Source organism: Nyctereutes procyonoides, unplaced genomic scaffold, assembly GCF_905146905.1.
Source record: "Nyctereutes procyonoides isolate TBG_1078 unplaced genomic scaffold, NYPRO_anot_genome, whole genome shotgun sequence".
Taxonomy (NCBI): Eukaryota; Metazoa; Chordata; class Mammalia; order Carnivora; family Canidae; genus Nyctereutes; species Nyctereutes procyonoides.
This window is the reverse complement of record NW_026575046.1, coordinates 21,740,347-21,856,848: the sequence shown is the minus strand read 5'-3', so window position 1 is coordinate 21,856,848 and position 116,502 is coordinate 21,740,347. Positions and strand designations below refer to the sequence as shown.

General features: G+C 39.4%; 2 protein-coding genes, 1 non-coding gene and 1 pseudogene across 5 annotated transcripts; 2 read left to right on the top strand and 2 right to left on the bottom strand.

Moving 5' to 3' along the window:
• Nucleotides 1-9,720: 9,720 nt before the first annotated feature.
• NNT (nicotinamide nucleotide transhydrogenase) lies at nt 9,721-105,244 on the bottom strand. Of its 3 annotated transcripts, none has more exons than XM_055325449.1 (22): nt 105,109-105,244; nt 100,197-100,400; nt 94,897-95,126; nt 91,632-91,849; nt 87,975-88,062; nt 82,176-82,264; nt 76,298-76,485; nt 58,328-58,461; nt 57,810-58,001; nt 56,718-56,871; nt 53,539-53,700; nt 52,408-52,518; nt 51,274-51,419; nt 49,881-50,076; nt 47,054-47,287; nt 45,501-45,661; nt 42,994-43,173; nt 35,342-35,501; nt 32,880-32,961; nt 14,022-14,140; nt 12,669-12,784; nt 9,721-10,977 (listed from the first exon to the last, which is right to left on the bottom strand). In XM_055325449.1, exons 2-22 carry the CDS (start codon nt 100,351-100,353, stop codon nt 10,828-10,830), a joined length of 3,267 nt encoding a protein of 1,088 aa, XP_055181424.1. In that variant the 5' UTR covers nt 100,354-100,400; nt 105,109-105,244; the 3' UTR covers nt 9,721-10,827. The 3 variants fall into 3 exon arrangements, with proteins under 3 accessions (XP_055181424.1, XP_055181425.1, XP_055181427.1); XM_055325450.1 differs by having other exon boundaries at nt 105,002-105,218; XM_055325452.1 differs by lacking the exon at nt 105,109-105,244 and adding an exon at nt 104,592-104,662.
• LOC129510026 (small nucleolar RNA SNORA33) lies at nt 92,689-92,818 on the bottom strand. The gene has a single exon (XR_008664483.1). It is a non-coding gene; the product is annotated as a small nucleolar RNA SNORA33 (small nucleolar RNA).
• Nucleotides 105,245-105,267: 23 nt separating the features above from the next.
• On the top strand, nt 105,268-106,726 carry LOC129509649 (glyceraldehyde-3-phosphate dehydrogenase-like; annotated as a pseudogene).
• A 28-nt stretch (nt 106,727-106,754) lies between these two features.
• Nucleotides 106,755-107,347, top strand: LOC129509369 (glyceraldehyde-3-phosphate dehydrogenase-like). Its single transcript, XM_055324837.1, has 2 exons — nt 106,755-106,770; nt 107,010-107,347. Exons 1-2 carry the CDS (start codon nt 106,755-106,757, stop codon nt 107,297-107,299), a joined length of 306 nt encoding a protein of 101 aa, XP_055180812.1. The 3' UTR covers nt 107,300-107,347.
• The last annotated feature ends 9,155 nt before the right edge of the window (nt 107,348-116,502 follow it).

Genomic DNA, 116,502 nt, shown 5'->3' with positions numbered 1-116,502 from the left:
GAATAGACTTACTCAGGGGGTTCCAGGACACTTCCCTAAGAAAGTATTAAGGGAGTTGAGAACTGAAGGAAGAGAAGTAGTTAACTGGATGACAAAAGAAGAGGAGAGACTTGCAGACAGATGTGAATGTGTGGGCAAGGCCCTCTGGCAAGCCAGGGCCAGTTCCTCTCAGCCGCTTCCTAGGAGAGCAACTAACAAACTAACCCTGGCTTCATGGTGAATGACGGAGAGTAGTGTCATGTGTCCAGGGACAGTTGCACATTCGCCCTTGGAGACGGAAATTCCTAGCTTAGAAGAAAAAAAAATCGTTATTTAAATAATGTTGAAGTTTCAAGTACCAGGACAGACTGAGAAGAAAGACATCCTGGGGTAAACAGGGTTTCTGTCTGCCAACTCACGTCACCTAGAAGAATGACCACCCGTACTCGCACAAGGGGAATAGAAACAATGAAAAGTAAGAAGAAGGAATTTAAGGAAAAGCGGAAAGGAGACATGGTCAGAACTAAGTCAATGCATATTTTTTCCTTAAAAAAATAATAATAAAAGAAGAAGGAACGAAGTCTGTTATTAATGCTTTGTCATAGTTGTTTCAATCTTCCATTGCTGTATAACAAACCACCCCCTAACTACAAGCTGTTATTCCACAGAATTCTGTTTATTAGGAATCCTGGCAGGGTTCAGCTGGTGATTCTCCTGTTACATGGATATGGCTCATGCAGCTGCCTTCAGCTGCTAAATCCAAGACAACCCCTAATCCTCCAAGACTCTCTCCAGATTGCCTCTCATGATTCAGCCCAAGGTTCCTTAACACATGACCACAAGTTCCCAAAAAGGAACTTCCCACAAGGCCCAGCCACAATGCACAAGCACTTGTCAAGCCTCTGTCTACATGCCACTTGTTAATGCCCATTGGTCAAAGCAAAGCACATGCAGGCGAGAGTCAAAGAAGGATTGATTCACAAGCGCAAAAACAAGAGCTCTTGGGATTTCTAAAAATGGTGTCAATCTTTCTCTGTACGTGTGCATATTCTATAACCAAAAAAATCATTAAAGTTTGTAGCCTGCTCCTTTTATCACACCTGCACACATTCTCTCCACACACCTCCACCTTATGCCAAAAAAGAAGATAGGTTTTCCAAGTGCTTTAATCCCCCATGGCACTAAACTGTGCTCTTTGGGAAAAGCATTAATCTATATGAAAGAATCGTTTACCAATTCATCATTCAAATCATTTGCAAAGTTGGTGAAAAGTGAGTCAACTAATTTTGATATTTGTTGGGAGGAATGGTTGAAATAATTAAATGAGATTTTTAAAAGATTTTATTTATTTATTTATTCGCGAGAGACACAGAGAGAGGCAGAGACTTATAGGCAGAGGGAGAAGCAGGCAGTTACATTAGCATCATGACCTGTCATGAGGGAACTGTATCAGTTAGGTTTCAGTCAGGGAAGCAGAAACACTATGAGTGATAGGAAAGAAGTTTACTACGAATGCACCTTGACACAATTGTGGATGCTGGAGAAAAAGTGAAAGCCTATGAAAGGCCATTGGCTCTGCTTCTGTTCGTGGGCTGAAGCGATCATCAGTGAGCAGGGTTGACAGCCCAACGTGAAGTGGGAGAGAGTGAGGACAAACTGGAACCCTATCTGTCTCACACTTAATAACACAGGTGTCTTGCAGAAGCTGGTACTCTTGCCTGAGTCCAAGCACATGGGCTTTGCCCAGAAAGCTAAGAAACTGAAGAAGGGGATACAACAAGAGTGACAGGAGCTGAGGTCCCAGCTGGTATGCCAAGTCAACAAACAGGCCTAGAATCAGTCACACAGGGTTGCAGCAATACCTGGGAGCCCTGAACAAGCCTCCAGAGTGATATGGCTACTGCTTTGCCTCATCTCCCAAATTTCATGCAATTAATCTTGGGGCCAACCTAGAATCAGACAAGGAAAGAAATTCTAGGAACCGTACTTCCACATTAGCTAAGCTGACACAAAACCACACTGACTGTGGTCACCACCCATCAGAAACAGGCTTGCTTCTTGCCTGATAGACTGACCTTCTGAGATCAACCCAGAATGCAAAGAAAGCCCCAGACCTTGGAAAAAGATCAAGAAACTAGTACTACTGTGTTACCACTGCCCAGTTTCAAATGATTTCACTATTTTTTGGTAAACGGAGCCTTCCATAATGCAAAGAACAGAGTCCCTCCTTCACTCATGCTCTGACAAAGATGGGTTAAGGAACAGATTGTGAAAAATACTGGCAATGTTATTTTCTTAGTTTACTTTTGAGAGCAGCGTGAGGAAAGCAAGACTCGTCAGTACAAAAATTGACAAATGACTATTGAAAGGCTGTAGAAAAATTTAAAAAATAATGATGATTGTTCTAAGAATCATGACCCCAAGCCTCCTCCCCACAATAACCTGGAAAATGACAGTCCTTTAGCACCAGAGTTTTCTCTAAAACATTAATAACTATGAATTAAAAATCTGTGTTGTGTTACATATTTGCGGAGAATTACTTCCTTTGAAATGTCTTATTCAGTTAATTTTCACATGCTATCTCCTCCATTCAAAATGCTGGTTCCTATGTGTAATCATATCTTATTTCTCTTCCAAAACACTTCTCTGCAAAAGCTCCCCAGAACTCCCTTCTCGTACCAGGCAACAATAATCATTCTGTTCTATGAGCTACCTCCAGAACTTGCAAATCATTTAATTTTTGCACTTCCACCAAAATATAATTTTGCATTCCATACTTCACTGCAAGGGAACATGCCACATGTATCTATCTGCTCGCTAGCACAGCACATGGCACAAAATAAATAATAGTTAGGCTTGTCATTGCCACTTGATCATATATTTTATAGATAGGAAACTCAATCGAGTCAGTGGTGGGGGAACAGAATTCAAAACATTTCAAACATAAGCAATTTCTTATATCACCTTGTAATCTAGAAAATGACATCAGTGCTACCACTAACTTTTTATGGCATCTTCCAGTTTATTTTTTTTAATATTTTATTTATTTATTCATGAGAGACACAGAGAGAGAGGCAGAGACAAAGGCAGAGGGAGAAGCAGGTTCCCTTCAGGGAACCCCATGTGGGACTCGATACCAGGACCCTGGAATCAGGCCCCAAGCAGAAGGCAGATGTTAGTGTACCCCTGAGCCACCCAGGCATCCCAGCATCTTCCAATTTAAATCACAACTCCTTACTCCACACTTCCCTTTCAAAAATCTCATGCCAATGATCTCTGGTTCTTCTTTCCTTTTACATCCCCTTCCTCCATACTTGGAATCTAAAAGAACTAGCATAGTTTGGGTTTCACTCATCTCATGAATGTTCCCTTGGTCTCTCCTCTTGGGATTTTCTTCCCCATCTTCCCCAGGCTGAGCAGTGGCCATTTCACCCCTCTCACCCTCTGCTCCATCTGGACAAGCCCTCTAATCACCCAGACTCTGGTACATTGGGAACACCTAGTATGCTGAGCTCTACCTGAATGCCCCATGTTGTCCCTTGCAGTCTATTCTGATTTCATTCTCAAGTGGTGGCATGAAAATATTAAATCATGGCACTTCTGAACATAGTTATTACCTTCTTTGTTCAGTGTTGCTCAAATTCCTTCATTTCTGGCAGGATGAGAAAAAATTATTCCAGAGGAGCAAAAGGCTTATGCATAAAATGGGATTGATTCATGGTATTTATTGAAATGACCAAGCACTTGTAATTTAAGAAGAAAAATAGTTAATTGGCAGAAGATACACTTCTTGTTGTTCCATCTGCCACAGGGTATTAGAGGAACATTGTGATGTTTTGTGCTCCAATTTCCCCAGTGAAAATACAATTAATAACATACACAGAAATCACTATTTTTCAAAAATATTTCATCAGTACAAAAAAATTAGACGGGCTATAAATGCTAACTTGTGTTCTCAACAAGACAATAATTATCAAAAGAGCTGTTTGTTGACCTTTCTCTCTTTGTTTTAGATGTGCTCCAACTCTGAATGAATGGTTTAACTTTTGGATATAGGTTTAATACCAAAGTACCACTGATAAACTGATAGATTAGATGACAGAGCATTTTACATTCCTCACAGGGCAGAGGCCCAAATGAACCTTCCCAGGGGTGCCTAGGTGGTTGAGCATCTGCCTTTGGCTCAGGTCATGATCCCCGGGTCCTGGGATCTAGTCCTGCATTGTACTCCGCACAGGGAGCCTCCTCCTCCTTCTGCCTATGCCTCTGCCTCTGTTTCTCTCATTAATAAAAAAAATAAAATCTTTTTTAAAAAGCTTCCCCAAAACAACTCAATATCTAAATTTTTAAAAATAAAGGTCTCTGAAGCTCATATTCACTTGGCCTCAGGAGAAATAATTAAGTGGCTCTTCAGAACTTCTTTGCTTGAAGCATTTTAATCAATTCATTGTAAATTATTTAAATACATCATTTACTACTTTCTTTGTAGAAATAACATTAATATTCTGTTCTCGGGATCCCTGGGTGGCTCAGGGGTATAGCGCCTGCCTTCGGCCCAAGGCGTGATCCTGGAGTCCCGGGATGAAGTCCCACATCAGGCTCCCTGCGTGGGGCCTGCTTCTCCCTCTGCCTGTGTCTCTGCCTCTCTCTCTCTCTCTTTCATGCATAAATAAATAAAATCTTTTTTAAAAATATTCTGTTCTCATACAAAGGGCTTTAAAAGTTTCACCTCACATATAAATCATGAGAAATTTGCTAAAAATACGTTGAGATTATCATATCCTCCATCTTGTGTATTTCTTCCTTCCCATTTCTATATTGCTTTAAACAATCTTGTAACTTCTTTTATTTCATTTAGGCCAAAGAGATAATCAGAGAATGTCAGTGTACAAAGATATTAGTAACCAAGACTAAGTAAGAGGAATAATACTTCAGAGGATACCAGACTGGACAGATGAAGACCAGGGACCCGACCCACTCCACCCAAACTTTGCTCACTGCTCTCCACCCCACTTTGCCCCTGAATAAAGATGTGCTCCCATGAGTAGGAGACAGAAATATCCTAAATTAAGGTCCAGTTTCCATCAACAGGAAAAATGGGAGCTCAGGAAAGGAATTCAGTTCAGTTATAAAGATTTTATTTATTTGAGAGAGTGAATGCATGAGTGTTGGGGGTGGGGAGGCAGAGGGAGAGGAAGAAACAGGACGTCCCCCTGAGCAGGGAACCCAATGTGGGGCTTGATCTCACGACCCTGAAATCCTGACCTGAGCAGAAGGCAGATGCTTAACCGACTGAGCCACCGAGGTGCCCCTTTAGTTGTTATAAAAAATAAAGTCATATTTTGGTACATCTGAGTTTGTGGCTTGGGAGGTGAAAATTCACAGCAAAAAGCTTTGGCCTGACTAGCTATCAGGTAGAAGCTGTGAGAGGTCAAAACAGGCATGGAGATGCAGTAAGTAGAATTCTGGAAAGCAAAACCCACAAAGCGTTTTGGAAATTTTGCTCCAAAGGATCCTTGATGCTGCTCCTAAGTAAGAAGCAACCCCAGGATTTAAGCTTTCATGTATGAGGCAAATGGCAGCAGCTGCTTGGAGACAGAATGGGTAGAGGGACAAATCATGACCAGATAAGCAGCAACTTTTGTCTCACTGTGTAAAAACAGTTGTCACTTTGTTCTTCTATGAAATTCACATTTCTTCATGTCATTTTGTAAGTGGTTGGCATCTTCTCGCTGAAATTTCAACTGGGTTTTTTTTAAATATATTTAAATGGTTTAGTATGACATGCTTCCTCCCTTCCATAAGTACCATCCTTCCTTTAGCTATTTGTGCTTGACAAACATCCACAGAGCAGTTAAGTGGACCCCCACTGCCAGCCAGGCCTAGGGTGCCATTTGCTATTGTAGGAGGCATTTAAAACTCACAGGATGTGGACAGGGTGGTGCCTAACACAAAATGAGTACTCATTAACTAGGAGCTACTATTACTATTACTCATTGAGCTACTAAAATGAGTAAGAGCAGAGTCTTTCTATCTGGAATTAAAAAAAAAAAGATTAAGATAAACTTCCAGGCAATGAGTCCTAAAGATGTCCACGTGGAACACACACAAAAATGCACTTTCCTCTCTTCCTCCCTTCACACTGCATGGTAATATACTTATTAAAATGCCTTTAGGTTTAATTTAGCAAAAGGTGAAATGCTCCAGAAATGTAAGCATCACCAAAAGTGATTCATTATGTAGAAAACAGTAACGCTTTTCATAGTGATGCCATTATCCACCTACTTGTCCTATATTCATCATTAAAATCCACCCATTCAGGATGCTTATGCAGACGGCATTCTGCATAAGATGCATTACAGCAAGGACCAAAGCAGTCCAAGTACCCTAAAATTCTTACGTGTAGAGTAAGATTTTCATAAGATTTTCTGTTATAGCCTTTGAATGTTCTATTGGTTTCATTTGCAGTGATGATTCTAATCTTTATATGCCCATGTTTCCAAGTTACTATAATTATACCCAACACTAATGAAGCAGTTATCCCCAATCAGACACAAGGGTGTGGATCTAAAGTATGTCTAAGCTTTCATGCGTATATATACCCCAATGGGACAAAACCACAGAGTCTGCTATAATTTGCAAGAACAAAATTTTCCATGAATCAGTAAAGCCCTGAAAGCTTTGAAAGGCCTTTTCTAGGGATGCCTGGGTGGCTCAGTGGTTGAGCATCTGCCTTTGGCTCAGGGCATGATCCCAGGGTACTGGGATCAAGTCCTGCATCAGGCTCCCACAGGGAGCCTGCTTCACCTTCTGCCTATGTTTCTGCCTCTCTCTGTGTGTCTCTCAAGAATAAACAAATGTTTTAAATCTTTAAAAAAAAAAAAACTTTAAAAAAAGCTTTCTAGAAGGAGTGATTTCTGAAGCACAGTGTTCCAGGAAACTCAGAGAGGAGTGACAAAACATTCTAAGATAAAGCCATGACACTCTGTTTCATCCCTCTGCAGAAGTTATCTCCCTCCTGCCATAATATAAGACAGTCAGACTTTCTCTGATTTCTCTAGAGGTTTAGAGGTGCCCTTTCAGTTCAAACCCAGTTGTGTGTGTATAGTAGAAGACTGGAATCACAAGGCCTGGATAGAATTAACCAGGCACAGACCCTGCTACATCACTTTACCTCATGGAAGGTGCACGCCCTAACTGGGAGAAAGAAAGGGAAAAAAGCCAGGCTGGCTGTTGATGGCAGTTCACTGGCTTTTGGAAAATCAAGGTCCATGGGGCACCTGGGTGGCTCATGGCTCAGTGGCTGAGTGTCTGCCTTCAGCTAGTGCGTGATCCCAGAGCCAGGATCCAGTCCCACATCAGGTTCCCCACAGGGAACCTGCTTCTCCCTCTGCCTGTGTCTCTGCCTCTCTCTATCTGCTATCTTTTCATCCATATTATTCTTCAGAAATAGGCTTTTGGAAAGAATTGGAAAGCAGAGTTCAAAGTTGTGATCTTTGGCCAGAACATGAAGTACAAATATTGTATATAGAATGAGGCAGTCATATGCTTTCACAATCCACATGACAGAGATGTAGTATCACCCCACTACTTACAGTTCAAGCTTTTAAAGTTCCCCATAATCATAAGCTGCCCTTTCTCTACCTAGCCAATATGGTTTTTCACTCTTCCCCAAATAAATTATCTATTAAGACCCAAATATCTTTTTCTACCACTATCTTAATCATTATACATCAGTTTCCAATATTCAACATTCTAATTACTGTCTCATCATCTATATTGCTATTTTATCCAAAAGATTTCCAACCAGAATTACAGTATAACAGGTAAATGTCCATATAACCATGTAAATGGTAAACAGTTTAATTCCTTAGCCCATAACTACTAAAAGTTTAAGAACAGCAATCTTAAGTGCTTCAAAAACTCAACTGTTAACCATTTCTGCTCCTTTACTAAACTAACCCTTTAAAATTTTCACTTAAAGTTTTTTTTTCCTCCTTGTTAATTAAACTAATTCTTCTTTCCTTTGAGAATCTAAAGAGCAGCAGGAATATACAAGTTGCTGACACTGGAGTATAGAGTTTTCGTTGTTTTTTTCTCTTACCATTCTGACCCAATATTATTTGTTAGCAAACACTCTCAAAAACTGGCAAGAGCTATAAATTAGACATTTGAACTATTCTCCCCTAGCTATCCAAAAGACCTGTCCAACTTTCCAGTACTAAAATGCTTTAATTCACAAGACTTAGGCCTTCAGGGACTTGAAAATTTGCCTCTCAGTCAGATGAACACATGAGTTAAGAGTTATTAATTATACATAATAAGGCTCTGGGATAGGATAAATTGAACTAAACCCTAAAGCTGACTGATACATAAGATATCCCATATTTACGTTGGATGACAAAAGAGCAAAATCTAAAAAGTTAGGGCCATGACTTGGATGGAATCAAAAAAGCCAAGACCCATTATCCAGATTCATTACCAGATACCTAACGGTTACTCTCTGAGTCCATAAACGCCTGAAACGCTCACTGCAGAAAAAGATCAGTCCTCCCTACTCCAATCCCTAGAAAAAATGTAGAGAGTGAATGATAAAAAGATTTATATGCCAGAAACCTGTCCACAGTTAGAAACATATAATGTACTAAAATCTATACATTTACTTATATACATTCTTTACTTAGATACAGAACTTAAACACAAATTCCCAACTTAAGACAAACAAGAGAAAATAAAGGATTATTGAAAAGGACTAAAAGAGACATCAACATTAGTATTTCACTACCCCCCTGTAATTTTTTTTTGTAACAGCCTGTGAGGTACAATGGATTTTTTTTAATTACTTCTATTTTAATATCAATATATATACTGTGAGCAATACAAGAATACAAAGAAGTCATATCTTCCAGTTTAGCAGAGAAAAAGGCATCTATAAAATGGATAGATGCTTATTTTTGTTGCTATTAGACTCCACTGTAAATAATCCAAGGCCACCAACCTTTAAGAGTATTAAGAAATTATGTATCAAAAAATCAGTTAATATTCTAACCAATAAAGTAAAGTAAAACCAACTGGACCATAAATTTTCAATTCAGTTCTTACAACTGGATGCCAAAGGATTAGTGAGCAGCAAAGAATGAGGTTCTAACTTCTGAAAATACAGAAAAATACTATAAATAACAAAAAATAAATAAATTCAAGTGTAATTATTTTTAGTTTAAGCTGAATGCAGGAATTATCTCAAAAAAAATCAAATCGCTGCTTTCCAGATATATCTACAACTACTTTGAGAAACGGAAAAGGACATAAATGAATATACTATTTACTTTTTTCTAATAGAGCTTTCATAATATAATTCAGATGAAGTTACTAATACCGGAGATCCATTAGCAAACTGCATTTATCACTTAAAAATTAAAAAGAAGTGTTTTCTGCTTTAAAACACCTGTACACACACACACACACACACACACACACACACACACACCTTAATCTCAGGCACAGCAAAACTGAAGCTGGTCACCAAACCAATAGGTACTCTGAGTTGTAAACTGAGTAAACATAAGCACTACAGTAAAAAAAATTTCACACCAGTTATTTCTTTTTCTGATTCAGAGATAGTTTTTATGTGTTTATAATGGTTTCAAGAAACTTAGTACCAAATTAGTTATATAGAGAGACAGATATCCCAAGTATCCATCATACATTCACCTGTGTAGAACTTTTGGCACAGTAGCAAAGTCACAAAGAAAATCTACACTTTTATTGCAAAAAGACATGATCTTTACTGGTGCATAAACAAAGAGGTAGCTAAAAAAAAAAAAATGCCACCATTTTTCTCAAATGTTATCAATTACAGAAGACCTCAAAACACATTCTGATTTGGAAAAAAAAAATTCTTGCCAACAGTTAAGAGATGGACTAATTTCATCGCTTTCATAGTAGCAAGTCTTCCCCAGATATTAGTTAACAAGCAGAACTATTCCCTTTATCCTTTTGTCACCAGAGATAATTGCTACATCTCTATGCAAACATGATGAGCTCATTTTATTAGTCAAATAGTTGAATTACATTCAAGTGCACTTAATACAGTAATACACATTATAAATTGATTAAAATTCAAAAAAGATCTCTGATTGGAAATGGGATTTTCAAAAATACAATACTAATTTCAAATTACACGTTTCATTGGTGTCCTGATGAAACATACAAAGCAAATGATTTGTTTCCAGCATCTCTGAAAGATTATCTAGTCTTTTAATGTATTAAAATAGAAGGCAGAAAATATATCCCTGAAACCTAGAATTGAAAGTACAGTTTGAAAAGCTGAAGCCAATTTGATATGGTTAATTCAGACTCTGGTTAAATGGTAAGAGGATAGCTCAGGAGTTGACAAAAGTTTCAAATCAGTAACATCTGTTGAAAAAACATAAATGAAGGTAGCTGTAATGTTTACAGGGTCAGATTTTTCAGATCCATATATAGAATTTAAGTCCTAAGATCCTAAAGACTTGATTTCTTAAAACCCAACTGACTACTGAGGAAGAATTTTTAAAAATCCAAATGGATTATAACTAAAATGAGGCTGTTCTTTCTCCTTTTATAAAATACTTTTAGAATTCATTACACAACAACTATGCACAGAGGGACATGTTGAATTTTCCATCTTTTTTCAAAATTGAGGCATCACTTCTCCTGAAAAATCCCTGTTTGCTTTTTCTTCAGCCTTCCTTTTCTTCCAAGAGCTTTGCTACAGATGTCTATCAGCTGTATCTAATGATCCTTTATTTGCCTGTTCCCACAATGGAAAGAGGTGGCTTTGTCAGACCACAGCTTGGTCTTTAAATTTTACTTCTGGTAGGATTCTCTCACTTTCGCCTGCAGTGCGTCACATGTCTTCTTGGCATCACCTAGAAGCATGGCCGTGTTAGGTTTGTAGAAGATTGGATTGTCCACTGCAGCATAGCCAACACCCAAGGACCTCTTCATAACGATGACCTAAGGAGCAAAGATGAAGGGAGAGAGTGAGGGTATTTCACTAGGACATGATAGACATGCCAACACTGCCTTGCCCTAACTTTGAATAAAGCATGTACTACTACTAAGTCCTGAACACAGAGACTTCTAAAATACACGAGGAGTAGTTTTTAAATGTATGTTTACACTGTATTAGCTGTAATTTTTTAAATGTGCCCATACTTATATCCACGACAGAAAAATCATGTTAAAAATACTTTATTGGGATCCCTGGGTGGCTCAGCGGTTGAGCGCCAGCCTTTGGCCCAGGGCGTGATCCTGGAGCCCCAGGATCGAGTCCCACGTTGGGCTTCCTGCATGGAGCCTGCTTCTCCCTCTGCCTGTGTGTCTCTGCTTCTATCTTTCATGAATAAATAAATAAAATCTTAAAAAAATACTTTATTTATGAATGATTAAGATTCTGAGTGATTTTCTTCTCCATGCTTTTCTCTATAAAGATTGTGTAACATTTTCTAGTCAGAAAAATAAGCATCTCTCTGAGAATGGGCTTAAGAGAACAAACTGCGTGCATAAGCTTCTGCTACAAATCCTAAGATAAATGTAGCTGAGTGGGGAAAATGGTATGATTCTTATTCCATCACTTTAAAGTGTATCAGAAGGTTCCAAGACCAAAGCGCAAAGAGCAACCGAGCCCATCACAAGATAGTACTAATAACTGATATTATGCTCCTACAAAGTAAAATGGAAGAATTAAGCCCATCTCACACACCGGTGTATTATACTCACTTGCAATTACATGAATTATGGATGGTGCTAATCAGTTAAATATCAAGTCAGTTCTCAAGGCAATGAAAAACCTTTCTGTGGTAGTCTAGGACATGCAATCTATCCAAAAATGGAAGCAGTTTAAATCTACTCAAACTTCACATAGCCTTAGTACAGTAATACATTCTATAAACTCTCAAATATTGATGACCAATGCAATAGTTTTTCATCTACACATAAACAAGTGTACATCACCCACCACAAATGTCAAGCTCACATATTTATAATAAAAAGAAACAAAATTAAAGGGAAATGTACATAATCATGACTATTAAAATGCAGATCTAACCTGAGAGCAGTAAAGAGACCTGCCCTCTGCTGAGGCAGTGGATGTGTACAAGCCTGAGTTCTCTATAACCCAGCAGTTAACTTCCACAGAGGTGATGTGCATGAGCAGGCCTTGCTTCCTTATGCCATGTTATAGTCTGGATTTCCAAATCACCTTTCTTCTAGACACTCCATAACAACAACAAATTCCCTTTCAAAAAAATTAAATGAAAAAAATGTGCTCGTCTCCATATATGAAGGCGATGATACTGACTCACTGTCCCAGAGGGAAGCCATCTGCTTCACTGGACTCTATCTGGAAGCCAGCCAGACTCATTCCAAAAACTCACAGTTCTTTTTTCAGCTGTGGTTACAGATTTTGTTAATCCACCCAGATAATATCATCTAGCTCTAATGGTGAGCAGGGCATTCTCTTGGGTTCTCTGGTGATCACCAAATAGACAGAAGCTGGATAGAGAGAGCTAGGCACTACCCCTGCTCTAGCTCCTAGTACTCCTAAGAGGCATCAGCATTTCTCACCAAGTGAACCAGGACAATTCTGTGTGCATGTTTTAAGAGATACTTGATTGCTAGAATGAAACACAAGTCTCAAACTTTACCTGCTTTGATTTCCAGACCTCGAGGACTGGCATGCCTGCAATAATAGAGTTGGGGTCTTCTTGAGCTGCTGAATTCACTGTGTCATTAGCTCCAATCACAAGGACCAAATCAGTGTCTACACCATAAAGGAAAAAAAAAAGAGAAAATATAAAACTCAAATGGGTCATTTTCATTTTTTCCAGGCAAATCATAGTGATCTGGACTTCTGGACTCTGAAGTAACAGTAACAGAAGCCAATATTTATAGGACACACACTTGTGCCAGGCACTGTACAAAAGAGCTTGATTATCAGAGAGGCTCAGTAACTTAGCAATGCCACACAGCTAAAAAGCAGTAGGTCCTGCATCTGAACCTGAGCACCCTGACTACAGCTTGCATTATTATACTTCCCCTCCCCTCAATGGATCTGCCTAATCTAACTTTACAGTTTTTTATTATCTCAAAATGATCTTGCCAGTTATAAGATTTGCATCCCATTTTCATCTTTTAAAATAACCACATAGGATGCTATTTGATGTCTAAAAGAAAATGGTCTAAGAGTCTGTACTGTATTAAAGCTGTGTCCATAATTCCTGGAACTGGCAGGTTTCATACATAATTTAGCAACAGTGAAATCTGAAAGGGGGCATAAAATTAAAATGGCCCAAATTCCCTCTTTAAGGACTACAATATAAATTACCTTAGAACTTTGCCAAAAATGCCATGTGAATGTAGATATACATAAAACTTCATTATTTTCCTCTAATAAACAGTATTTTTTTAAGTTTACAGTGGATACTTGCCAGAGGGAACTGGTTTAATTTTAACAAATTGATCTTGAGCCAAATGTCATTAACATTCAACATCTACCCAATGACAGCCATAACGCACAGCACCTTAACCAGTGAAATCCTAGTACTTTAAGAGAAAACTACTTTATTGATAAGGAATTGGTACAACTGGAAACCACTAAAATCTCAGATGTCAACAAGAATTAGGCATTAAATTGTCAACAGAAACAATTTTACAAATGTGGAAACTGAGGCTGAGTATCTAGCTCCAAAAGTGAGAGTCAGAACTCAGGTCCCAGGCCAGGTCTCTTCAGAGTCATCCACAATGAGCTCCACTGCCTCCCAAGATTTTTACCACCCTCCCGATCTCCTCATAGGCACAAGACTACCCATGCCACTCACAAACCAGCTGCACCTTATTCCATTGTCTGTCATTTATTTAACCTCAACTGCACACCTACTAGGAGCAGGTTACTCTTCATCTGACTAGGAGGTCTTTAGTAATCCCACAATCTATGTCCTAAGACTGGCCTCACTTTATTCAGACTAAGAATAAACTTCGCCATCACCCCCACAACTTACCTGGGAAATCATGGTTGATCTCGTCCATCTCCAACACAATATCATATGGCACCCCAGCCTCCGCCAGCAGCACATTAAGCTGACCAGGCATCCGGCCTGCAACTGGGTGAATTCCAAACCTAGACATGAAACAAATGAACAGCTGTCCTTACATGATGGGCCAAAATGTACAGAGACCCCAACATCACCTCCAAATCTGCACACTTTGTTCTTGGCGCCTCTGCTTTTCCTGGTACTATCTGATCTCTACATGCAGGGCTCAAACTAGTCCGGATATATGATCAATCTACAAATATTGAAGTTGGAGGTTTAATCTCTCAGTATACACAAATGATAACTCCTCTCAAAAAGTAAGTGTAACCTTAGAACCTGACTCTTCATAAGTTTTAGGTACAGTGATTTTCCAACAACATTAATAAATAATATCACATTACATTTAATAAGCATTATGTTCTCTCATGATACTTTCTGATAAATCTTGCATCTTTAAAAACTTATGTAAGACAGCCTGGAATTAAACACTTGCCATGAAAAATCAACATTATTCCATCAAAAGCTGACTCCACATTCAACTTTAACCTCTACATTCAAAACTGGAATAAAATATTATCGTGTACAGGAGTTAAAGGCCTGCAATCTTGCAGAGGATGATATGAAGCATTACTCCACTCCCAGGAGAAATGTGATAGCAACATGCTAAAGAAAGAGTAATACACAAATCAGAGTTCCACATTTTTATTAAGGCAAAATAAATCAAAGCATTAAGCAATTTCTTTCAACCACCACCATGAGATCTTTGGAGTCATTTCATCCAGGCTCTTGCCCCCCGTATTGATCTGTTTCCTCAGACTAGGCACAGTGCTTGATACATAAGAAAGGCTCAATAGAGAGAGAGAGAGAGAGAGAGAGAGAGAGAGAAAGGGAGCAAGAGAGAGAGAGAGAATCCAGCAAAGAAACGCATGTTATAGTGGTTCTTGGCAGGGATCCATCCAATCTCAGCTTAAATACTTTCCATAACCAGAAACTTATTCCTTCCTGAGGTCTATTCCATTACTAGACAATCCCAATAATTACATAAAACACACACACATTCATATTCAGCCAAAGGGGACCCCATCTCATTGCTTTCCAAGGTCTATAGATTTGCCATCTGGAGCCTTAATGAGTCTATTCCCTCTGTTATATGTGGACTCCTTTGAGCTAGCCTAGGATGCCTACTAAGCAAACATCCTCAATTCTTTCAACTTTTCAATGCTGACAGGACCTACTGCTGTTCTAGTTGCCTGTTTCTACATTGTCAACATCCAACTCAAACCTCAGTCCTCCAAAGTGAACACAATACACTGGATGCGATCTAGATCCATAAGGCACAGCAAGAAAATCATATCCAGAGATCTCTCGTTGACAATCCCTAAGGCTGCATTAGCATTTACAGCCACCACAACAGATTGCTGGCTCATATAAAAGTTATGGTCCTTTAAGATGCCCTGTTATTTTTCACAGTAACTGCTGCCAAACCAGGCCTCCTCGATTTTAACACAGGTCCTGCTAGAAAGAGATTAAAACAAAACAGGGATTGACCCCTCCCAAAAAGCAGACCTGAAAAGAGCTTTAAAGGGGCCACTTAGGGGCACCTGGGTGGCTCAGTGGTTGAGCATCTGCTTTTGGCTCAGGTTGTGATCCCGGGGTCCTGGGATCAAGTCCTGCATCAGGCTCCCTGCAGGAAACCTGCTTCTCCCTCTGCCTATGTCTCTGCCTCTCTCTCTCTCTCTCTCGCTCTATCATGAATAAATAAATAAAATCTTTTTTTAAAAATGGCCATTTATATTGCCCAAATAGCTAATAAGTGATTTTCTACATCTTTAAAAGTGATAATGAAGAGCCTAAATTAGTGGGGGTCTTACAATTAGGGGAAAAAGACATCAAGTGACAAATATTGTCTTTTACCAAATTCACTTTTATATCATCTTCCTTCTGGGATCACTGAATGTTCCTAAACAACAATTTATGTTTAAAAAAATAAAAAACAGATATCTCATGTTAAAAGGAAACAAAAACAGTTACTTCTAAGCAGTTATACAACAGATAATCATTTTATTTCTCCCCTTTTTAAAATATATTTTCCCAATTTTCTAAGAGAATGTATACTTTTGTAGGGGGAATCAAACCATATCATCAAACTTCCAAGGGATAGGAGGACAATCAGATCAATGTCCTTGACCCAGCAGGATCCTCCCAGCTTCATAGGCACCAAAGGGAATAGAATGTACATTTTTTATGGTGGAAAAAAATTAACTTCATTTAAAATGAGTTAACACTTCATGCTGTTATATGGTTATACATTCTACAAATGGGTTTTCATATATTATTTCATTCTACCTTTAATCATCTTTAAAAATCTCCATCAAGGAGGGGACGCCTGGGTGGCTCAGCGGTTAAGCACCTGCCTTCAGCCCAGGGCGTGATCCTGAAGTCCCAGGATCGAGTCCCATATCAGGTTCCCTGCATGGAGCCTGCTTCTCTCCCTGCCTATGTCTCTGTCTCTCTCTTTGTCTCTCATGATTAAAAAAAATAAAATCTTTTTTAAAAAATCTCCATCAAGAATAGAATGTAGACCAAATGACACAAGCCTAATCCCTCAGTTAAATAAACAAGGCTATAGAGCTGTATTCCTGTATCTAACAAAAAGAAGCAAGAATGTAGATAAGAGGGGACTGGCATATATTTCGGCACAATGGCTAATGCTGGCTCTTCATGATATGCTAATGTAGTTTGTCCAACGTTTTTAGCACATAGTTAAGCTGGGATTCAAACTCAGAGGTCTTTCTGCCTCAAGAGTCTGAATTTTTAGCTATTACATAATATAGTAGTAGAGTCAAGCAATTGAGAGGTATTTTTGATTAGTTAACAGCTCTGGTTTACTAGTTATATCGATGTTGGGCCGACTCTCTGTCTCAGTTTTCCCACAGAATAGTAACCCATTATTCCTATAAGCCCACATCCTGCCAAAGGCTAGAGAAAATTCTGCATAGAAGAGGCTTGAGAAATATTTGTTTATCTCTGCTTGAATGAGTGAAATAGTTTCGAAAATCCAATTCACAGTGTTCTTTGAGAATAATTAAGAGCCCAGAAAGTTTCAACAATGCTACGAGCTATAAAACAAAAAATAAACATTTGCGTGAACAAATAGACATAAAGAGAAAAATAAGTCTCAGTATGCAAAGTATCGACCACAGTGTAACACCCAGCACCTGCTGAATGCTTGGGAAGTTGATTCTGAAAAATTACTAAGGGTGGGAATTAGAGATTACCTGGACAGAATGAACTATTTCATCTCTTTCAACTACTTCATCATCTTTCCCCTCAGTAGGCTAGCTGTAGTTTTATTCTAGTGAAAATAAAATTAAGGGCAGTCATTAGTTCATTCCAGACCATTGTCACCCAAACTCACCACCTTATAAGGTTTTCAGACTTGTTTTGTTTTTTTAAGATTTTATTTATTTATCTACTTATGACACACAAAGGGGGAGGTAGGAGCAGAGGGAGAAGCAGACTCCCTGCTGAGCCGGGAGCCCCGTACAGGTCTCCATCCCAGGGCCCTGGGACCATGCTGTGAGCCAAAGGCAGACACTGACCAACTGAACCACCTGAGCATCCCAGGGTTTTCAGCCCTTCAACCAAAAACTCTTTCATCATTTTGGAGACTATAACAATTTGACACTTGAGTAAAATTTCAAAATGTTCTCTGAAAACAAGCTTTCTTTTTAAACGAGATATTGTTATCTTAATATCATACTCTATACCAAACCAGAGTTTTCAATCAATCTGAAAAACAAAAGTAATGCAAAATACTGACAATTTATGTTCCTCCTCTCCCTGTGGTAATGCAAGCTGTATTCAGTACTGTGGCTCTTTTCAAATGGCCTTGGAACAAGCATTTCTGCAATGTCAAATGGACTCTTTGGTTGAGGTACCTATTTTAAAATTTTAGTGTTTTTTAATATGATTTATATATAAAAAATTCAAAAAAATTCTCCAGGAACCAAAGTATATGCTCAATAAATGGGCCTTGTTATTACTGAACCTCAAATATGAATATAAATATCATTTTACTACTTCAATAATAATATAGCATTTTAGGGTGCCTGGCTGGCTCAGTCAGAAGAGTATGCAACTCTTGATCTTGGGAAATGAGCTCAAGCCCCATGATGAATGTGAAAAGACAGAGAGAGAAGGAAAGAATAATAATATAGTACTTTCAGCATGACTATAAAAAACAGACCTAGAAAGCACATTATATTGAAATAACTAAAATATACTCCTAAGTCTGCTGCTTGCATGACTTCAGAAAAAGACAAGACATGATAAGTGGAAGTTTCAAAGGTACTTGATTTTGTGAGCAAGCACCAGAGTTTTCAAATCAGGACTTTCAACTTTTTCTTCTATGGTGAGGATGGCTGAATCATCCCTTAGGTTCATGTATAATAGAAGCAGTAAAGAAAAGATAAAGCAGACTTAGAGAAGGTAAATCTCACTTAAGTGTAATAAACCATTCAGATTTAAAAAAAAAAAAAAGGAAAGACTGAATTTGTGTAATTGCAAAAAGTAAAAAAAAAGGACAGAGCACAAAGCAAAATAAACACACAAAAGAGAGTGACAAGGATATGTGGCTTTTAAGGGACACATGACAGTAAAGTATGTAAGAATAATTCAAACATCAAAATAAATAAGGACGGTAATAAAAATTTTAAAAACAATTTTAAAAATATGGATGGTATTAGATTATAACTCACTGGAGAAAATGGGAATTCATGAGTCAAGACTGATGACAGATTCATAAATTGAAAGGGAGGCGGGGAGGGTAGACAGTCCACTGATAAATGTGGTGGGATTAAAACCACCATTTTGTAACCACCATACTAAAGACTGGCTCAGATAAAAATCATCAGCACATGTTCAAACTAAGGAGTAAAGCCTGATGAGGAACAGGATATTTGCAAGATCTCAGAGAGCTCAAACTAGTTTGCCCCTGTTCCCATACCACAACAGGGATACTAAAAAAAAAAAAAAAAAAAAAAATTGGGGGTACCCAGGTGGCTCAGTCAGTTAAGCATCTGCCTTTGGCTTAGGTCATGCTCTCAGGGTCCTGGGATGGAGTCCCACATTGGGCTCTCTGCTCAGCAGGGAGTCTGCTTCTCCCCCTGTCTCTGCCCCCTCCCCTCTGTTCATGTTTTCTCTCTCTCAAATAAATAAAATCTTTAAAAAAATAAAGACTTCCAAAGAGAAAAAAAAAAAAGACTTTCAGAGAGCTCCTTTACTGAAACCAGCCAATAAGAAGAATGAGTAGTTAGAAATAATTACCATCTGTACATTTTCATCAAGGAGCATTTGATTAAATGGACAGAGTCCATGTTTCTCTTTTCCCAGCTAATAGTTCCTTATAAATACCTAATAAAATGGATTACCAAGATTAACCAAATCTCAGCCAGGAAGAATTTAAATGGAAACCATTATTATGTATTTAGTGCACTGTTTGGTATACACAGGTACTGACGGAGTATTTTAACTCCATGTTCTAAATATTGTATGGAAGACCTAAAGGAGTATGTACCCCAATAAGGACAGAGATTCCTTAATTATTGAGCTGGGATGTGTCATTGTTCAGTAATGACAGAAGAAAATAATTTCAAAAAAAAAAAACAAAAAACCTTGTCTTGAAATAAAAAATTTTAGTCTGAAAAAGCCATTTTCCTTTACAAAGACTCTTAGTAATATATCTAACATATCAAATCATATTATCACTTGATTTTCAATCAAAGTGAATGCCAATTTATATTCCAATAATGTCAATTTCAAGCCAATGGCAAGATGGTTCTCTCACATTCATGAAAAGGTACTCTTACTTCTATCACTGACTAGACTCTAAGCAACTAGATTTAGTTCTGGCTTAAAAGGATCAGAAGGTAGTCAGCTAAGCTTCAAGGGAAACACAAAATACCTAATGACTTAGTAAATAACATACTCTAAGTGCAAAAAGATCAACTGGCTTGAAAAAAGGCAAAAGGTAAAATAAAACGGAAGTTGACCAAATGGTTCTCATTTTCATAAAGCAAAAGAAAATGGTCTTCAAACGCACAGAAAAGGATTGGAATTTAAAAAAGGGGGGGGGGATTTTCTGTTAGCTATTTAAAAACAAATGCCCCAGCTGGAGAAAGTTTCTGTCTTCTTTTCTGTGGTCAGAGAAGCTCATTAATGTGAGCTGATGGACCAACCACCAGTTCAGTACAAAAAGGATTCAAGAGTATCTCCCATACAAACACAAAGAATGGCTGGCTGGCTGGCAGTGGACATCATCAAGATAGCTACGGCAGCTGAGATAGCCCTTCATTTAAGGCAGGATCAGGGTGGATTGATTAAAAGCAATGGTCTTAACCACTAGTAAGAGAAAGCAATGAAACTCAGGATTTCCAAAACAACTACAAGAACTGCTCTACCTCAATCCAATGGTACTAACTGCCACAAGTTACTCATTTGTGCTCCCCCTCATTTGTTATGTTAATAACAAATCTTAAATACCAAAAATGTCACCTTTCTCCCAATCTTATTGATCACCAATATTTCCTCCTTCCCCCAGGTCCCAACCTCTTCCCAAAACCGGATTCATAAGACTTGAGAAAGACTTAGAGTCACTGCACTACGTGATTTTTAAGATCTGGATTAACTTCCTATTGCTGCTATAACAAATTACCACATATTTAGTAACTTAAAACAACACAAATTGATTGTTATTGTTCTGGAGGTCAGAGCAGAACATCAGTTTTGCTGCACTAAAATCAAGGTGTTGGCGAAGCTGCACGTTTTCTGGAGGCTCTAGGGGAAAGTCCATTCCTTGCCTTTTCCAGCTTTTGGAGGTGGCCCCCATTCCTCAGCTCGCGGCTGCACCCTCTGACTTTCGCTCCATTGTCATTATCTCTTCCTCCGATTCTTTCTTATGACCTCTTCCATGACTCCGACTCCTTCCTCTCTCTTCTGAGGACCCTAGTGATTACACGGACCAACCCAAATAATCCAAGATAGTCTCCCCACCTCAAAATCCTCACCTTAGATCTACAAAGCCTTTTGCCATGTGAAGTAACATGTTCACAGGTTTGTAGGATAATAGGTAGAGTCTTCAGTGCCATTATTCAGCCTACCACAAACTTCCTTTCTAGTCCTAAAATTTCATGAACCAGGGTTTCTATTTTAGCTGAATAAACAATATATACTGTGTAAATTACTTTTGGATTTCAATTCTGTATGCCTCCCTATTCCAATAATTTTTTTTAAATTTTTAAATTCATTTGTTTGTTCTTAACACTGCCCTCACTTATCTTTAATTGATCCATCTGGCTATCATCTTTATGCTTTAACTGACGTGTCTTGAGCCAAACTTGAAATCAAAGACTTCTAAATGTATTTGTTGTTATTGTAATATTTGATTAGCTACAGACTGCATAAAGACATTATTTCTGTTGAGCTAGTTGTGAAGGCTAAATAATCACAAAGCTAACCAATATGGTATGCCAAATATCCCAAAGGACAGATCATTTTATATCTGTTAGCATAATAATTTATTACACTAAACGTTAAGACTCTAAGATTGGAGAAAAACACATGCAAGGCTCTTACAAGAAAATGCCAGTGTTTTGAGAGAAATAACAGAACACATTGAATTTGTAGAAATATGTATGTGCACATTGATAAGTCATTGTGAGTTTATAACTATTCTGGCCCATCTAACTGGCTAATCTCCAAAGTATGTATTAAAGTTAATTACAGCAGACATTGGTTTGGCCATGACCAACAATTTCCAGGAACTAATGGCCAAAGCTCATCAATGATCCAACATATGAAGAATATCCAGAATTTCAAAATGCGAAGCCTACTAGCCTTTTAGTTCTTCCCTTTGAGCCAGGAAAATTATCTTTATTGTACACATGCTTAACAAAGCAGAATCTGCTGTCCCCTGTCCATAAGAAGATTCTACAGAAGGAAAATAAATACTAAAATGAGATTACACAAAGACTTTCCATGCTCCCAGAACCCTTTCTTGCTGTACCTCCTCCTTATGATGCATGGAACTTGTTTACATGACTGTGCTCGCCAAACTGGGAGCAACACTGAGTATAGACACCATGTCTCCTTTATCAGTTCCTACAGCAACTGGCACTCCTTATGAGGACTCAAAGGGAAGGACGGAAGAAACGTGTTTTAAGGAACACAGTGCGCCCAGTAAGGTATACTCATAAACCTTCTACATCTCTTTTTAGAGGAAGAATTTAAGGAAGTAGTAAAGAATAGCAGTGAAAGCTCTCGAGTGCTACTGCCCATATTCACAGCATTTGGACAGTTGGCTTCTTATGCCTCCCTTTACTCTGTGCCCAATGGGATAGAAAATAAACTTCTTCAAAGGACTATTGTGAGATTTTAGTGAGATACTTCATAGAAAGAGTTTTTTATACAAAGTACTTTAGACCAATGCCAAGCACAATAAAACTTTAAAAAGTTGGGATCCCTGGGTGGCGCAGCAGTTTAGCGCCTGCCTTTGGCCCAGGGCGCGATCCTGGAGACCCGGGATCGAGTCCCACGTCGGGCTCCCGGTGCATGGGGCCTGCTTCTCCCTCTGCCTGTGTCTCTGCCTCTCTCTCTCTCACTGTGTGCCTATCATAAATAAATAAAAATTAAAAAAAAAAAACTTTAAAAAGTTAACCTGCAACAGTAATATTCTATTCAAGGACATTTGTGTAATATAAATGCTCGTGTATATTTTTGCAAATAAAGATACATTTTAATGATCATTTACATAAAAATAAATATACATTTTTACATTTAAACAAATGGTTTGATGTCAATGTTTTCTGAGTTGGTCTTCTAATTTTTAACCCTGAAATTCCAGTAAATATCAATGTAGTCCAATAAAAGCCAAAAGTTCTTTGCATTCACAACTACATCAAAAGACTAAAGAAATTATATAGTCAGGGACACCCAGGTGGCTCAGTGATTGAGCATCTCCCTTCAGCTCAGGTTGTGATCCTGAAGTCTTGGGATCGAGTCCCACATCAGGCTTCCTGCATGGAGTCTGCTTCTCTCTCTGCCCATGCCTCTGCCCCTCTCTCTCTCTCTGTGTGTGTGTGTGTGTGTGTGTGTGTCTCATGAATAAATAAATAAAATCTTAAAAAAAAAAAGAAATTATATAGTCAATATAGACTGAGGCCAGCAGTTGTGAATACTGGACTCACTGGGAACTTGGTCAGAACTAATATTCAGATATACACTTACTTGATAAAGACAAATTTCCAAAACCATATTTAATCCTTCCACAGATACTGTTAGGCAAAAAAAGTATTGTTTTCTCACCTAACAGATACAACAAAGGTCATCATTAAGATAATCTCTTTGCTTTAGAGCAAGAAAAATTTCAACACTTTTTTTTGCTATTTTCCTCTCTCAAATAAGAAAAAGACAGTCTTTTGTGAAACCCTAAAAAACTTTTAGTAATAAAAACTAAGGCCTCAGTGTCTGATTAGAAAATAGACCCAGGCACAGTTCAAAAAAAAAGCGGAATAATCTACTCAAATAAAAACAACCCAACCTTCAGAACCTCTTAAATTAACCAAGAAAGAATAAAAACAAATAAGAGTGTATACACAAGCTGTGTGTAAATATTGTGTGAATTGGATAAAACTCGGTAAAGAAGCAATTCAAAAAAACACCATACTTTTTAAGCTTCTTTTATAACACAAGGATATAAACCCCACTCTTACACTTTTTCACAACTTCACATTTCAGACACCACATGTGCTAAAGGGAACACAACAATGTGAATTCCCATGACCGTGGGCCATGGAGACAACATGTCCTAACCAGGGTGCGTTAGAGCAGTTGTTCTAGGACATGTGGGACTAGTAAAGAGTATAAAACATTTGCCACATGGATCCTACCACAACTGTTCACATAAACTACATTTTCCTTCTTGCATTATTGAAATATCCAGATTTGGTTCAGCAATAAAACATGAAGAAGAGCCAAGTAACCCAATTCAGCAATAAGCAAAGAAACTGCAGAGTCAACTGGGCCTTTTTCTAGTATTTAGAGTGTTTTCTCCATTTTCCAGCCTCTCACTATTAATAAATACTGCAGAGGATCTTCAGATAAAAAAAAAACCACACAAAATCTTTTTATAACCTTCAACTATTTGGTCCTATGTTTTGCTAGTCACTAAGCAAAATGTGTTTTTATACTCAAGATGTTCAAAGGGTTAATTTCCTTTCTTGTATTGTGTTTTATATTTTCAAATATACATTGACTGCATTTGGGAACTCTGCCTTCCCAATACCATCTTCTCAAAGTTTCCCTAAATATGTTGTTCTAAGCTCCTAGGAAGCTGACAAATTAATAAGGAAAAAGACCTAACAAAGGGAAATTTTTTAAAGTTTCACTTGTTGAAAGCCTATTTATTCTTCCCATTTTTAAGCATAAACATTTATAAATCAATAAAATCTTAAGAGTCAAAACAGAGGGCTGGGGCATGGGCATGGATGACTGGCAGCTGCTAGTCAGCCCAAGAACCAGGCGGAGGGATGGCTCTGGGCCTCACTCTGCTGTCCTGGAGCTGCTGCTCCCTCTTGCAGTTACAGACAAGGCAGGGCCAAGCTTCTAGACTCAGAACAGGTTTCTGGGAGTCACTTCATTTTTCTCCTTATTCCTCTACTTTAGGATTTCTCAGATTTCTGTCACTTACCAGCCAAAGATCTCCAGTAAAAGAATTTTTTCAAGAGTGATAATGATGATGACATTTCTCAGGGAGAAAGCCATTCAAGTCCTTGAACAAGAATGTCTTAGTCTGTTTGGGCTATAATAGAATATAACAGAATATCATAAACTGGGTGGCTGATCAACAAACATGTCCAGCTCACAGTTAGTTCTGGAGGCTGGGAAATCCAAGATCAAGGCCCTAAGAGATTTCTGCCGTGGTCTGGAACTCAATCTGTAATATCTCCAAGCAAGGGAAGCCAGAAGGCAGTGGAATAAAATCTTCAAAGACTGTTAAGAGAATAATTGTCACCATGGAATTGTAAGGTATATAAAAGAGAACCTTTCACTATAGAACTTTTTAAAGATATGGTATTTTTCTCAGACTTATTTCACTTAGCGTAGTATCCTTTAGGTCCACCCATGTCATTACAAATGGCAAGATCTAATTCTTTTTGATGGCTGAGTAATATTCCATTGTGCATATACACATATATACACCACATCTTTTTTTTTTTAACACCACATCTTTATCCATTCATCAGTCGGTGAATGAGGGCTGTTTTCATAATTTGGCTATTGTTGATGATGCTGCTATGAACATCAGGCTGCACGTATTCCTTTGACTTCGTATTTTTGTGTTCTTTGGGTAACTGCTTAGTGGGGCAATTGTTGGATCACAGGGTAGTTCTATTTTTAACTCTTTGAGGAGCCTCCATTCTGTTCTCCAGAGTAGCTGCACAAGTTTGCAATCCCACCAAAAGTGCAAGAGGGTTCCCCTTCCTTTACCTCCTAGCCAACACCTGTTATTCCTTGCATTGTTGATTTTAGGCATTCTGACAGGTATGGGGTGATAACTCATTGTAGTTTTGATTTGCATTTCCCTGAAGAACAGTGCTGTTGAGAAGCTTTTCATGTGTCTGTTGGCCATCTGTATGTTTTCTTTGGAAAAGTGTATATTCATATATTCTGCCCATTTCTTAACTGGATTGTTTTTTGGGTGTTGAGTTTTAGAAGTTCTTCATGTATTTTAGATACTAATTGAAACAGATTCTTACTTATAGAGAATTAGCAGTTACCAGAGGGGAAGTGGGTGGGAGATGGGTAAAACAGATGATGGGGATTAAGGAGTGCACTTGCTGTGACGAGCACTAGGTGCTGTATGGAAGTGTTGACTTGGGACACCTGAAACTAATATTACACTGTATGTTATCTAACTAGAATTAAAATAAAAACCTAAAAAATTAAAAATTAAAATAATAAAAATTAAAATTAAAAAAGACTTGAAATAGATCCTAAAGATTCTCCAATCCAACTACTTCCTAAGGCAGGACTCCTCTATTTAGAATTACACCAACTATGTGTGCACTGTATCCTGTCACAAAACAGGCAGCGAGCTCCACAGCAGACATGATGAAGAGTCACTCATTTGGGCTACATACACCATAAGGACTCTTGGATTCTATGTTTGCACATGGCAATGCTCCATTCTGAGGAGGGTCCATGAAGGTAATAAAAAGATGTTACTATATTCAATTATTTTTGTAATCTTACCGTCATATCACCTGTGAAAAATATGGTGGGCTCTAAAAAGGCAGGTTTCTGTGGTTGTCACATTCTCATCAGAACTTCTGATTAACAGCTACAAGTCACTAATTAAAAGCACAAGTTTTGTTTTGTTTTTAAGAAATAACTGTAGTAGATGCAGTTTAGAATAAAACCTTATAAAACATGAAACAGCGCAAACGTTACACAAATTATCCTTACTGGCAAAAAGGCTGGGACCAGCTGGGTAAGGTTAGCTTATTCATCTGAAGAGAAATAGTGGGGGAAAAAATCCTCCTGACCAGACAATTGCTGTCCACCAAAACTAATTAATGAGAAAGACTGCAGAATTAACTTTCTGGTGAGGCTTCTTAGGCAAAAGGATAGACACCCACCTCTTTGAAATTGTGAAAGTTCTTAGAAGCGGTGGTTCAGAAGAACTCACTTATACAATTCTGAATGAAAAAAAAAGTTCATTTAATTTCCTAGAACTTTCCAACAGCCAGAATTAGAGAAACTTTATGTACCTTTCTTTCTTTTTTTGAAGGCAAATAAGGACTGAACTGCTACTCTGATCTGAAATCTGGTGCTCACATCTATGGCCTTCCCTTCTTCAGGAAAAAAATTATGAATGTTAAAGAGCTTACAAAAATGTCTCAGGGGCACAATTTTTCTAATATAGAATAATGGAAATCTGTTCTATGACTGTGAATGAGAAAATGTTTGACAGAGGGCTAGCATCACATTTCCCATTATATGCATGTAGCTGTGACACTGAGGTCACCCAAAGAATGAGAAGTCATCTAAGGAGGATCAGGTCAGACGGAAGTGCAAACATCAATGCAGCCCTCTGCAGAACCACGTCACAACACTACCCATTCCCCTCCGAGGATGTTTTTATAGATTGTGCCCAACTTTGTCTTTTTTCCATCACTGAACCAAATCCAGCAAACAAGCCCAGAATAGAAGGTGCATGATGACTGACGTGCTTTTTATTTCAAAATAACCAACAAGACTATGAAGAATGATATCACAGGAACAACTTAAATTCTATTTGCCACTCATGTTCTAAAATATTATATTGTGGCATATTACAGAGAAGTGGTAAAAAATCATACATAATTTCATCTTCCCGTCTGAATAAGCTTAATGACGTTGCTGAAAGGCAATGGCTGGTGAACACCATAAGATAGAAATTGCATGCAAGATACTGAAGAACTGGCCACACAAAATGAGCAAAGGACTTTTATTTATTTATACTCTGCCACATGTACGTGAACCTCATTGAAGAATCTCAGCTCAAAAAAAAAATAAAAATAAAAATAAAAAAAATAAAAAAATAAAAAGAATCTCAGCTCAGAGTTTATTATACCAGAACAAGAAGTCGAAAAATACGCTGATGGTCAGAGGTGCCAGTTTCATCAGAAGCAAGCCTTGCTCCCTCAGACCACCAGAATGCCTGTGACAAGACAGTCACAGGCATTGTGACTGGTAATGAATGGTACAGCAGAGGCTGTACAAAGCACCTACATCACTCGCTTTCTTTCCACCACACCGATACGCTGTGAGCAGTATACACAGAAAGCCAAAGGTAGTCTGGCCAACAGTCTGAATCTGGGAGGAAGAGGGTTGCTTTCAAAGAGCACAACAGACACCTCTGATCTGAGAAATTACTGGCAATTCTATACAATAGGCTGAATACAGATGTGAGTGGATGTGCATACTTTCTTTTGTTTTCCTCTCTTCCACCAAAAGTTCCATTCATACAACTAATTCCACAAATAACTCCCATTGTAATCACCTTCCTCACACTATGTTTTTCAAAAAGATAGGCTCAGAACAAAGTGCAAAGAAATACATCATATTGTTTCAGAAAACCTGAAGCATTGGCTAATTCATCACCTAATAGTACCAGTGGTAACTCTGAAACTCTGATGCAATAATCTATTCTACAGTTGTCTATCATCATTTCAACTAGCATCCGAGCTGGAAACACAATGGGGCTCTAAGTATCTCTGAATCAGAATATCTTAAAGCCTATTAAATAACCTCCCAGGGAAAGTACACTTCACAGGGTCAGGAATTTTCATCTGTGTATTCACAGATGTATTCTCAGGACCTAGTACACTGTCTGGCACAAAACACTGCATAATTATTTGTCCAGTGAATGGTCGTTAACATGAAGAGTCATGTTTAAAAAGAAGGTATTGCAAAGCTGTCATGAAAATGCTTAATAATGTCTTATTTCTTTACTCAAATACAAAATATTTCATCGGACCAGTATCTATTCTCTTCAGAAGCACATGTGCCTTTATTACTTTAAAAATTTGAATATTCTATCTCTTCCTGAACCCCAATATATAACAAATCTATGAAGGCTAAATTCTGTTTACTTGAATTAAATTTAGTCCATGAACAAAGAAAATCCAGTTAGACTGACAAAATCTATCTTGAAATATCTTCAAGGAATGGATTCCTTAGCAAAACTAACGTATAATTAAACCTGTAGCCATGTCACATGAGACTGAAAAACACTATTAGACCACAAATACCATTGGCAGCTAGATGTATTTAGACAGAAAATGAAAAAAAAAGATTAAATGTTTTTAAAAACCTGCCAAAGGAAAAAAAAATGAGTAGCATAAAAGGGTTAAAATGTCCCCTGGACAATTAACTGCTCCTCTCCTTTGCATTCTGACCCTCCTTCTACTCTACTTTTCCTAGCACACTATCACATTAAATAGAATGCATTCACTGATTCATTTGTTGATAGGTTTGTTTTCTTGGAAACCACAAACTTTTGAGAGTGGGACTGGGCTTACGCATCCTTTTATCTCAATACCTAGCAATAAATTTCTATCAACAAATTATTAATAGAAAGATATAGTTGAACATTAACAGGAAAGCAATGTGTAACATCAATTAGTCAAATCAAAGAAATTGAAAGGTGGTTTCATAAATTCAAAAGACTTGCAATTAATCACTGCTTGATGCTTCAGAAAGGATTCTGAAAAGAAAATCAAGCAGTGATTAATTGCAAAAAGAAAAAAATTTACACATCTTTCCAAGAATTACTCACTGGGAACACCATCTCTGCTTTATAATAAAAAGCACATCCTATCAATCCAACTATTGGAAAATAAAGAGAAAAAAATGCCTGCAATTTTTCAGCATAAGATTTTTGTAATAAAATGCTTTTAGAGATCAAGCATAAGTTAGGTAAGTTATAGAGGTGTTCTGGGCCACTGGGAAGCAACAATATACTGGCCACTAAAGAAAGTCTAAGTCCGTGAGCACTCATGAGCCCTTGTCATGAAATGTCATGTGCTTCATTATGTAATCTCAGCTCCCGGTGAGCATGTTATGACTATAGCCAAAGTAAAGGAAAACAAGAGTGTCTCTAAATCAATCATGGGCCATGAAGCCAGACAGACTGTATGACAGATGCAATTTTTCTTGGCACCACTTGGGCATAACTAATTGATGACAATCGTATGTCCACACTGGCACATTTCCACGGGGGATGTGTGCGAATATGTCACCACATCTGGATGCTAGGCATGCTGGGTCCTGAGGCACAAAGATCTACTAGAACCAGAGGCCCAGCAGCTGTGCTCAATGAACACCGTGGGAGCTCCACAGGGTGATGAAAGGACTAAATTACTGCAAACTGTAAATACAGATTTATTTCATTAAAACACGAGGTAATGCTGCAGCCATCTCTTGTGCAAACAGACATTCATCTCAAAAAAAAAAAAAAGCTAGCATCTATGGATAAACATATTCCTAACTTCATCAAGGAAATCTGCATTTCTCCTAGGAAAAGATAACAATGCACATCAGACAAAAATCAAGAGTTTCTATCACTCCCTTTAAATAAAAAAGTCTCCACTCAGAAACTAGAAAGGAAAAATAAAATAATCTACTGTCACTGTGTTAGCAAGAACACTTCTGGAATCTTCCACTTAATACAAACATGAAATCTGCACAACTTGTTACGAAGCCCATGTTGAAAATGCAACAGATCACAGTAAAAAAACAGTGATATGTTAATATACAATTTCATCTTTATTATGAAATTGATCAATGTCAGCTAACTTTTCCTAACTCACAAATAGAGAAATTAGACTGAACAATTTTACTCTGATCCTACATAATAAATTATTAAGGTTATTACTAAAAAATTATTTGAACTATGACAATTATGTGAAATGACGAACACATATAATGTCTCATGTTCTGTTTGCAAAATTACTTCAATAAAACACAAATTATAATTGAGATACTATTCATATATGTTTCATTAAATACCTCCCATATAGCTTAAGTAATTATTTTTTCCCACGCAAGGTGACAGAAATCATCCTAAAATAGCAATTTATGTTATTATGTCCTCATGATCAAAATCAAATCTTAATCAGGTCAGAAACTGCAATTTCATTTGTCTCATCCCTTTTCCTTTCAGGTCATTTTTGCCATCCCTTTTATTCCTTTCCCCTCACATCCTGCTTCCATCAAGCTACCCTACAGTATTGGTGCTCCCCAACATTGCATCCACCTCACCCTGAACTGATTTTCAAAAATGTTGGGTTAACATGGGCTCATCAGTGGGTAATGAGAAGTATGTCAGATTAATCATCCCCTTCTCAAAGGATAACTAGGACAGGAAAGGCATCCTTCTCTACTTTATTAAGATTGCCACTCATGTCCTATATATTTGTGATAATAGAAGGCATTACTAATACATTAGACTTCTCATATGTAGACTGAATAAAGAAAAACAATTTCTTTTTAGGAAAATCATAAAAGATTATTTAACACATTCTTGTGTAGGTCTGCAAATGCTTCAAGTGGCAAGTGTGTGGTTAAAAGGGCAGGCCCATTTAACACTGGATAAGAGAACAGGAACTAGGGACCGAAATGAGACCTTGTATGTGAAAATCAAAAACCGAAGTTGGTGATTTTTCTCATCTTCTATCTTCAATTTTCTAAGATTACACTAAACACAGAAACACAGAAAAGCTGGTCCTACCACAAAATAGTATTTTGACTCTGTCTTTGAAACGCACTAACTAAGGATAGCAGGAAGGCAGAGTGGGGAAGGAGGGAGAGAAGAAAGGATGGAAGAGAAAAAATGCAGCTGCCACTAAAATAAAATGTTAGACCCACTTGAGGCGCGCAGGGTGGGGGTAGGGGGGCATAGTCAGCTAAGCACCAGACTCTTGGTTTTAGTTCAGGTCGTGATCTCAGGGCCCTGACCTCAGCTTCATGAGATCAAGGCTCATCAAGGCTCTGCACTCAGCATGAAGTCAGCTTGAGATTCTCTCTCCCTCTCTCCCTCTGTCCCTTCCATTCGTGTGCTCACTCTCTCTCAAATAAATAAATAAATCTTTAAAATAAAAAAGTAAGATGTTAGAAGCACTTATTTCATCATCAAAGTCTCTTCACCACTCTTAATAGCTGGGACACGCAGGATTCTGCACCCAGTCTTGCACAGACACTCTAATTCTGGGCACATGGTTGAGCTTATTTTCTTATTATCTGCCCCAGAAAAAATGCAAGATAGGTGTCAAAAAGGAATTTTCATTAACAGACACTAACACTTCTGTCAGCATACATTAACATTCTGGTGAACAAACGAATTTTATTTAATAATAGAGTTAGCACGTCTCTCTGACTTGTGGTACCATGTCAACGAAAGTGCTAGAGAACCAGCTTCTCTAACAAAGAAGCAGCAGGTATCCTCCCAGGGAATAACTCCAGACAGTCCCTTCACTGACTGTGCACAGGACAGATGCAAAGTACTACAACGGTCTGTCACCACTGACCCCATCTTTACATCCCTCAAATCCTTCATCCAAAGTCATGGGGAATAATCCGGAAATGCAGAGTCCTCAACTTCTCCCCTGAGCTCAAGATCTTTCCAAGAGCACAGTCCAGGCAGCAGGCACGGCGACTGCCCTAATTCTTATTTCAAAAAGTGTATGGTGTTAGGAAAAGAACATCTGCAACAGTTTTCTTCATGGAAGAATAGGAAAGTGAACCCAGTCAGACACTCACCAGCGCACAGGATCACCACTGGGTCTCACTCACCCTTCAAAAGACCTCTCATTTGAGATATTTTTCTTCAATCCGAATGAACACAAGAAACCAAAAAGATAGATCTTGATGTGGTTTCTAATGCTTTATTTGACCTCCTCCCCCAAATCCAACCAGAAACAGGACTTCTGTTTGTTCCCATTAGTAAAAATCCTGAGACCCAGTATAATAAAGTTTCCCTTTCTGAGATGAGCCTGTATTTAGGTTCTGTGGTCTGAGAGACAGCAAAACTAGGTCACAGGATTGAAGGTAGAATAGGGTTTTTATGACTCGGTTTACTTGTGATTCCGTATGTAAAACTCCATTGTAAGAACGTCATCTAAACGCAAGTCCTCGATTTTCCTTTTCTTAAACACACACACACACACACACACACACACACACACACACACACACTGCAAGCCTCACACCCCCAGCACTGACCTGACTTTCTTGCCCTGTTCGGAGAGCATCTTCACCAAGTCGGCGATGGGGTACTGCGCTTTGGCTGCACAGAGACCATAGCCTGCAAAGAATATTAAGGACACAGAACAATGTGATTCTTTTATTTTGAAATCTTAGGAACAATAATTTCTGCCTTGATCAAAACACCTTTTTATGCCCAAAAAAAGGCAATCTGTTAACAGGACCAGAAATGAAAGCAAACTTCTGAACTTCTTAAAATATTGGCCTAAATTTCATATTCAAATTCATCTTCCAATGGTCCCTTCTCAATCTTCTGCATGGTCTGTTACTGCTCGGCAGCCCCTCCCCACACACACCACACCATACCACACCACACACACAATTGTGTCTGCACACACACTCGGGGTGGGGGGGGTTGTGGCTCACGTAAATGTTTTCAAACTATCTTCATACTTGGTTTTGGTAACACTACAGCTCCCTGGTTCCCCTCCTACCTTTGTTACTATTCTTCTTTCACATCCTTGAATCCATCTCCTTCTGTTTGCTTTAAACAACAAAACTCCCCAGGGCCTTGGTTTTGCCCCTCACACTCTCCTTGGAAAATCTCAGCCAGTCCCACGGCTTCAACAAGCATCTGATGACTCCCAATCTGTGTCCAATATCAGTCTGTTGTCTGAGCTCCAGGATGTCATGTCCACTCTCCCATTTCCACCTCAAACTTCATGTCTCCAAAAAAAAGAACTTAAAAATCTCCCCCTCTGCCAAAAGAACCAGAAGCACTCCCTATTTCTGCTGTTATTACAGGTATGACCACAAACTTCAGTCCCCTTCCTTCTCCCTTAAACCCTACTTTCCGTCCATCCCCCTGTACAATCAGTCACACCTTCCCCTGCTGTTCTGCCCCCTGCTTTCTAAATGCCAAGTCTCTGCCCAAGCTGTCCCCCCTGCCTTCCTTCACCCCCAACAGCATCTATCCTCCAGGCCCCAAACAAACCCTCACTTCCTAACAATCCTTCACTTCCTCATGATTAAAAACAAAGTGTGTCTACACAGTCCAATTTAGCCCTGATCATAACCCACCTTGCATTGTTTATTGATCTGACTTCTTCCCTAGATAGAAAATGCCTAAAGGGAAAAGAGTATATCCTTTACATCTGTCTACCCCTATACTCCAGCCGTGTTTCTCTAAGCCACCTCATGGGGACAGGTTCATGATGGAGGACTGTCCCAGGCAATATAACATATTTGGTTTGTCTGCTCCCACACACTAGTGGACACCAGCATCTCTGCCTGTGAGACAAAAACCCAAAACCACATGCTTCAAATGTCTCTAGAAAAAGATACTGCCCCAGTTGAGGAAGCTTGCACTTGAACATTCAATTCCATGGGTGTCAGCTATTCACATCTCAGCATACAGCCAACCAGCAAACTACTCACATGTCAAATCAATAGATTTCCTTTATAGAAAACTCCTATGTAGCATGAGAGAGTTAGGATCTTAAACTGAATGCAACGTATTACCTGTAATATCATAGCATTCTGTGGTATGATTAAAGGAAAACTGATGACGGGATGAGCACTAGGTGATATGTTATATGTTGGCAAATTGAACTCAAATTAAAAATTTTTTTTTAATTTGAAAGATAAAGGAAAAAATTAAAAAATAAAGGAAAACTGAGCTAACCCTCAGAGAATCAGGGAATCGAGGCTGGGAGAGGCAGTGACTTGGTCACTGTCATGTCAATTGTTAGAGGCAAAATTCAGAACAAAACTGAGGTGTTGTCACTCCCAGGCCAAATTCTTTCTACTAGGCAGGTTACCTCATCGTATTGGAAACCACATGGCTCTCAATGATTTTTTAAATATTTACTTTTTAAAAGAAACAGATTAAATTTACTATTTACTGAGTGAGTCTGAGTGAACTAGATACTTTCATATACTATATCTAATTTAATATTGACAATAATTCCAAAAACTATCAAGGAGAAAAAAAAAAGCAAGACTCAAACATGACAAAAACATACATACAGAATCACAGGAAGACATGGCTTGAGCTGGACTACCTTGATTTGTAAGATCTCTATGTAAGTCCCGAAAATATTAACCTAAGCCAAAGATGCTCAACATTTTTTAGTTGGTAATCACAGGGTTGCTTCGATGTTTCCATTATATTTCCAAAACTGAGTAAGCTCCAATTCAACTTTTTCCCTATGATAAGAAACTGTATTAACATAACCAATTCCAGGCAGCCCCAGTGGCTTAGTGGTTTAGCGCCACCTTCAGCCCAGGGTGTGACCCTGGAGACCTGGGATCAAGTCCCACGTCAGGCTCCCTGCATGGAGCCTGCTTCTCCCTCTGCCTGTGTCTCTGCCTCTCTCTCTCTCTCTGTGTCTCTAATAAATTAATTAAAAAAAAAAAATAACCAATTCCAACAGCTATTACAGGTTGTTTGCTTTTCTTGTTTTTTTTTTTTTTTTTACCTGGAGTAATAATAATGCTATTAGCTTCTCGAATCATGTCAATTGCATTGTCAAGGTTGATTTCTGTGTGCGTGCCAGAAATTTCCATGGGTTTTCCACCAGCTGTTGAAGTGGTGCCATAGCCTCCAAGAATCACATTAGCTAGGGAGCGATTCATTGCCTAGAAAGCAAAATTATTAGCTGTGAGAGTATCCATTTAACTTTTTGAAAGTGGTATGAATCCTATGTATATAAAATTCATAATCATTTTATGAGGTTTACCTGATTATCTAAAAAAACAAATCACATGGATCACATCTATAAAGTCAACTGTACATGGATATATTTTCAGTAAAAGTTAATTTAAAAAAAACTTTAAAAAATAATTTAATGGAAAATGACCAATAACATTAAGAAATGAATGAAAAATCCAATCCATTACTACTGTCTGTGTACTGATTAAGCAAGTTCTACCTCCATAATTACATGTATTTCACCAGAGTAAAAGAGAATGGTATCTATGAGAAATTTTATAAGGTGACTACAGATCCCTCAGGTGAATCTTGCTACGGGCTACAAGCTGTCAAGAGGCAAAGAGAAGGAATTAGAGAGCGATCCACAGCATTTAGAAGTCTGCTGCCCTCTGTCGTCAAGAAAAAGAGAAACGTGAAGTTGGTAAGGTCTTATTTTCCAAATCAACTACATACAGCACCCAGAAGCTGTAACAGAAGCAACTGAGTTCATTATCAGGCTCCTAAAATATTTACTTCCAAAAGGGCAGATGAGTAAGTTGAGACACTGTTTCATTAAAATTCATACCCGTCCTTTTAACTGGAAAAACAATTGGGGGAAAAAAAATAAGAATAAGGCATGCTCATTTACAATCATCCAACAATGTGCCACGCCGATGCAACAATTGAAAAATGTGACAATAGCCGCACTGGTGTCTAGAACAGTTCATCTGTAGACCTCTGGAGCTGTGGTGGTAAAAGACAAGACAAGAAGCTACATGGGGGCAGCCCCGGTGGCGCAGCGGTTTAGTGCTGCCTGCAGCCTGGGGCGTGAACCTGGAGACCCTGGATCGAGACCCACATCGGGCTCTCTGCATGGAGCCTGCTTCTCCCTCTGCCTGTGTCTCTGCCTCTCATTCTCTCTCTGTGTCTCTATGAATAAATAAATAAAATCTTTAAAAAAAAAAAAAGAAGCTAGATGGTTTGAGCAATCAAGTGCTTTTAAGAATTCAAATCACTGTACCTAACAAAGCAGACATTTTTACATGATAACTGGATTTCTCACTTCAGAAAAAAATTTCAAAAAATTATTAAATCCTCTTTTAAGAGCTATAATAAACATATCATCGATCCATTGTTTATACCATGTAAAAGATATGTGTCAATCTATTACTTAAAAAAAAAGACACTGCTTTATTATTAAAGAACAAAAGCACCTGGAGATTTTCAATGATAAGTAACATGTTGGGAGGAAAAAACTCATGACCATTCATCCAAAGACGGCGAGCCTGCTACCATTATGGAGACATGGACACACACTTGCTGAAGTGGACAGAGGTAGAGGCAGGGAGGAAAAAGAAGCAGAGAAGATGAACAAAGAGCCATACTTGATTAAAGGTAATGTATCAATAACATAAAGATGATGGTTCAAAATGCTATCAGAATTTTTTAAATTGTTCTTTTGACTTAAACTTATTTCTCAGACCTAGCATTCATATTTTACAGAACCTAAAACTAGTAAACTTGTCTAAGATTATTACATACAAAATAAGTATCTTTTTTTTAAGATTTTATTTATTTTTATTCATGAGAGACACAGAGAGAGAAAGAGAGAGAGAGAGGCAGAGACACAGGCAGAGGGAGAAGCAGGCTCCATGCAGGGAGCCCGACGTGGGACTAGATCCTGGGTCTCCAGGATCAGGCCCTGGGCTGAAGACGATGCTAAACCACTGAGCCACCCGGGCTGCCCCAAAATAAGTATCTTTAGAATACCTTTACACATTTATGAACAGATAAGAGGATCAGAGAAAAACAAATAATGCTTTTAATTAGGTACACAGTCCCAATCTGACATGAAGATCTAAATTCTTTTTTTAAAAATGATTTTATTTATTTATTCATGAGAGACAGAGAGAGAGAGAGAGAGAGAGAGAGAGAGAGAAAGAGAGAGAGAGAGAGAGAAAGAGAGGCAGAGACACAGGCAGAGGGAGAAGCAGGCTCCATGCAGGGAGCCCGACATGGGACTGGATCCCACCCAGGTCTCCAGGATCAGGCCCTGGGCTGAAGGCGGCACTAAACCACTGAGCCACCCGGGCTGCCCAAGATTTAAATTCGTAACCCAATATCCTATACTTAAAACCCAAGTTTTACAGAAAATCCAAATAGCCATATCTGAGACTTCCAAACACTCAATATTTGTTGATTTTGACAAATCCTTTTAGTTTTGAATTAGAAGATTCTGAAATTAAATTACTAGAAATATGTTCTACCAAATGTTTGCCTTAAAAACTGATTAAAAGGACTATTTCAGACAGTGACATATTTCTGTCATAGATAACTTCTTTTTAAAAAATTCAAACACACAAAGCGGCTTCATCACACAGTCCTGCAAAAGGATAGATGACAGAGTGATATGATGTAGAGGGGCAGATATACAAAGATATGACCACTTTATTCCAACTTGGCTTAAAAGGAACCATGCTACACAAAAACTACAGACTCAAAGGGGCACTGGCCCTCTCCAATGCTTATAGCAGCATTACTCATAATAGCCAAACTATGGAAAGTGCCCAAATGTTCATCAACAGATGAATGGATAAAGTTATGGTACAAATACATAATGGAATACTACTCAACCATCAAAAAGAATGAAATCTTGCCATTTGCAACAACGTAGATGGAGCTGGAAAGTATAGTGCTAAAGGAAGTAAGTCAGAGAAACACAAATACCGTATTATTTCACCCATATATGGAATTTAAGAAACAAAACATGAACATAGGGGAAGAGAAGAAAAAAAGGAGAATGAGGTGCAAACCATAACAGACTCATAACTGTAAAGAACAAACAGATTTCATGGAGGGAGGTGGGCAGGGAATGGACTAGATGGGCGACGGGTATTAAGGAGGGCACTTACAATGAGCACTGGGTTTTGTATATAAGTGATGAATCACTAAACTCTACTCCTGAAACCAGTATTATACTGTATGTTAACTAACTATAATTTAAATAAAAACTTTTAAATAAATAAATAAAAATAAAAGGAACCATTCTTCTCTCCCTGTAAAACTGAATGGAGAAGAAAAGAATTTTTGAGAACATTTAATTAATGTTTACCCACTATCTAATGGCATTTTTGGGAGAAAAAAAGGGAACCACACAGTAGTTTAACAATCAAAGTCAACTTGTTGAACACATATCCACAATTATATCACCATTAAGCTGATTCCATGTGGTCTCTTAAAAATGAAATTATTTTTCATCTCTGAATTTACCATTGCAACATCATATTTTCAACAAATGTTTAGGGTTTATTTAGATCTTTGTTCTGTTCTTCTTCTTCTTCTTTTTTTTTTTTTTTTTTTTTTGCTTGCTTAAGTGATTAATGAGACTATCCTGTGACCACTGATCCACAGATTGAGGAGTTCCCAGCTTCCAAGACAAAGTATTCACAACACTGTCCAAGACTGTTCCTTTTAAGTTATTAAGCCCAATAATGAAAATTGTATGCTACATTAAAGAGAGCTTTAATTCACATAATTCCTAGCAAACTCTAAGAAAAAAAATCTGAAAACAAAGGAAAGCTCATAAAATAGACAAAACCAAAGCAATAATAATATATACTCCACTTACTATCATCTCTCATTTCAATGCTTTGTGGGTGCTGAAAAATTGACTGCAAAGCAAAAAAAAAAATTATTTTTGGTTTGGCTTTGATCCACTTCATTCTGTTCTATTTTCATTTGGAAACAAGTAACAAACTGCAAAAATTTGGTCTGAAAATGCTGTTCCATTTTTGCAAGGCCTCTATTTCCCAGGCAATTTGGACACTATCGCAAGTAAATGGACTGTAAAATCACGAAGAGGTTAATGCCTGTAAGACATCTGGACATAAAGTGAATTATTCATTTGAGTTGGTTGCCTGGACACTATCGACATTTTTTGGTTTAATATTGAATATTGTATAACCAAACATGTGGCTCAGAAGACACCCAAAAGAATTCTTTGTCAGAACAAAAATTCAATTTTAGGGATTACGAATTAGCCACTCAGGGAGCATTCCACTGCCTCTCACATAATAAAACCACTCTGTTCTGGTTTGGATTTGCATGTTTCCCCAATAAGTAATAAAATAACAAAGTTAAACACACTAGTAATAATAAGATATTGATATATGGTAGTACATTTGTTACCATAACCCATCCAGAGAGGATTCCAAAATATGAAATGAGCAAACAAATAAAATATTCATCTAATGTTCACTTAGCAATTATTATATTCATATGAGTGGGCCAGGTGCTCGGTCAGCCTCCATAAACACAAAGGCAAGTAGTCAACGGGATCTTAAAGTACCTTCCTTGACAAATTGAATTTAAGTGAAAAAATAAAAATAAATAAAAACATAACATAAAAAATACATACCTTCCTGTAAAATGAGAGTATTTCCTACTCCCAGAATTAGTGTGGGATTAAATGAACTAATATTTGTAAAGCGCCGAGCGTTAATGCCTACAGTATGTTCATGCCTACTACTATGCCCAATTATAAGCAGCTGTTTTATTTCTACTATTATTATGAACCACTCTGAGCTGCTAAAACACCAGCCCTGAAGAAACAATTTCTTGTAATAAGCACAAGCCAAGAATCAATGAAGATTAATGTGAAAAGTCACAAATCAGGACAATTTAGAAGGAAAGAAACTTTCTATCTTCAAAATTGAAAAATACAGTAAGCTTGTTTTTGTTGTTCCTTTTTTGTTCCGTAATAAGACGTAGGAACAGAAAATATACAGTAAAACAAGCATCCCACACACCGCTGGTGAGAGCCTAGCCTGGAGAGTCCTTTGCAGAATTCAGTTCATCGATATGGACAGCCAACAAAAAGCTCTTAGTCCCTTTGGCCAAGTAATTGTACTTATAAAAATGTTACCTAAGGAAATAATCAAAATGCAAAAGGAGGTACGCTGAAGAAAAAAAAAAGTACCAGTGAGATAATTAAGCAACGCAGAATGTATCTGAACATATTCTTATGAAAAAGACCAGAATTAGAATATTAAATTTTAAAAGTTAAGTGGTAATGGCATTACAAATGATTTATCCTTTTCTACTTTCTTCCAAATTTCCCCACATTAAACATCTTTTCTTTTGGTAATTGAATTTTTTTTTTTTTGAAAATTAAAGTTTCAACTGTCTTTGAATCTAAATTAATACAGGTTGCTATTATAAACAGAGTGTCTGAACCAGAGTGACCCTTATGGTCACAGGCAGCTATAAAAAGATATTATAGACTACAGGAACACAAAGTATCTGTGGTATGCTGCCAGGAAATGGCATGCCTGAGGTGGTAGAAACAGAAAGAAAAAAAAATACAGAAAACATATATAAGAAATATGAAAGAAAAAATATGAGAAAGATGATATAGTTACAGAGGTGCACAGAGGAAAAAGTATCAACAAGTGCCTCTTACTACCTTATTCTTTTTTTTTTTATTTATTCATGATAGAGAGAGAGAGAGAGAGAGAGAGAGAGAGAGAGAGAGAGAGAGAGAGGCAGAGACACAGGCAGAGGGAGAAGCAGGCTCCATGCACCGGGAGCCCGACGTGGGATTCGATCCCGGGTCTCCAGGATCGCACCCTGGGTCAAAGGCAGGCGCCAAACCACTGCGCCACCCAGGGATCCCTTACTACCTTATTCTAATTACTGTCATAGAACTGCTACTGTAAGTTTCTGTAGTTGCTATAACCAATAATAACAAAAGAAATAAGATGAAGAAAGGGAGGGGAAGGAAATAAAAAACCCACAAATCTGGAATATACTACTGACACATTTAAGAACCTAAGTAAAACCATTTAGGAAAAAAACAAAGAAGGCACCATGATGACACTCTGAGAACTAGACACAGGTCCTCCTCACCTCTCCCCCATATCAGAATGCCACTGGCTTTGGTAAAATTCAAATCCTCCCATTTAATTTTAAAATCCAAGTTCTGACCAACCACAAGTTTAAGTAATAATGAAAATCTGCTGCCCCCTGCTGGTCATTCAAATTCACCAAACGAAGTAAAGCCAAACTAAGGGTTAAAGGTTCATTTTTAGATGCTAAGTGAAGCCAGTCAGTCAGAAAAAGAGAAATACCATATGATCCCATTCACATGTGGAATTTAAGTACCAAAACAAACAAAGGAAAAAAAGATGACACAAACCAAGAAAAAGACCCTTAATTACAGAGAACCAACTGATTGTTACCTGAGGGGAGGTGGACAGGGGGGTGGGGGGAAATAGGTGATGGGCACTTATGATGAGCACTAAGTAATGTACAGAATTTTATAGAGATTTTATAGAGATATAGGTCTATAATATAGAATCACTATATTATACACCCCAAACAAGTAGAACACTGTATGTCAACTATACTGTAATGAAAACAAAAAAAAAATGGGACGCCTGGGTGGCTCAGCGATTGAGTGCCTGCTTTTGGCTCAGGGCATGATCCCAGGGTCCGGGATCAAGTCCCACATCGGCCTTCCTGCGAGGAGCCTGCTTCTCCTTCTGCCTATGTTTCTGCCTCTCTCTGTGTCTCTCATGAATAAATAAATAAAATCTTAAAAAAAAAAAAAAAAGAAAAAAAATGGTATCTATCATTTGAAAAAGTTTCCTAGTCAAACCTTTAATTATTTGCAAGATATCTTCTTCTTGCCATCCAGAAGAGAATTAGAAACAAAAAGAAAGCTAGGAAATATTTGTTTTCTTAATTTTCTTTTCTTTTTTAAAAAAGAGCATGCTGACCACAAAACTTCAAGAGAGGGACCCTCACAGATGACCAGTGGGAGTGTAAATTGGAGCAAGTTCTCCGGAAACAACACGGTAATAAGTAGAAAGAGCTGATAAAAATGAGCATACTTCTTTCACTTCAAGGAATCGATCCAAAGACAAAAATCAGAAGTGCCAAAGATGTACTTATATACAAAGAAAAATTAAAAATTCAAACATCATAAAAAGTATCACATTAGAGAAATATTAAGTAAATTTTATATATCCATATGATGGATTCATATGAAGTCCCTTAAAATAGTATTTAAAAAGCATTTTAAACAAGAAAATGACTAGAATATAGTAAGATTAAAAGAATAAAATGTAAAACAATATACAGTATAATCAGACAAGTAAATACACAGATGTGTAATACAGAAAGAAACAGAAAGAAACCAAAATCTGTAGTGCCTATCTCCAGACAGAGGGAGGCAGGTTTTTTATCCTTGTATTTAACTTTCCTGATTATCTACACTTGGGTACTTAAAAAGCCATCCTGAAAATGTATTCAAATGAAACACTGAGATTTCTACTGAAGAAAAAGTAAGAACTGACATAGTCGTTTTTACTGAAAATAAAATGAACATCCTTCTTTTCAGAACACCATTTCCATTTTGTTCCAACACCTGTTTCTTACCACACACATGATGTAGGACAGGATGGCACCCGAGGAGCCTATGAGCGCCCCAACGATGGTCAGCAGGTTGTTGTTAAGCAGGAAGCCCTCGGCACACAGAGCCCAGCCTGAGTAACTGTTCAGCACAGTGATGACCACGGGCATGTCGGCACCCCCAATGGCAGCTGTTAAAGTCACACCCTAGGATGAAATCCAAAGCAGAAATCAAAATTAATAAATTAAAAATAAAACTTCTGAAACTAGACATCTTGGATCTTAACCATTCCGGTTTTCCAACTAATATATTTACCTTGAAGCTCTACTGCTGGTAATGACGAAGTGCCTCCTAGCTGATCAAGTCTCCCACAGATATAACAGGTGTAAACACTGAACCACTCCCCCTGCCACCTCCAGAAATGGCCCTAAATCCCTAAGAGGCAGTGATGAAAAGCAGACAGAAACTAGAGAGGGGTCTGTGCTCAAAAAAAAAGTAACAGCACTGAGCAAATCTCCCAGTTTTTACGGCGTTAACCTAAGGCAGGCCCCTGGTGCTGCCAAAAGAAAGAGCTAAAATAGAAATATAAGCCCATAGCTTTGCTATTTGAAGATCCAAGAGTAGGATTTAGGGTTACTACCGCAGTTGGAAAGTGAGAAGAGAAACTGCCGAGGAGCAGGCTATGGAGAAGGAGCCCCAAAATCTATGTATGAACTCTGCCCAAATTTGTGGCTCTTTATGCATATGTGGGCAGACTCTGAGCAATCTTCTTAAGGATAAATAATAGATTTCAGCTGCCCCCACCATAAGGGCACCAGATTTAAAATCTGAATGCAGCCAAGTTAGCTGCCTACAAAAAAAAAAATAAAAAATAATGATCAAAATTCTTTGGAGGAATACAACAGAATCGAAAGTCTCTCTAGTGCAACCCCAAATCAATAAACATGGTGCAACCCTAAACACAAACATAGACTGATGGGGAGAAAGACTTTTGCTTTTTATTCCACATACATATTTTGAGTTTAAGATGTGAATGTATTCATGTGCCTCTTAAGTCAAAAGCAGTTAAAATAATCCACAACATATTTTATCTTACTCATTCTCACATAAGCATAAAGTACCTTTAAATATCAAATTCACCTCTTCTCAAAAATAGTAATTCTTAAAGTTTTACGTTCCTATGCTGTTGGTTTTAAGACTTTTTTTTTTTATCTCTTCTGCTTTATTGGATAAAAAAATGCCAAAATCATTTTTTTCATTTAAAATAAAAATCAGTGCAATACAAGTCAGAAAAACATTGTACTGTCAGTATTCATAAAAAGAATTTTAAGTTACTTTTCAGACTTCTTTTTTAAGTAGGCTCCATGCTCAGGATGGAGCCCAACACGAGGCTTGAACTTACAACCCTGAGATCAAGACCTAAGCTGAGATCAAGAATCAGATACTTACCTGACTGAGCCACCCAGGAACCCCTACTTTTCAGTTTTTTAAAGTTTCTCTGTCAAAATCAGGCCTCTCAGGATTACATAAAAATAAGTATTATGTTTAACACTGTAAATCTTGAATCAAGCAGCCATCGTGTTTGATAAGCAATTACTGTATGTCTAATTTTGTGCTAAGCACTATAAATTATTTTAAAAACCTAAAACATAAACCTTGTCTACAATGTAGACTCCAGACTAGACAAACATGAAGGCATCAGTGAATAACAGAGTTGTTCTGCAAAGGAATAATACACTGATATGATAAAATGCTACATTGTAGCATATAGACAACTGAGAATACTGTATGTATCAAATTACTAAATGCAAAAATTAGAGAAGGAGAAGAGGACCAAACCTATTATGAAGGGCTTTGCTGAACTCCCCCACTGAACTCTCAGGGTTTATTAACTGCATCTCATTTTATGTAATTCTTTAACTTGGTAACATAGCTTCCAATAAATGTGAGCACAGCTAATGGGCAGGGAGTATCTTACGCTTATTGCATAAAACCCAAAGTACTATTTTGTGGGCCTTGTCACAATAAGTAGGCACCTAGGGACGCCTGGGTATCTCAGCGGTTGAGCGTCTGCCTTCAGCTCAGGTTGTGATCCCAGTCCTGGGATCAAGTCCCACATCGGGCTCCCCTTGAGGAGCCTGCTTCTCCCTCTGCCTATGTTTCTGCCTCTCTCTCTCTCTCTCTGTCTCTCACTAATAAATAAAATCTTTAAAATAAATAAATAAATAAATAGGCACCTAATGAACAGAACTGAAACACTTGGCTTTTTAAAATTCCTATTCACCAACACCAGTGAAAAGACCCAGAGCAAAAAAGATGTCACACAACAACTTTGAAAGGAACCAATAAGTGGAGAGAAACTGATTTTCCTCTTACCCTTTTCTGTATTTTCCAGATCCTAAAAAGAACATGTAACATCATTTCAAAACATGTTTATTCCATCAAGGGTCTTGAAGAGAGAGAAATAAGATTAGACCATAATCTAACAACATACTGCCAGTGCCTGAGTGCTTTCCACTCCTAACCTTCTTACCATGACAGCAGAGAGAGCTGACACAGAGCCCAGACAGGTAATGCCGGTGGTAAAGCTAGGGTCCATCATGAATGGGATTATTCCACCCACACTAGCAGCCAGCAGGCCTGCATTAAGTGCGTGCCTTCCAGGAAGCAGGAGCGGGGCGGATTTCAGGATACCTAGGACCGTGCACAAGTCAGTCAGAACCGAGCACATGTCATTAAACCATCCTCCCTCCCCCGTTCACATACACACACACACACACACACACACACACACACACTTAAGTGCATGTCATTTAATCCTAAAATACCAAACTTTAGTATAAGAATTTTTTATAAAGGTCCTGAAACATAAAAGCAAAGTAGGGCTCTTACATATAACAAATACTAACAGAAGTAGGAAAAGAATGGCTCAGCTTAACTGTTCTTTACTTTGATCACACAACAATTTCTTTACTCTTTGTCACAGAATCTTTAAAAATTGTTTTTTTCCTGTATGACCAACACAGAAGTTAAGTGTGGTTTCATTTAAAACTTCAAAAGACAGTCCTAGTCCATTAGCATTTCTGATTCTATCAACTGAGCCCAAGGGAGAAGAGCCCTGGTTTGCTAGTTGTTCTTAAAAACAAAGCATGAGACAAGAGCATTGTAAGCTTTCAAGCATTTTTAAGCTTGAAGTTCTTTGGTGATCCTTAAGTTTCATGGAAGTTCTCTATTTAATCTTAAAGGCTTGATTACTGAGAGGCAGGACCAGATTTTTTAATATCACAAGCCAGTTTCTCTACAGACTCACTTACTCATGAAAACACAAGAAATGGCCTCTGTGAGGTCAGGGGGTTTTTTCCCTACTTTTATTTTCATGGCTGAGCTTGGCAGTGGCAAGTTTGCCATGCTAGAGCCATAAAATGATTATGTTTTCAAACTAAGTACCACAGAGCGATCTCACAAACTGACCCAACATGCGTCTCCGTATTCTGGAAAACATATAAAGTTCATTTCTGCGAACTCCACACAGGCATCTCTGACTAAGGATTATGAAGACGTAGTTTTGCTCATATGTTACCAAATGTCACCTAGTCCCTCTACATAAATTTCTGTGCACTTATTTCCTCCACTAGCTGCCTGCAGAAGAAATGGCTTCACAGCTCTGTGAGATTCTTAAGCACCAATAAAGGGAAGCAATCTTGACGTGGAGGAGTTACGTATTTCTGAGTGCTACACAAATTCTTCACGTAACAGGTTCTGGAGTGAAGAATTTTTTTTCATTAATGCAAATCTCTGTGAATGTTTCACTCATCTTGAATCTGTTTTACAATAATGAAGCCATAAAGTTTTGATGCAAAACATTATGAACTATAATATCTCTATTAAAAGGAAAGCTGGGAGAATGAGAAGCAGGCAATCAGTTGAGGCTCAAAAGATCTTATTTGCTTTGTGGTTTTTGCTTTTGCTTTCAAAGAGCACTCAGCACATGTAAGACAGCACAGAAGCCATCTTCTGACATTGAAATGGGCCCAGAAGCCCCCTACACAACAGCTATTTACCTCTCTGTCATGCTGAATCACTTACCCTGCAGCTTTCCATAGGCAACAAGAGAGCCACTGAATGTGACACCACCGATGTAAGTACCGAGGTAGGCCACGATCTTGGTGAGATTTGCTGCTGAGTCCACAGCAAAATGTGGATATTCTACAATGTACTCAGCAATGCAAGTAAGCACAGCTGCCAAGCCCACTAAACTGTGGAAAGCAGCAACTAATTGAGGTAAATCAGAAATCTGGATCCGTTTGGCAATTGTCAATCCTGTTGGGAAATGAAGGTCAAAGAGAAATTAAAACTCAACAGATCTTTGAGAAGCAACTACAATAAAGACTACACCTGAATAGTATATTCATTAATAAAAAAGACGGAAATCTTGCCATTTGTAATACTAATGAACCTTAAGTTAACACTAGGTGAAAAAGAGAGAAATACCATATGATCTCACTTATAGGTGAAATCTAAAAATTAAAAAAAAAGAAAAGAAAACGGGGCATGTGGATGGCTCAGTCAGGTTTCAGCTCAGACCATGATCTTGGGATTGCGGGAGGGGGAAAAAAAAAAAATCGATGCTCAGCAGGGAGTCTGCTTCTCCCTTTCCTTCTGGTCCTCCCCCTGCTCACTGGCTTGCTTGCTCTCTCTCACATAAATAAAATCTTTAAAAAAAAAAAAAAAAAAAAGCTCATAGATACAAAAGGCCAGAGACAGGGGATGGGAGGTGGGCAAAATAGGTGAAGCTCTCAGTTACAAAAGAAGCCATAGGGATATAATGTACAGTAGAGTGACTATAATTAGTAATACTGTATTGCCTATTTAAAGTTGCTAAGAAATGGCTGACGGGCACTGAGGGGGACACTTGACGGGATGAGCACTGGGTGTTATTCTGTATGTTGGTAAATTGAACACCAATAAAAATTAATTTATTTAAAAAAATAAATAAATAAATAAACAAAGTTGCTAAGAGTCGATCCTAAAAGTTCTCATCAAAGAAAAAAAATTCTACAACTATGTATGGTGAGAGATGTTTACTAGGCTTACCGTGATCCTTTTGCAATATATACAAATACAGAATCATTATTTTGTACATCTGAAACTAATATGATATTATGCCAATTATACCTCAATTTTAGTTGTTTATTTTTAGAGAGAGAGAACCCAAGTTTGCGGGAAGGGGAAAGGTGGGGGAGAGAGAATCCCAAGCCAGCTTCACGCTCAGCTCCAACTCAAGGCCTGATCATGACCTGTGCTGAAATCAAGAGCCAGACGCTTAACCAACTGAGCCACCCAGGGACCTCAATTATATCTCAATTAAAAAAAAAAAAAAAGACCACGTTTAAAGGTTTCCATCCTTGTCACTAGTAATTATCTGCTTCCTACTATGGGCTAAGTATTCTCTTACAGGGACTACACAGAAGTTTAAGGACACTGGCTATGCATACCCTTTCAAAACAGCAGGTTTTTTCAACACACCTAAACACAGTCCAAATGTCAAACACTAGCAGATGTTTCTTCTATCACAACCTGCAAATATTCCCCTGACATTTCTTCAGATTACTTGAGGCTCCAATCAAACCCTTATATTCGCCCCACTTGGGTATGAATAACCCAAGCTCTCTTCTCCACAAGCCACCACCTGTTCCCTGAGCACATAAGAAACAGCTGGAATATGAAGAAGGCCTGGGTTTTCAGGTGGGTGGGTGGAAGCCAAGTCCCAAGGCAAAAAAATGCAAATGCCTGGGTAGTAAATGTCCAAATGAGGAGACTGTGAAAGAGCTGCATGGCTCTAAGTAGGTGATATAGGAGGAGTGCGCCTCAGAATATTTCCTAAGATCCTGTCTAAAGGTTTTCCTGCCATGAACCTACAGTACAAACATTCCCCTTCCAGTTTCTGTCCAGGGACTATCAAGAAAGGGCACAAAGCTTCCCTGGGGAAGTATAAAATGAGGCCTAAAGATACTGTCATACTGGTGAATATACAACCACCAGCTCCTCGGGATAAAAACATAGGCATGTATAAATATGTATATGAGTTTTTAATGATACAAAGTAGCACATAATTTTCAAATAATAAAATATATGATACTCTTTATTATAAACTCCATGTTGCCAATTGACTTTCACAGAACCGTACTTGTTGACTTTTGCCAAACTCTTGTATCTGTCACCAACCCAGTGTTTGCAACTGATGAAATGAGTGTAGTTCCTACGGGAATGTTGGCTGACATTTTTGTTTGCATTAACAAGACAAAAGTGAAACAAGATAGATGTGAGAACTTCACTCATTGTCAACAATGTGAGCAACAGCTTGAATCTGATAATAGTTTTCAAATATTGGAAGAATATCTGCTCAATATTTTGTAATAGTCACAATGTAATGGCTCCAGACTCAGCACACTTTTAAGTTTAAGCTGCATTATTAATATTTTCTCTATCACTTTCTTAGGTCTGGACAATCAACAAAACAAGAAATGAAACCCAGATTTGTAGGATTTGTTGATTTCCATGGTAAAAATGCAACTACCATGGTCAACTTCAAGCTACCAATGTTATGTCATTAAATACAGAGTTGGGAAGACATAGACATAAGCCCACCTTTACACAGTATTTCTAAAAACATAATGTAGGTAATCTCAAAAGCATAGAAAATAGAATCTAACAAATTAAAAAGTTATGAATAATATCATTAACTGTGTCTAGCATAATTATTTTGGTGAAGAATCAGAGTTGGTAGAGTCCTCATTAAAATACACCCATTTTGAAACATTTAACACTGAGTAACCATACCAACCATATCAAAAGAGTGAGCTAAAAAATGGGTATGCGTTCACATGAGAGCAGAATCCCACCAAGTGCTTACCAATGGTCCCGCCCAAAGCCATTGCTCCAGACATCTGAGCTAATAATTCTGGGGATGGTTTTAGGCCTCCAAGGGTGGCTGCCAGGCCTCCAGCCACCCCAATCATGCCCAACGCATTGCCAAGACGAGCTGTTCCCTGGGTGGAAAGGCCGGCCAGGGCACCAACACAGCACAGGCCTGAGCCCAGATACATGATCTTTTTAAATGAAAGGGAAGAGAAAAGAGAGAGAAAGACTATCAAAACTTTTAGTCTATTAGTGAACGGAGGACTTCTCTTGAGAAAACATGATTTCTTAAGAACAATTTTAAATTCAGACTATAATAGAGGGACCAGTATGACTTCTTTGAAAACTTCAATATATTTTCCTAACCATTAGGACTAGTAACAAATCAAATATCTTAAATTTGCACTTGCAATTTATGTATATTGGTTTCTTCCAGCTTTGATAGTATGCATAAATGCATATAAAAGCACCTACATTTAAACAGTTATCATGGGATCTAGAGCTGACCAAACACTGTAAAGGAGCCACCCCTGATGCTGTAAATGTCAGGGACTGTGCCATATACTTCACTGATGTTATAAGTCAGTCCCAGGAGACTCACAGAGGTTGAAAGAATCATCATGCTCATTTTACAAAAGAGAAAACCAAAGTTTAAAAAGGTTACATAATTCTTCCAAGGCCAAAGATCAGAGAATAGCCAACATGGGATTCAGACATGGGTCTCTATCATCTACCTCTCCAACTCTTCTCAAAAAAGATCTTTAAAAGATTTAAAAAAAAAAAAAAGATTTTTTTCACGCAACAAGAAATGCTGGAAACAGCAGAAACCAAGGGAGACATGATTCTTCTGCTGTCAGAGCAGTTGCATTCTCGTGATAGTCACTGAAAAGTTCAACTTGATTATTTCCACTTTTCTATATATTCATTTTTGCACTGTCTTTTTTAAACGAACTGACACTATATCTGATTACAAGAGATGATGTACTGAATGTGTGGGGGAAGAAAGTAATAAGTAAGTAGGAAAAGGACTAATAGTATTTAGCAGAAAAATTTCAAATTTTGTTACTGATTATTTCACTGCATGCCTACAACAATCCAGCCAGGTACATAAAGAGGATACTAATAACCTTCTTGCCCTTTTTACATGTTGAAAAATTGAGAAACCAACAGGTAAACCCATGCTAGCACATTCAGTTAGCAAACAAATCTGTTTCTAGAATCCAGGGTCCTGATTCTTAGAGGACAGGCATGCTCTATTTGACCAAGATGTTTCTAGAATTATTATTGTATTTGCTTGATAGAGCCTGAATTTTGGTAATGATCATGTTAAATCTAGTTGGAAAGAAAACACAGTGACAAAAATTTAAATTCTCAAAACAGCCTCTTACTTGTTCAATGTTATAACCACTGTAGAGGGCAGCTAAATATCCTCCAACAAAGGTACTAGCAGGGAGCAGATACAGGTAATTGTATTCTGGGGGATCCGTGGGACGCTTGAACATATCCAGCATTCTCTGGGTCACCAGAAAGCCACCTTATCAAAGTAAATATAAAACAGAAAAGAGGTATTTTGATCAGCATGATTTTTAAACAGGTATATTCTATTTTAAGCATATCTTTATCACCTAGGGATAAATATATTAAGTAACAGTTTAGGACCTCAAAATTAAAACTTATTCTATTACTCAAGCCAGTTTCATCGAATGTGAGAACCCTATATTCAGGAAGAAAACTTGCAATCAGAGTCCAAAACCAACGATTTCTGCATGACTACAAGTAAATCGGCATTCAAACAGCTTGGGAATGCAACCAAAGGCTAGTATTTTTTTCTAATAGGTTATTCCATTTGTTAAACCTGCAGTAAGTGATAAAAGGGAAAAAATGCCATATCAACAGACACCAGATTTCTTGGACACATTAAGTAATTTTTAGCTACAAAATAGCATTGAAGAGTTTACATAAGTGATGTGCTAGGCTTTCAGTTTTCAGAAACATGGACTAGGATAAGGCAAAAAGCTAAAATTTTATCTAAAAGCATACTCATTTACAGACGTTATGGTGATGACTACAAGTTAACTTAATTCAAAACTATGCATTCAATAACTTTCCAGTTAACTTGTAGCAAGACAATCATTTTGCTTGTTTATTTTGGGGCATTAGGAAAGGAGGTGTTCTTTTATCAAATAATTTCTATAAATTACAAATGGGCAAAATAATTTTTCTTCACAGAGAGCATTTACGGTCTGGGTGAAACAATTTTTAAAGGCATGATAAAATTCTCAAAATCCAAATGTCTAAAAATAGTCCGTATGTCTATTCTATATGAACTTATATTTGCTTCTCATGTCTTCATTAAAAATAGCACTCTGGGGGCACCTAACAAGCTCAGTAGGATGGGCCTGTGAATTTTGATCTCAGGGTCGTGAATTCGAGCCCTACACTGGGTATAGAGCTTACTTAAATAAATATTTTTTAAAAAAAAAATAGTACCCTGGGTTCTTTTACCACCATTGCCAGTGTACCTGCAATGTTGACTGAAGAAATAAATGTAGCAAGAGCAGCAAGGCCCTGAGAAGTTGTGGAAGGATACAAATGTCCTCCCATCAGCGCCAGTCCACCAACTGCAGTCAGCCCTAGGAAGAAAGAATCAAGGTGGTGAATAATAGAGATGAGGCCACATTAAATGTCACAGCTATAGGATCTCACGTGTATAGACACAAAGGAGAAAGTTCTCAAGCGCTATTTTTTTGTTGTTGTTGTTCTCAAGCGCTATTGTCACTGAAGTACTACTGTGGTCAAAGAGTTAACAAAACCTTTTCTCCTTTTGCATAAAAATTTGGCCTTCTGCTAACTTTCTAGCCCTGTTTCCCCTGATAAAGATATAAATCAATTAGGTTATTAGAGAAGAACTAAAAGGGGACTGCTGGTGGATAAACTGCTTCTGCACTCGAAGGAACTCTAAGTATATGATGGTGAAGCCATAACTTGGAGCTTTCCCAAGTACAGTGCCATTGGAATTAGCCATGGTCCCCTCGGAGACCCTGGAAGCTGTGCAAGTGAGGCTTCCAAGCTAGGGCAGGTCCCACGCCTGCCTGGTGTGAGTCTCCTGCCTCAGATCTGAGCATTCCTGGGGGCCTAAGAGACTAGCTCCCGAGCAGCTGTGGGGACCGTTGCATGGACCACTATGAAGACTCACGCCAAAAAGAAACACCTGACCCTATGCTACCCTGGCTGTCCAGCTGCGTTTTCCATTCCTAGACTTCACAGTCAATCTGATGACAGGTATGGCCTCCTGCAGACTTGCTAGGCTGAATGTTTAGATGAATCTAAGAAAAGCCCCTAAAGGATGCTGCACTTATGATCTGTGGTATCAGAGGAATCCTTTCTCTAAAGTTAATTACAATTGAAAGAAATAACAATGGCTCGGCACTGCTTGAAATAAGAGCAGCCCAACGGCCTGCCACATGGCTCAGCCCCTCACTTATAGCCTCACCCCTGCCTCCTCTGGGAGCCCAAATCACCACAACCACCACCTCAGATGCCAAGCCATACAACTTGTAAACAAACACTTTAGAAACCCCATTGAAAGCAGTTGGAAAGCGGAATAAGCCCACGAAAACCTAAGGTGAGGGGAAAAAAAGCGAGGAACAAACCTGAGATTGCGTTAGTCACAGACATCAGTGGTGAGTGGAGGGCAGGGGTCACTCCCCAGACAGTGTGGTAGCCCACGATGCCGGCCAAGCCAAACGTGGTCACCATCTGGGAAAAGGCTAAATTGGGCGCCACAAGGCCCAAACCCAGTATCCCAGTGAGACCTACAGAGAGAGAAGAGTGTGAGCTGACATCCAATTATCTCAAGATTAAAAGCACACACACCCACACCACAAACAAACATGTGAAATAGTCAATGCTTTTAAATTCTACACCCAATAATGAGATGTTTTACACATTTCACAATTGGGTTCCAGGCAAAGGTGGGGTGGTTGAAGGTATTACGAACAAAACTCAACTTCCTGACCACGACCTCCCAAAACAAAATGAGCTGTAAGGATCTAGTAAAATTTATGAGTCACCTTAGTAACAATTTCCCCATTGTCCTCTTCCCTGTTTTAACTTTCACTGACAATGCCACATGTGTTTATACAAGTGTTTTCGTTCCAGAATTATAGACCTATACAGGATCTACGAAAGCATTTTCTACTTGGGCAAGACACGACCTTTACAAGACAGGACTTTTTTGAAGCCAATTTCACGTCACTCAGCTTTGGCTGAGGAAGAGGGATTTTAAAAAGAGTAGGAAGGATTTCATTCACTCCAGCACCTCCCCAAAACATATGGCTTCCACCCACCCGGGACAGAAGTTTTGCAATTGCTCCTGAATCTGGACTGGATTGCTGGCCAGGGCAGTCAGCTCCAGCCTCAACACCAAGTCAGCAAACAGGATTTTACAAAGAAAAGGAAAAAAAATACAAATTAAATTAAGAATGTGCAGAATACAAACAGTCAGCTCCGAACATACATCTTTAATTATTGCCTTTCCTAATAGCAAACATGTGGATGGCTGTTCTGCAACAGAAGGAAGGGTTACCTAGTGGTCAGTAAAAACAGAATGCTAATGGGGGACCAAGGAGATGGAATTCAACTTTCTTGAATAAGGTACTTTTTTCCCTTGATGTAAATAAAGTATTTATAAGTGGCACACTAGGGGCACCCAGGTGGCTCAGTGCCTGAGCATCTGCCTTTGGCTCAGGTCATGATCCCACGGTCCTGGGATTGAGTCCCACAACGGGTTCCCCAAAGGAGCCTGCTTCTCCCTCTGCCTGTGTCTCTGCCTCTCTCTCTGTGTCTCATGAATAAATAAATAAAATCTTAAAAAAAAAAAAAAAAGAATATGTTTTCATAAGCCAGACTGCCTCACTCAAATCGTGGGCCTACTGCTTGCTAGCTATGTGATCTCAGGCAAGTTACTTAACTTCTCTGTGCTATAGGATCATCATCTATAAAACTATTAACCCTCTCTGTCCTCATCTGGAAAAAGAAAATCATAATATGCCCACCTCACTGAGGTCTTGTAAGGAGTAAACAGGTTAAGGCATATGAAGTCTTTAGCGCAATGCCTGGCATTCATGAAATGACCATGTTAATCAAGAAGCACTAAATTATCATAATCTGGAGTCCATTTTTTGTTGGGCATCTAAGAAATCACATATCTGAAGGCTTTTTATCAACTCTTTAATAAACTAATGTCTTTTCTATAGCATGTTTAATAACGTCTAATATGCTATTTCTATAGTCTTTATAACAAAGGAAAGAGAAAGGTAGAGAAAAAAGGGAAAAGAAAGCAAATCATATTCTTTGAAGAATGCTATTCAAATAGATTCCTAACACACACATAAAAGAAAAATACTGGTTTTTATTATAAAGAAGGAAGTTTAAAGATAAGGCCATTCCTTATTCACTAGAATATGCTAATGTCCTATCTATTAAAAAGCAATAAACCTTGACTTAACAAACAAGGGAAAAAATCTAGGAGGAAAAAAAACCATCAGATGTGCCTCACTGTATATCCTTACCAAGCACAAAGAGAAATGGAAATTTACAATCCTTTCAAGAATCCTCTCCAGGTATAATATAATTATCTGGTTTCTTTTTTTTTTTTTAACAAGTTAAGTGCAAGTAGGGACACTGCCCCATTTATTCACCATGTTCGCAACTAGAGGCTTTTCAGTCATTTTGCTGAGACTTGCTCTTTATTCAGGAGAGTTACATATTTCTTGTTCAAACATCTGGGCTCGCATGGGAATTTGGAGAATGCTGAGGCTACAAGAATTGTGTGCCTGGTGCTGGTCCTTAATTCTTTATAGTTTGCTTTTGTTTTGTGTTTGCTTTGGCTCTAAGTAGATCTAAATACTTTTAATTCATTCTATGAGGAGAAGCCAATTTAAAACCAAATGTCCATATTTCAGACTCTAACAATTCATAACCAAAATGAATATTTATCACTATTTTACAATGACTGTGTAATGTGTTCATACAGATGAACTAAAAAGCAAAGAATCTGTGTTAAATTGTGAAGAAATGAAAATTTAAAAACTGAATTTTTTTACCAGGTGAAGAACTTAGGATGTTAGACCATCAGTCAGGGCTATTCCTTTCTCCTACCGTTTACTCTTCAATGCAAACATGTGGCCCCCAGTCTTACCCATGTGCAGATGATCACAACTGATTTTTTATAACTCGTAAAGATAAATAAATAACCACATTTATAGGACACTTAACACAAACACAATCTGACACACACTCGATGTATTTGATGTAAGGTAAAACTATTAACAGTCATATTTGAAATGTTTTCTTTTTTTGTTTGTTTTTTTAATTTTTATTTATTTATGATAGTCATACAGAGAGAGAGAGGCAGAGACATAGACAGAGGGAGAAGTAGGCTCCATGCAGGGAGCCCCATGTGGGATTTGATCCTGGGTCTCGAGGATCGCGCCCTGGGCCAAAGGCAGGAGCCAAACCGCTGTGCCACCCAGGGATCCCTTGAAATGTTTTCTATGAAAGAAAATCATTAACAACCTGTATATGCTTTTATACATTCACTCTAGTAACCAGCAAGTGCCTGTATCTCTGGGGTCACCCATCAATGCAGTCTCCAAGGCTGTGGAGGAGAGACTAATAACACATTAACAAAAACTTGCTTCCACCAGGCCCACTTCCTAATGGAATCCAAAGGAGAACAACAGGATTTCATTCACCAATTTTGCCAATTAATGCATTTCTTACAAAATCCAAATAATCAGGACTCAACCCTCATGAATGTGGTCCTCACCTGCTGTATATCCAGAAGCCGTAGTCATCGTCTTCCTGAAGGGGGTGACGGTAGCTGCTTTCTCAGCTTCCAGCTCAGCTACCGTCTTCGGTTTTACCGGGGCACCTTGAGGAATATTTTTGGGGGTGGGAGCGGGGAAAATCACTTCACCATCCTAATAGAAATTAGAAAAACAGAATTTTTTCAACAGTCAACCCAGCACTTCAGCATTTCAAAAACACAGAAGATAGTAACAGTCCTGGGCGGGGGGGGGGAGGGGGGGTGTAGGGGGTTGCTCTTTTAAATATAATTTTTTTAGGGGTAGCCCTGGTGGCTCAGCAGTTTAGCACTGCCTTCAGCCCAGGGCGTGATCATGGAGACCCAGGATCGAGTCCCATGTTGGGCTCCCTGCATGGAGCCTGCTTCTCCCTCTGCCTGTGTCTCTGCCTCTCTCCCTCTCTCTGTGTCTCTCATGAATAAATAAATAAATAAAATCTTTATAAATAAATAAATAAATAAATAAATAATAAATAAATAAATAAATAAATAGATTTTTTTAAGATTTATTGTTAAGCAATCTCTATACCGAACATGGGGGTTGAACTTACAACCCCAAGATCAAGAGTCATATGCTCTACTGTCTGAGCCAGCCAGGTGCCCTTTAAATATAATCTTAAATAAATTCATGACATTTATAACTTACTTTATGAAAATACATATGTATATATAAATATTTGTTTGTTATGCATGCATGCATAGATATACAATTTCTATGTGCACAGAACATATATGGAAAAATATAGATCAATCCCCTAAAAGATAATAGGTAGCGGAGGGAAAGTTTAATTTTTACTTTATTAAGTTCTGTTGTTTTGTTTGTTTCTGTTTTTCAAAAGCAGTGCATATTTTGGATCAGTTCATGTGTATCTAAGCCTCTGTGATATTCTTATGTGATTTTCTCTGTGAAATTGTTCTGCATTTCTAAACAATTTTCACTGGCATAAACCCAACAAATGAACACATTACTAGATGATACCTCAACTCCAAAATAGGATCCTTTCATAAATAGAAATCCTAAAACTCAGGAAAGAACAGGTCTCTTTACTTACTTACCTTCATCACTACAGTTCCTCTGATGACATGACCCATTGTACCAAAGTCAAAGTCGTCTTTCACTTCAAAATAAAAATTATCTTTGTCAGGGCTGATGGCCTTCAGGAGCTTGGTGATGTTGTTGGAATACAGGGTACTGGCCTGAGTGGCCATTCGGCTGGGAAGGTCTGTGTAGCCTATGTGAGTAACTCCCTACATGAACAAAAATACAGTCAGAAAGGTCTAGTTCTATCAGTTCACATTCCTTCTAGGATACTTCTCAGACATAGTAAGGCTAAATTGTGAAATCATATATGTTTATAAACATATACACATCTCACAAGTACAGATTTCAAAAAGAGCTTTCTTTAAATATGCCTATTTTTAATTTTAAAAATTTTCAAAAAAAAAATAAAAAAATAAAAAATAAAAATTTTCAGGCCTCAGTTTCTCTGAATCCTTAAAGGAATAAACACTCTCTTACAATGCACTAAAGACATGGGAGTTACTTTATAGATAGACGAAGCTGTTTGCTGTACCTTATGAACATAAAGTTCTCCTGGCTTAGTGGTTTCAAAGTTTCCGCCAGCCTCAGCAGCCAAATCCACAACAACTGAACCTTCCTTCATTGACTCGATCATTTCTTTACTAAATAAAACTGGAGCTTTTTTACCTAATAAAATCAAAGAAAACAGTACAAATTATACTATACTTCTTAAAACTCTCCTAATTATTACTGTAGTCTCTGGATACTCAAAAATTTAACATCTGAAATTTTAACTCTTTCAAGATACCCCAAAAGTTCACCACAGAGGTGAAATCAGTCATCCTCCTAGGAGGAACTACAGTAAATATGAACTCCAAAGTCAATATGCAGGAGGGAGCCATCTAGCCAGCAAGCCAGCCTTGCCGTTTACTTACTCAGCATGGAAATCCCAGCACTCTTCTTCCATACTGGTTTATATCCAGGACCACTCATGAAGACAAACATTTTGTCTATTATTTTTTTTAAATGCCTAACAGTAAGCTATTAAAGAAGCTATGCACACCTAAATTGGACAATTTGTAAAGCTCACAGATGTCAAGGGAATATTCAATAGTAATTTATGAATTACAAAATGGAATATTTCCAAGTATCATAACAAACTTTACCATATTTTCCTACATGTTATATTAATCTTCATTTAACACAGGATACAGTCAAGGAGAGACAGGGAAATGCCATAAAATGAAGACAACAGGAAATCCCAATTTGGGATTGGGATTGGAAAACACTCATATACTTTTTTTCCCCCTTAACACTATTTATTCGGCTTCTGATGAGTCAAGCCCTATACCTGGTGCTCAGAATATACTGGCAGGTAAACAGAAAAGATCCCTGTTCTTACGGAACAATCTAGTCATGAGATAGTTCACTTTTTAAATTTATTCACTAATTCTTATATAGAAGATAAAGCACCAGGCAGCCTGGGTGGCTCAGTGGTTTAGCGCCACCTTTAGCCCAGGGCATGATCCTGGAGACCAGAGATTGAGTCCCCCATCGGGCTCCCTGCATGGAGCCTGCTTCTCCCTCTGCCTGTGCCTCTGCCTCTCTCTCTCTCTCTCTCTCTCTCTCTCTCTCTGTCTCTCATGAATAAATAAAATCTTAAAAAAAAAAGATGATGATAAAGCACCAAACACAAGGATTTTTTAAGCTAAAGTATATTAGTTATGTTCAACGTGACCCACACTGTCAGTATATTACCATGTTCATTTCACAGAACAATACATACATCAGCCAAAAGACAAAGGAAATAAACTTGAGACTGACAGTAGGAAAGCAGATAGTTAAGAGCCAAAGTATCTTATCTCCTCTTTTAGAAAGTTTTCAACTCTGTGTTTACAGAATTTTAGTGAAAACATTACCAATTTTATAAATGAAAATTAACATATGATAAAATTTGCACTATAATAATCTGCTTTTCAATCTACTTGTTTGGAATACATGCAATTCAAAAAAGAAAAATAAAGATTTGTAGCACATGTGGGAAAAAACGTTGTAAAGGCACAAATGGGTATTTATATAATATCTCTCTCTGTCTCAATGCAAACTTTATACTTACAAGTTAAAGTCCAAATCCCAAGCCTCCTATTACTGAAGGCCTTCCTCCCTGAGTATAAGCATTCTTTCTCACATTCTCTCTCATTACTGCCCCACTGGACCTTCTGCTTCAGCCACAAGGAGCTAGCTGCCACATGGTTTTTTGGATAATCTTTTGGATCTCCATGAAATTTCAAGAATGAGAAGATACTTTCCCCAAAGACAACACTCTGAAGTCCTAGTGGTTTCATCACTTCTCAAAATTCTCTGGAACTATTCCTTTCCTCTACTCTCCACACTACAATCCAACAAAGCCATCTTGAACATTTAAATTTCACTCAAACATGAGAATTTGGGGATGCAAACAACATACGTCTGAGGACTCTTCCCCTCTCACCCCTAAAAAGGGCATGCTGCTTAGCTCCACAACAGTTTAAAGCTAGGACCAAATTGGTTGCATCCAGAGAAACTGGCAAATTTAAAGTGCCAATGTGTACTTTCTAGATGTTTACAACCATCTACCTTCCCCTTCTGCAGTCCACAGCCTCTTCTCCATTAACCACCCTCTTGTTTGCTACAGCTTCTCCTCACATCTAATTTTTTCCCTCCAGTCTTAGGCTGATATGATTTAAATCATATTAACCTGTGATTTAGGTCCAGGTCCACCCCCCCTTGACTTCTAACTGCACCAACTTACAGCCATCAATTTTGCAAATCTGTTTTGGCATCTAATCCTCCTGTTCTAAAAATTCTGGATTCCTTCTTCTTTTCTGCCCACCTATAGCTAAGGATCAGTTCCTGGACTGTAATCCTATGACTTCACAAGAGCTCAAGTGGCCAAAACCATTCAGGCTCCCTAGAAAACATCTGATATACTACTTACTTGTCTTCGATTTTACTCACTCAACCTTCACCAAACAATTATGCGGTAGCTGACACAACTTTAAATGCACAGACACACACACACATAAACATGCATGCATCTTAACAAAGATAATAAGTGTTCTGTCCATACTGTCACTCAAGTTCTATCACTTTTAAAAGAATAGGATATTCTTTCACATAAAATAATTTATTTAGTCAAATAACTAGGGGTGGAGTTAAAATGTATTTAAGTCACAAAGGAACATTTAGAATACATGAAACTACTTTCAGTAAAATGCACACAAGGAAATAGTATGGATAGGCTGCTGCCATGAGGTAAAACAATTTTATATATATATGAACGTTTCATATAGATTTATATACATACGTAAAATACTACATATACTATATAGTTTCTAATAAATTCTACATCATGTAATGTTTAACCATAGCAGGATAGCTTTTGGAGTGGTAAGAATATTTTCTTCTTTGTACTTTTTCCTTATCCCCTAAATTTTCTATAAGAGCCAGTTTTAATTCTATAATTTAAAAAAAAATCCATAAAGGCTACAGGGAATATAATGATGACTATAACAGTGCAGCTGGCTTTAAGCATTCACATGTGGATTAATTTTTTGAAAATTCTGAAAAGTACAGAAATGAAAATTGAAAACAGAAGGGAAAAAAAGAGAGCCAAAAGAGGAGCAGGGTAGTACATAAAAGTTCCAAATGAGCAAGTCCTCAAAAGAATAGTTCAAGAAGAGGAAAGACTGAGAAGGCATTTCAAAATACTATCTTACCCTGATGGCCTACTAGGGTAAAAACCTAACATATGATAAATATGGCATCACGAAATGGAAGGAACAAAAAGGAGTAAGATGATCAGTAGGGGGCGGGGGGTGGAATATACCCAAACCTAATATCAGACTTCAAGCTAAACCCTAAACTAGGGACGCCCAGGTGGCTCATCAGTTGGGCACCTGCCTTTGGCACAGGTCATGATCCTGGTATTGGGGATCAAGTCCCACATTGGGCTCCCTGAGAGGAGCCTGCTTCTCCCTCTGCCTATGTCTCTGCCTCTCTCTCTCAGTCTGTGTCTCTCATGAATAAATAAATAATTTTTTTAAAAATAGCCCTAAACTCTATAGATCAGAATGAATTATAAAAGAGAATCAACCTTTGGGGCACCTGGCTGGCTCAGTCAGAAGAGAATGTGACTCTTGATTTTAGGGTTGTGAGTTCAAGCCCCATGTTGGGTATAGAGATTACTTAAATAAAATTTTTAAAAAGAGAGAAAGAATCAACCCATAGAGAAAAAGAAAAAAGGAAAACCCTGATGAATATTTCTCTATTCTTTGAATTAAAAAGAAATAAAGCAACAGGGAAAATAGGGAAAGCATCAATAGATTTAAATATGAAATATGTATATATTACAGGCCTCAAAAATCAATGACAAGAAATTAATAAAAAGCTCACAGTATTTAAATTTACAAAAATAAAACACTAAGCTCCTAATACATGAAAAACAAATTCAAATGGTCAATTCTAAGAGAAATGGCAACAAACAAATTTAAAAAAAAAAAAATTTCACCCTCAGTATGAATTAGAGTTACAAAAAGTGAGATACTTTTTTTTGCCTCTCAAAATGAAAGACTCAAAAAAATCATAATAATGGGGGCATCTGGCTGGCTAACTCAGTAGAGCATGCGACTCATGATCTTGGGTTTATAAATTCAAGCCCAACACTGAGTGTAGAGATTGCTTAAAAATAAAATCCTTTTAAAAATCATTAATATAAAAAAAATCATTAAGAATGTTGAAATGAAACAATTAGCTGGATGATCTATTTATGAGATTATGAACTGCACAAGTTTCAGGAAAGCCAACATATTTATCAACATGTATCAACTGGTCAAAAATATTGATATCTACTCATCCAATAATTCTACTTCTAAGATTTGATTAATCCAGGGGAAATAAATAAAAATATACTCACACTCTAGAATAACATAGAAAAAAGGGTAGGCCATTTTTAATTGACAAAATGTCAAGTTAAATGAAGAGCCCAACTTTGGGGAAACCATTAAATAAAATATGGTGCACTCTAAAAAGAAAACTCTACAAAACCACTATATTTACAATGATTTCTTAATGACTCATTAAATTATATGAAGGAGAAAAATTACAATATACTATTAAATGGGGAAAATAATGAAATTGTATTCTGATTCAACTGATAAAAATGCATGGAAAAAGACTAAAAGGAAATGGTAAAACATTAACAGTATTTTTTCCTGAGTAGAGAGGTTACGAATGAGCTTTACTTTCTACTTTGTACTTTCCTGCATTTCCAAAAGTCACATACTATTTTTATTAAAAAATAATAATAATAGTGGGGCACCGGGGTAGCTCAGTGGTTGAGCGTCTGCCTTTGCCTCAGGTATGATTCTGGGGTCCCAGGATGGAGTCCCACATCATGCCCCCCACAGGGAGTCTGCCTATCTATCGCTCATGAATAAGTAAATAAAATCCTTAAAAAATTAAAAAAAACAATAGTAAAGTACTCCTGCATAACCACAACCAGTTTCTTCTGTAGGTCGAGTTGTACTAGAAGAGGGACACCTGAGTGGCTTCATCTGTTGAAGCAGCCAATTCTTGGTTTTGGCTCAGGTCATGATCTCAGGGTTATGGGACTGATCCGGAGTTGGGCTCCACACTCAGCATGGAGTTTGCTTGTCCTTCTCCTATTCTTTTCCCCAACTCACACACTCTCTCTCTCTCAAATAAATAAATATTTCTTTAAAAAAAGAGTTGCACTAGAATTAAAACAACTTAAAAATGGCACTAGACCAATATAGTTACTTATCAATTGAAAATTGCTACAGCAAATGAAGCCTACACAGGACAGCCTTTCAAAAAGTACTTCTAGGGATCTCTGGGTGGTGCAGCGGTTTGGCGCCTGCCTTTGGCCCAGGGCGCGATCCTGGAGACCTGGGGTCGAATCCCACGTCGGGCTCCCGGTGCATGGAGCCTGTTTCTCCCTCTGCCTGTGTCTCTGCCTCTCTCTCTCATTCTATGTGACTATCATAAATAAATAAAAATTTAAAAAAAAAAAAAAGTACTTCTAAAACACTTCCAGAGTGAGACAGAGACCAAACTACGGATGGATAGGAAACAGGAAGATTTTTACATGATAAAACATGGAAAAGAATATATCCAATGTTTAGTTCAAATCCTTCAAATATAAAGACATGTCCCATATGCCCCAGAGACAGCCTGGTATAGAGTCTAGATAGAAGAATAAAACATAAAATGATCATATCAGATGTTTCAAGACATAACTGTAGAAGTCAGAAGAGTTAATGCGGTGCCTGGGCGGTTCAGTCGGTTGGGAATCTGCCTTCAGCTTGCGTTGTGGTCCCAGGGTCCTGGGATCCAGCCCTACATTGGGCTCCCTGCTCCATGGAGAGCCTGCTTCTCCCTCTCCCTCTGCCCCTCTCTACCCACCCCCACTTGCTCACGTGCTCTCTCTTTCTCACTCTCTCACTCTATCTCAAATAAATAAATAAAATCTAAAAAGAAAAAAAAAGTCGGGGATCCCTGAGTGGCTCAGTAGTTTAGCGCCTGCCTTCAGCCCAGGGCGTGATCCTGGAGTCCCAGGATTGAGTCCCACATCAGGCTCCCTGCTTCTCCCTCTGCCTGTGTCTCTGCCTCTCTCTCTCTGTGTCTCTCATGAATAGATGAATAAAATCTTTAAGAAAAAATAAATAAATAAAATAAAAATAAAAAGCCAGAAGGGTTAATTAAAAAGGCAGATAAGAGTTATTTTTAAAAAAGCAGGACAGGGGATCCCTGGGTGGCGCAGCGGTTTGGCGCCTGCCTTTGGCCCAGGGCGCGATCCTGGAGACCCGGGATCGAGTCCCACGTCGGGCTCCCGGTGCATGGAGCCTGCTTCTCCCTCTGCCTATGTCTCTGCCTCTCTCTCTCTCTGTGTGTGTGTAACTATCATAAATAAATAAAAATTTTAAAAATATATATATATAAACAAATAAAAAAGCAGGTACAACTGGTCTTTCTCCTTTGACTTCTCATTTCTGTTAATTTTACAATTTTTTCTGCAAAAGATATACAAAAAGACCAAAATTGTTACATTTCCTCAAACTACCTCCCCTCAAAACAATAATGCCAACAAAAAATGTAATAATAGAGAAATTTTTTTATGTATTTCTTGGTACAATGCAAGCTTGGGTAAAATATCTGGCAGGATATCCAACTTCATGAAATATTTCTTGGTTCCTTCTGGTTCTTGGACATTACATTCCCTGGTAAAATTATTCTGTTCCCTCCCAATTGGGGACGTTTATTTCTGTACTTTAGCCAAGAGAATGGCAGGACATCGTGCATTCACAGTCATTGTTCAAACATTCATTCATTCATTCACTCAACTAATAATTTATTGCCTACCATGTGCAGGCTGGGTAGGAAGGGAAATTTCCCTGATAGCTCTGAAGACTAATATTTTAGGACTGCAAGAGGTTGCATTCAGAAGTAGCAGTTTTCTTATCTAAAATAGCTGAGGTATGTAAAGCAGTCATCTAAAAATCTGTAGTTTCCCAACTGGTTGGCCATTATTTAGGTTGAGTAGGGCTGGCACAGATTAGAGTAAGGTATCCCTGAATCTCTGTGTACATCATGAAATAACTATAGACTGAAAAAATGCCTCACATGTGCATCGTTTCTAGATGTATGCATGTATGGTTGTGATCCATACAAATTCCTTCTTAAATATGATTGAATTTATAAAACTGAATTATTTTCAAGAAATTCACAGAATTATTTTCATACTCACATATTTTCTCATTAAATGAATATTAAGATCAAGTTTTAAAAGTATTAAAATTAAGAAACTTCTAGAGGTGCCTGAGTTGGTTAAGCATCTAACTCTTGATTTCTGCTTGGATCATGATCTCAGGTTGTGAGAATGAGCCCCATATCCGGCTCCATGTGCAGTGAGGTGTCTAATTGAGATTTTCTCTCACCCTCTCCTTTTGCTACATGACTCCATGCTTGCTCTCTCTCTCCAAAAATAAATCTTTAAAAAAAAGAACTTCTAGAAAAATTACTCATTTCTAAAAACAGCTTTAGAGGCACCTGGCTGGCTTACTCAGAAGAGCATGTGACTCTTAATCTCAGGATCACCCACACTGGGTGTAGAGATTACTTCAAAAAAAAAAAAAAAGGAAGAAAATAAAAATCACTTAACAACTATAACTAGATAGTAAAAGAATATTTCATTGGCCTCTCTACAAGACTAAATTCAAAAAGAGTGATTTAGCTTAAACTAAATACCAATGGGTAAAGATTTACCAGAAAGTTTTACAATATATTATACCTCACTGAATGAATCAGGCTCAATATGATCATCTGAAATCAGTAAATTCTCAGATTCCATCTTACTGAGAAAAGAATCAAGCCCTCACAGACAACTTTAATAACCACACCCAAAAAAAAATTAAGGGGAAACCACTAAAAATATAAAGAACAAGACACCAAGATGAAATGGTTTTACCACAATTTTTTTTTTAACCACAAAATTTTATAATGATTCCAAAGAGCACTTAGTATTATTTACTGGGATGATTCAAGAGCATGTGATCAGATGAGGAAATTCCTGAATTTCTAGCCTATAAGGCATCAACTTAAGACAAGCTCAAGAAAAACCCTCTGCTGGGATCCCTGGGTAGCTCGGGGGTTTAGCACCTGCCTTTGGCCCAGGGCGTGATCCTGAAGTCCCAGGATCAAATCCCACATGGGGCTCCCTGCATGGAGCCTGCTTCTCCCTCTGCCTGTGTCTCTGCCTCTCTCTCTCTCTCTCTCTATGTGTGTGTGTGTGTGTGTGTGTCTCATGAATAAATAAATAAAATCTTAAAAAGAAAAAAAAAGAAAAACCCTCTGCTTTAACAAGATCATAGTATATTTAACAAGATAGTAGCAAAGAGATTAAAAATACAAATTATAGAATACATTTATCCAAACCAAAACAGAGCACTAAGATGACAAGGTTAATTTTTAAAGTAATGCATATTTTGCATTGACTCAATGGAAAATATAGCACGTAAAGATATTCTGAACTACAATATTTGCACATAAAGAAATGTCATTATAATCTAACACAATTTTGCACTGAGCACTGCTGTTTACCCAGTGCCCACTTCGTCCTCTTGTCACTACTCTGATTTCCATTTTCTCCACATCAATGAACTTCAGGAGAAATGAGCTCAGAAACCATTTCAGAAGCAGGCTTGGCTGGCCTAAGGGTAATCCCACAACCTTGTTAGTGACTGGTTCAGAAATCCAGATGTAAGCCAAGGAGCATCTCATTGCCCTGCCTCTATGAATTGGCTCGGAGATGGGCACTAACCCAATTAAGGCCAGTAAGGACAAGGGAAAGTGGGACACCTGGGTGGCTCAGTGGCTGAGCATCTCCCTTTGGCTCAGGTTGTGATCCTGGGGTCCTGAGATCGAGCTCGGCATCAGGCTCCTTGGGGAAGAGCCTACTTTTTCCCTTTGCATGTTTCTGCCTCTCTCTGTGTGTCTCTCGTGAATAAATAAATAAAATCTTTAAAAGAGAGAGAGAAAGAGAACAAGGGAACGTTTGCTAAGGGCTTCTGAAAAAGAAGTCCCCTTGCTCTTCAGGAGGGAACCGTCGGAACTGACCTGTCTTGCACTCTGGATTTTGTGTTATACACACAGAGGTCTCAAACCACGGCTGCCTTCTATCACTGAGGATACGGCCAATTCACAGAGCAGAGCAAGGTCAGAGAATACAGGGAGAGCACAGCTAAAGCTCCCTGATATCAGCACACCTATCCACACATATGACTGTACTTTCTTCAGAGACATAACCCAAGAAATCTCCTTTCTTGTTATTTAAAGATTTTATTTATTTATTTGAGACAGAGAGACAAGAGTGAGCAAGCATGAGCAGGGGAAGCAGCAGAGAAAGGAGAAGCAAACTCCCCACTGATCAGGGTGCCTAACACAAGGCTCAATCCCACAAACCTGGGATCATGATCTGAGCCGAAGGCAGATGCTTAACCACTGAGCCACCCAGGCACTCCAAGAAATCTCCTTTCTTGTTTAAGGCAGAATGTGTTGGAATTTCTGTTTCTGGCAGCCAAAGTTATCCTAACCGATATACACCAAAGGCTCTTTTGGAATTCCAAAACCACAGATGGGGTTAAAGCACTGCATCTTAAGCTATAAAAATGCTACAGGAAAGGACAAATTGGTTTTTTTATGCATATATGTATACCTATGAGAAAAACAGATAATTGATTATGTAATAGACAGGAGGTGGCAAGAAACTGCTGAATATCTGATCCACTGATCTATCATCTACTGGGTCTGTGATTTAGCTAGCCTCATGGTGCACAGAGCAACATACTGACTCAACCTCTCCATCTATGTTATCGCTGGCTAGGCTATAGACAGCTCTGTTCATGAATAGAGATTCTGACCCATGCTTAAAAGAGTCAAGCAGAGTACTTTATATATGAGTTCTATCCATAAAACTAGAGAAAAATTTTCTCTACACAATTATTTGTATAAGGAACCAGAGAGAAAGTCAGGCCAGCAAAACCTTGGCTTTCACAAATTGAATGCTGTAAGATATTTCTAAATGTAATACTTACGAAATATGATTAGTCAACAGCATATTTCAGCAAATTAGAGAAATCCCTAAAGATTGGTTTGAAGAAAAAAACCTAAAAACAAGCTTTTACCTAATTATTAAAGGACACATTTATAAAAATTAAGGATTATCTTAATAATTTACCTCTCATAGCTGCAAAATTCTGTATAAATAAAAATCAAAATTAGTCAAGATTTTACCAGGGCTCCATAAGCAATGGGAATTCTTAAAAAACTAAAGCAGCCTACTGCTTAATAGCCTACTTAAATGGTAGCACAGATAGGAAATGTATAATATTCTTATATAAATTATAATTCTTTGTGTTCCTTCCAACACATGTTTAGATGTACCTTTGCTACCAAAATGCCTCAAAAATTGAAGCAATGAATATTTATTACATGTTCTAATTTTCCTAGTTTTATACAATAATTAAAAGATTTTTTTTAAGATTTTATTTATTTATTCATGAGAGACACAGAGAGAGAGACAGAGAGAGAGGCAGAGACACAGGCAGAGGGAGAAGCAGGCTCCATGCAGGGAGCCCGACGTGGGACTCGATCCCAGATCTCCAGGATCAGGCCCTGGGCTGAAGGTGGCACTAAACCACTGAGCCACCCGGGCTGCCCCATAAAAGATGATTTTTAAAAGTAAAGATAATGCTGTTTATTTCCCATGTTATTCAATTTAGGTCAGAATGGGATTAATTGACAAAACAGCCTTAATGAAATGCACATCTTCAGAAAATACAGTTTTTCAGGACCGTCTCAGACATTTCATACAGTCCTTGAGAATGTCTGAACTTCCTATTTAAAAAGTCAACGGGCACCTGGGTGGCTCAGTCAATTAAGTATCTGAAACTTAATTTTGGCTCAGGTCATGATATCAGGGGCATGAGATGGAGCCCCAAGTTGGACTTCATGCTCAGCAAGGAGTCAGCTTGAGATTCTCCCTCTCTCTCTCTGCCCCTCCCCCAGCTTACACATGAGTATACTCTCTCTCTCAAATAAATAAATAAAATCTCTTAAAAATTTAACTTTCAGTCCCAAGCATCATCTGCAAGACCAGGCATCCACCAATGGCAGAAAAGAGGATGATGCTCTATATGCCAGGCCCTACACTGGATTTTTTTTTCTTCATCAGGAATCAGAGATTCAGAGAGACACACTAGCTAGCTATTAAGCCATGGAACTAGAATCTGAATCTACTCTATCGGGCCCTAAATCCAAGATCTGATCCCCAGTGACTGGATTAAACATAGGCAGACAAAATTACAAAGTGAGAAAAAGGAAAACACTAATAGCTGTTCACCAAAATCCATGTGTGTTTTAGGCTGAACTGTGTCCCCCGAAAATTCGTATGTTGAAACCCTAACCCCTAGTACCTTAAAATAGGACTATATTTGGAGATACGGCCCTTAAAGAGGTGATTAAGTTAAAATGAGGCAATTAAACTGGGCCTTAATCCAATCTGACCAATATCCTTAAAATAAGAGAAAATATGGATACAAAGAGACTAAGACCATGTGAGGACACAGCAGGAAGAGAACCATCTACCAGCCAAGGACAGGACTCAGAAGAAACCAAACCTGCCTACATCTTGACCTGGGACCTCCAACCTCTAGACTGTGAGAAAATAAACTTCAGTTGTTTAAGGTGGGATTTTGTTACGGCAGCCTTAGCAAAGCAACACAGCATTCTGTTCTTCCTAGGCACACAGCAAGGCAACAACTCCCAGCTTCCTTCACAGTTAGCTGTGGCCATGTGACTAAGTCTTAGCCAAAGAAATGGAGCAGGAGTGGTATGTGTTATTTCTAGGTGTCTAATGCACATTCCTCTACTTCTCTTTCCCTTCAGGCTGGCTGGAGGACAGATAGTGCCTAGAATGCCCTTCAGTGCCTCACAATGATGATGGCAACACTGTCATACCCGAATCCCCAGATGACCATGTGAAGGAGAGTTGCCCACCAATGTGTCCACCACCCATTACTGTTAACTGAGCAAGAAGTAAACTTCTATAATGTCTGAGCTTTTGCACTGCTTTCTTATAGCAGCTAGACCACCCTAACACGGAGGCACAAGAAAGCATAGTGAGAGCAGAGAGAAGGAAATCCTTGTGGTGGGCCACACTAGCTGTTAGCAGTAATTCCATCCGGGGGTTCTTCCCCAGAGACAGCCTCAGCCTCCCAATCCTTTTCAATTCAGGGACTGCCAGAGAGGGGAACACAATGCTTCTAATCTTGCAACATACTTTTGGAGAAATAACAGAACAAACCAGAATATAATTCTGTGCCATAAATTTTCCTAACAGAACATTTGTTAAATTTGGCCCAATAACTCACTAAGTGTGCTCAAACACACTCTAAGAAGTCATGACTGATAAATGGTAATGGAACACTCCCCAATCTTGGCATCTTCCTCTTGATGACAAGTTGCCCTGTCCGTGTTGAAAGCTACCAAGAGGTGTGTAGACAGCCTGTGGTTACCAACCCTTGATGTTGCAACATTTAAGTGTCTTCCTCTGTCCTTCAAAATTCTCAAAACAAATGAAACTTTGTAGAAGTAATATTACAAAATTCCATACAGTCATACAATACGTGTAAGGGAGGGGATGAAGACAGATGAATTAGGTCAGTCAGTAAAAAAACAATAAATAACTCAAAAAAAAGTCAGAAACGACTGATCTATAGAGCTCTGTACTACTGTAAGATCATTATGGTTACAGAGAAGGAAAAGACCAATCTGATCAATAAAACTTTATTCTAGGCAAAAACTCTGTAGAGGCATCAAAACAATATTATCTTTGTAGAATTTCATAGATGGAAAGTACATCACTGTATCAATCATTCTCTTGCCTGAAAGAACAAGTTTGAACATTACTGTGGAAAACTATTGTTTTGTACTATATTTCTATTCTTTGGGATAGATAGATTTCAAAAAGACAAGTAATGTCAGATGGAGACCCAACGCTGATTTTCCAGGAGACAGCAAAATCTCTCCAGTTTAGTGTCATATGCATAAGGCCTTTGCACATTGGGGAAAACAGCTCCTCCCAATTCTCCAGAGTCATATAAAATTATCACAAGCATCCTTTGAGGTATGTATTCTATAGACCTTATCTAACATAGATAAAAACTATTGTTTCTATAATCTGGATTGTGCCTAAAAAGAGATCCATGTATTTACGGCCTAAGGTATTACCATTCCTAATCAAGCAATGAATATCTTCCTTCTGAGCTGATAGACACTAACTCCTGGACAGGCCTCCTACTACGTCCTAATTCTATCTCCTGAGAGGCCTGCCTAACTACCTCAAATTGCAAACTTGGCAAGTGTCCTAGTTCCAAAAAGTGAAGGAAGGCAGGTTCCCAGTTTTAAGTTAGCCTTTGCAGTGTTTCTATCCACAAGTGAGCCAACAGAGTGTTCTCTCTCTCTCATTCCTTGAATAGCACTAGAAAAGTAAGAGTCTGGGGATCCCTGGGTGGCGCAGTGGTTTGGCGCCTGCCTTTGGCCCAGGGCGCGATCCTGGAGACCCGGGATCAAATCCCACGTCGGGCTCCCGGTGCATGGAGCCTGCTTCTCCCTCTGCCTGTGTCTCTGCGCCTCTCTCTCTCTCTCTCTGTGACTATCATAAATAAATAAAAATTAAAAAAAAAAAAGAAAAGTAAGAGTCTGTAACCACTAAGACCTAAGAAAGGCACCCAGAATGATGCAAGGCTCTATGGTAAGCACCCTGCATGACAGTAAGAAGCCTGATTCTTGTGATGGTAAGCACCCTGCATGACAGTAAGAAGCCTGATTCTTGTGCTGCATGCCCAGGGAGACGGGGCCTTAACTAAGGGGGATGTGACTGGGAGTCCTGGGATTCCAAGCCTCAGGCAGAGTGCTGTGAATGCAGAAAGAAGAGTGTTTATGGCTGAGTAAGAGACAGCAGAAACTATGGAGGAAGTGGTAACTGGGTTAAGCAGGATTTCAAAAGGCAGGGAAGGGCAGGGATAGCATTCCAAAGAGAAGGAACAATATGTGCAAAGGTCTGAAAGTCCTTGGCCTATTTGAAAAGATAATAATAGCCAGCACTACTGAAATCAGGCCCAAGAGTGAGAAATTAGTTTAACATGAGGCCCAAAGGCTAAATCAGAACTAGGAACTAGGGGCACCTGGGTGGCTCAGTGGTTGAACATCTGCCTTTGGCTCAGGTCATGATCCCAGAGTCCTAGGACTGAGCTCTGCATCAGGCTCCCTGTGGGCTATGGTGGCGTGCTTCTCCCTCTGCCTGTGTTTCTGACTCTCTCTCTGTGTCTCTCATGAATAAATAAATAAAATCTTTAAAAAAAAAAAAAAAAAAGAACGAACTAGGAACTAAAAGGCAACAGATACATTACTAAGGAGCATGAACTTTACAGCACAAAGCTCAGGGATTGTGACCCAAGCCTGATCACTTTAGGTGCCTCTATCCAATGACGCTGGGAACCCACGCGGTCCAAGTCATTGCCATTTGCTAAACAAAACCCCAGGCTCTCCAGTAGCTATAGTTCACTTACAAAATAAGGGCAAGACCTGAGAGGGGTGAAGGAGAGAATGGGAATGCTGGAGGAGCCTATGATGCTTACAAGTTTGCAGTGAGGCAGTCATCAGGAAGGTTTTAAATGAAGAAGGTTGTCTGTCAGAGTAAATTTAGCACGTACACCACAGTACTCCTAATTCTTACTGGAATTTAGGTGAAATGTGCCTAACACAGACACAGTGCTAAACCCCTATGATTCCTCCTCACCTTCCCTAAATTACCAATCCCATTTTCAACCTGATTCTGTCTGTTTCATATTAAATATTCCTGGTCTAGGTAAAGTCTCTCTGAAAGGGTTCCTGAACAATAAAGATGCTGAAAAATCTGCTGAGTCTCAAAAAGTTTAGCAGAAAGATTACGAGCACAGCCTGAACATGACCAGAAGGTGGGGCTGCCTTACTTTCTAATAGTAGCCCCAAAGGAAAGTTGGGGGCTTTTCCTGTGTATGCACAGCACTACAAAACAAGACTTATCAGCCCTATCTTGAAGCTACCTATGTCAAGTGACACTCTAGTCTCTAACTCTTCACTCAACCCAATCTAGGGAGTTTAGACAATGGAACAAGTACGTGATACAAAATACCAGGTGGGGGCACCTAGGTGGCTCAGTGGTTGAACGTCTGCCTTTGGCTCAGGTTGTGCTCCTAGGGTCAAGTGCTCCTGGGATCCCGTGATCCCATGCTCCTAGGATCAAGTCCCTGCTTCTCCCTCTGTTTATGTCTCTGTTTATGTCTCTCATGAAAAAATAAATACAATCTTTAAAAAAAAAAATACCAGATGGCTTACTAGCAAGCTACAGAAATCTTTCATCCACATAAAACCTCCATAAATACAATGTATTGTTCTCTCAAGCCCACAGACTGAGTGCCCCTTGGAGGAACAAAATTTGCCAAGTCCATAAGGTTGCTACCTGAAGCTAGCTGACTATCCATGCCCCCTCAGTGTTCTTATCCACAACAGATCTTTAGTGTCACCTGCCAAGCACCCGTGTCCAAGCAAAGTCATCATGACGATTTCTGACATTTGACTTAATCCCCTTTGGATCCACTCAAGGAAAACTTGAGAACAGCTTCCATTCCAAGAGTCTTTCAGGAGCTCAACACACCATCAGGCGACCCACATAAAAGCTCAGGACATAAACCAGTAAAGGTACAATGCCGAAGACAGTTTTTCAAAGGGCACTTGTGCCTTTATAGGGTATTTTCATCTTTTTGTTTTAAACACTCATGCTTTCAGGTCTTGGTCCCCCAGGAATATGAAAGATCTTTAGAAAGGTCATCTTCTTCCTTATAATATTCTCATTAACTTTTCATTTCTTTTTTTTTCTTTTTTTTTTTTTTGGTTTTTAAAAAAAAGTAACAGAAAGACCAGCCCTCTGAGTACCAGCTCTGGACCAGTCCACTGGTTAAGGACTTTGGCTAACTTGAACATGCTCTGAGGAGATCATGGCTTCAGAAAAGACAGAAAACACTAAAGGCTCAGTGGAACAGATTAGCAAAATGTCTTCAACGAATTCTCTTTAAGACTATTACACAATTTGACCTTTTAGCAAAGTACACTTACTATAAAGTAATTATTAAAAAAATATTATTAGGAGGTGTAGGTCCTAAAAGTCAGTATGCATTTTATATAAGAAGTCTTGAGTTCTATTGCTTACTTTAAGCTTTATAATCATTAATAATTCTATATACTGTGTCCAAATTATCCTATGTCCAATAAGAGCATCACTTGACCAAAAACAAGCTTATGGCCACATCATTTACTCCATGAGGAAATGTTTTAGCACCCTCTACTGGCCACTTGTCATATCTAGTCAACTCATAACCTCTCCCCAGTGTGCAGCTAACTTCCAAAGGTCAGATGTGGCTACAGCAAAGGCCACGCCATCCTTCCTTCAAAGTCACCTGTGCAACAGCTGGGCCAGAAGCCAACACCACAAAAGGAAAGGACAAACTCCTTAAATGCTCTCCTGCCACTACTTGTTCACGAGTCCTATCATACTGGCTGATTTCACCACCACCACCCTGACCCCTTGGCTTGCCTAATCTGCATCCACTTCCAGTAACCCATCCCGCCTCATTTCTACACTCACAGACTCTTCTATGGGCTGAGCCTATACCACTAGCCCATCCCATCTGTTTCATCTAGCCAGCTCTGGTGGAATGCAGGGTCTGGGCTTACCTATCTGGTATCACCAAGGTAAACAGAAGACAGAAAGAAGAGCTTAGGGGAGAGATTTTCCCCTACACACTCATAGATATGATGTCAATCAACTGCCCACCCTTGCGTCTATACTAGTCATCTTGGGGGTTTGGAGGAAGATGCCAGAAGAGAACTTCTCTCCCACAACCTCATGACAAAACACACAGTCCCCTAGAGAGCGCAAGGCTCCTTTAGTAGGATCTAACACAAGTAACCATTAAAGCTGTAAGCTCTCATTATCTGGCCTACTTCCTTTCATAAACAAAAATATCAGAGTCAGCACAGTATTCATCATTCAGTAACAGGAGGAAGAGGAAGGGCGAGACTATATATAAAAGGTTTTGGGAGCATTTCTTCACTCCCAAATCTTGCTAGAATAAGCTACTGCTAACTGATTAATAAATGCTTACTGGTTTGGGATCAATCATCTACTGAGTGAAAAATATTCTTTACAAGAGGATGTGGTAAAGCACTGAAAAGTAATTCCTGCCGTCAAAGAGCTTGCAATTTGGTTGCAAAGACCAAACATGTCAAAGGAAATAATTAAAAAGTGATAAAGTGTTGTTTCCTTTAGTAAAAAATATGTATCGAAAATTCCACAAACACACACACATATACACACACACACAGTCCCCTTCTCTTTCTCTCTCATGTATAGAAAAATGATTAAAATATTAATAATGGTCATCTCTACAGTAATTTCAGGTCTGTACTTTTTTCTTCATATTTTTCAGTACTGTTTGAATGTCCTACAATAAGAATGTAGTATCTTAAAAAGAGAACAGAAGTTAAAAACCAATTTATCAAAGGTATAAACAAAGGAAACTGCTTACAAATATAATATGGTATACAGAATATGATCTATGAAGACAGTTATATAAAAGTATATGGAAAAAAGACTGGAAAAAAATAGATACCACTATTAATGATAGTTTTTCTCTAGGGGCTACAGTGATTTTTGTCCTTTCTGCCTTCCATGCACTTTCTCATTTCCTAGAAAGTAAGTCATTCTTTACTTAAAAGAAATTCAAATGTCAAACAACCTTCACCCTCATTTTAAAATACCATTAGTAAAAGTGCTTTACTGATAACCATGCACTTGACAACATACCTGGAATAAGTGCTGTGCTGATGAGGATATCCACCTCCTTGCACTGTTGAGCAAAGAGTTTCATTTCAGCCTCAATGAACTCTTTGGACATCTCCTTTGCATATCCTCCTTGTCCCTCCCCAGATTCCTTCAAGTCCACCTCCAAGGGCTCAGCACCAAGAGACTTGAATTGCTCCAAAGCTGCAGCTCTGGTGATAATTGAAGTGAAAGCAGTGGTTATTTTAGGCCCTTAAGAGAAGTCAAGATCATCTTTTATATATACATTTTGGGTTTTTTTCAGTTTTTATTTAAATTCCAGTTAGTCAACCTTCAGTATATATTAGTTTCAGGTGTACAATATATAGTGATTCAACACTTCCATACAACACCTGGTGCTCATCACAACAAGTGCCCTCCTTAATTTCCATCACCTATTTCCCCATCCCCCCATCCATGGTAATCATCAGTTTGTTCTCTATAGTTAAAAGTCTATTATTTGTTTGCCTCTCTTTTTTTCCCTTTGTTTGTTTGTTCACATGTGAGTAAAATCATATCGTATTTGTCTTTCTCTGGCTGACTCCTTTCACTTAGCAGAATACACTGTAGCTCCATCTATGTCATTGCAAATGGCAAAATTTCATTCTTTTTTATGGCTATTGTAGATAATAGGCTGCTATAGACATTAGGGTGCATGTATTCCTTTGAATTAGTATTTTTCGAGAAAAAAAGAATTAGTATTTTTGTATTCTCTAGTAATGACCTAGTAGTGCAATTGCTATTTTTAACCTTTTGAGGAACCTCCATACTGTTTCCCACAGTGGTTGCACCAGCTTGCATTCCCACCAACAGTGCAAGGTTCCTTTTTCCCCCACATCCTCGCCAACACCTGTTGTTTCTTCTGTTGTTTATTTTAACCATTCTGACAAGTGTGAAGTGATATATCATTGTAGTTTTGATCTACAATTCCCTGATGTTCATTGCTGTTGAGCATCTTTTCATGTGTCTGTTGGCCATCTACATATCGTCTTTGGGAAAATGTTTATTCATGTCTTCTGCCCATTTTTTAATTGGATTGTTTGGTTTTGGGGTACAGAGTTTTAAGAAGAGCACACTGTGTATAAGCAAAACTGGAGACTTTCTTTTGATATCTGACTGGCCTATTTCAATTATTTCCAAAAGTATGTACCACTTCTATATTTTTTTTCTGGAAAAATAAAAACTATAGGGAATTCCAATTTCTTCTTACTTCAATTACAAGGGAATTTCACTACTGATAACTCCAACAATCAATTATGTTTCTTGGGACCCCACTGTCAATGATGATGTAAACTCTGACCTACATTAAGATTTTATTTCACTCAAATCACTCAGGTTGAGGGGTTTTTTTTTTAGGTTGAGGTTTTCATTTGTAAATGTTCTGAATTATGGGGACTCCTCTCTCATGAATGACTCTTATAAGTATTTTAACAAAGTGATTTTTGTCCCTAGTCTTCATTAAATTGTGTTTGAAAAAAACAACCTGTAAACAGTATTTTAAAATGTAAAGAGCCAACACATTGAAATTATGTAAAAATACATTCAGTTTAAAAAAATAAACACTAGGGGCACCTGGGTTGCTCATTTAAGCATCCCCCTTCAGTTAGGTCATGATCCCAGGGTCTTGGGATCCAGTCCTGCATCAGGCTCCCTGCTCAGCCAGGAGTCTTCATCTCCCTATCTCTCTGCCTGCTGCTACACCTACCTGTGCTCACACCCTCGCTGTGTCAAAATATTAATAAAATATTTTTAAAAATTTTTTTAAAAAGAAACAGTACCATGAACTGTGTACTGGTCGGAAAAATCAGCCAACAAAGATCTCATCTCTGTGGTGGACAGTATGATTAACCTGCCAACATCTACCCCACTACAATGAGTACCACACTGCCCTGATGACAATAACTTCAGGTGCTTGTTAAAACTTTAAATTCACAGGCCCCGTCCAAGACCCAGTGAATTAAAATCTTGAGCAGAAAGGCCAGAAGCTTTATTCTTAGCAAGAGCTACAGGTAATTCTGGCCATCAGGGAAGTTTGGGAAACTGTCATCTGAGTCCCTCAGTCCGAAGCAATTGTCACAGTCAGAGAACAGATACAAAGGGTAGGACACAGTTGAGCAAGAGCTTCTCACCCTTTTCTGCTGGCTTGAACAAGGACGCTTGTAGCCCAGATTGCCTGGGGAGGCCAACTTGTGACACAGGGAAATTAGCCAAAGCTGAGGACAACAGAAAGAACAGAAAGAACCTGCTCCTGGATGGCACCAATGAACCGCTGACTCAAGTATGAAAGAGGGAGTCCTTCCCAGGAGTTTTCTTTTAGGAGAGCTAATACAGTTTCTTAGAGCTTAAGCCAGTTTGAGTGTTTTCTATTCCTTACAGCCAAAAGGATACTGCTGTTTACAAAGTTTTAGAAATGGCTACTATTTTTAATGAAATAAGATAAATTTAAAAGGATATCAAAAATAAAATGACATATGTATGTGAATGATCACAATTTTGTTCAAAAGGTATCTACATAAATATCTGTAAGAAATTATGCCAAAAAATCATTAGCAATTATATCTAGCTGGGAAAATTCTAAAAGGTATCTTTATTTTCTTATGTGTCTCTATATTTTTCAATAATGAACAAGTATAATCAGAAACATAAATGCTATTTTGGAATCTTTGCCTTCAAACTAATTATCATTTAAAACTAATATAATGTAACAAATTGTAAGATGTGAATATTTTGGACCCCAATTTCCATTTCTAGGAATTTATCCTAAGGAAATAATGAAATATCTCCAAATACATATGTTCTTACATATATGTATATGCAGTATTGTTTATATACACCAAAAATATCCATTTATAGAGGACTAATTAAATAAGTCACTGTACTTCCATACAGAGGAATCCTATGCAACCATTAAATATATTTGTGGGTAAGTAAAGATCTTCACGATCTACTGTTAACTTAAAAAAAAAAGAACGAACAGTTAAACAGTACTATTAGTAAAATATTTTTAATTAATGTGTAGAAATGTGGGACACCTGGGTGGCTCAGTAGTTGAGCGTCTGCCTTTGGCTCAGGATGTGAGCCTGGTCCCAGGATCGAGTCCCACACTGGGCTCCTTGCATGGAGCCTGCTTCTCCCTCTGCCTGTGTCTCTACCTCTCTCTGTGTGTCTCTCATGAATAAATAAAATCTTTAAGAAAAAAAAATAACGCGTAGAAAAGGGAACATATCCTAAGATGCTAACAGTTCTCTCCAGGGAATAGGCTATTTTATTTTCACTTTTTGTACTATTTTATATTTTTCTGAATTGGGGGAATAAGCATGTATTATGTTTATGATAAGAAAGGAAACATTATAAAATTGATTATATCTCCCTATAATATGCAAAATAGGGCTAATTATCCCCACATCAGAGTTTTGTAAAGAACAAAACATATAGCACAAAGCATATACCTGGAAGATGGTAAGCATTAGTACCCATGTCTGAAAACTACAGCTCCTGACTTGCCAATTATTTCTGTGAATAAAGCTTTATAAGAACACACACACAAAAAGGAGATAAAAAAGTAAAGCTATTATATTTCTAAACTTCTCAATATAGGGATTAGGTAGGATGCTCACTATTGTTACAAGGGGAATCTCCTAGTTATTGTTTGAAAAAAATTTAAAAATCACAACCCTTTAGTATCACTGGGCAATGAGCTGTCCTTAGGTTTTTAAGATGTTTATCTGAAAATATGTATTATGCAATCTTCCAACAAGAATTTATAACTAAGTATGCCTTCTAATACATTTGGATTGTATATTTATATATACCAAACCCTAGTCTCAAAATAGTGATTAAGGAGCTATAATCCTGGGCAGCCCGGGTGGCTCAACGGTTTAGCACCACCTTCAGCCTAGGGTATGATCCTGGAGACCCAGGATCGAGTCCCATGTCGGGCTCCCTGCATGGAGCCTGCCTCTCCCTCTGCCTGTGTCTGTGCCTCTCTCTCTCTGTGTGTGTCTCTCATGAATAAATAAATAAAATCTTTAAAAAAAAAAAAAAGGAGCTATAATCCTTAGAAAAGTATCCAATCAGTTCAGCCACATCTTTGTTGTGTACTTGAGCTATCCTAATAAACGATTAATGGCATTAAGCAACAGCTACCCTCAAGGTATCAGCTCTGTACACAATCTAAACCAATGACATAAAAATACCTAATAAATTTTCAGTAGCTGACCCAACATCAAGTTTCAAATCAACTCTAAGTCAAATACACACATGTCCACTTTAATTTTATTGTCACTACAATGAAAACTTGCACAACCTCCTCTCTGGGTTTGGATGTCTTCAAAGACTTCACATCAGCAAACATTAAAAATTAAAAGACAGCACTAATGACAAGTTTGACTCTGGCTATCCTTGGCTTGCATCCTGGTTACTTCAAAAATGCTTTTTCTCATGTCAGCAGGACAGCCTTCTATCCATACATCACTTCTCTAAACTCCAGGTAAGCACTGAAAACCATATTCTATGGAACATTCCTTACTCCAGAAACTCACATTCTTTCCAACTTTGAATAGCTGCAAATTTTTTTGATCATTCTATATTCAAAATTAGCCACGGTATAATTCTTCTACTGATCTCAGCTTATATAACTACATGTTTCAACCTCAAAATAGTATTCATACATATAAATGATAGCAATTCTCAATAAGCATTTAATAAAATCAGTATCTAATATCTTCTGAAATGAAGGACAATTTTAATCAAACTTTTCTTTAAAGAATTCTAGAAAACACTGATATGTCAGTATCATACAATGAACATAATTGCGTACTTTCACCTATGGGCTCTACTCTTGCCCAATCAGCTTTATCTGCTTCCATTCATACAATGCAGAGCATACTCTTCACCTCCCTGCCCCGTCTTCTCCAAAATATCGCCTATATTGACTTTATTTTTTTAAGATTTTATTTATTCATTTTAGAAAGAGACAGTGAGAGCAGGGGAGGGGCAGACAGAGAAAGAACCTGAAGCAGACTCTGCACTGAGCATGGAGCCCGACGCAGGGTTCAATCCCACAACTGCAAGTCCATGACCTGGCTGAAACCAAGAGTCGGATGTTCAACCAACGGAGCCACCTAATGCCCCTATGCTGACTCTTTTAAAAGTAAACTTTACACCCAACGTGGAGCTCAGACTCACAAGCCCAAGATCAACAGTCGCATGCTCTACCAACTGAGTCAGCCAGGTGCCCCCAAAATACCCCCTATACTACTCTCTTTCTTCAAACTCACAGATATGTTGGTTCACATCCTACCTGACTTATAAATGCATTCTGAACAGAAACAGGACACGGTAGCAACATATTACAAACTCAGGACAGGAATAACTCTGGTCTCACTGCTAATCCACATAAAGAAACAAAACTGAACATGAGTTGTTCATTTTCAATTCCTCTGCTTTTTAAATTATTTCTGCTATATTTAGTCCGGGTCCTTAAATTTTTTTTCCACTCAGTAATATTATTTTTCCACCTTGAGTTAACTTTGGAGGAGAAACATTTTTTTAAAGATTTTATTTATTTATTCATGAGAGACACAGAGAGAGAGAGAGAGAGGCAGAGATACAGGCAGAGGGAGAGGCAGGCTCCATGCAGGAGCCTGACGTGGGACTCAATCCTAAGACTCCAGGATCACACCCTGAGCCAAAGGCAGGCGCTAAACCACTGAGCCACCAGGGATCCCCTGAGAAACATTTTGTAAATGTGAAGAGCTTAGTTTTCAATGTATAACTTCCATTTATAAATTCTAAAGACAACATACCATCCACCTGAAACAAAATCTTTTCCTTTAAAAGCAATCACTAGTAAAGCACTTACCTGGTGTCAAATCCTCGAACAATTGCACCCATCGACTTTGCTGCACCTGCAGAAGCAAGCCCAGCAACACCACCACCAACTATCAGAATCTAGGGGGGAAAGGCAGAACAGAATGTTTTAATTAAAGTTCATCATCAACTAATTGTGAAAAACCATCAGCTAATAACAATCAGCGAGTGGTACACTGAGTGCTACACAGTTAATTCAGTAATACATCAGGTGGTGCTGATAGTGGTGATCAGCCCTCAAATATACTGAGAGGCTAGATAACGCTTTAACTGAACCACCACTATTTTTAAAAATGTATCAAAGGAACTACTGCTGGCAAAGGCCCACAGCCTTCACTCAAAACAGTCAGACAACCAACATCTCCGTGTGGAAGCCACATACAGCATGATGAGCAGTACATATAGGTTAAAGATTACCAGGTCTTCTCCAGTGTATAAAAGCTACCTGTACTGAAATAAATTCCCAGTGTAGCATTCTAGCTACCTCTCCCCTCTCAGATGTTAAGGTTTCTCTATGTTCATAAAATATCAAAATAAGTTTCTTTTTTTTTCAGAATAAGTTTCAAAGATGGGTACAACTTTGCTGAAATATCTACCCTATATTTAGAGTTCAAATGCTTCTGAAAGAATATCAGGTGACCAACTACGCAATTGTGAACCAACATGAATGAACTGCACCCAAAATCCAAAGCAATCTAACAAATCTCCCTAACCATGGAAGGGTCAGAGCCAAGAAAACCAAAGGATTCCTCAGAAACAAGAGTCTCCCCGCCTTCTAAGAAACACAATAAGGGCAGTGTTGTCTCTAGTCTGGAATGGGCCTTCCAGAGAAAAGTTCTATTATACTTCCCAGTCAATTAAGGCAACTCCTTGTTGCTGTGTAAAAAAAAGAAAAAGCCACCCACAGAAACAGTGAAGCTTATAAATTCCCACCTACCCATCATGCCCACATCTCCTTCTGCCTCTTTAAGAAGCCTAGTCAAACCATGCTCTGGTGGCCCCTAAGCAGTGTTTCAGAGCTCACGTGAATTGACCTTGATGGTGAGGGTTTGGGGGCCAAAGGGTGGGGGGAGGAGGGTTACTCCACAGGAAAGGGGACAAGGAGGGACCAAGCGGGCTCTGGGCTCCAACGCACCAACCCCACTCCACGCTATGAAAATGTGAAATAAAAATAAAATAAGTAAAAATCACAGGACTAGACCAAGTTATCCTGAAGCAAGAAATAACAACAAAAACCCATAATTTAAAAGACATAATTGCACAATAATAAAGCCGTGTAGATCTTAAAACAGGAATTTATTCTTTCTCTGCAGCATGGGAAGAAAAAGAGGGATTAAAGGTCACAGTCAAATCTTGACTTGCCTACCAACTAGTTCCGGGTGACCCTGAGCAAGCTGCTTAGGATCTACAATAAAGCAAAGCCTCCCACATGGCAGTTAAATTAAATGTTGGAATCTAAAGCACTGATTGCTAACTGGCACACCATAGACTTAAGAAACAGGGGAAAGGCCATGGGAAAGGAATGACCTTTAGGAATGTTCTTAATCACCAGGGGGCCTGGGTGGCTCAGTTAGTTAAGTGTCCAACTCTTGATTCCCTTAAATGTCATGATCTCAGGGTCGTGAGATTGAGCCATGTCAGTCTCTGCACGCAGCAGGGAGTCTGCTTAAAATGTTCTCTTGCCGGGATGCCTGGGTGGCCCAGTGGTCGAGCGTCTGCCTTTGGCTCAGGTCGTGATCCCAGGGTCCCAGGATCAAGTCTCACATTGGGCTCCCCAGCAGGCAGCCTGCTTCTCCCTCTGTCTCTGCCCCGCTCTCTGTCTCTCTCATGAATAAACAAAATCTTAAAAAATAAAAAATCTCTCACCCTTTCCCCCTGACCCTTCTCCCACTCACACATATACTCTGTCTCAATCTCTCAATAAATCAATAAATAAAATCTTAGGGGGAGAAAAAAAAAAGGAATGTTCTTAATTTCCAGTCATTTAATCTATTCCTTGGCTCTGCCTCCCCATCTCAGTTAAGGGCACTAACTGTGCACACAATTGTTCAAGCCAAAACAGAGAGGTCATCTTGAGGCTTCCCTTTGCACACGTTTCCACCTCCAATCCATTAGCAAGTACTCTTGGTGTTAACCCCCAAAGATCTCCCAATCCATCTCCTTCTATACAGCTCTATTGCCACTCCCTTCCCAGGGCACTATTTCCGCAATCAATTCCAAATAGATCTTGCCTTCACTCTTCCCCTACTATCCATTCTCCCACAGAACTTCCAGATTATTTTTTTAAATCTTCATGAGCTACTAGTAAATATGTATATAAATTAGTCTCTGTCCCCTGTTCCTAAGTGAGAAAAGCACTAGGAACATTTTTTATTCTATTATCTGGTCTGTGACCCCAGTTCATGACAAAAAAGTTCCTAAATCCCTTGGAATCTCAAGGATCATAGCAGTATCTTTTGTTCTAATGAGCTGACTCTTGGTGGACTCCTGGATGACAGTTGATCCAGAAAATCCAAGGTTAGCAGCTAAGAATTTTTAGCCCCACCTCCCATTCTCCAGAGAGAGAAGGGAGGGAAAAGTTGTGCCCCTATGATGAAGCCCCCTTTGAAAATCCCAAAAGTACAGGCTTGAAGAGCTTCCAGGCTGGTGAATGCATGGAGGTACAAGGAGAGTGGTATGTCCAAAGAGGGCATGGAAGCTCCATGTCCCTTCCCACACACCTTGCCTCAGGCATTTCTTCCATCTGTATGATCATCTGTATCCTTTATCATATCCTTCTATAACAGACCAGTAAACAGGGAGAAAACTATTTTCCTGAGTTCTGTGAGCAGTTCCATCAAATTAACTGACCCCAAGGAAGGGGTCCTGAGAATGTCTGAATGATTTATCGTCAATCTGCAGAAGCACAGGTAACAACCTGGACTTGCGATTGGCATGTGAAGGGGCGAGGAGGACAGTCCTGGGACTGAGCCCTTCACCCGTAGATCTGACACTATCTCCAGGTAGACAGTGTTAGAATCGAGTTAAGTTAGAATGTAGGACACCCCACTGGTGTCACAGAATTGCATGGTGTGGAGAAACCCCCACACATTTGATGACCAGAAGTGTCAAAAGTGAAGTGTTCTACATCAAAGTAATGGAGAGACATGAGCAAAAATGAGTTTTTCCAAACAATTCTGAATCAGATACTTCCCTCATCTGTAAGAGTATCTGAGTAAGACCTGAAAGAGAAGCCCAACATCATCCAGCCCCAACCTACCTTTCTACCACCAGATTACTCTCTACCTCTTTCACCACACTCCAGACCAATCGCCTTTTTTATTCTTCTCCTTCTCATCTCAGCACTTCATATGTGCTCTTCCCTTTCCCTGGAATCCTAAATACCTGGTTTCTTTCTTGCCATCCTTTAGGCCTCGGCTCAAATATCAAAGGAGATTTCCCATTGCCACAGTGAAAGCAGCTTGTTCCCAGGACTCACTACCCCATCATCCTGTTCATTTCTTATTTTTTTTTAAAGATTTTATTTATTTATTCATGAGACACACACAGAGAGAGAGGCAGAGACACAGGCAAAGGGAGAAGCAGGCTCCATGCAGGGAGCCCGACATGGGACTCCATCCCAGGTCTCCAGGATCAGGCCCTGGGCTGAAGGCGGCGCTAAACCGCTGAGCCACCCAGGCTGCCCTGAAACTTACACTCTTGTAGGGGCCTCAAACAAATAAATGTATGAGATTACTTTAAACATAAAAGAAATGAGGGCAGCCTGGGTGGCTCAGCAGTTTAGCACCGCCTTCAGCCCGGGGTGTGATCCTGGGGTCTTGGGATCGAGTTCCACGTGGGGCTCCCTGCATGGAGCCTGCTTCTCCCTCTGCCTGTGTCTCTGCCTCTCTCTCTCTCTCTCTCTCTCTCTCTCTCTCTCATGAATAAATAAATAAAAATCTTAAAAAAAAAAAAAAGAGGGATCCCTGGGTGGCGCAGCGGTTTGGCGCCTGCCTTTGGCCCAGGGCGCGATCCTGGAGACCCGGGATCGAATCCCACATCAGGCTCCCGGTGCATGGGGCCTGCTTCTCCCTCTGCCTGTGTCTCTGCCTCTCTCTCTCTTTCTCTCTGTGACTATCATAAATAAATATTAAAAAAAAAAAAATACTTTAAAAAAAAAAAAAAGAGTGTAAGTTTCACATGGCAGGGATCTTGTTTACCTTATTCATTCAATAGCTCTCAGAACAGTACCTGACATATTGCAAGCCATCAAATGACGGACTGGTAGCTCATTCTAGACAAGTAAGAACCCTCCATATTTATAGGAAACCCAAATAAAATATTATTCGATCTACCTTGATAAGCCTTGATAGTTATCATGAAACTATTTCTGACATGTAACCACAGTCCCTTAAGCTGCAATTTAAATTTTCAGTAAAGCCTGTCTCTTTTCGACCTTCTAAAGAATGATTGATTCTCCTTCCTTTAAGCCTCTTGGTTTCTGTTTCACTTTTTAATCTCCTATATATTCAGTGTTCCTCTCAGTTTCCGCATACTTGAGGAAAGAGTCTAACCGAAACTGAGTAGCAGATTTGTTCATCAAAGCATTCAGCCAGTTTAAAAACAGCATTCAGTTTCTGGCCATCATGCATGCCAGACCTATCCTTATGAACCTGACAAAGAAGTCAAATGTAATCAACTCCAGAGGCACCAGGCTGGCTCAGTCGAAGAGCATGGGACTCTTGGTCTCCAGGTCATGAGTTCGAGCCCCACGTTGGGTGTATAGATTACTTGAATAAATAAGTAAATAAACTCAAAAAAATAATAATCACTGCACATAGCACATCCCTGTGCCTCCCGTTGCTAAATGTACTTGCTATGTAACCTGGCCTCCACTTAAATCACTTGCCATCTTCCTCACCTGGCCCGTTCTAGCAATATATCACTAGATTCCTCAAAGCTGTCAATATCTTTTTTTTTCATTTTTTTTCTAGATTTATTTCATATGAGTTTACATAACAAAGTACTTAAGAACTGGAAGCACTGAGTAAACCTGTACCTACAGACATACTCTTCAGTCCTATTTCCTATCCCCAGACAATGTGCTTATATTATCATTTAATGTATGTAGAGTTGAAGGATTACAATGTAATCTATTTTTTCACCTAGCCACCCCCACCTCTCATGGACTGCTCCTCTCTGCTTTCAATCTTGATTAAAGAAACCACACCCTTTCCCTCTGCCAAGTACCTGAATTATGCCACCCCCCGCCCCCCTCCACTCTTAACCCTTTTTTTTTTTTGAAAGTGAAAAAAACTAAGACAGTCTTTTTTTTTTCTTTTTTCTTTTTTTTTTTTTTTTTAATCAAAGACAGTCTTTTTCTATGAACGAAATGTCACAGTTGGGAAATAAAGAGTTTGCTAAACTAAGACAATCTTTCCTCTGAATCAAGTGTCACAACATTAGGAAATCAAGAATTTACTGAATGGTATTTTGAAACTTTTTTTAAAAATTAGTAATAAACACACTAAACAGAATGAGTTACCCAAAACCCCTTTGAGAATTCAAGCTAGTAAGTCAAAATCAAAAACAAAAACCTAGAACTTCCAGAAATGCCCAAATTCCTGTTGTCAAGCAATCATAAGCAGCTCTGAGGCTTGGCTCCACGAAATATTTGTATGTGCCAGAGGGTTATCAGCGTGAAGTTAACACAGAACAAAACTTCTTAAATAACTGTATTTTAGTACTTACTACACATACCCTCACCTTTAATTAAGTCATACTATGAAGAAACATTAAAAGTCTCACCTACCTTAGCTGGAGGAACTTTTCCAGCAGCTGTGATCTGACCAGTAAAAAACCGCCCAAAATGATTTGCTGCTAGGACAACAGCTTTATAACTGAAAAAGTAAATAAATATTTCCATAAAATGGAAGATTTTAGACTCATATATTAAGTCACCAATTAAACTTTAATAGTCAAAGAATAATCGCTAACATTGTACAGTACCTACTACATGTCAAAAACCATTCTCAGTACCACATGTATACCCACTCCTTTAACCACCCCAACAATCTTAAGGAAAGGTACAGTTATTGCTTCATTTCACAGGTGAGTGCACAGAGATGAAGAGACTTGAGAGTCACCTGGCTAGCAAATGACAGAACCCAAAGCCTAACCACAGCATCCTGCCTCCAGAGGCACGCTCTCTCACCCATGATGCTCCCTGGCCTCTTCACAAAAAATACTGCACAAGATGAGTTGGGGTGAAAAATGCTAACAATGGTTTACACTGGGTGTTGAAACCACAGATATTTCAAACTTTCTGTTTTACTTCATTATACTGTTCAAATTTTCTTTGAAGATTATGTACTGTTCATATAATAGGAGAAAACTTCAAAATGAAAAAAATCAGATTTAGCTATATGCTTGTACCTCATAAAATTCCACCCTCAGAACAAAAAACCCTTCATTTGATCGCTAATGGTTGAAAGCATGGGATTCTGAGACAGAGTACCTTCAGTGCAGGTCCCAATTCTAACACTAACTAGCTTTGTGACCTTGCGTACATTTCTGTAACTGTCTGACCCTTGGTGCCCTCATCTATACAGTGGGGAGAAGAGCATCTGTCTCTTAGTGTTGTTATGAGGACTACATGAAATAATGCAGGTAAAGAGCTTAGCACAAAGCCTGCGACAGTAAGTGCTTGGTAAATATTAGTGTTTTTGGCTAAAGAAACTCTCTGTACAACAAAAACTAGTAAAATATACAATCTTTCCACAATCAGATATTTTCAACATATTAGACTAATTTCATTTTCAGAACATTTTATACTTAAAAGGCACTTCTGTACACTCTCATGTGATAACATACATATAATTAAAATCATAATGCAACTATGTAATAAGATCTACCTGCTAGCTGACAATAAAACATTTCCCTGATTCAATTTTTTATAAAATAATACCTGATATAATAATTGATGCAAAAGCATAAAATGGCAACCACCATTACTTTAAATTAAGTCAGATTACAGCAGGTAAACAGTATTATAGAGATCACATTACGTGTTGGTCTTATTTCTGAATCCAAGTGATAGAAATTTTCAGAAAGCAAACATAATAAAGATTCAAAGGCCATGTAAGAAACTGGAATTAATAGTTTAAAAGATTCAGTTACTATACTGAAAAAATAACAAAAATGACACAGATTACACAGGAAATGTACATGAAAATGCTGATGGTGGGCAAAAGTGTTAACAGTTTGCCCTTTTTTGATGAGAGCAAAAAAGCTCAGAATGAACATCAGTGAACTGAAGGAGCGGTTCTTCACTGTAATATGGCCATGTGTGTGAGTTAGATAATGATTTATCACATATTGTGTGGATAAGTATGCTAGAAGATTCACCTCAAACAGTACCCTTTGCATATATCAGCTCAGGATATAAGAGAGTGATTCTTTAAATTGTGCCCCACGGATCCCCAAAGGTTCAAATTTCAGCCAACTCTGGAGCCATTCTGGGTCGGCTAGGGGATAAACGTGTTTCTGGACACCCCTCCATCCCCCAATTCAAGCAAGGCCACTCTGTTCTTATTAGATTTGTTTATATTGCCTCATAATATTTCATTTCTACAAAAGATTCTACAGTTAGAAGCCACTGATCTAGAGCCACTGGCTTTGACAACCTTTCATACATGTGCATTTCACAAGACAAAATCAACAGCACTATTAAAAGATTACACTGTACACTTTCTATAGAAAATTTTTAAGTCCCACAATACATAATGTAACTTTTCTACAAACTAAATAATAGGGCAAAACTTTTGTCCTCTGGTATATACTTTGTATTACAAAAAATATCTGAATCAATCATTTGCCATATTATAGTAAAGATAACAAAATATGTTTTTAACCTGTCCATTTTGTTTTCTGCTTTTCTATCAAAAATGAACACTTGAAACCCAAAGTAGAATCTATTTGCTCTATTGGCCTATTTAATATGCTACACCTCAGACAGACAGAAAACCTTCAGTTCACGTGTCAGGTTGTAGAAGACTCTATTCAAATTAGTCTCTCGAACACTGATTATTTAAATTATTTTGATTTGTTGATGCCTCGTTCATATTAGCAAATTGTCACTACCAATAGCTTTCATGCTTAAAATCTAATTCAACCAATCTCTTGTAGAAGAGTTGATTTCATAAGCATCATCAATTTCCAGATTTTTCCCACTGGCTAGGCAGTCAGCAATACACTACACTCATAGAGCTATTCCCATCCCTCCCCAGGGCAGGCATGATTCCTCAGCCAGAGCCACATTCCTTGAGCAGAATGCACCTTAGTCTCCTCTCAACACAGGGCTCAGCCAGTGTACTGGGAATGCACGAGTGGTGGACAAAGATAGGACATATTAGCCCTCAGTTAGCAATATGGGGTTTTTTAAGATTTTATTTATTTATTCATGAGAGACACAGAGAGGCAGACACACAGGCAGAGAGAGAAACAGGCTTGCTGCAGGGAGCCTGATAGGAGACTTGAACCCCCAGATCCAGAACTCCGGGATCATGCCCTGAGCCAGAGGCAGATGCTCAACCACTGAGCCACCCAGGCGTCCCATAATATGGGTTTTGACACCTGATGAAACTTCCTCAAGCCCAGACATTTTCCCTATTCATTAAATATCATGAATTTACCTAAGCGTGCTCACTTCGGCAGCACATATACTGAATTTACCTAAGCAACCTAATTAAAATGGCAAATGCTAATATGCATATGCTGGGTTGAACCATATGAAACTGCCAATACCCAACCATCTTTTACTTGTAAAAAAAAATTTGTGGTAACTAAACTTACTGTGGTAATCATTTCACAATAAACTGACATATCGAATTAATATGTTTATGTCTTAAACATATAGAATGTTACAAGTCAATCATATCTCAAAAAAAACTTGAAAAATAGCCATTTCCACCTAATATACCTGTATACACACATATCCACACATATATGCAAGAGAGTGTATTCCTCAAATAATTTCACAACCATTTGCTCTAATGGAAGGCAATAAGGCTTCTACTCATGACTAAAAATGAGTGTAGAAGAGACTGCAATATGAAGAATTATTTCCTATAACTAAGAAACAGTAAGATGAGCCTTAAAAAATAAGCACACTCTTGGGGCACATGGGTGGCTCAGTGGTTGGGCGTCTGCCTTTCGCTCAGGTCATGATCCCAGGGTTCTGGCTTCCCACAAGGAGCCTGCTTCTCCCTCTGCCTATGCCTTTGCCTCCTCTCTCCGTCTCATGAATAAATAAAAATCTTAAAAAAAAAAAAAAATAAGCACACTCTCAAAAAGCAGCAATCTCCAACAATTATTACAAGTAAAATCACTGTCAGAAGAGCCACAATGAGCCAATTTCTAGAGTACCATTGTGCTTTTGTTCAACTGAAATGGAAAAGAATCAACATACCCAGCAATGTTGGCCATGGAGCTTAGTGCATCATATCCCTGAGCAATTGTGACTCTTGGAACCTGGTCCATTGCCAAAACTGTAGTTTTTCTTTTAGAAAGTTTATTTAGCAAGTCTGGATTTTGGGCAGGGTAAATAAAGCTAATCAGTGTTCCCGATGTCTTTAAAAGGTCGGCTTCATGAACACCTAATGTTGGATTAACCATGGGGGCTCGCACCTAGAGGAAAAAAAGTCACATTGGTGATTAAAAATATAAATACCTTTATCATATTTTTAAGTAAACAAGGACAATTTAAATAATACGCCATGATGGAAATAACACTCCAGAAGTAATCTTTCAGCAATAAATTTCTGACTAAATTCCTAAACAAGGTAAGCAGCACAAAGATCTTTGCCATCTGTCCTCTGACTGATGACCTATGAACTGGTCTGAGCAGAGAGCGTGCTATTATTCTGGTAAGATTAATATATTAGGATAAACATGCAGGGAGTTTTTGTTGTGTCCAAAGATTCAATTCTTGCAAATTTTGGCAAGCACCAACATTTGGAGCAGAAAGAAGTTAAGAACATTTTAACCAAGGCACCTGGGTGGCTCAGTAGAGGAGTGTCAGCCTTTGGCTCAGGGCATGATCTTGGGGTTCTGGGATCAAGTCCCGCATCCAGCTCCCCACAGAGAGCCTGCTTTTCCCTCTGCCTATGTCTCTGCCTCTCTCTGTGTCTCTCATGAATAAATAAAATCTTTAAAAATAAGAAAATAAAAATAAATAAATTTTTAAAAAGAATATTTTAACCTAAAATCTCCACTACATACATATATGTCACCTTAAAATTTCAGGCGAATACTTATAGATGAACACAATTCAAACTAGTACCCTTGCTAAATTGGGACTAAGCAAAAAGCTATAATATATTCTGTTACGTGAAAAGTATCAAATAAGCCCATGAACACATACACCGTATGTTTGAAAGTTTCGGATGTCCACATCTTGAATCAATTTTCTTTTAATTCCACTTAAAAGGTATTTTAAAATGTGGCTCTTATTTTTTTTTTTAATTTCTTAAAGCCATTTTCAGGGACCTTAATGACTTCAATGTCTTTAAGGCTCGTAACATGTCTTTACTATGACCAGCTTTTCCTAAGTTGCTACAGGAACACATTCAGGTAAGCAGATTCATTGGCTGGCTTTTAAAATGTGTTTTATAACCAAGTTTAAAACCCAATCTTCAAGGGACACCTGGGTGGCTCAGTGGTTGACCATCTGCCTTCAACTCAGGGCGTGACCCCAGGGTCCTCGGATTGAGTCCCACATTAGGTTCCCTGAAGGGAGCCTGCTTCTCCCTCTGCCTGTATCTCTGTCTCTCATGAATAAATAAATAAAATCTTTAAAAAAAAAATCAATCTTCAATTAACATGTATCATTTCCTTAGCTCTCATTTCTCAAATATGCTCTTAGGCAAGTAAGCCCAAGAAATTTAACAGCTAAGGGACTTCTATTTTAAAAGGAAACAGAAACACAAACACTAGGGCAATACTCTCATTTCACAGCATTTCATCTCAATTTACCTATGAGACACCTTTATTTGTTACTCCCATTTTGGCTGTTGTTCTGGTGATGCATATGATTTTAATTAAGGTTCTGGACTTTAATTAAGACTCTCTGGCAAGGTCTATTTTTCCTCAGTGAGAATCTATAATACAGATTTAATAAAAATTAGAGGACAACTTTGAATTAATTCTACTGGCCCCTATCAAATGTTCAGCTGAGACTGCTGGCATCTAAGTGAGTTAAGTCAATAGAATGTTTCCCTGAATGTGCTTCTTGGATCACCAGTTCCTCAGGATATTAACAGGCTTGACAAAAAATAGGTCACATGGCCAAGTAGTTAATTAATGCAAGCATAAAGTTATGTTTCTATATTACAAGATTTCTCAGCGCTTTTAACATGTTCATACACACTATGAATCTCTAATAAGAACACAAAGCATTTCCAAAACTTATGTGTGCCCTACCAACCCTTGATTGTGGGACATCTTGTTTTTGAATCCCTAGAGCATATACTGGAATGGATTGTACTTATTCTTCTATTTACCCTAAGCTCTTTTGCTATACTAAGTTATCAAATATCTGTACACCTGAACACCATAAAAGCTTTAGCTGAATTACGACTTACCTACATACCATAAATTTTACTATTAATTTCTGTAGCAAAAAAAAAAAAATTATGTCTTCTGAAAAGATCACTAAGACCCTACCAAGACCCTATTCGGTAGAGTTTAAAAAAACAAACAAAAAACAATTGTGTGAATTGAATACACACGTTAAGAAAAGCTGGTCTTCCCTGAAAAAGTAAGGAGCTTCTTTTAGTCTAATGATCATTCTTTACAATCCCTATTTGCCTCCTTGTCTTGGTTGCAGAAGGCTTAGGGTTTAAGTTAATGCTCACTTCCAGTAATTATCTCTACCAGACTTGTGACACAAACTCTTCCTTTCTGATTATTTCAGATTTTAAGTCTAAAGTTCTTCAGCACCTAAATTTCTAGCATATCCTAAGACCTTTCAATATAGTAAGGCTACTCCCCACTCAGCCCCAAGCCACTTTCTCCAGGACAGCCCTGCCCTCACTAGAAATTGCATTTATGTCAGTTCCATCACTGTTCCTTCCAGGTACATTCAGTACGTTCAGGAATTCCATGCGTTTTTTTCCTGTTCCAGTAGCAGTTAAATACTCACCTGTGGGTATTTTGGATCTATATGAACCATGAAGTGTAAATGCTCCCTAGACAGTAAGAAGGGAATTTCCACATGACAAATGTAAAAACGAAAATCACTTTCTCCTCTCATGGTTAAACAAAGATCACACTGCCTGATAAAAGTTCTACTGGAATATGAAGAATATTCACAACATGCAACCATTTCTCTGGGAAAAGGCATTGTTTGAAAATATGAAGAAACGTAACAATAGAATAATTCAATTTTTCTATGAAATGTTTTTTAAAAATCAGCATGCCAGGGGTGCCTGGGTGGCTAAGTCAGTTAACCGTCTGCCCTCGGTTCAGGTCATCATCCCAAGGTCCTGGGATTGAGCCTGGTGTCCAGCTCCCTGTTCAGCGGGCAATCTGCTTCGCCCTCTCTCCCTCTTCCCTGCTCCTGCTCTCTCTCACATGTGCTCTCTCCCTCAAATGAATAAATGAAACCTTAAAAAATAAAAAATAAACAAACAAAAGTCAGCATGCCATAAATGACGGGGGAAAGGAATAATTACTTTGACCACCAAATCAGAAGCCATCACTTCCTTCACCCCTTGGATCTGGGCACCTGCTGCTCTGTAGTGATCATCAGAAAACTTGGAAGCTTCACCAGCACCCGATTCCACAACAACACTAAAACCCTGCTTGACCAAGGCCTGAACACCAGCAGGAGACAATGCCACCCGCTTCTCATTTTGGAAAATCTCCTTGGGGACACCAACAGTCAATTGCTTATATGGAATTCCTACAAAGGCAAAAAACAAAACAAAAAAAAAGAAAGAAATTTAGTGAAAAAACAACAACATAAAAACAAAACTGAGCAGTTTGTCCAAAATACACTGCACATACAAGTTACTATTCAAAGTAATGTTCGGGCTGCATAATCATAATTTTTTGATACACAGGAAATACTATGCTCACTCTCTTGAAAATTCCAAATATTTCATTTAACCAAATGGCTATCTTCAAAGGACATGACTAAATTAGTTTATTCTTAAAAAAAAAAAAATAGGTTGTGAAAGATCAATCAACATGCTAATTCCACTCTTCAAACTAACCCTCAGGGATTTATGGTCTCCTTGTCCTTACCTTTATGAAAGATAGAAGTAATTGCTGTTTTGAAGAACCACCCTATACTAAACATTTTGTTGGCCCGCCATACTCAAAGTTTCTTTCCTGGCAACCTGGCCACAGGCAATTCCTCATAGTTTTCCAAATGTTGTATCCTGAGACCCTACCTTCTTGGCCACAGCTAATTAGACCAGGGATCAACAGCTAGGTCAAAGATAATAGTCTACAGAACAGCCTCAAACATATTTAGAAAGGGGGGATCCCTGGGTGGCGCAGCGGTTTGGCGCCTGCCTTTGGCCCAGGGCACGATCCTGGAGACCCGGGATCGAATCCCACATCGGGCTCCCAGTGCATGGAGCCTGCTTCTCCCTCTGCCTGTGTCTCTGCCTCTCTCTCTCTCTCTCTCTCTATCATAAATTAAAAAAAAAAAAGAAAGGGAACTGCCTGAGGACACTCTATGTTGGCCAGTGACGACCCAATCCATTCAGGTTCTTTCTCGGGGGTCTGAACACGAGAACAACAGAAAAGGACAGAAGGAGTAAATTTGTAAGCTAGGAGCTATAGGAACTATTTGTAAGCAACCATAAGATAATCAAAAGGAGGTAGACAGCAACAGGAATAGAAACATCAGTAGTAGAGATACAAACAGGGAAGATGAGACACAACTATGAAATCCAGAATAACATTCCACTTTTCTAAAAGTAAATGAAAGGTTTCCTGGACTTCTGTACAGGAAAGCACACATACAATAAACCTTCATCACAAAATATAGCCTGATGTGCTCCTCTGTTCCTTGCAACCCAAAAGACCCTCTATGGGGATCCCTGGGTGGCGCAGCAGTTTGGCGCCTGCCTTTGGCCCAGGGCGCGATCCTGGAGACCCAGGATCGAATCCCACGTCGGGCTCCCGGTGCATGGAGCTTGCTTCTCCCTCTGCCTATGTCTCTGCCTCTCTCTCTCTGTGTGTGTGACTATCATAAATAAATAAAAATTAAAAAAAAAAGACCCTGTATGATATACACAGTTAAAGTATTTATATATGGTTCTGAACAGCTTTAGCTAAAGTACATTACTTGCTTGCATTGTTTTACTCAACATGTGGGCATAAATAGACTTTTTTTAAAATAAAGATCTGCTTCTATATGTTTTACTAAAGCAAGGAAATCTACTCTTGCAACCTAAACTCTGAATAAAAAAATCATCTCTACAGAATAACAATAATTATTAAGTGATGCCTTAGAGAAATGAAGTCAACCTAAAAAATACCTTCATTTGAACACAGTCTTAGACCCCATTCTCCATAAGCACTAATAACTGACAGCAAGCCAAAGGAAAACATTTGCTAAATCTTACCCTCTACTTGAAAGACAGGGAGGAAAATAATAGAAGGCTGGAAAATATTTCGGATTGACATGCAAAGTTAAATCTCATAAACATTTGGAATTTAATCTGACAACCTCAAATCCCTAGGCCTTATATACCATAAGTCAAGGAAGCTACCAAAGAAAATGAAGTCTCATCAAACAGATTTAGGAGCCAACCAGAAAGGGCATCCACTTGGCCAAACAGGAAACAATCTGAGCATGAAAGGGAATAATTAATTGCAACGTAACAAAACACATCTAAATGCATTCGTTATGATACTCAAAAAATATATATCTTTTTTTTAAGATTTTATTTATTTATTCATGAGAGAGAGAGAGAGAGGCAAAGACACAGGTAGAGGGAGAAGCAAGCTCCATGCAGGGAGCCTGACATGGGACTCATCCCGGGTCTCCAGGATCACCCGAAGGCAGCGCTAAACTGCTGAGCCACCTGGGCTGCCATAGATCTTTTTTTTAAAAGCTTCACTGGTCAACTTTAGCAGATATGTGTAAGCAGAATAAGGGTATCCCAAAGATATCCACATTCTAATCCTCAGCAACTGTGAATATGTTAGACTATATAGCAAAAGAGAATTAAGGTAGCAGACAGAATTAAAGTTGCTAATCAAATGACCCTAAAATAAGGAGATTATCCTGGGTTATCCGGGTGGGCCCACTGTATTCACAAAGGTCCTTAACTATGCAAGAAGAAGAGAGAACAGTCAGTCAAACAGTAATTTGAAGGTGCTATGCTGCTGGCTTTGAAGATGGAAGCAGGGGCCACGAACCAAAGAATACAAGCAGTTTCCAAAAGCTGGACAAGGTTAAGGAAAAAGACCTCCTCTAAAGCCTCAGGAAGGAATAGAGCCCTGCCAATACCTTGATATAAACCTAGTAAGAGCCATTCCAGGCTTTGGCCTCCAGGAGTACAAGATAATGAGTTTGTATTATATGAAGCCAGTATATTTGTGATCACTTGTGACAGCAAAAATAGAAATTACTTAAGGGAACCAAGACATTATTACCAAAACCAGTAAATAATGGGACAGAATCAAACATTTATCCCACCTCACCACTGCAACCTCAAGGTAACTAAATAACAGAGAGAAAGTTTTTCTTTATGGAAAAATTGTAGCTAAAAAATGAAGATTAAATGATAGAGTATCACCATTAAAAAAAAAAAAACATAAAATCATGGATTTAGTTAATGACCATTAAATGGCTATATAGCCTTTCAGTGAAAAACTGATGGGAACTTCCTAATAGATGGATTATCAACAACACTAACCTTACCGGTTAATTTTCTTGATATGATACAAACAATCACACACAGCATCACCTATGAAGTATTCTTGCCCAAAAAAGCAAACCTGAGTCTAATCAAACCCCTAGATCGAAATGGTACAGGAAATACAAGGGACAGAGAAACTGGTTAAATTAGACTGAAGGAATTCAGTCAGCCAAATCCAGTATGTGATATTCTGCAGGGCGACAACTACATTGTTCAACAAATAAATTAAAAAGGAAAAAAAAAAAAAAGGAAACACAGAAATCAAAAGAGACCTAAGACATACAGTAAGCAAATGCAACATATGAGCCCTGTTTGGATCATTATTTAGATAAAGCAACTAAAAAAAAGAAAGAAAGAATTGAAAAAATATGACTACTAACTAGAATTACTTCTATGCTTTTCAATGTGGTACTGAAATTGTGGTTATATATTTTTAAAATAGAATCCTTATCTTTTAGGTATAAAAAAGTAATTATCTAGGAAATAGTTAAGAACTAGAAACTGAATAAACACGTCTCCTGCATAGTCAATATACAGATCTTGATGTCCGTGCCTTTGCTAACGAGGACAATTCTCATGTCCTCAATACAGCTACTTACTTTTATCTTATACACAATTTTATCATGCTTGAATAATCTGGCTTTCCGGAACACCTAAAATAAAAATCTGAAGATAAAGTTGAGAGCTCTTGGTGGCAGATACTCTGCCAACAGTCACTTGCCACGTGAGAACAAGAAACGAGGCTGTGAATTCTATGAAAGATAGACATAAGAACTCAAAAAGCATAGCAGTCTAGGGATCCTGAACGCAGAATCCCATAAACTTAAATTAAAAAGAAGGGCATTATTCCATGTGGCAAAGACTTCCTGTTGCCCCCTCTAATATCTAGCCTGTCCTTCCACCTTAGTTAGAGAACACCAATTTCAGTGAAGTATGTGGCCATCTAGAACAAAAGCCCTCTTTTATTTCTAAGTGTCCCTTACAACTACATAATGGCCATCTCTCTGAATTTTGGCCAATAAGGTACAGACAGAGTTCTAAGTTCTAAGTTCACTCAGCTTAGGAAGCCTTTGTTGAGCTTCATCCTTTGGGCCTGCAAGCCAGAACAGAAGCAGGTAGGGATCTAGCAGGGAAGGCCTTGTAGGCTACTGAAAGACTTCAGCTCTTACTCTCCATGGGCTAAGACACTAGTGGCAAATTTTGAGTTGAAAAGTGCATGATCTTTCATTTTAATTTTTTTTAACTTTTTTTTATTTATTTATGATAGTCACAGAGAGAGAGAGAGACAGAGAGAGAGGCAGAGACACAGGCAGAGGGAGAAGCAGGCTCCATGCACCGGGAGCCCGATGTGGGATTCGATCCCGGGTCTCCAGGATCGCGTCCTGGGCCAAAGGCAGGCGCCAAACCGCTGCGCCACCCAGGGATCCCCGATCTTTCATTTTAAAAAGATGATGCGGTCATGTATAGAACAGACTACAGCAGGGGCAGTGGCAGAAAGCATAGTGTGTTTAGAAGACTAGCACAATAGTCTCGGTGATAGAGGATGGTGGTGTGGAACAGGACGATGATAGTGGTGATGATGAGAACAGACCAGATACAAGGCAGAGCTGACCCATGCCGACTGTGAATATCTAGGATGATTCCCCAGGTTTCTGACCTGAGCAACTGAGATGAAGTTGCCATTCACTAAATTAAGAAGAATTACTTCAGATTATATAATACTTAGTTGTTAATTCTTGAGCATAGATGAGCCATTTATGGTACAATTCCTCAATACTGACAAGGAAAGAGGAAGAGCTGCTGGGAGAAATGGTTACTATGAGCAACAGTTTCCTGGGCACAACTCAACTAGTTTATTATTTCTCTTTTTTTCTATTTTCTTTTCTTCTCTATTAGCACTAACAATCAGGAACTTCTATACATGGAAAATATTTGTAAAAAACACTCTTTAAGTTTTTTTAATGCAAAATGATGACTCACAAACACCAGGCTATGAAACTGCATCACTTTTCCTTTTATCAATCATCAGGAGATCTATTAGCTCCTATGACTTGACAGTTTGATTTATATACATGGAAGTGAGATTTTACCTGGTTTTACAGGGGCTTTACACCACAGTGCCTGATGAGTATGAAATGTTCGTAAAAAATCCTTCTTCCCAGGTTTAACCTTACAGGACCCCAGACTGCTACGTAAAGGACACGAACAGCCAGTCACCACGGTTTTCAGTAGATTCGCCATGTTCATATAAGCTCCCAACTTTCCGAATCCCAAATTTCCTTGAGGATAAATCACTAAAAGGAAAGAAAATAAAATATTTATGTGCTAAGAAAAACATACTTTGTGGTTTGAACATCAAAACATTTTTAAAAATACTAATTCCAAAAGCATGGACTATAACAGTTGTATGTGGGCATCTACAATGAATTTATTTGCCGAGTCCTTACAGAACTTACAGAAGATGCTTCAAAAGTTCATTTCTGACTTAGATATTTAAAACTTGGAATCCATTTTCCCACTTAAATTGTGGTTATAAACTCACTATTCAGTTCTAAGCCCCAATCACCTAAGTCTAACTGATCCTTACTGTAGCTGGAAAGCTAAAAAAGAAACTTACTATAGAGTCCAATTACATCTTATATGGAAGTTATCTTCTAAGTCTATATGAGCAGCAAGAATTGCATAGTTACCCTTGAATTTCCTTTAAATTGTCTATAACACTATATCATACAGTAGGAACCTATTTAGCCACCATGTTGTACAGAAAACACTGGCAACCTATTCAGTGCAGCAAGATGCTTATCCTGTAAGACCCCCTGAATTGAGACTGAGTGAACATGAGATACGTGTTTGCCAAGGGCACATCTCAAGAAAATTAAACATGTGTGGGATATGACTCCAATTTTAAATAAGAAAGAAAAACGCCATTATCACGTAAGTTTGCGCTTATAGGTATAGGTGTAACAAGGAATTCTTCCATCAGTGGTTCTCACAAGTGGCCACTTTTTACAAGCTCTAACTGGGCTGGATGGAGTGTCATTGACCTCTATTATTATTGACCTAAGCTTCAGTGGTTACCTCCACTACTCTCCATGGGAGATCCCCAGGGGTGCATGGAAGGCACTCCTACCATTCACTCAATTCCCAACGTTAGCCCATCCTTCCTTCCTCCCTTTCCTTCAAAATCAGGAAGAACTCTAACAGTCAAGCTCAGCTAACTCCACCAACTACACCTTTAGTCTCTGCCCCATCAAGTGGGCCCTCATGGGGCCCAACACCCAATCCCAGCAAACCATAAACATTCTTCCAGCATCCAGGGGAAGAAGGGTCTAGCTCACTCAGAACTGCTGCTACAACTCCCTGAAGCAACTTCTTACAAATACCAGAAAGCTACACTGGGAATGGAAATCCTTAATCCAGATGGTGCTTATTCTTAAAATGCCTTTTAATTCAACAAACATGTATAGAGGGGTGAGTCAGAGGCACAGCCGTTAGAAGCATCTGTAGAATCAAACTGGAATAGGTCACGCACTTTGAGATAAGAAAAGTCAACAAGTAATAATATTACAAAGCAGAGTAGGGCAAGTCCAAAGTTCCTTGAGGGCTCAGAAAAAGAAAAGAAACACATTTGAGATGGAGGGAGTAATATGAAAAAAAGCTAAGGAAGAAGTATGCAAGATGGGCTCAGGAATGCAATCAAAAATATATGAATAATGCTTTGCACTTGAATAGGTTTTATATTTTCAGCATTTCCCCATGTCCTTTCATTTCAACCCCAAGCATTCCTGAGTCCCATAAATATTCTCATTTATTCATGGGTCACTTCTATGGTTAGCCATGGCTAAGAACGGAGAGCAAGGGCTTGAAATCCAACCACATATTCAAAACATTCACTGAATCTATGCCAAGAGTCTAGGGAGATACAAAAATAAATAAAAGATATATACAAAGATATAAAAAAGATACCAAGATATAAAAAATTCTTGCCCTGTGGGAGATTTGTCCTACCACTACCAATGCCCAACCTTCCTACTTACCCTAGTTTCTCTTCTTGGATCATCCCACCCCCCCAACAACCACCGTTCTCATGGGGCTGAGGAGGTTTACCCAGACCTCAACAGGGCGAGAACAAAGCTAGCTATAATAGAGCCTGTGTATTGTCTAAGTTTACCACTCACTCCCTGTTTGACCTTAAACTCTCTCACCTCAGTCTGCTCATCTATAAAAGTATAGATAAACTGGTTGGTAAGACCCCATTAGGCTCTAAAACTTTTATGATTAGATGACATTTTATAATGCTTTAAAGCTGAAGTCCTATTTTGTGGAATCTAGAAAAACTGCCCTGCCCACTTGGAAAATGGTAATTTGATGCTGAACAGATCCCTGGCATCAGAAATCAGTTAAGGCTAAGGCTCTCAGAGGCTGCTCTCGCCCAAAAATTCCGCTTAATTCAAGTTATGACCATACAGGACAGTGATCAGAAAGTAGTTTACTGGCAAGAACAATCCCTACCATTAACCCTAATTCAAATATAAATGACCCCGAAGGATATTCAGAGAATCCCTGAACCATGTTATCACAGACAGGTACTTATTTACATTGAAGACAGAATACTATCTTGATGATCACATTTGTCCCTCTCTTCACTTAAAAAGCTCTTTGCTATTTTATTATCCATATACTTCTATGGCTTTGAAGCAAAATGGGGGAAAACTTTAGAACTCAAAATTGGGGGAAAAAAATTAGCGTATCATTCATATGGCAGTGTAACGTACGTTATTTGGGCAACTATCTCCCCTAATAGATTCTAAAATTCTTGAGAGCAGGGATCCCTGGGTGGCGCAGCGGTTTGGCGCCTGCCTTTGGCCCAGGGCGCGATCCTGGAGACCCGGGATCGAATCCCACATCGGGCTCCCGGTGCATGGAGCCTGCTTCTCCCTCTGCCTGTGTCTCTGCCTCTCTCTCTCTCTCTGTGACTATCATAAATAAAAAAAAAAAATTCATAAAAAAAAATTCTTGAGAGCAGAGAGAGGACAGCCTGGAGACTAACAAGGTGGCCAGTGGGTTAAAGCCCCCATTCTGCAATCTATTAGTTGGGTCCTTGGCAAGTGAGTCACTGAACTCCTCTGAACCTGATTCCCTCCTGTTTAAAATGAGGATAATAACAGCACCTGTGTTATAGGTTTGTGAGGATTAAAAGGACACAGTATCTTCATTGCTATTACTATTCACTTTGGTATTACCTCCGGCCAGCCGGGTGCTTCGCACAAAACAAGAAAACAGCAAGTATTTTTTTGACTGAATGAATGAATAATTAGACTAGGTAACCTGAAATCTAAGTATCTAGGGAACACAGTCTCCAATGTTTCAGGAAATTTCCTTTGAAAATGAAATGCTGTGTAGTCTTAGGGAAAACTGATTCATTCCATCAGCAAAGGTAAACGGCCTGAGCACACTTGCTGATAAGAAAGTAATCCTAAACTGTCCATTTAATACAATAAAAAAAAAAAAAAAGAACCCAGCCAGGTTTGCAAATAAAAGGGGTGCGATGGAGAAGAGGGGAGCATCTTAAATAAAAGCATGCAAGCCCCATCCGAACGGAGTCTGCCCTACAAGACTCCTTAGAAGGAGATCCCTTTAGAGCTGCCCTGAACCACAGGGCGAATAAAGGACGCGGGCAATCGTAAACAAGTCACGCTTTTAAAGCGAAACAGACCAACCAAGGACACAATACCCTACAGCGGCTTCCAGCGGCTTCCAGCGGCAGCGGCTTCCAGCGGCAGCGGCGCGGCCTCGCCCAAACCCACCGGGACCGCCCCTTCTTCGGCAACCGAGCCGCGCGGCTGGCACCCTCCGGGACCGCTATTTATAACCTTCCCTCCAGGCCGATTGGCCGAGGCCGAGTAATTGTCATTCCGCCTCCGGGCGGGCGGCCGCCACCGCTGCCTCCCGGGTCACCGACCCCGGGCCCACTGTCGGCCCGCGTGGGGTGTGCCCCGCCGCCCGCCGCCCGCCCGCCCGGACCTCCGCGCCCCCCGCTGCAGCGCGCCGCCGCCTAGGTCTCCCGCCGACCCCCACCCCCACCCCCACCCCCCCAGGCGCAAGCACAACTTCGGGGCGTCCGGCTGCCGCTTCTCTGGGTGCACCCTCTGTCAAAAGTCCTCTGTGACCTCCCCCCCACCTCCCATCTCGCGGGCCGAATAACCCCGTGCGACGCCCGCTGCCCCCAAAGCTCCAAGATCTGCACCTGCACAGCTGCCCGCGCCCCGACCCCGACCCCCCCCCCCCCCGCTCCCGTCCACGTCGCCCCGGCCAGAGCGCGGGAGGAGGGCCCCCGAGGCACCCAAGCCTCCGGCCTGCGGGCGCCCGCGTGCACCCCGCCCCCTTCTGCTCCAGGACGGGTCCCCCGCCGGGGGCCCAGCGCCCCCTCCCCCGCCGCGCCCCGATCGCGCGCCCGGGCTGCGCGGGCTGCCGGCGCCGCTCACCTCGGCGGGGAGGCGGGGAGGCGGGGAGGCGGGGAGGCGGGGAGGCCGTGGGCGCGCCGCTGGGGGGACGCCGCGCTGGCGGACCCGGCTCCGGCTCCGGCTCCGGCCCCACCGCCAGGCGCCTCCAACCCGGAAGAACAGCCCCAAGCCCGCGGCGGCGGCCACGTGACGGCGGCGCACCCCCAACCCCCCGAGCGCCCCCTCCCTCGCCCCGCGCCCCCTCCCCTCCAGGCCGGCCCGCCAGCTGGGCCGCGGCGCCCGCCGCCCTCTCCCGGCGGGCACGCGACCTCGCCCGACCTCGCGCCGAGGCTCGGCGCCCCGGGGCCCTCCCTCCTCGGGGGGCACCGAAACCTCTTTGTCCGGGGCTCGACCCGCCGCCCCCGCCCCGCCTCCGTCCTTGTCAATCAAACCTGCAGCCGCGCCGCGGCCGCCGGGCTGTTCGGGGCTCTGCCCCCTCCCGCCGCAGAGCCAGGTGCGCGGCGTGACTTCCTCTCCCCGGGCCCACCGGAGCACGTACAAGGGCACCGTGGGCTCCTCTTTCGCTGCCTTTCCTCTAGCTCTCTAGGAAAAAGCCCCAACTTCTGTAACAGAAGAGGACCCGAAGGACGGTGGGAGGCGGCCGCGGGCGGTGGAGGGCGGGGACGAGGGCGTTGTTTTCCCATCCTGCCGGGAGAGGTGGAGTTAAATTCCTCGGAAGCCGTGTCAGGGCCCGAAAATTAACACACTTCTACGTGCCGGTCTTCCCACGGCCGCCCCGAGAAAGCCGAGAAAGCCGTGGGCTGCTGGTGGCAGTGACAGCCGGCGGCGAGAGGCGAGAGCGCCCTGGGGGGAGATGAAGTGGCCTGACAAGGCCTGGGTGGATTTCAGCAAAACTACTGAATAGACCCCAGACCTAAGTCCCTGCTTGTCCTCTGCACGCAGTTCTGTTAGTCTGCGAGTGTCTCCTGATTAAAAGTGGGAAGAATCAAACATAGACTAGAAAACCGTTCACCTACCCAAAGCTGAATCATCAAGTGTCAGCATGGTCTCTGCTTTGCACTTTGAGTGAATATTTAAGATAGGCAATTCAGATATTTCTTGGAAAGAAGAAGAGAAAGGAGAGAGAAGAGAAAAGAAAAAAAAAAAGTCAGAGAAACCCTTCCTTTAAGAACATCTCTTGTGTTTCACCAGCATAAAAGGTCATTCAACTAATGAATTCCCACTGACATCCAAAGAATGTGAAGGGAAAACATTGCCCTTCTCCTAAAAAAGTTCACAGACAAGGAAGAGCACAAGCCCATATTTTTAAAAATAAAATGGGGCTCTCTGCTCCTTCCCGTTGGACAGACAGCCGCGTCTTCTGGTGCAGGGCCAGCCCCATCCCTGAGACACGATGGTGAAGGTCGGAGTGAACGGATTTGGCCGTATTGGGCACCTGGTCACCAGGGCTGCTTTTAACTCTGGCAAAGCGGATACTGTCACCATCAATGACCCTTTCATTGACCTCAACTACATGGTGTACCTGTTCCAGTATGATTCTACCCACGGCAAATTCCACGGCACAGTCAAGGCTGAGAACGGGAGACTTGGCATCAACGGGAAGGCCATCTCCATCTTCCAGGAGCGAGATCCCGCCAACATCAAATGGGGTGATGCTGGTGCTGAGTATGTTGTGGAGTCCACTGGGGTCTTCACCACCATGGAGAAGGCTGGGGCTCACTTGACGGGCAGGGCCAAGAGGGTCATCATCTCTGCTCCTTCTGCTGATGCCCCCATGTTTGCGATGGGTGGGAGCCATGAGAAGTAGGACAACTCCCTCAAGATTGTCAGCAACGCCTCCTGCACCACCAACTGCTTGGCTCCTCTAGCCAAAGTCATCCATGACCACTTCGGCATCGTGGAGGGCCTCATGACACCGTCCAGGCCGTCACTGCCACCCAGAAGACCATGGACGGCCCCTCTGGGAAGCTGTGGCGTGGCGGCCGAGGGGCTGCCCAGAACATCATCCCTGCTTCCACTGGCGCCGCCAAGGCTGTGGGCAAGGTCATCCCTGAGCTGAACGGGAAGCTCACTGGCATGGCCTTCCGTGTCCCCACCCCTAATGTGTCAGTTGTGGATCTGACCTGCTGCCTGGAGAAAGCTGCCGAATAGACGACATCAAGAAGGTAGTGAAGGGCAGCCGGGATGGCTCAGCGGTTTAGCGCCGCCTTCATTCCAGGGCATGATCCTGGGGACCCGGGATCAAGTCCCATGTCGGGCTCCTTGCATGGAGCCTGCTTCTCCCTCTGCCTGTGTCTCTGCCTCTCTCTCTCTCTCTCTCTCTCTCTCTCTCTCTCTCTCTCTCTCTCTCCTCTGTGTATTCTAATGAATAAATAAATAAATAATCCTTAAAAAAAAAAAAGGTAGTGAAGCAGGCATCGGAGGGCCCCCTCAAGGGCATCCTGGGCTACAGTGAGGACCAGGTTGTCTCCTGCGACTTCAACACTGACACCCACTTTTCCACCTTCGATGCCGGGGCTGGCATTGCCCTCAATGACCACTTCGTCAAGCTCATTTCCTGGTATGACAATGAACTCGGCTACAGCAACCGGGTGGTGGACCGCATGGTCCACATGGCCTCTGAGAAGGAAGAGCCTCCTGGACCACCAGCCTCAGCAAGAACAAGAGGAAGAGAGAGGCCCTCAGCTGCTGGGGAGTCCCTGCCCCAACTTAATCTCCCAACACACTGAGAATCTCCTGACCTCCAATTTACATGCCAGACCCCAAGGAAGGGGAGGGGCTTGGGGAGCCCTACCTTGTCATGTACCATCAATAAAGTATACTGTACCAAGCCAAAAAAAAAAAAATATATATATATATAATACATACATACATACATACATACATATATAATGGGGGGAGGGGGGCACCTCCAGGGTTCAGTCAGTTAAGCACAGGACTCTTGATTTGGGCTCAGGTCATGACCTCATGGTTTGTGAAACTGAGTCCAGCATCTGCTCCCAGCTAAGGGAGGAGTCTGCTTGAGATTCTCTCCTTCTGCCCCTCACACCACTCATGTGCTCTCTCTTTCTCTCTCTCTAAATAAATTTTTTTTTAAATAAAATCTTTGGGGCACCTGAGTGCCTCAGTGGGTTAAGCCTCTGACCTTGGTTTCAGCTCAGGTCATGATCTCAGGATCATGATATCATGGAGTCACACTCACGCTGACTATGGGGTCTGCTTGGGTTTCTCTATCCTTTCCCTTCCCCTCCATGCACAGGATCTCTTTTTCTCTCAAATAAATAAATAAATTTTTTAAAAATAATAAAAACTATAATGAACTATGATAAATGTAACCATAGATTACATTTTAAGATATGGCGGTTTCAATGAAGCAGAAGTAATTAATAAGGATTAAAACTAAGCCCCTTTCATGATATATGTAAGTCAAATCATTATGTTGTACACCTTATACACATACAGTGCTACATGTTAATTATATCCCAATAAAACTAGGGAAAACAGGGCAGCCCTGGTGGCTCCGTGGTTTAGTGCCACCTTCAGCCCAGAGCATGATCCTGGAGACCCCAGATCAAGTCCCACATCAGGCTCCCCGCATGGAGCCTGCTTCTCCCTCTGCCTATGTCTCCGCCTCTCTCTCTCTCTCCTCTCTGTGTATTCTCATGAGTAAATAAACAAAATCTTAAAAAAAAAAAAAAAAAAAAGACTAGGGAGAACAAATACTTGTTTTAAAACACGGGGGGGGGGGTAAGGGTTTGCTGCTTTTCTCTTTCAAGACTTAAAAATCAGTGGTTCCCAACTGAGGACAATTTTGTCCAATAGTATCTGGAGACATTTTGGTCATCACACTGCAAAAAGGAGGCACCTAAGGGGTAGAGACCACGGATGGTGCTAACTACTCTACATTACATAGCTCCTTACAACAAAGACTTATCTGGGCCCAAATATCAACAGTGCTAAAGCTGAGAAACCTAGGTGTAAATGAATGCTCAGTGGGTTATTTAATTTCACCTTATAATTATATTATATCGGAACAAATCCAAAGATGACATACCATTTTTCACTTTTTCTGTTAAACAGTAAGTATATGGTAATTTTTTAAATTCATTCTTCTCGTTTGTCCAACATAACTTGGTGCCTTTGCTCCAATTGAAAACATTTGTCATTTGGAAGGTTCTGTTTTAGGCCCTAATTTCCTCCATAGTAATTACAAAATATTCATAGGAGTCCCCCAAGAAAATTGTATTAAGTTCCAAAAGTTAGTAAGTTAGTTGCTTTTGAATCTTAGAAAATACCTTGTATGGGCAGCCCGGTGGCTCAGTAGTTTGAGCGCCTGCCTTCGGCCCAGGGTGTGATCCTGGAGTCCTAGGATCGGGTCCCACGTTGGGCTCCCTGCGTGGAGCCTGCTTCTCCCTCTGCCTGTGTCTCTGCCTCTCTCTTTCTCTCTGTGTGTCTATCATGAATAAATAAATAAAATCTTAAGAAAAGACCTTGTATAAATTTTTTGCAAAAATCTTACACCCCCTCTTAGGTTTTGTCCATATTGATATCCACTTCTTCTTCCTTAGCTTTCTCCAACCCCAGTCCCCATTTAGAAAAATACCTCTCCTCTCGGGATGCCTGGGTGGTTCAGTCCATTAAGTTGCCAACTCTTGATTTCGGCTCAGGTCATGATCTCCGAGTCTTGGGATGGAGCCCCATGTTAGGCTTCCTGCTCAGAGGGAGTCTGCTTCTCTCCCTCTATCTTTGCCCCTCTGCCTGCTAGTGTGATATTCAGCATTAACTGGAAGAGGATCAAGGAAAACAGACATTAAATAGCCAGCACAAAGCTAAGTAATTGGCAGTTTGTTTAAATAAAACCAGTTTGAGGGGTGCCTGCATGGCTCAGTCACTTAAGCATCTGCCTTCAGCTCAGGTCATGATCCCAGAGTCCCAGGATCAAGCTGAGCATAAGGCTCCCTGCTCAGCAGGAAGTCTGCTTTTCCCTCTCCCACTGTCCCTCCCCCCACTCATTTCCTCCCTCTCAAATAAATAAAATCTTAAAAAATAATAAAAAATTTTAAAAAACCCAGTTTGCATTTAGAATTGTTTAGAACTCAGCATACCTTTGTGGATATTGTTCTTTGCACATAGTAAGTGACAATGATAAAAAGAAAAATCTAGAGTTTTTGTTTTATTTTAGAACATAAAAAAATAATTTATCTAATGATACCTTTGGGGACCTGGGAAGATGGGGAAATGGGGGGGTCTATTAGTATCTTAGGAATGCTAAAACAAATTGCTACAAACTGGGTGGCTTAAAACAACAGAAATGAATTCCTTCAGAGTTCTGGAGGCCAGAAGTCTGATATCTTGGTGTCAGCAGAGTTGATTCCTCTGAAGTTCTGAGTGAGAAACCAACCTACACCCTTCTACCTTGTGGAGAAGCTACTAGTTGTCAGCAATCTCTTGGTGTTCCTTGACTTATAGACACAAGACTCCCAATCTCTGCCTCCTTACCACATTGCCACTCTGTGCCCAAATCTCCATGTCCTTTCTCTTTTAAAGACACCAGCCAGGGCAGCCCTAGTGGTGCAGTGGTTTAGTGCCTCCTACAGCCCGGAGTGTGATTCTGGAGACCCAGGATCGAGTCCCATGTCAGGTTCCTTGCATGGAGCCTGCTTCTCCCTCAGCCTGTGTCTCTGTGCCCGCCCCCCTCTGAATAAATAAATAAATAAATCTTTAAAAAAAAATAAAAATCAAGACACCAGCCAGTGGCATTAAGGTCCACCCTAAATCCAAGATGATTTTATCTCAAGATCCTCAACTAATTACAACTACAAAGGCTGTATTTCTAAATAACGATGGTGATGAGTTTGGAGGGGATGATATTTAACCCACTGCAGGGGCTTTCTGTGTTTGTGAGGGTACTAACTACAATGTAAAGAGGAGTAGTTGTTTGTTTTTAAAAAAAACATACATAGATTTACCAGTTCTTGAGTTTAAAGTGAAAATCCAAATTATTTGGGGGAAATTCAGGTGAAAGACATTTTGTATTAATAATTAGAAGAATGGGGATGCCTGGGTGGTTCAGCAGTTAAGCATCTGCTTTCAGCTCAGGGCGTGATCCTGGAGTCCTAGGATCGAGTCCCACATCCATCCCACATCAGGCTCCCTGCATGGAGCCTGCTTCTCCCTCTACCTATGTGTGTGTGTGTCTCTCTCTCTCATGAATAAATAAATAAAATCTTTAAAAAATAATCAGAATGTCCTAATATATTTGTTTTGCTTTTTTTTAAGTTTTAAAAAAAAATTTAGTACTCTCTACACCCAACATGGGGCTCAAACTTATAATAAGATTAAGAGTCATACGCTCCTCTGGTTGAGCCAACCAGGCGCCCCTTGTTTTGCTTTCTTAATAAAGACTTGACCTGGGGCACCTGGGTAGTCCAGTAAAGCATCTGCCTTCAGCTTGGGTCATGATCTTTGGGTCCTAGGATTGAGCTCCGCATGGGGCTCTCGGCTTGATGAGGAGTCTACATCTCTCTCTCACTCTCCCTCTGTGCTCTAGCCACTTCTCTCTCTCAGATAAATAAATAAAACCTTAAAAAATAAAAAGAAAAGAAAAACTCTCCATTTCCCCAACGCTTCGGGGAGAGACAGTCTTGGCTGGGTTGCCTCTCATTAAACCCTTAAAATAAAGTCTCTATCAAATGGCATTTTTCCTTCAATTTTTAAACATATATAACTATATATGACATAGTTACCACTCTCAAACTACTTCATTATAAAACTAATAGTAGTTAACATGTTCATATTTAATTTTAAATATTGCATTTTGATAAAAACTCTAGTTCAGATAGTTTTTTTAATAGGCTTGTGAAACAATCTCTTTGTAGGGTTTTTTTTTTTTGTAGGGTTTTTTTTTTTATGCTAGATGTACTCATAACACAAAAGCAAACACCAAAATTTCTAACCTTTGCTGATTGTGGACATTCCTCTCTAGTTTAACCTCCTACTTCTTTAACCATTCATTCTCAGTTCTTTTGCCAAGTAAACATGCAAATATTTCAAATGTTCCCCTGGCTTTCTTTCCTTTTAACTCGAGTATTTCTTTTCCTGGCAGCCCAGTGTCAACTGTGCCATGACAACTTCCAGAGCTTAGTGTCCAGCCCAAACCTCTCTCTTGAGACCCATGTAGCCAATTGCCTGCTGGTCATTTCCACTGAGATCTCCACAGATACTTTAAACAGGAGAAAATTCTCTCTTATTCCTCTCCTTTTAGCTATAATAAAATACTTACTGCTTTCTAAATGTACAAAGCTGTTCTACACCCCCTAGCTATTTTATATGTTTTTTTCTTCAGTCTGGAGTGCTCTCCTCGTTCTCCCTATTCTTTCAAGACTTGTATCTCACGCTTGTCTCTTATTTCTCTGAACTAGCACAGTGCTTGGCACAGAATAGATGCTAAATAACTGTTTTGCAGGTTGTCATAAAGAGGGGGAAAAAAACTAGTGTAAGAAGATGTGTCCCAGGGTCTGGCATATAATAGATCTTCAGAAGTGTGTCCAATTTAACTTTGGCAAAGATGCAAGAGCAATTCAGTGGAGGAAAAGCAGCCTTTTCGAGAAATGGTGTTGAAGTGACTGGACATCCTTAGGCAACAAACACTCCACCCAATCCTAAGTCTCACAGTTTATACAGTAATTATAAATCAGAATGGAATACAGTCTTATAGTTGAAATTGTTACCAGCTAGACCCCAAGACTTGGCCTTTACTGCCCACTCACTCTTACCCGCTAACTTCTGTCTTACGTTTTCCCCTCAGCTCTTCTTTCAGGCTTTCCTCTAGATTCAGGCAAATGAAACCAGAAACTACCCCCCAGGTGATGGTAACTACCCTAACACAATCTCCCTGCCGGCCAGCCCACCAAGATCATCTAAGCTAAACCTGACTCGCACGCACCTGTGCAGATGGACCAGGGTCCTGACCTAGGAAATGACCTATTATTACCTTCACCTCATTATAATACTAAAATCTCTGTCCAAGGAAGAGCCTCAGCCTCATTCACATAACATACAATGTATGTATAGTCATGTTTCCTTAAGGAGCATGTACTACCTAATGCCCTCCTCTACACCAGATAACAAGGCTTCTCTATGTAAATATTCATCTTAACCCTAAACAAAAGGAACTCATTCACCCTCTCACCTTTGGAATCCATTCCCTATGATCTCATTCGCTACAAATTGAAAGGTTTCTCTGCACAACAACTCAACCTGGTGCAATTTATGACTCACCAAAGAGCAAACTCACTTTGGTTTTGTTACAAAACCATAAAACCTTTTTAAAAAATAAGAGAAAAATCTTCAGGATCTAGGGAACAGCTTGACACCAATTGCATGATTTATAAAAGGAAAAATTGACAAATTGCATTTCATCAAAATGAGAAAACCTGCTAAAGACCAGGTTAAGAGAATAAAAAGACAAGCTACTAAATGGGAGAAAATACTTGCAAAACACTATCTACAAAGGGTGTATATGTAGAATATATAAAGAACTCTTAAAACTCAACAATTTTTTAAAATTCCAAATAGAAAGTGGGCAGGGGTTCCTGGCTCGCTCAGTTGAAGGAGGATGGAACTTTTTTTTTATTTCGGACAGAAAGCAAGAGAGCAGAGAGAGACAAAAACTCCCCACTGAGCAGGGAGCCCAATATGGGACTCGATCCCAGATCCCAGATCCCAAGACCCCATGACCTGAGCCAAAGACAGACACTTAACTGACTCACCCAGGTGTCCAGGAGGATGCATCTCTTGATCTCAGGGTTATGAATCTGTCTGGCTTCATTAGACAGTCAACACATATTTGTTAAGAGGAAGAAAAGTATGCAAAAAAAAAAAAAAAGAGGAAGAAAAGTGTAGTGAGGGCCCTATAAGAGTTGAAACATAAAGAAGATTCAATTGACCCTTGAAAAAAATGTAGAGGTTAGGAGCACTGATCCTCTCCCATCCCCTATAATTGAAAATCTATAATTGAAAATCCCTATAATTGAAAATATAATTTTTGACTCCCCCAAGGCTTAACTAAGAGCCAACAGTTGATCAGAAACCTTACCAATAACATAAACAGTCAATTAATATGTTTTGTATACGTATTGTATACTTTATTCTTACAATAAAGTAAACTAGAGAAAAGGAAATGTTAAGAAAATCATAACAAAGAAAATACATTTATAGTACCATATGATATTTATTGAAAAAATCTGCATATAAGTGGACCTGTATAGTTCAAAGCCATGTTATTCAAAGATCAACTGTACTGGCTTTGACCTTGTGCCAATAAAAAGAGCAGTACATAGACTGTGCCAGAGAGATAGGGAAATAGAACACATCAGGAGAGCAAAGGACCTCCTACTTGATATTTATACATTAAACATTGATGTTCCTAATTGTCTTTTGAATGCCCAATTTGGACTCTGAAAATAGCATTTCTAGTTATTACATTACCTTGTTGTTAGCCAGCAAGCACTTCAGTTCAATTAGATGAACTGTGCAATTAGTAGAATGTTGCCTATTGTAATGATTCACCTAGAACTTCCCCTAAAATTTTCAACTCAGATCTCATGTTCTGACCACCACTTTCTTTCTTTCCAACTCCCTCTTTCAGACTCTTGATTCCTTTTTCCTTCCAATCTATCATTTATCTTTCATTTTCAATCCTTTCTCTATCTAGCTTAAGCCATGAGCAGCCCCTCAGCCCCTTCTGCCTTAACTGCATAATGAAATTTCACTCCCACTAACTGGCTTCTCAAATCCTACATCAGGTTGTCAAGAGCTACTAGAGGAATAAAAATCACAAAATTGTTCAGAGCGTTACCCCCGCAAATCCCCAGTCTTCAATCTCAGCTGGACTTTTTGCAGCACCCAGCAGTTCTGTGGACTGGCCCCATTCCTAAGCAGTTTCCTCTCCCAGAGCAGCATTTGCAACCATTGCCACTTTCCTCAAACTCCCTCTCTATATGTCTCCCACCCTCACAGTAAAGACATTTCCTCCCTTTTCACTGAGAACATGGAGATCATCTTAAGTTTCCAGCACCCTCCCTCTCCTGCAATTTCTCTGCACCTGCTTCCATTTCTTAGAGAAATATTTTCCCCCCCATCCAAAGTTTTTTCTGCTACTTATACTCTGAATTTGTGGCCTGCCTCCTCCTCTGGTCCTTTATTCCCTTAGTTTCCCTTTTTCCCCTGATATTTTCCTTTTCCTCCTCATTGTCTTTAGCTAACAAATGCATCTTTCTCCCATCTTTAAAATTAAAAAAAAAAAAACTATAATGGTGACAAAGCATCTTTAACACACTTGTTTTACAAACTTCCCATATCTCTCCCATGTATTTTACTGTCAGGTTTAGAACTGTCAATATTTCCTAATACTGACAATTGCTTGTACCCAAATCACTCGCAAATCTATATTATTCCATTTGCAAATATCATGAGAATACCCATTTATTAATTTACAGTGAGAAATATAACTCAGATAGGTTGCCTGCATCTCTGTGGCCCATTTATTCTGGAGATAAAGTGTAATATTGTTTCAGTCTGTGGACTCTGGACTTAACAGAACTGGGTTGCCCACTATTTATGTGATCTTAGGCAAGTTAATTAAGTTCTCCAAATCTCAAGTGTTTTCATCTATCACATGGGATCAGTAATAGTACCTTCCTCATGGGATTGTTTAGAAGATTAAGTGAGGTAATTAAATGGGATAACCCATTTAAAGTGTTTACTTAGAACACAGTATGTGCTAAATATTAGCTATTATTGTTGTTCTTTTCAAAAAACAAATTTAGATAGATAATTGGAGGTCACTTGGTATAGGTGGATTTGGTTCCCAGAGGCAGTTGTTCAGCTGTTTAGTGGCCTCAGGAAGTAAGTACTTGCCAAGGTGAGTAGAGTGCTCAAGCTCAGAGAAGGTGCACTTTTACAGATTCTTCATAATCCTAAATTTTATTGGGCCTCTTTATAATATACAACACTCGTGGTCTCCCCCTTTCTTATATTCTGTTCTCCACTGCCTTCTCTCAGTTCTAGTCCTATGTAAACAGAATAAACAGATTCCTCTTATCCAACCCAGCCATTAAATTTATGCTTCTCTTTCCTCTTCTGCCTCTATCTGCTTTCCCGAAATCAACTCATTTCTCCTGTGGCTTTCAGCTATCATATATCTAACTCTAGGCAAAATCTCTCTGAACTCTACGTCCATAATTTACGTGTCCCTTGAACAGTTCCACTTGGATGCTCCAGATGCCAAATGAAATGTCTGAAATGGAGCTAGTGAGAGTCCCCTCTTTCACTGAACCTGCTCCCCTCGGGTATACCCACTTTTGGAGACTGAAGTATCAAGGTCAGAATCCTAGGAGTCATCCTTATTTCTGGCTTCTCAGTAAGCCTCACATACAGCTGTCAATGTCTTCAGAAATGTTTCTTGAATTTGGCCCTTTTCTCCAACCTCACTATCACTACCTTAGTCACCATCATCATTTGCCTCTGGAATTTCTGCTATAACCATCGCAGGTCTTCCTGCTTCTAAGTCTCAGACAACTTACAGCTACTAATCTCACACCCCTCCTTAGCCTCAGCACTAGAACAGTGTCTGGCACAAAGTAGACATGCAATAAACATTTACTGAATGAGGGGTTCCTGGGTGGCTTGGCCAGTTAAGCAACTGACTCTTGATCTCAGCTCAAGTCTCGATCTCAGGGTCACAAGTTCAAGCCCTGTGTTGGGCTCCACATTGAGTAAGGAGTCTACTTAAAAACATTTCTTTTTACTGAATGAATAAGTGAATAAATGAACCTCTGTCCTCATGGCATTATAGTTTAGCTAAGAGATCAACATTAAACAAGTAAGCATAGCAGATGTTGGAGAGATCCCAAACAGCATTCCTGGCTAC

Coding starts and splice junctions, on each gene's coding strand:
- NNT (XM_055325449.1), bottom strand. CDS start 100,353: ATGAACATGGCGAATCTACTGAAAACCGTGGTGACTGGCTGTTCGTGT. Junction 53,701..56,717: donor GGCTTCTGGATATACAGCAG/GTGAGGACCACA, acceptor CTCTCTCTGTAG/GTCTCACTGGGATACTGGGT. Junction 35,502..42,993: donor TGTCCTACATCATGTGTGTG/GTAAGAAACAGG, acceptor TTTGCTTTCTAG/GCAATGAATCGCTCCCTAGC.